The sequence below is a fragment of the Sphaeramia orbicularis genome, chromosome 3 (assembly GCF_902148855.1).
Source record: "Sphaeramia orbicularis chromosome 3, fSphaOr1.1, whole genome shotgun sequence".
NCBI lineage: Eukaryota > Metazoa > Chordata > Actinopteri > Kurtiformes > Apogonidae > Sphaeramia > Sphaeramia orbicularis.
Window position 1 is genome coordinate 18,330,175 of NC_043959.1, and position 144,179 is coordinate 18,474,353.

General features: G+C 36.9%; 3 protein-coding genes, 2 non-coding genes and 1 pseudogene across 11 annotated transcripts in view; 3 read left to right on the forward strand and 3 right to left on the reverse strand.

Moving 5' to 3' along the window:
• Nucleotides 1-2,012: 2,012 nt before the first annotated feature.
• Nucleotides 2,013-5,408, forward strand: LOC115417253 (LRP chaperone MESD-like; annotated as a pseudogene).
• Nucleotides 5,409-6,650: 1,242 nt separating this feature from the next.
• trnaf-gaa (transfer RNA phenylalanine (anticodon GAA)) lies at nt 6,651-6,723 on the forward strand. Its single transcript has one exon. It is a non-coding gene; the product is annotated as a tRNA-Phe (tRNA).
• Nucleotides 6,724-7,520: 797 nt separating this feature from the next.
• trnaf-gaa (transfer RNA phenylalanine (anticodon GAA)) lies at nt 7,521-7,593 on the forward strand. Its single transcript has one exon. It is a non-coding gene; the product is annotated as a tRNA-Phe (tRNA).
• An 8,033-nt stretch (nt 7,594-15,626) lies between these two features.
• Nucleotides 15,627-77,479, reverse strand: minar1 (membrane integral NOTCH2 associated receptor 1). The gene is made up of 6 exons (XM_030125556.1): nt 77,349-77,479; nt 74,329-75,221; nt 72,423-73,874; nt 38,202-38,462; nt 31,810-32,052; nt 15,627-15,702 (listed from the first exon to the last, which is right to left on the reverse strand). Exons 2-5 carry the CDS (start codon nt 75,160-75,162, stop codon nt 31,855-31,857), a joined length of 2,745 nt encoding a protein of 914 aa, XP_029981416.1. The 5' UTR covers nt 75,163-75,221; nt 77,349-77,479; the 3' UTR covers nt 15,627-15,702; nt 31,810-31,854.
• A 22,180-nt stretch (nt 77,480-99,659) lies between these two features.
• On the reverse strand, nt 99,660-108,385 carry tollip (toll interacting protein). Its single transcript, XM_030125566.1, has 6 exons — nt 108,169-108,385; nt 106,346-106,495; nt 105,304-105,486; nt 104,904-105,056; nt 102,686-102,770; nt 99,660-101,201 (listed from the first exon to the last, which is right to left on the reverse strand). Exons 1-6 carry the CDS (start codon nt 108,199-108,201, stop codon nt 100,978-100,980), a joined length of 828 nt encoding a protein of 275 aa, XP_029981426.1. The 5' UTR covers nt 108,202-108,385; the 3' UTR covers nt 99,660-100,977.
• A 7,357-nt stretch (nt 108,386-115,742) lies between these two features.
• LOC115412421 (CUGBP Elav-like family member 1) overlaps nt 115,743-144,179 on the reverse strand; it is a 44,618-nt gene continuing 16,181 nt past the window's right edge. Inside the window, exons 3-16 of one of the 7 annotated variants that reach the window (XM_030124945.1) lie at nt 142,061-142,248; nt 141,490-141,572; nt 139,165-139,213; nt 136,637-136,771; nt 136,098-136,177; nt 135,114-135,275; nt 133,337-133,406; nt 132,165-132,287; nt 131,735-131,866; nt 129,001-129,186; nt 125,148-125,168; nt 124,851-124,994; nt 123,066-123,238; nt 115,743-116,668 (exon numbers count right to left, since the gene is read on the reverse strand). In XM_030124945.1, the coding sequence (XP_029980805.1) occupies nt 123,111-123,238; nt 124,851-124,994; nt 125,148-125,168; nt 129,001-129,186; nt 131,735-131,866; nt 132,165-132,287; nt 133,337-133,406; nt 135,114-135,275; nt 136,098-136,177; nt 136,637-136,771; nt 139,165-139,213; nt 141,490-141,572; nt 142,061-142,248 (1,501 nt within the window). In that variant the 3' untranslated portion in view covers nt 115,743-116,668; nt 123,066-123,110. Of the gene's footprint in view, nt 116,669-119,957; nt 123,239-124,850; nt 124,995-125,147; nt 125,169-129,000; nt 129,187-131,734; nt 131,867-132,164; nt 132,288-133,336; nt 133,407-135,113; nt 135,276-136,097; nt 136,178-136,636; nt 136,772-139,164; nt 139,214-141,489; nt 141,573-142,060; nt 142,249-144,179 lie in introns of those variants that run through there. The other 6 variants (XM_030124953.1, XM_030124967.1, XM_030124961.1 and 3 more) reach the window with 6 other exon arrangements.

The following is a 144,179-nucleotide window of genomic DNA, read 5'->3' on the forward strand; positions in this document are numbered from 1 at the left end:
GTTATTTTAAAGTGTTGTCAGAGTAATTTATCAATCAATCAATCAAACTTTATTTGTATAGCAGTTTTCATACATATTACATGTAGCACAAAGTGCTTTACACCAACCCCCCCACACACACACACACTTTGTCTCACTGTTGCAAATAAAAATTAAATAAAAAGAACAGAGTAAAACAATGTTAACAAGAGACTGACTTAAAGCTAAACTAAAGAATTTATTTCAAGTTTACTTTTCAAAAATGTGAACACACAGGTCCTCAGGTAGACTGTTTCACTGTTTGGGGGGGGGGGGGGGGGGCATAAAAGCTGAATGAGGCCTCACTATGAGTTTTAATGTAGACTCTAGGAACAGTTAAATTATTATTACCTGAGGGTCTGAGAGGACTCATATGTTAAAAGCAAATCAGATAAATAAATAAGGCTGAGACCATTAAGGGTTTTATAAACCAATAAAAGCACTTTACAAATGTATGAGCTAAAGCTAAGGTGTATCTATCTGTCAGGGAAAAATGCCTTTTATTAAATAGAAACTAATATTTGATGGTCATACAGGTTTATACTGTAAAAAAAAAAAAAAAAAAAAAGGTAAATTCTATTTGTTTGGGCATCGATTTGACTGAATGTTTACTCCTTTGTCCTGTTCAACACAGTGTAAAAGACTACTGCAATATGTTCCAAACTTAAAAGGCAGAATCCTAATAAACCACTAGAAAAACTCCAGTTTCTTCAACAACAGGATGACACTGTACCACTGAAGCTCAGATATGTGACTGTAAAATGTTTTCTTCCTAATATGAGGTTGTGATGAAGCTACTGACTGTGACTGTGAGCACGCTCAGACTGTCAGTGGGCCTCGCAGCTGCACAGGGCACAGTGCCATTGGGTGGAGTCGTCCTGAGAGGAAACAGCTCTACAGTTTGTGTCAGCCAGGCTGATCTTTGATCTCCAACGACCCTGTGAACTCTGCTGTCTCACACACTCAATTATTCTAACAGAGCCTGAATAACGGAGCTGCATTCTGACTGTGAGAAAGTACTGCTTCATCATATTATACTTTCACAAATGTGGCCACAAAGTGAAAATGGAGCTCATTTGTACCTATTTGATATGTGTTTTTCCACTGTGGTTCTCTCATCTATAAACCAAATGTACAGATGACAAATGAACGGAAGAACCTGATGGGAGTGGTCTCTTCCAGGATGACAATGTCCCCATCCTCAGGACGCAAGGGTGAAGTAAACCACATGAAAATTATGTGAATCATATGCTATGACCTTCACACTGACCACATCTCCAAATCCAGAAAACACCTATGGGAAAGTTTGATCCGATGTGTCAAACGGTGCTTTCCCAGCGCTCCATCATCAAAATACCAATAAAAATGTGAATATGTTGTGTTAAACTGGTATTCTGGAGGCACAAGGTGACTCAACAATTCATTTTTCACCCATCTGTACAAGCACTTGTTTTTATTATTGTCTGATTTCACTAGCGTCAGGGGAAGGTGGTTAGCATAGAGATGATATGGAGTAAAACTTAGAGGACAGAAAATAAAATCTAAAAAGTTTTGGGCAAAAAGGGGAAACTATCACCTCATAAAATGAAAAGAAAATAGCAATTTGTGAAGCCCTGGAAAGGAGACGGTGAAAGACCAACATTAAAACAAGTTTGTGTGAACTGTTAAGCAACAAAATTCTTTCCAGATTTCCAGTTGTAGAAGAAGTATTCAGATCCTTCATTGCAGTAAAAATACTAATACCAAAAAGTGAAAATACTCCACTGTATTTTCACAGTATTTCCAGCAAAATTCACTTAAAGTATGAAGCCTAAAAGTGGTCATTGTCAAAAAAAAAAAAATTGTCAGTGTTTTTTATTTTATTTTATTTTATTTGTTACGACGCTTTTATTTTGAAACGCTCACGTCTCCTGTTCGTACATTCACATTTTACATCGTTTGGGACACGCCCCCTTGCTGTCTTGTGACCGGCGGATCGCGCAGCCAATCAGAAGATACCATCTGTAAACATGGCGTCTGACTTCAGGTGGAGATGTGTAGTGCTCCTGCTCTGCACTAATTTGCTTTTGTGTTCTAGCGGCTGAAAGTAAAGAAAAACCCAAGAAAAAGAAAGACATACGAGACTACAATGACGCGGATAGTGGCGCGGCTTCTGGAGCAGTGGGAGGTAAGATAAGGAGTTAGTTTTCATTCACTCCGAAACAGCCTGCAGCTAGCGGCTAGGCTATTAGACTATAGCATAAAGATAGAAGTCCTGGAATTATTCTGTTTACTGTAAAATTCAAGCCTTATAAACAGTCACCAGCGTCGTATTTAAAGTGTAGTCTAATACATTTAAGACGTTAAATAGTTGATTTAGTATTAGAGTGTTCTACATCTAGCTAACTGACTTGCTATCAGTAGTCTACAGGAAACCACATACTGTAGTTTGTATCCTATTCTCCTTTGCTGCATCCTTTATGTCACTTAAATGTGCTGTTCATCTTTTTAAAAGAAAAAAAAAGTCAAACACACTATCAAACATTTATTTTTATATTACACATTTATTAAACATACTGTAAGTAGTGAGATGTCAGTACTTTTGTTGCAGTGCTAATAAATAAAGAGCAGACTTACTCAAGCACTTTTCATTTCTTCTTTCTTTTCGTATTAAGCTTTTTTTCAAGTCCAGTGAAATACATGTTATCTCTAAATGTTTGGGAATGTCTGTGATAAACTGAAGGACTGGACAACATGTTTCTTTATGAGATGAGTTTCAAATCTCCTCCCTCTTAAGATAAAAACACTCCTTAAGAGCCAGTCTTGATTCACTGAAAAATACAATCTCAGAAAGTTGAAAATATGACTTTTTAGAGATATTTGTTGCAGTACTGTAAAGGCACAAAGATATGATGAAACACAGAATTGCACAGATTATAATACAGTGCCATAGATTAAACTACCAATATTTTGTTAGATTGTCCAAATAAGATGAATATTAAACATTTACAAAAGTAAAATGCAATGTAGATTCAAAAGCAGCTGTAAATTAAACACTGACAGACCATTTTACTGCAGTGACCACTTTGACTTTTCACGCTTTAAGTACATTTTGCTGGTAATACTTACATACTTTAATACGTTTTTTGAATGCGGAACTTTGACTTGTAATAGAGTATTTTCACATTGTGGAATAGAAACTTTTCCTTAAGTAATGTAGATGTGTATGTCTTTCATCACTGCTCACTGTTTAAAACTAATTCAACACATTTTGCTAGTCACACACATTTCACAGCAGTTTTGTAGTTCTAAAAATTTGAAAAAGTATTCAGAGTAACTCCTTTTATCTTCACAGAAAAGATGATGACATCGAGGAGGGCGACCTCCCAGAGCACAGACGATCTCCTCCACCCATCGATTTCTCCAAGGTGGATCCATCCAAACCTGAAGAGCTGCTGAAGATGTCCAAGAAGGGCAGGACCCTGATGGTGTTTGCAACAGTGTCCGGAGATCCCACCGAGAAGGAGACAGAGGAGATCACAGGCCTGTGGCAGGGCAGCCTCTTCAATGCCAACTTTGATATTCAGAGGTACTTGGTCTTTACATTCATACAGTGCTGGAGAGTAGGAACTATGTTAAAGACAGGAGCCAGGTTCTGTCACATACTTTGAGCTAAAAGTTAATATACAAATGATTCTGCATCATACAAGTTTGAAGCTGTAGTTTAAGATAACGATGCTTCAGAAAGTTCCAACTCTTTTCACGTTGTTTATGTGTTATGTGACCGGAGTCCTGAACTTTGGCCTCAGAGTGTCACCTTTATTATCACATGACCACATTTACATAATGCACGTCACATAAGACACCTAAGAATACTTAACATGAGATGTAGTTGAGGGCTTTTTCACTATTTTTTCCCCTCAAACTACATTGAGTTCTTGATCTATAAGTTTTCTCTAGTGTTCTTCTGTGAAATGCTGGTATATCCGAGCCTTTCTGCACTGTAAAAGCCAGTTTCCTTCCTCAGAATGCTACCCTTTTTATGAGATCACAGTTCAAATAGAGATCTTAAACCAGGTGTTTGCAGGGTAGGTCCTATCTTTTCCTTTTGAAATCTTACAGCCAACGGTGGAATCCATGGGTCCAACAAAGATTCTGAACTCCAGTTGTACTTCTTCAGAAAAATGAAGTGAAACTTAGGCCTCGTATACTTACTTTTATTGCTACTGTTTTCAGATATCTCATACACAGTATATGTGTTTTGTGGAATAGCTGAATGAATATTTTGTTTGTTCATCATATCATAGAATGTCTAGTCTTTAATGACCTTCAATCCAAGATTAGAGACGGTGCCTCTTAAGCAGATGCTTTGAAAACTACTGTCAAATTGTTTCAGCCTTAAGTGCAAAGGGTGATTTAAAGACATTTTTGGATACTACTGTTGTTATACATGTCTGATGTCTTTTTTCTTTAATAGGTACACTGTCTATGTACACCTTAAACACTGAATATCCTCTGAATAAAGAAATAATTTTTTGCATATATTCAGTATAATTGTGTGATATTTTTACATTTTTTTTTTGCACTTTAAATGTTCTATTCTATTCTATTCTACCTGCAATAGTACCTGTGTTTCCAGTGTTTTTGTTGTGAGAACTGTAGGTCCATGACCAAGAGTTTTTCCTTTGTTGTATTCTGGTTACCCATCCTCTGTTAGGCATTGATCCACCTCCAAAAGGAGCAAACTGACACAAACTAACTCTGTAGCTTCACACTCTGACCTGTTTTAAAGGTTCAGTGGGTTTATACTTGGATCATAAAATTTCAGACATGAACAGAATAATACCATCCCTTCCTGTCCTCTCCTGCAGGTTCGTGGTGGGCTCCAACAGGGTGATCTTCATGCTCCGGGACGGCAGCATGGCCTGGGAGGTCAAGACTTCCTGGTGGCTCAGGAACGCTGTGTGGACGTGACCGTGGAGGGACAGGTGTTCCCTGGGAAAGCAGCCAAGAAGGATGACGCTAAATACAAGCAGCAGAATGAGGTCAACACTAGAAGAAGAGCAAGAAGAAGACGGAGAACAAGAAACCAGACTTGGAGGGCAACACTGCCAGCAACCTGAAGCAGGAGCTTTGATGGAGTCACAGCAGGAGATGAGGAGTCGGGTTCTCCACTGTCTGATGGTGTCAGTTTTACTGCTACGAGAAATAAACTCCAAGGAGGTCGCAAAAGACACGAGGAGGCGATGTTCTGACTGAACTTACAAAACCTAAAGTATTCATGTAAATGCTGAGAGACTCTCGGGTTTGTCTCCACCTGTTTTTCAGTTCTTGGTCAAAAGTCATGATCACATCCTTTAACGAGTTGTAAAGTCAGTGTTTTAAAGGAGCAATTTGTAATATTTCAGGTTGAAAATGTCCAAAAGTGGTCTAAAATTAGCATGGAAGTGTCAAAAATAACACTTTTTTCATGTTACATCACAGAGGCTATTATCTTTTCCTTCAGAGATATTTAAGGTTAGCATGCTAATCTGCTAGCCCAAGCCTATCATGTCCTGTAAAACCATTTTGGACCACAAGAGGCGTAGTAACACTGTACTGTGATTTGTTGTGTAGGTTTGAACAGTGACTCAACAGGTAACTTTAAATGTTGCCGCCTCTGTTGATTATTGCTGGAGCAAATTTTTCATTCTGAATTTTACAGATTGGCCCTTTAATCAGGTTTTCACTGAATGAATAAAACACATGCTCATTTTGTTTGAGAGGTACTTATGAGAAGAATGGTTGAACCGATGGAAGTTTTCTAGGTACCAACATCAGTGAAATCAAATGCACTCATGTGTTTAATTTTCCACTGAATAGAAAAATAACATTTTTATACAATTCAGAAAGGATTTTATTGTTTCTGTCCACAGTTGTGGATATTTAAATAATTATAACAGCTATAACAAGAATAAAAGCGAAGTGGGTGGAGATTAAACCAAACAATCATGATATTAATTATTAGCAACATGAAGTGAGTGATTCAGGAAATGTTCCAGCAGCTCAGGGCTTATGTTTTAGGTTTGAGGGGAGTGTGGGTGCAGTCAGTCATCAAGTTTAATGTTATTTAACTGAAAACTGCATCTTAACATGATATTTGACTATTAGAATTATAATATTTACAAAAATGTACAGTGGTGGCCACAATTATTAGACCACCTGACACATCTGAAAATACTGGCAATTTTTTTCTCCTCCAAAACATGATTTCATCCCATAATGTTCATGAAACATGCAGATGGTTGCACTGAGCTCAACAAACATCAGATGTAAGTGAATCTTGCCTGAAGACCATTCTTCATGACTTTGAGAGCTTATAAAAACTGGAGAAATCTTGATATCTGCCTACCTTGTGGACAGGTTATCAAATTGACTGAAAACCATTTTATATGACCTGTAGTCCTTTAGTAAGTGTTCCTGATATGTTTCAGTGTGTTTCAAACCTTTGTTCCAATGGTCATCAGAGCCCTTCTGAGGATGAATTGTAAGGCTATACTATGTGCTTCAACAACGGTCATTTTGGACAGGTTGGCAAAATGCCTGAAAACAATTCTTCATGACTTATAAAGCCTCTGAATGCTCTAAAAGTCATGAAATATAATATTTTTCAAGCCTAAATAGCTCAGTTGGGAGACTGTTAGACTGAAGATCTAAAGGACCCTGGTTCAATCCTGGGTTTTGGCAACAGAAGACAAAGTCCCATTCAATGTGCTCCGTAAATGGAGAATTTGGTACGTAGTTAAAACCACTGTATATGACTTCTAGAGCCTTCCTGACATGTTTCAAACCTTTCTTCCAAAGGTCATCAGCACCCTCCGGTGGATGAGTAGTAAGGCTATGTAAGTACTATGTGCTTCAAAAATGGTCATTTTGGACAGGTTATCAAAGTGCCTGAAAACCATTTTATATGACCGGTAGTCCTTTATAAGTGTTTCCTGACATGTTTCAATGTGTTTCAAACATTTCTTCCAGAGGTCATCAGCGCCCTCCAGTGGATGAATAGTAAGACTATACTATGTGCTTCAACAACGGTCATTTTGAACTGGTTGTCAAAATACCTGAAACCATTCTTCATGACTTACAGAGCTTCTGGATGCTCTAAAAGTCATGAAATGTACTTCTTTCAAGCTGAAATAGCTCAGTTGGGAGCGCATTAGACTGAAGATCAAAAAGGTCCCTGGTTTGAGATTGGGTTTTGGCAACAGAAGACAAAGTCCCATCCAATGATCTCCATGAACGGAGAATTTTGACACATACACACACTGTATATGACTTCTAGAGCCTTCATAACTGTTTCCTGACATGTTTCAAACCTTTCTTACAAAGGTCGTCAGCACCTTCCAGTGGATGAATACTAAGGCTATATATACTATGTGCTTCAAGAATGGTCATTTTGGACAGGTTGTCAGAATGCCTGAAAACAATTCTTCATGACTTATAGAGCCTCTGAATGCTCTAAAAGTCATGACATATATCTTTAAGCTGAAATAGTTCAGTTGGGAGAGTGTTAGACTGAAGATCTAAAGGTCCCTGGTTCAATCCTGGATTTCGGCAACAAGTGAAAGTTCTACCCGATGTATAAATGGAGAATTTTGGCGTGTTGTCAAAATGACTGAAAGCCATTGAATATGTCTTCTAGAGCCTTCATAAGAGTTTCTGATGTTTCAAACTTTTCTTCCAAAGGTCGTCAGCACCCTCCAGTGGACAAATAGTAAGGCTATACTGTGTACTCCAAAAATGGTCATTTTGGACAGGTTTGCATATTGTCTGAAAACCATTCTTCATGACTTCTTGATTCTTCATAAGTATTTCCTGACATGTTTTCATGTCTTTCAAATTTTCCCTCTAAAGGTCATTATTGCCCTCCAGTGGACAAATTGTAAGGTCAGTTTTGACAGGTTGTCAAATTGCCTGATAACCACTCCAGTTAATTTCTGCCTTCATAAGTGCTTCCTGAGGTGTCTGAGGTTGTTGAAATGTATTCTTCTAATGGTCGTTAAAGGCTGAAACATAAAAAGGCTAATATTGGACAGGACTTCCAATTTGTTGAAAAGGTGTTGTAAACATTTATTTACAGCTCTTTGGGGTGTTTCAGGATGTTTAATCCTTTCCACTAATGGCTGTCATGGATGTATAACAATTACTGCTCAGACTCAGAACAGTTTCTTTTGTGTATTCGGTTTCAGTAGCTTCTTTTCTTCTTTTTAAAGTAATGAATTTTTTGCCGTTAATAAACACCTCTTCATTTTCATTGTTTTCATCAAGTTCATCTAAAATACTCAAACATCTGCAACTTCCATATTTTGTGTTAATGTAGATCACACACATAAATAATAAATGTATAAATGTAATATAAATACTACAACTGTACAATATGAGAATGACTGGACCATTTGGTATGAGTGAAAAATCAGGGTTTTACTTTTAATGAGAAAAAATATGGAAAATTACAAATGAAATACTAAATGTAAATTATATGAAATTTAAAAAATTAATCCAGAAATGATTCCACTTGATGATGTAAAAGATGACGTTCTCAGTCACAACTAACATAGAAACGACAAAACAACAAATATCAGTTAAAATATAACAAAATATAACAAAATTAAAAGGATAAGCAAAAAAAATGGTGGATTGAGATTAATTTGCAAATATTATGTCGCAAAAATATGAAAGAGTAAAAGAAGAAGAGTAAAGTAAATGAAACTAAGTAAAATCCTTTAGTTCATCACAAACTCAATATTAACTGGATTGAGAAGAAGAACAAAGAGGAGGATGAAGAGGAGGAGGAGGATGAAGAGTGTTGTCTGGTCTCTGTAGGACACTCTGACTTCATTAACACCTTCTCGCCCACATCCATCCTCCTGTGAACCCGATGATTCACATCTCACCATGTCATCAGACACCTGGACCAGTATCCAGGTCCAGTATTCAGGTCCAGATCATCAAAGACCTGTACCAGTATCCAGGTCCAGGTCTGAAAATTCATTACTGTAAACATATGAATGATGGGGCCTAAGACAGTCCCCTGAGGGATCCCATTGTCAGATTAATGAAGCACAGACTAATGATCACTAACTATCTGATAACTCCGCAAATCTAATAATGATCAGAGTATTAGTGGATGTAAACGGGATCAATGTTGGACAGAATGAGTTTTTCACATCACGACAACCTTGACCTTTGGCAAGAAATTAGTTCATCCAACTGAACGACAAATGTCAACAAACCCCCGGAGACTCATGACAAAGAACCAACAACAACCGAGGTCATGGCGGCAAAAACGTCCTACTTTCACTTTCACCTTTTAGTGATAGTTTGAGCCAAATTTAAAACCTGAACTAAAATAAAGAAATTACATCAAGACACCAGTTGATAAAAACACATGACAGGATGAGACGGATGTTTAGTGTGGTTTCATGTTTTTGGTGTGTTTGTGGTCCAGGTCCAGGGTCCGACAGGTTGACCTCTGAGCTTCTACAGTGAACTGAACACACACTGCGAAGGACGACCTGTGGGCTGTTAATTATTTTCTAGCTGGTTCTATGCTGAAGCTCCTGCTGATGAACCCACTGAGCTGTGAATGATGAGTCCACACCTCCACCTCCACCATCTGCCTCCTGTGACCAACCAGGGTCTGCCTCTGAACTCCTTCAACAAGTCACTTCATGGACGGACTCACTCCAATCAGTCTGATATTAGTATTTATGTGGTTCACACTGAGTCTGTTTACATCCACACCAATACTCCCATCATTATCTGATTTCTGAAGTTATAATAATAATAATAATAATAATAATAATAATAATAATAATAATAATAATAATAATAATATAATAATAATAATAATTGGAAAAAACATTTCCCACGAAGCACAAGGGCTATGTCACTTGGTATTTTCAATATAGAATACACCTCTCAATATAAGTACTTGGGATTCACATTTGATGAATTCATGAATCTGGAGTGTGGAATTAAAAATGTTAGCTGCTTCAGCCAGCAGAGCTCTGGGTTCTGTCATAAACAAGCTGAAAGTCTGTCAAGACCTTGGTTTTGGAACATATTCACAGTTGTATGATGCGTGTGTATGTCCTGTTCTAAACTATGCTGCAGGTGTATGGGGGGCCAACAATGTCCAACTTTAGACGCTGTTGAAAACAGAGCCATCTGCTGCTTTCTTGGGGTTCATAAGTTTGTCCCAGTTTTGGCAGCGCAGGGTGACATGGGTTGGGTTCCTGGTGCAATTCAAAGAAAATGTGAAATGGTTAGATTATGGAATCGAATTATTAATATGCCAGATAATCGAATTACCAAAAGTATTTGGCTGGAGTAAGACAAGGTCCCCTTGGGTGGCAGAGGTCAGAGCTGTCTTTGCAGAAGCACAACTTCAGTATATATTTCACAACAACCTTTCATGTAGCATTAATAAGATCAGAGCTAACTTAATGTCTGCTTTTGAAGAAAAATGGATGAATGGGATCCTGACTAAACCGAAGCTGCAGACATACATTCAACTAAAAAATACATCTAAAACAGAATTTTATGTCAGCGCAAATTTGACCAGGAACCAAAGGTCCATAATTGCTCAGTTGCGAACAGGAATCCTTCCCTTGGCCTTAGAAACTGGGAGATTCACCCAAACCCCAGAAGAAAACAGATTTTGTGGACTGTGTGATTTGGGGGAAGTGGAAAATGAATCACATTTTCTTTTGTATTGTCCTCTATATGATGAACTGAGAGCCCCTTTGTTTGATATGTGTATCTGAAATCCTGATATGTTCTGGAGCACTGATGATGACAAGATGAAATGGTTGTTTAGTTCTAATGTATATAAATTAGCATTATTTGTTTATAAAACCTGGAAAAAGCAGCAGATGTATTTGTTTAAATAGGTCAGTACTTTGTTTTGTTCATATCTATTGTGCCTATTGTCTGGTGTTTGATTTTTGGTTTGTATTTTTGGTGTCTTATAAGCCCATGTAAGGGCTGGGCATGTTCTTTATGCAAGACACAATAATAAAAACATTCATTCATTCATTCATTCATTCAATAATAATAATAATAATAATAATAATAATACATGACACTTGGATACTCAAAGACACTTCACAAACAAAACAAAAAGAACGAAGAGAACCAAGGGGCTCAAGAAATGTAAGTTTGAACAGGTGAGTTTTCAGTAGTGATTTGAAGTTTTGTATTGAGTCTGAGTTCCTGATGTTTTGTGGGAGTGAGTTCCACAGGGTGGGGGCAGTTGCAATGAAGGCTCAATCCCCCAAGGTTCGATGCTTTGTCTTCGTGGTGGGAGTGAGGAGGTTGGTATTGGCTGATCTGAGGCGGTGGGTGGGGCAGGGCTGCTGAAGGAGATCGGTGAGACAGGGAGGGGCCAGGTTATGGAGGGACTTGTAGGTGAGGAGGAGGACCTTGCATTGGATGCGGTATGGTACAGGGAGCCAGTGGAGTTGTTTGAGAATGGGGGTTAGGGTTAATATAGGGTATATATAAATATATACAATAGATAAAACAAATCTTAAAATTATGGAACAAATTGTGTGTAGAGATAAAACAAATATCAAACATAATTCAGTTTAAAAAATAGATATAAAGAAATGATTCTTGAGAGGTCCAGTATTTAATAATGACAATGAGGCCTGTTTGTTTATGGGTGATGTTGTATTGATAAATCTGCTGTAATTATTGAAGAAAATGGTTGAATTGTTGAGTCTGTTTGTATGACTGTACTGCCATGATCATATTGTTGTGTGTAATTCAGTTACTGCATTATGTATGTGTTGTGGTTCAATGCTAAAATTAGGAAAATTGTATTGCTTGATTCTTGTATCAAGTTTGTGATAAAGGTGTAAAAGCACTGAGGGGTAGGATTAAATAAGTTTATACTTCTTCCTACTCCTTTTCGACCATGCAAAATTCAGACTTGTATGTGCTTGAAGATAGATTCTGTCCATTTAAATGTTTTATTTTGCTTTATTTTGTTTTGTTTTGTTTCTTTGCATGTTCAAAATAAATAAATAAATCAAATCAATCTTACTATGAAGACTTGAAACAAGTATATTCTGCTTAAAATAAGAATTTCAGCATTCTATAATCCTTAGATAATATTTTCTTATTTCAAGAAAACTTGATAAGTGCTATTTTCTTACTGCACTGGCAGATAATTTTACATAAAATAAGACATTTTAACCTGATCCACAACTGAAGAAATATTTCTAATGGAAAAATGATCACACAGGCTAGAGATGGCAAGAACCACAACTGGATAAAAAGTGGAATAAATGGATTATATTTACACAAAATCAGTAGACTGTTTCTATCAGAGCACATTGTTTTCTTTGGTACTCATTTGTTCTCTTGTTTGTCTATTCTTTTTATTGTTTTTTTTTTCTTATTGTTATAATTGTCCATAAAACTCAATAATGATTTAAGTTAAAAAAAAAAAAAAAAAAAAAAAAAAAGACATTTTAATGAAATGAGTTTTTCTTATTTTTCAACAGGCCTTTTTTACAGTGTTCATAAACCTCAGAATCAAACTCATCTGAGTAGAAGAAACTCTGACACTTCAGTATCAACTCCATTATTTACATTTAGAGCTGAGTCCAGTGGAGAAAACAGTGACTTAGAGTGACTCACTACTCCCTCTAGTGGTCACATAAACCCCTCTGCCTGTCACTGGAAATAAATACACAACATATCTCTACGTCTACTCATCTACTTCATCCATTTAAATGAACAAACATCATGTGACATAAACCTTTGTCTTTAATCAGTTAATTGGTCCACCAGAAGGGGCGGGACCTCATTGATCACATGACATGTGACAGTGATTGATTATAGGTGATGGAGGGTAACATCAGATGTTGGAAGAAAAGACAATGAGCTCTAAATGAAAATGTCATGTTGAATAAAGATGAGTTTTCCTTCAATTTAATGTTTTGTTTTTCAATAGATTGAAGATCCGGATGTGTGTGTTTTATTCTGTGTGTTGACATCAGGCCTGTCCACCCCAATGAAACAGCAGCATGATTTATGAGGCTGATATTTCCAACCCGAGTGTGTAGAAGCATCCGGAAACATCGTATCATACACCAGTTTATATGTGTTTATGGGGACGGCGGCGCTAATTCATTTCCTTTTACAGTGACATTAAACCAGTCAGTCCCACTGAAACAGATTCACATCCTTATTATATAATAAATATGCAGGTGAACCATGTGACCCTGAAGCTGTAGACCAGGGCTGTGAAACTGGTTTTAGTTCAGCCCAATGTGATCTAAACTGGGGTAAAATTATTTAGTTACAGAGTTACAAAGTTTCCTTAAAAATATGAAAAGCATGAACAACCCGATAGGTCTTCAGAAAAATAAACAATTTTAATTTTTAATTTATATATATATATATATATATATATATATATATATATATATATATGTGTGTGTGTGTGTGTGTGTGTGTGTATATATACAGTATGTACAGGGTGGGGAAGCAAAATTTACAATGAACATTTAGTTGTTTTTTCTCAGCAGGCACTACGTCAATTGTTTTGAAACCAAACATATATTGATGTCATAATCATACCTAACACTATTATCCATACCTTTTACAGAAACTTTTGCCCATATGAGTAATCAGGAAAGCAGACGTCAAAGAGTGTGTGATTTGCTGAATTCACTCGTCACACCAAAGGAGATTTCAAAATAGTTGGAGTGTCCATAAAGACTGTTTATAATGGAAAGAAGAGAATGACTATGAGCAAAACTATTACGAGAAAGTCTGGAAGATACTATTAAAGAAGAATGGGAGAAGTTGTCACCCGAATATTTGAGGAACACTTGCGCAAGTTTCAGGAAGCGTGTGAAGGCAGTTATTGAGAAAGAAGGAGGAGGACACATAGAATAAAAACATTTTCTATTATGTCAATTTTCTTGTGGCAAATAAATTCTCATGACTTTCAATAAACTAATTGGTCATACACTGTCTTTCAATCCCTGCCTCAAAATATTGTAAATTTTGCTTCCCCACCCTGTGTGTGTGTATATCTATCTATCTATCTATCTATCTATTTATTTATTTATATATCTTGAATTAAGGGGGGAAAAAATCTTGAATTAAGAAAAAAAAAAAAAAAAAAAAAAAAAAAAAAAAAAAATCAGCCAATGGAACAAGTGAAAATTATCTTGGTAAGATTTCTTGAAATCAGATTTTCCAGATCTATTGTCTAAAAATCAGTTCTTATATCTCACTGAAAAGTTCCTCTTTAGGTGATTCTGTCTTATTTTAAGTGTGATGAGATATTTGGACTAGAAATGAGAAAAATACACTTGGTAACATTTAGATTTTTACAGTGTGTATTTGAATAAATCTGGTCTCTGTTACGTAACAGGGTGGTCTTACTCTTACATCCAATTCAAGATTGAATTAAAACACAAACTCATCCTTCCATTAGTCGTATCTCCACCATCCCACCAACATTTTACTCCAGACCAGTTTATGGAAACGCATGTACTTCACATTTTATTTTCTTTCAGATTTATTGCTGCTTGACTGAAAGAAGAAAATTCTGAATTTCTGTAAGTATGCTACTTTGTCTTTATTTCTCAGACATCTATGTCCATCAATGCTTCAACACCTGTTGAGGTACCTAGTGTTTGATATGCCCATTCTTGTTTTGTTTTGTTTTGTTTTTTATTGTAGCTTTATTTGGAATGATCATGTAAATTCACCAGCATATCAACACTGGTAAAGAAAATAAACACATACATACATACATACATACATACATACATACATACATACATACATACATACATACATATATACATACATACATACATAAATGTCCTTCCAGGTTTTTTTTTGTTTGTTTTTTTGAGTCCAGGAGAAGTACTTCACCAACCCATAAGGCAAACAAGTCCAAAAAATAAAAAAAAACTCAAATTGTGGAATAAAGTTCGTTCGTCCTTGTAATGATCATTCCCCTTCAATATCTTAAATTTAATTGCAATTTCACTCAAGTTATCACTGTGGGTATATACTTTCCTCAAAAGGATGATCTGGTTTGCCCAGAATAAACATGGCCAGATGGGGTTCATATACTCACTTAAAAAAAACAAAAAAAAAAACAACTCTCTGATACAACTTAATTAAAGATTAAACAACATATACAGAACTGTATACAGAATGGGGGGGGGGTGTCATCTGCCTCCTCTGATGATCATCAATAACCAGTCAGAAATTAAATAAGAATGTTACAAAGAAAAAAAATTTGCCAGTGAGATCAAATAAAGTCTGCTCTCGTGGGGCTGTGAATAAAATCCAGTTGTTCCAAATTTGGTAAATTTGTCTTTTTGGATTCTTAATTGGTAGGTCCAGTCCTCTAAGGTAGGCAGAATCAGGCTAAACCATCTCCTCGTAATTGCTTTCTTACTTGCCACCAAGACTTTTATTTTCAGATTTGTTCAGTATTTTACATTTGCCTTGGTGTTTCAGATAGAGCTTTACTGTAAAGGCCATCAGCCGGACCTTCATACGACCAGTAGAACATGAGAACATGTGACTCTGGCATGGCCGTAGTACATCACAGTGTGTTGGCCTGTATTTCCTCTGTTCAGGGACCAGAGTCATCACCGTTCAGTCAGATTTATGTTCCTGCACCAGAACGTTCACACCTTCAGCCTGAGTTCAAGCCTTAATGAAAAGCCCAGAGACAAACCCAGTCCATTTGTCACAATTAGCAGCAGAACAGGACTGTAATGGAAAATAGGACAGAGGCATGCTGGGAAAAATAACAACAACAACAACAACAACACAGGCTGCTCTGACCATACGCTGAACATCCAGAGCTGTGAATTATTTAGTGACGGTTCATGTGATGTTTGTGGAGGTGTTCGACCACAGACCGAACAGGAAGGAGATGTTCAAAGGAAATAAAAACTTAGAAGGAAATCAAACTCAATATGATTAATAGTATATATTACCTTTTCCATACATTTTGAATTAGTTAAAAGCTTTAAAAAAATAACAGAGCAGAGGCCAAAGCATCTGCACCAATGAAAGAAAAAAAAAAAGAGGAAAAAAAAGTAAAAACAAACTATGAACATTTTTTTACGTTACTACAGCACTGTGCAGATTATACACTTTCTGGGCGGGAGAGGGGGAGGGACAAATGGCAGTTGAGTTTGATTGACATATCACCGTTAAATCATTTTGATGGGCCGGTTAAAATGATTGGATGGTGTTTTTTCAGTCCTCTCCGTTCCACAGGTGACTAAATGTTTTTTATTTTTGTGTTAGAGCATTTAATTAATTGGTTGTAATCAGGGTGTGAAGGGGATTTTAAGCAATATAGTAAAAAATGCTCCAGGAAAACATCTCCTACCCCATCTTTAATGAGTCCAGGCTGACATTTAACTCTGGAAGAAAAACGTCTCTAATGAAAGACTGGACGTAACCACAAATACAGTGTGTTTTAATTCGCTGCATCTTGATGTGTATACGACACCACGGCGTGATGAGCCATAAAACAGACTCACAGGAAGTCTTAATGATTCGGAAAGGTCATGACCTTTTGATTCCGACACATGACGGCGGTGGGAGGCAGCTCAGCCGGAGGCCAAAGCGACGGCAGCACATGAATAAAGATAGAGCGGTGCTGACTGATGGGGCGTTCAAGGACCCGGAATAGAAACATAGACATTACACAGCATGGATTCCACTGAAGAGGAGGAGGAGGAGGAACGATGAAGAGCCCAGATTAAAAATACACCGATTTGACAACGAGCTGATGAGCAGAGAAAACACAGATGTAAAACACCTCAGAGCAACTCCACTTTAATGTTTATCTTCACGTCAGTTCAACATAAATGAGTTGAACGTGAACAGAAAACAAATCCATCAGTGAATATTCAGACATGACGACGAAATAACAGAGTTTATTTTGGTTTTTAATATGTGTATTTTTGTTATGAAATGGACAGAGTTTACTGTATTACTGCTAAGAAATGGACAGTTTATTTTTGTGAATTATTGTTATAGAAGGGATAGTTTACTTTTGTTTTAATATGTGTATTATTGTTATGAAAAGGAAAGAGTTTATTTTTGTCTTTTAATATGTGTATTATTGTTATGAAAAGGACAGAGTTTATTTTTGTCTTTTAATATGTGTAATATTGTTATGAAAAGGACAGAGTTTATTTTTGTCTTTTAATATGTGTATTATTGTTATGAAATGGACAGTTTATTTTTGTCTTTTAATATGTGAATTATTGTTATGAAAAGAACAGAGTTTATTTTTGTCTTTTAATATGTGTATTATTGTTATGAAAAGGACAGAGTTTTTGTCTTTTAATATGTGTATTATTGTTATGAAATGGACAGAGTTTATTTTTGTTTTGATATGTGCACCATTACTGTTATGAAAAGGACAGAGTTTATTTTACTGTGAAATGCTGCTGCAAAACTGACAGTCTGTCCTTGATATGTTCGCAATTTTGTGTTTTGTGCATGGTCAGAATGTAGTCTGATATGTGAGGGTTTTTGAGTTGCTTATGAATCTGACAGAGGAATTTATGGTAGGTGAAGGATGGAGGTAGGGGGTGGGAGATTGTAAGTTAAACTTCATCCCGCTCCTTTTCGAACGGTTTACTTTCTTTTTATATAATTCTTTTGTCGTTTGATTCTATTTCAATATTCAAAATAAATAAACAAACAAACATGACAGACAATAATATGAAAATAATCGAAACAACAACGTAGCGCGTTGACTCGTGGGGAACTGCGGGTTCTAGATCCTGTGATCCAGTTCAGTCTTTTACTTTCTTTCCTTTCTTGGTAAATTCCACTGGCATTTTCAGTTGAATAACCTCTCAGCTTCTGCACATGAAATGTTTATTTATTTTATTTTATTGGTTTATTTAACACGGACCATGCACATTTATGAACACTGCTGTATAAAAATACACCCATGTAAATATGCCAGAATGAGTAAAAATAACTACTTACTTTTCATCTGCAGTCCCGAGACAGGTAACAGAAACAAGACCTAAAACAGCCAACATTAGTACATCGTAATAAATGTTGATAAATTAACATGGAAGCCACATATTGTTTATGTAAAAAAAACAGGTGTCTAAAAATATTTCTGTACTGAGTAAAGCAAAATATGTGTTGGATTATAAAGCAATGAGAATTTTACAGTGTTCACTTATTCTGTCATATTTGAGTTATTGTGTTGAAGTATGGGGCAACACATATATGAGTAACACAAAGCCATTGTTTTTATTACAGAAAAGAGCAATAAGAATCATGTATAAAGTTAATTTCAGGGAACATACAAATGAGTTGTTTATTAAATCAGGATTAAGTTTAAAGAGTTAGCTGAATTAAGGACATTGTTGATTGTGTTTAGAGTGAGAAACAGCAAAGGGTTCGGACTAATGTGAAGCAAATGTGTATTTGTGTTGTGGGTGTCAGGATGTGGAATTCTTTGGCAATGGAAGAGAAGAGCTGAACAAATATTTTTCAGTTCAAAGGTTGTATAAGGAAAGAATAGAGAAGCTTTATAAAAGCATGAAATGAAATAATTTTACTTATGGATTTTGTATTTGTTGTATTTGCATTGACTATCATGTAAACTGTTTACTGTAATAGTAACGGCAGCGTATCTGATGTAAGCAGATGTTTGAAGAAAGGGGCAGGTATTATAAGTTTTCTTCATGCTGCTCCTTTCCAATCATTTAGGTTGGAATGAATGAAGAAAATGAAAAAAAAAAATGACATCACTTGTTCACTATAAATTAAAAAAAAACAAATAATGATGACATAGGCATCATCAAAACAAACACGTTAAAATAGTTAAATCATCTGATCCTTAGGCTAATACAGTGTCGTGGTTCAGTTCCATACAAACATAAGTCGCATTCGTTGAACTGCAGTGCAGTCGAATCTGTGCTTTTACCACCTGCACTGACGGACTGAATCACATCAGATAAGTACAGATGAGATACTTTTTGGAGATGTGTCTTTAACATCACTGATTTCCCCAGAGTTAAAAAAAAAAAAAAATCCTGAAATTGTACAGAAGTGGATCCAAGTCGAACTGGGCTGATCTGGGTTCAGTTACAGGAACATGTGGAACAGGTCTCTGGGGTCCACAATGCTCTGCTTCTCCTCATCAACACAAACGCAAAGGAAAGAAAACCAGATGTTCTTCAGCGCTGAACTACTTCTCAGACTCATGACCTGCTCCAATCAGGCCAATCCCTGACCTTCTGTGGCATAAACACAACCGGCAGACAGTCACATGACTATGGCGGATCTAGGAGGTCCTGGATGTGGATTCAGGCTCAGGTGGACGTTCATCAATACATGATAAAGTCTCGATACTGTAGTAACATCTTCAACTGGCAGAATTAAATCTGCAGTACAACCTGGGTTTTATGTGTTCATTTTATGGTGGAATCCAGAAATACAGTTCATTATTTCATTTTAACCGTATAAGGACTTCCATTTTAACAGGCTTTTTGTTTTTTTACAATAAAAGTGTCAGAAAATGTCTTTTTTGCAAATGACTTAATGGGCAGAAATTGAAAGTTATCATTATTATACGTAATAAATGTTTAAAACAATGTAATATGGTAGAAAAAAAAAAAAAAACAGACTTGAATTTTTTTTGTATTTATTATAAAAAAAACTGCTGTAAATGTTCGTAACAAAATTTTGAGATTACAGAAATAAACTTTCAACTATTTTGTTTGCCATCCATCCATCCATTGTCTGCTTCTTATCTGGGGCCGGGTCACTGGGGAAACAGTCTAAGCAGGGATGCCCAGACTTCCCTCTCCCCAGACACCTCCTCCAGCTCTTCCGGGGGGACCCCGAGGCGTTCCCAGGCCAGCCCAGAGACATAGTCTCTCCAGCGTGTCCTAGGTCTTCCCCGAGGCCTCCTCCTGGCGGGACATGCCCAGAACACCTCCCCAGGGAGGCGTTCAGGAGGCATCCGAAACAGATGCTCGAGCCACCTCAGCTGGACCCTCTGGATGTGGAGGAGCAGCGGCTCTACTCTGAGCCTGATGACTGAGCTCCTCACCCTATCCCTAAGGGTGCGCCCAGCCACCCTGCGGAGGAAACTCAATTCAACCACTTGTATCCGGGATCTTGTCCCACCCCCCACTCACATTGGTCCACATTCACTAGATTCAGACTGTTATAACTGTTCTATTCTGTTATGTTTTCTATAGATGTTTTATCAGAGTAAGAGAGGAAAGGCTTCCATGTAATGTAAAATTTCTCACTTGATCCTCTGAGAGAAAATTGGACCTTTTCCAGTTTCATTAAAGACATTCCGTCCGTTATCCAGACGTGTTCTGCTGGAGGTTTAGGCGACTTCCAAAGACAGAGGATACATCTACGGCCAATCAAAGAAGTAAATGCTAACACATTTAGCTTCTGTGGTGAATTTAGGATCATTCAGGGGGACTCCAAACATGGTGTTATATCAGCGTCTAGAACTGTAGACAGAATCTAAAAATATTCTTCCAGAAACCAGACAACCTTGAGCAGGACCAAAAGGTGTAGGTCAGGTGGGATGGGACAGAGGCACATCTATTAAAGGCTTCATTAGTACCAGGAAAATATTTTTGCCAATTTAGCTTTGCATAAGTGCATCCTATGTAGCACCTTAAATTGTATTAGGTTGTGACAGGCACAGAATGAGGAGTGATTGACTTGTAATTTAGCTTTATCCCACCAATCATTTTGAAACTGCACTTCCAGCTCCGCCTCCCACTCCTGCTTCATTTTGACAAGTGGAGAAGGGTTAGATTGGAGATTTATGGAGACTTTTGGTGGAAAATTATACAACACCATGAATTATTCCAGTGTTTTGGGCAAATTAACCTCCTAAGATCCAGCTATGGGTTTTCTGTCCACATTTGTGGAAAAGAGTTTCACAACTTTACACAAAAAAAAGAAAAGGAAACTGTCTACCACAAAGGACATTCCATAAAAATTAAAAAAAAAAAAAAAAAAAAAAAACATCTGAAAAAACTGTTGCATCATGATGTTTCCAATATAAGCACTTATTTAATACAAAACAAAAAAGCTTGTACTTTGCTGACATTTCCTGGGTCTCAGGAGGTTAAATAACTAGTTTTATCTTAATGAGATGTAGTTGGATTTAGAAGTGTGTTTTCAGTTCCAGATCAGGACCATTTCCATGTTTTCCATTTTCATCGTCAATCAGCAGACGTAGACATGAGCCGGGTGGCGTCTGTTTACTGAAATGGATCAGTTTCCGCTTTTTATAATTTACATCTTTCATGAACCCAAAGACAAAACCACAGCTCAGAACGAAATGATTACACAGAATTTTTCCTTTAATATATTTCCATTGTATTTACATACATGAAGAAAGGATAATTAGAAACATCTGTCGTATAATGAGTAAAACCAGCAGCACAGGGTTAAACCGCCACCATCTATGAACAGAACAGCATAGAGAACGGTGGATTTGATCTGTTCTATCTGTTAATGATGAGATAAACCAGAGGAAAAACCAAAGATGGAGTTTAGATGACAAAACACTCAGATATTAGTGTCATTAATATAAATATATCAAAATACAGTCATGGAAAAAATTATTAGACCATCAAAAAATTTCAAAAACAATGGTTATGCAATCCAGTCCTAACTCCTGTGTGTATTGTGTGACTAAAACAGACAGAAAAGAAAACATGGAATGTCTAAAAGCACTGTTTTTGTCAGTACAATGAAATAGATATTGATGGAAGCTGTTGATGAGCTATTTTTGTTGTTAAACAAATGTACCTTTAGTTGGACCAGGCATTAAAATGAACAAGAAACTGAAGACAACAAGGGGTGGTCTAATATTTTTTTCTGCAACTGTATAAGGAGTTTTTGACATCTGCATTTGGTTATTAGTTTTATGGCAACTTCATTATTTTAGCTGCATCTGAGGTGAATTATCCATTCTTAAATACTGTTTTTATTTCGCATCATTGTGCATCAACACTTAAATGAATGAAACCTGTAGAAAAGATGATCCATAAAAGAAAGAATCTATAAAATAAGATGATGATGAAGTTTTGTAAAAGAATACAGAAGATGAAACATAGAAGATGAAAATAATGTAAGAAGAAAAAGTGTTATTTTTTTTACATTACTAGATGCTTTTCCATTGACCCTCAAATCGCGCAAATGTAACTTGCACATAAAAATCTGCCTAATGGAAAAAACATCAATTTTGCCAAAGCTCTAATTTTTCAATTAAAAGTTTTTGTGCTGGCAAGAGGTGATTTTTTTCGTGCATAGCATAAATGGTATATCATGAAAAACTACAATGGAAAGACCTTTTTCTCCAAATAGAGTCACGTGAATAAAAAAAAAAAAGGCTGTTGACGGACGTTACAACAAGAAGAAGAGTTTTAAAAGAAACATGGTATGTGTGGGCACACCAGGAAACCCGATCATTTTTTAATTTAGTACGAGATAGAGGGGTAATATATGTAATAATGAATATATCTTAACATGGTATTTATGTTCCTCACCATGTTTATGGAATGACTTCTCGTGTCATATTGCAATAATAAATAAAGAAATCATCGCATTTGTGATTTAATGGAAAAACCAACATTACGCACTTCTGTTTTTTCGACATTTAGTAAATATCGGTAAAGTTTTGTGCAGATGTCCAATGGAAAAGCAACTAGTCTCACTGTGGTTGGGAAGAAGTTACTGTGGAACCGCAGTAGAGTGGAAAATGTGATGTCATCAGACTGCAGGCCACTGATTGGCCAGGGAGTGACGTCATCGGACGAGTCATTGAGGTGATTATTGAGACAGACACTGAAACTGACCCTCTGTATTTAACCCATCATTGGCTGAAACACACACACTGCAGACTGGGAGCCACGTCAGCCACCGGGGGGTGGAGGGCAATGTGGGGGGGGGGTTAAGTGCCTTGCTCTCAAGGGCACATCAGTCAACAATTGGTTCTCCACCTTCTAGACCACCTCTGCCCCATCAGGACAACTACCGTGTCTTCTACTGTTGTGTTTGCATATAAATTACATCACAGGAGTTTCCGACCACGTTGCTATGACGACCCTGCCGACATTGAGATGGAAAATGACCGAAATCAAGTAGAAAGGAATTATAGAAAAGTCAAGAAAAATGACATATGACTAAAATGATGTGGATGAACCAGACACTGAATGTTTGAGTTCATTGAAAACTGATTTACACATCGGATTAACATTAATGTTCGTACTTTAAGAACCAGGGTCGACCTCAGGAAACAGTCACTTCTACTACTTTTTTTTTTGTCTAGTTAGTTCTTCTACTTTTACCTCATTAATTACGTATCTGTGCTTGTTCTGGAGGGAACCATGTCATGACTTTTGCCTCCGTTGGTAAAACATAAAACATACGTAAGCAGAATAAAGACACAAGTGGTTAAAACTCACCCCCATGAACTGAGCATGTGTGAACTAATGGAGTTTTGATAGTTTGAGGCTGAAAACCAAGGGAGGAACAGTTGAACACAAACATGTTCACCATCTGTTCATTTCAGGACGATAATGAACCCTCAGACTCCATTGAATCCTCCACTTTTTCCACAGTTTCCACCTCTTTGAGTCCTTGTCTAAGCCCCTCCCACCCTGGACTCCAACTAATATTGTGCTTTTTGACACCGGTGACCATGTGACCTTGACAGACACATTCCATTAACCGGCTTCATTTGGTTTGTGATCGACTTCTCTGGTACAGCTCAATGCGTCCTGGTCTAAAGGGGTTCCCCAGGGATCTGTTTTGGCTCCACTGTTGGTTCCAAATTGTTGTTTTCTTGCAGAATGATATTGGTAAAAATGACTATAGTTCAAAAAGTGGGTATTATCTGTTGGGTTTCAGTTAAATTCTGCAAGAAAACAGCAGGTTTTAATTCTTGTTTTCTCAACAAAGTGCATCTTTTGTATAGAAAGTCTTGTTTTTAAGCCATCGATATGTCCTTTTAGTCCTTTTGAGTTTTTTCTTCTATTCTTGTATCTTTTTAGATAGATAGATAGATAGATAGATAGATAGATAGATAGATAGATAGATAGATAGATAGATAGATAGATAGATAGATAGATAGATAGATAGATAGATAATTTACTTTATTAATCCCCAAGGGGAAATTCAAAATATAAAATGCGGTCACCGCTCCACAACAACAGTCACACCACATTAACAGTCACTCAATAAATAAATGCAGAGCATAAGTAGCTAAGAATAAGTTAAATTAAAAAGAAAGTAGAATTAAAAGACCAAATGCGTTTTCTACTTATCACATAAAAACATAAAAACACGCCGAGGACAGATTTGTATTTTTCACAGCTGAAGCCTCTCGTCTGCGTTTCACATCATTGTTTCTAAATCCTTCTTTTATTTAACTTTGGAAAATTAACTCACATTTTGTTTGATATTTTCTGCTGAGAAATGGCAAAGCAATAACACTCTAAACCCAAGTTGGGAAACATGTTAACAATTATTATTATTATTATAATTATTATTATATTCTTTTTGTTGGCTTCATTTCTGCCTTTTGACTTGTTTTCTTGGTTTCATTGTGAAGTCGGTTTGTCTTGTTGCATCTTTTGTGTTTTTTTCTTGATTGCTTCACCACAGGTTGATCTTTTCTACATGTTATTGTGTCATTATTAAAGTTGAAATCAGATGCACAATAATGTAAAATAAAAATCACCTCAGATGCATTCAAACTAAATCCTGTTTGGAAAATGGAAATAGAAAGTCCAGATATTCATTCCTTTCATGTACAGGACACAGGTCTGAGTCTTTACTTGAACTCGTGTCAGTTGTTGGTTTTATTTAGGAGGTTTTTATTATGCGATTGTTGGTTCATATCTGAGTATTTAATCGTATGATTCCACAGTGATCTCCATCCAAACGACACCTCGGATCAGGTTGTGGAAGCATCTGTGTTTTCCATCATTTGTTGAGGTTTTTAATTAACCACCATCTGGATGTGGGTTGTTTTCCAGAGCTCTTGATGTTCTAAACCTACATAACCATCGTATCTCGTGTGAACAATCCAACAACTTCTGATAAAACATTTAAAAGCCCTTTTCCACCGTCATTTGCTCTGGATTCTATAAAAACGTGGCGCATTTCCACTGAAATTACCCGGTAAAAAACGTTTCCTCAACCCCAAACTTTCCCTGATTAAACTTCCTAGTAGGGGGCGGGACTTTTCAAATTCCTGGAATTCTGGGGGGTGGGTCTGTGCACTGTTTAATCCAATGGCATCTGCAGATCACATGGTTTTATTTGTGACGTAGTAAAACATGAAGAACAACAGAACTATAGCGTCCTCCATCCTGACGTATTATGTCAGTCCCTGTTTATGGCATCATCGTGCTTGTTTGACCTTAAGCTTCTTCTCAGCTCCGCCCCCTGGACTGGAGGTGTAATGCAGGTTCTTTTATCGTTGCCCCATACGTCCTCAGACTGATCTGAAAACGTTCTCCAGAACTCTGAGGTGGAAACGCACACCACACAGGTTACCAGGAATTCTTTTACCAGGTAAATAAAAGTTCCTGGGAATGTTGGTGGAAAAGGGTCTTATTTCTGAAAGGTTCGGGTGTTCGATTTAGGAGGATGAGGTCGCCTCCGAAGTCCAGAGTTTCTACTGCAGCATTTTTTTATCATACAGATAAAAAAAAAAAGAAGCCAAACTCACCCCGGGGGTAAATTCAGGAGGTACTGTACGTAAAAACCTACTAAAACTTTAACCTGAAAATGCACATTCACATTAAACTAAAGTTAAATCAGGACACAATGTGGAGCTCAGACCTTCAATCCAGTACAGGCCTGTTCGTCCAATACAAGCCCCGCCCACTCCACCATGCCTCATGGGAAATAAGTTCAGGTAAAATATGAACAAATGGTGGTGGTCGATGGAGACAGATGAATAATTCTGTTGGATTTGTGTTTCCATTTACACGTGATGTTCGTCAAATTAAAAGATGGTTTAATGAGTCAGTAAAGTCAGAAAAGTATGGAGTTTAAGTAAAGTTTAACAGTTCTGGTCTGTACTAATGGTTCTGGTGTGGTTGAATGGTTCTGGACTGGTTTAATGGTACTGGACTGGTTTCATGGCTTCGGTCTGATTTCGTGGTTCTGGACTGGTTTAATGGTTCTGGACTAGTTTAATGGTTCTGGTCTGTTTTAATGGTTCTGAACTGGTTTAATGGTTCTGGCATGGTTTCATGGTTCTGGTCTGGTTTCATGGTTCTGGTACTGTTTGAATGGTTCTAGACTAGTTTAATGGTTCCGGTCTGGTTTCATGGTTCTGGTGTGGTTTAATTGTTCTAGTCTGGTTTCATGGTTCTGGTCCTGTTTTAATGGTTCTGAACTGGTTTAATGGTTCTAGTCTGGTTTAATGGTTCTGGTCTGGTTTAATGGTTCTGGTGTGGTTTAATGGTTCTAGTCTGGTTTAATGGTTCTGGTGTGGTTTAATGGTTCTGGTCTGGTTTAATGGTTCTGGATTGGTTTAATGGTTCTGATGTGGTTTAATGGTTCTGAACTGGTTTACTGGTTCTAGTCTGGTTTAATGGTTCTGGTGTGGTTTAATGGTTCTGGATTGGTTTAATGGTTCTGGACTGGTTTACTGGTTCTAGTCTGGTTTAATGGTTCTAGTCTGGTTTATTGGTTCTGGTCTGGTTTAATGGTTCTGGTGTGGTTTAATGGTTCTGGACTGGTTTACTGGTTCTAGTCTGGTTTAATGGTTCTAGTCTGGTTTAATGGCTCTGGTCTGGTTTAATGGTTCTAGTCTGGTTTCATGGTTCTTGTCCTGTTTTAATGGTTCTGGACTGGTTTACTGGTTCTAGTCTGGTTTACTGGTTCTAGTGTGGTTTACTGGTTCTGGTCTGGTTTAACAGTTATAGTCTGGTTTAATGGTTCTTGTCTGGTTTAATGGTTCTAGTCTGGATTCATGGTTCTGGTCCTGTTTTAATGGTGCTGGACTGGTTTCATGGTTCTGGTCTGTTTTAATGGTGCTGGACTGGTTTCATGGTTCTAGTCTGGTTTCATGATTCTGGTCCTGTTTTGATGGTTCTGGACTGGTTTACTGGTTCTGGACTGGTTTACTGGTTCCACCTCCATGTCTTTTGGGTGTGTAGTCTTCATAGTTCCAGATCTTTCTCTGACTCAGGCTTCATTCTCTTGGTAAACTCTCTGTAAACTGACAAACATCACATGTGGAACTGATGGAATAATTCTAACAGGATGAAAAAATGACTAAATGTAAATAACACATCGTTTCTGAGATAATTTCCCATGGGGCACTGCAGAGGGGGCGGGGCTTGGACTCTCTCTTCTGTCATGTACGCATGTATCTGTAAAAACAGTGTGTTTTCCTTCCATCCACATGAAAACTCTGGACTCTGTCACTGAAAACCATTATTTCTGAGTTTTAAGATCCAAACGTTACAGTATGAGAGAAAAAAAAAAAAAAGCATCAACATCATGTGACCTTTGTTTGTCCTAACCCTGACCACATGATGGCGCTGTACAGTATGTTTATGCAGGTTCATGTAGATGTGGACAATATCAGTATGTACACGTGGACACATGGATGTACACTCGGGTCCATAAGTATTTGGACATTGACACAGATTTTACTGTTTTGCGTCTGTTTAAACCCACAATAGGGAGATTAGGATTAAAATAGCTGTAATTCTAAATGATTAATGCAATATTGTAGTTAAACCCCTTGAATTAAAGCTGAAAGTCCACACTTCGGTCACATCTGATTGGTTCATTTCAGATCCACTTACTTCAATAGAGTCAGTGTCCAAATACTTATGGACACGAGTGTATGTGCAACAGAAGAACACGGAGGCTCCAAAACACAGACCAAACCTCCGAAAACACTGAATACATGTCATTCATCAGAAACTCTGACGATACCAAAGGCCTTTTTTTTATCTGCAGGTTTAAGGAAGGTGAATTTAAGACTCTTTAAGACCTGTTTTAAGGCCACTTCCATCACATTTCAGACACATTACATTCATGAAATCATAAGGACTCAACCTGGTTTGAACCACGTTTCAGTCCAGTTTATGTTTCCTCAGGATGGATGTTGGTTCCCAGTGGTTCCCTTCAATCCCATCTCCAACACAATGCACAGGAATTCCAAAGGCTTCCAAAGGAAATCGGACATTCTTGTTTGTGCGATTTTAAGACCTTTAGATGGATTTAAAGATGAATTTTAAGGATATTTAAGGCCTTAGCTGAGGACAATCAAATACTGACTTTGTAAGGATCTGGACATGAAGGATATCACTGATCTACAAGTAAAAAAAACCTCCAGAATAAAACAGTTTGAGTGGTTAATTTAACCCTTTCATGCATGAATTATGAGAACCTTAGTGAGTGAGAGGGTTTTTTTTCCTCTTTAGGGATGAAAAAAAACAATGTGATAGATTTTTTTTGTTGTTGTTTTTACCTATTTTTTAATGGAGTTACAAAAATGTCCACTCATCTGGACACTATGTGTTTAATTTTTGAAGCAAAGAAACATAAATTTAAAACACAATATCAGAAAGTGATTTACTGTGTGAAAACTACGAAATAAAAACATTTTTGATGCAGCTAATTTGATGTTTTCTCACATTTTATCATACTCCAATACTAGTTATTACTCACTTCATGGAGATAATATGCAAAAAAAAAAAAAAAAATCCTTTTTGTTTAAGAAAACTGTTCATTACAGTTTAATAACAATTGGCAAATGGTTTACACTCAATCATGTTACTGCAGATCAGGTTTACTAAGAACATAAAGTTACAGTAATGATATGAATTACAGTGTATGGGATGGTGCATAAGTGTCCACTGTGTTGGCTGATATGGAACTACAACAACAAAACTCATGAATATATAAGAGAACAGCTATAGAATAACTGTCCACTGGAGTGACCACTGTGCATGAAAGGGATATATAAATTCAGTCCAAATGCTGGTTGGCTGTAGTTTCACAGATAAAGTCTAAATGTGAAATAATGTGAATTAATGATAGAATGGGTTTTAGTCCAAATGGATGTTTGTGTCAGAGTAAAATGCTGTCTGTATATTACAATACATTCACTTTACAGCTTCTATATACGAGAAATCTATTGGATAAACGGACAGAAATCAATATATATTTGGAATAACACTTTATCATATACATTGAAAACATCAGATAAACAGCATTTTGAGCATTTGGTTCAAATTCATCTGATTAACCCATAACGATACTTTTTAACGATACTTTTGTAGCAGTTCCCAAATATATTTTTCTCTATATTTAATTAACCTTCGATATTATATTTAACCTGGTGATGAATGGTGATTTATCTTTTTTTCAGTGTAAATCATGTATTTTCCTATATTTAATTCACTGATCATGGAGATGTTCATAAAAACTCAAAGGTCGGAACAGAAAAAATGGACGAAAAAGTGACTTTTTCAGTTAAATCTGTCATTAACTGAACATAAACCCAGTGTGTCCATCCACTGTCATTGATCCAAGTCCATGGGTTTTACTGGTGAATCAATGTTGTAGAAGATGACGGTGTTTCCATGGTAACTACGGAGCCTCTGAACGTCCAAATGGGTCATATCTGATGACCATGAAAGGATGAAGAACTGTATTTTACACCAATTATTTCAACATATTTCTTCAATTTTCTTGAGTTCAGGGCTTATTTTGTTAATAGGACTTAACTATTTGTTGATTTATTGTTAATTTTTATTCCTTTTATTAATTACGTTGGCTGTTTTTGCTAATTTTGTTGCTTATTTTTTTATTTTACTCAGTTTGTTGCTTATTTGTTCACATTATTTATTATTTTGTACGTTTTGTTTCTTTTTTTTTTTTTCATTTTATCCACAGTCATTGATCCAACTCCATGGGTTTTACTGGTGAATCAATGTTGTAGAAGATGACGGTGTTTCCATGGTAACTACAGAGCCTCTGAACATCCAAATGGGTCATATCTGATGACCATGAAAAGATGAATAACTGTATTTTACACCAATTATTTACATGTATTGATAGGATGAGTGCAGGGGTTCCCACAGTGGGGTACATGTACCCCCAGGGGTACTTGGAAGAAACCCAGGGGGTATTTGAATTACAAAAAAAAAAATACAAAAAACCAAAACATTAAATCAGTCATCATGGACCAAATACAAAATAAATAATGAGAATTAATGCAGAAATATAAAACACAATAAATACATTTATATAATAGTTTTATTGTCAATCATCTCGTTGAAGCTTTGGTAACATTTGAAGAACATTTATATTTTATATTATTCAAAATTAGTTCCTTTGAGTAGATAAGGAATTCATTGACATTACACAATTTACATTTAATAATTAATGGCCAATTTATAAATTTTTCTTATCAATGACAGAGGGCGCTTTTGAGTTCATATTCTGCACCAAATTTACCTTTAAAAAAAGTGTTATTTTTTATATGTTACAGTTAAATATATGTTGTTTGTTTACAAAGAAATCTTTGGCACAGGAACAAATATTGTCTAATTTCTTTTTTTGATCAAAAATCCTGAAGCCAGAGTTGGGGGTACTTGGCTGTAAAAGTCTATTTCAGGGGGTACTCCACTGTAAAAAGTTGGAGAACCACTTGAGTAGAGGATCAACAGCTCTTTATGGTTTAACCTCCTAAGACCCAGGAAATGTCAGCAAAGTACAAGCTTTTTTTGTTTTTTATTAAATAAGTGCTTATATTGGAAACATCATGATGCAACAGTTTTTTCAGATGCAGTTTTTAAAATTTTTATGGAATGTCCTTTGTGGTGGACAGTTTTCTTTTCTTTGTTTTGTATAAAGTTGTGAAACTCTTGTCCACAAATGTGGACAGAAACCCCATAGCTGGGTCTTAGGAGGTTAAAGGATGTTAGATTCTAATTTATAAAACCTTGTAGACCAGTGATGGGAACCTTCCGTCAAACCCTACGACCGTCGGATGTCGTCGGATGTGTGTTTTAAGGCATTTGAAGACACTGCAGTGCTGAATGCATGGATATAGCGGTGGTAAAATGGCCGTCTGCCCGGTCGATGCTGTTCCAGACTCCCGCTGAGCTTCATCCGAGCATCACTGAGCAAACAGTTAGGATGAAGGAAACGAAACAAAGCTGTGTTTGAGGAAAAGGAGCAGGTGGCGTTCTGTGCCGACTGGTTCCAACTCAGACGAACGAACAGAGGGCGAAACATTCAGCGACTCCTCCAGTAAAACCCCACCAGGTGAGGACAGAACATTCCAGTACATTCAGACGCTATGTACACCAAACCTCCACCGCAGTGGGTTCTATTTAGAAAAATGTCCTGCACAAATTTCATTACCTAAAATGCTTGCTGTTATTAATAAAGATAAATTCTCACATTCAACTGGATAATTCATCAAAAATAACTTTGATCAAAATACATTGTACAGTAATAATAGGAATAAAAATATCATACGTCGGCTACGATAATAAATCCAGTTGAGTTGTTGATCATCATGTGCAGATGTTCAACGGTCCAGGTCTGGACGATACAGAGACACGACGGGTAAACCGAGTACAGGGTTACAGGGTCCTAGTCTATGGTACAGGACGAGTCTGGATCAGGATTATATCGGCCCCAAAACGGAACCTAAAACCACGGGCTCATACGTGGATCTCTTACCAGCCCCTATCGGTGGACTGAGCGGGCCACGTGGTCCTCAGGTCCTCACGTCTTCATGGTGCAGATCGGGACCACGATGACCAGGATCACGGTGCAGGCGGCGGCGGCGATCAGAGCGCCGATCTTACAGGCCTTCGCCCTCCGGAACTCCGCCTCTTTCCTCTTCAGCAGCGAATCGTAGCCCGGGGTGTAGATGTCCTCCATCCAGAACTCCAGGTTGTTGGGGTTAAGGGACTCCTGGGTCTGGAGACAAAACCAGGAACCAGATTACAGACCGGTCTGCATCCTGATGAGGTCCACATCAGGAAGAGTAACGTTAAAAACAAATACCACAAACACCACGGCATTTTCAGGACGTATCTAAGAATATATCAATATTAATTAATCAATTAATCGACTCGAATCAATAAAAAAAAAATGTTGCAATTAAAATTTTCCTGAATTTCAGCATTGTTTCCTTATTTTTGCTGCCACTAAACATTGGTTCCACTGTTTTGTTTCACACGGACGCTTATTGTGACGCACACATAAGTTGGATCCAAATGTGTTGAAGACTGCACTGACTTATTGTTTGTAAACGTCATCGGACTGGTTTGTTGTTTATATTTATCCATATTTTTATATATACTTTTGTTCTCTCTCTCTCTCTCAATCTCTCATATTCCTATATACATATATATAGATATTTTTATATACACTTTTATACTGTTTTTATTTCTACATATCTATAGATATTTATACATATACTTTTACACCATTTTTGTTGTTATGTCTACAGTATATAGATATTTTTTATACATACTTTCACTTTTATACTTTTTGTGGTTGTTGTTTCATCTGGTTCTGGAATAAAGGACAAATTGTCATTTTCACACATTTCTGTTTCACGTTTACTTTTTTTTTTTTTCCCAAATATTCAAATAATCATTTAATCCAATTGAAGAAAATAATCAATAGATTAATCGATTAGAAAAATAATCGATAGCTGCAGTTCTATAAATACATAAAAAACCATCTCGCTTTGACTGAGGGCTAAAACTCAACCTTTAACTCCTTCTGACCATAGAACCAGTCCAGAGCATGTCTGTACGTTTTTACAGCTGTATTTTAATTTACTACACATCAATACAAACCTTATATCCCAAATGTGAATCATATGTATAAAATATATATGTAATAAGGCTGTGATAACTAAATAAATCTAACCTTTGGCTAAAACCTGAAGTGTTTACATTCATGTGAAAGCATGTATGTTCATTAATGTTCACTGTCCCATTCAAATAAATACATTGAAATTGAAAATGACAAAATTAATTGCTAAAAATTACAATAAACCACAAAAAAGGAAATCTTTTTTTTTATACAGATTTTTCTAAATATATAAATGTCGTTGCTGTATCCAAAAATTAGAAATGGAAAAAAAGGCGTCTGTGAGTGCATTATGACCTAACTGCATATTTGTTTGTATGGATGTAAAAATTTTGCATCCAATGTGTATGTAGTAAACATGTAACTGTATGACACTGTGCTCTAATAAAAAACATTTGAAATAAAAAAAAGGCGTCTGTGTAAATTCTCATTTGCCCAGGTCATCGTTGTTCTTGGTAGTTTTTCTCGGCTCAATTGGACTAGTTTTGCAAAACTAGACCACGAGCAAAACTAGTTCAGTTGAACCTTGAAAAACTACAAAGAATAAATGTAAAAAAAACATTCACAAAGTCCTTTCAAATCAATTCAATTAAACTCTATTTGTACAATCCTATATCACAACAAGGTTGTCTCACAGGGTTTTACAGAATTAGTTGGATATGAAAATAAACAACAGTCAAATAAACAATAGATGAAGGAAATGGGTTAATGTCCCGGTCATCCCCCGTCCTTAGACCCTCCTTCTCTGCAAAGAAAAACTCGACAAACCCAGTGGGAAAAGAGGAACCTGGGGGAGAACCACAGTGAAGGACAGATCCACTCCCATGGACTGTAGATGAACCAGGACTGATGGACGTCCATTTGTGGATGTGGTTCCAGTCTGTGAAGATGCAGTAGGGCGGGGGCACATGTGGGGGTCCATCTAGTCAACCACAACCCACTCATCTGGAGGGTCTTCATAACTTAACAGAATTCTGATGTACCATACTTTCCGGGCTATAAGCTGCACCTGACTATAACCTGCAGGTGTCCACGTTGTGACATGAGATATTTACAGAGAAAGGTGGTAAACAGACAGACCACTTAAATATTTATTTCCATACCTTCACTGCTTTTTTCCAAACAGTGCCTGTAACACGGCAGTGAAACGGCAGTAACACGGCAGGAACACGGCTGGTTAAAAAACCCAGAAAAGTCATTGATTTCTATCTTCATCTTCCTTCTGCTCTTTGAAACCACTGCAGTCGTCTTCTTCAGTGTCGGAGCTGAACTTCCTCAGAAAGGCTCCATCACACACCTTCAACGTCTCTCTTCCGTTGTCTCTTAATGGCACGTGCGTGCAGCAGCTCTGTTTCCTACTTGGACAGACACATCAATTGGTTTTAACTTAAAAGCTGCATCATATGCATTTCTTCATGTGTTTTCCATGATGAGGGTTTGTGCATGACACGCAAAATGATTGTTAAGTTAAGCTTAAAACTTCTCCTCTTCATCACCTCTTCCACCTGTCGGTCTCACTTTTGCGCTTCCTTCTAGAGCGCCCCCTGGAGGCTGGTAGCCCGTAAAAATCTATACTTGAGCCGCATTGTTGTATAAGCCGCAGGGTTCAAAGCATGAGGAAAAGTAGCCGCTTACAGTCCGCAAAGTACGGTAATCATCATTTAAGTCATGTGACTGATCAGCTGTTTGTAAAACACGGCCAACATTATATTAAAATATTCCTCTCAATCATCCACAAAATAAAAAGCTCTTCTTCTCCTTCTGTAACAGGACAGCGCCACCTACTGGACTCACAATGTGATCAGGGTTCTTTTCTCCTCATGAACAGAACCTGCCAGTTCATTTTCTTGACTTTGCATTAAATCCTCCTGACATTTCAGTGAAACTCAGCTGGTTTGCTGTTGGTTCAAACAGGTCGTCGGGTCATCGTTCCGCTCATTATTCTGCAGAACCGATGAGTCACTGTGGAAGCAGCGAATCCGGCCTTAGTTTGGAAAAGTCGCATTAAAGCAGAGCAGTTCGACGCCTTCAGAGTTTCCCTGGTTTTTGAGCTATTTTCGGCCTCCTGCAGTTTGCCTCGTCCTCCACCGTCTCCCACCAGCTCTTTCTGTCTAAATAACTGTGTTCTGCTGTGAAAAGTGTTCACCATATGGTGTTCGCTTTCCAAAGAGGAAACCCTCCCACAGATCGTCTACCGCTGCCATCGATTACTGACGAGGAGTTTGAGGACGTAACACCTCAGTCTGGGTCATCTTCTGTTTATTCACTGTTTCCTTGTTGTGATGGAAAAGGTCAAATCCACAGTGTTTATGTTGTTTCATCTGGAGGTTGATATTATTAAACTTCAAATGATGAAGTGTAAAATAGTAAATAGGAATAAAAAAAAAAAACTACTGGAACTGAGAACAGAAACAGGAGGAAAGTAACTGAGTAGAAATACTTCAGTAGAGTTCCAAAACTCCTAGATTTTAGATAGATAGATAGATAGATAGATAGATAGATAGATAGATAGATAGATAGATAGATAGATAGATAGATAGATAGATAGATAGATAGATAGATAGATAGATAGATAGATAGATAGATAGATAGATAGATAGATAGATAGATAGATGTCATATTGATTTAAAAAGTTTAAATTAAAAGAATAAGGGGAAAGGACAATTACTGAAAAATGAGCAAAAAAGGTAAGAAAACAATAAAAATAAGACAGATAGATAGCGAAATGAAAAAAAATTTTTTTAAAAATTAAATATGGTAAAAAAAAATGGACAAAAATGGGTAAACATAAGCATCAAAATGAGTAAAGACAAAAAAAAAAAAAAAAAAAAACAGGGAGCAAAATTAGGCAAAATTAATAACAAAAAAAAAACAAAATAGGCATGAAAATTGACAAAAATAAACATAAATAAGTAGCACAATGAACAATGATGACAGAAAGACAGACAGTCAGTCAGACAGACAGATAGACAGACAGATAGATAGATGTCAGATTGATTAAAAAAGTTAAAATTTAAAGAATAAGGGGGGAAAATTCATTAAAAAAACTTGACAAACATAAGCATCAAGCTGTATAAAGATAAAAATAAATAAATAAACAGGACAGTTACTGAAAAATGAGCAAAACAGGCAAGAAAACAATAAAAATAAGACAGATAGATAGCGAAATGAAAAAAAAAGTAAAAAAAAAAAAAAAAGAGCAAAATTAGAGATAAATGAACAAAATTAGACAAAATTAATAAAAAACAAACAAAATAGGCAAAAAAATTGACAAAAATAAACAGAAATAAGAAGAACAACGAACAAAAACGACAGAACAACAGACAGACAGACCGACCGACAGACAGACAGACAGACAGACAGACAGACAGACAGACAGATAGATAGATAGATGAAAATGATGGAAAAGGTACAACAAGAAAAAAAACAACTTAAGATGAAACTGACCAAACAAGATAAACGTGTGAAAGACATAATGAGATGGTTTAAAAGGAAAAGAAGAGGACAAAATGGAAGAAAAAACACCGACAAACGATGTAAAACAAGATGCAACAAGATGAATTTTTAGATTTGAGTTAAAGCAAAAATAAAACATAAAACACATACGATCCGAAACTATGAAGGAGGTGTGGAAAAACTGATGAAAAGGGATACAAAAACACAAAAAAGTGGTAAAAATATACAGACTAAAATGGTATTACAAGATGAAAATGATTTAAAAGATGCAGGAGGATGAGAACAGGGTAAAAAAAAAAACACACAATAGAAGATGTAAAAACCTTTAAAGAAGATGAAATGAGACACTAACGACATAAAACCCATTAACCAACAGTAGAAAAAGAGAAGACCCCAGAGACGACGTGTGGATCAGATTATATATGTTATTGAATCATCGTTTAAGTATGAGGTAGAGGATGTGACGTTCAGGACATAAAAGACCAACTGTTTTTATCCAGTATTGACTGTTTTTGACATTGGATTTAATTTAATAAATGAATAAATGAGTGTTTTCTTCTGAAAAACATCAAGTACCAACAGGACGGCTAATGTACAACCAGAAATAGAAGCAGCTCAAGCCTTCGTCCACTCAGCAGAAAAGGGAAGTCCATTAGGAGACCGTCAGGGGACGTGGGACGGACATCCAGACGTCTTAGCTGCGGTGATGGGGAGGGGTCTTAAGAGGCTTGTATTGATTTGTGGGTCTCCTAAGACACGGACCATCAATAAGAAACCTCTGAGTCTGAAGAAAAGCAGCGAATACTGAGCAGGTTAAACCCCTCAGGATCGAAGACGGCGAACAAAACACGGGTGACATCATCTGAAAGAGTGGGTGGGGCTTCTGATCGGATCATACTGATGTCACATGATAAAACTGCTTGTGCTTGTCTTGGGGGTTGATTTTCAAAACAACAAATATCTGAAGTAACTGAAGAAAACAGGTGAAAAAGTAGGCGGAGCTGACTCATATCCCCGCCCGGTCACACAACCTTTGACCCCTCCTACTCACTGATACCCTGATGAATTTAGAGCCTTAACTTTTCAATCTGTTCAAAAATTTGTAAAAAAAAAAAATGCAAAAATTGAGAGAAAGGCAAATGTAATGAACATGCGTGAAAGTTGAAAAGAATAGTGTGAATAGCTAGAAATCAGTTGAACACATTTTTTAAGTTGAAATTTTCATAAATTTGTGGAAAAAAAAATTTTTTTGAAAATTGAAATTCAGCCCAAAAATCCAAAAATTGAAATTCAGCAAAAAAAAAAAAAAAAAATCCGAAAAATAAAGTTCAGCCAAAAAAAATCTAAAACTTGAAATATAGCCAAAAAATCCAAAAATTGAAATTCAGCCAAAAAAAAAAAAACAAACAAAAAAACTGAAATTCAGCCAAAAAAAATAAAAATAAAAAAATTTTAATTCATCCATCAAACTCCTACCTGCACCTTTCCTTGTGGTAATGGACGTGTGTGTCAAATTTGAAAAGCATCAGTTGAAAAGTGAAATGGTTTGGACAAGCGTCTCAGATGGAATCGGGCTAGTAGCTGTGAAATATGCAGATATATGCTGATAACCCCCCCCGCCCCACAAGCTAATATTACCCTTAAAACTCCAGAATCAGTCGACCTCTTTTAGAGAACAGATGTTTCATAGTCGATACAGTAACAGATGTTAAAGTATTTTCATAAGACTGATGACCCCCCACCACCACCACCACCACCACCCCACTCCCCCATAACGGCATCCACACCTGCAGGTCCAGCGCCGTGAGCTGCTTCCCCTTCTCTCCTGAGTTGCGTTTGTACTCATCGATGGTCCAGGACGGGTGGTGGCCTCGCTTCCCGTCCGACAGACCGCTGAGCCTCAGGTCGGTGTACAGGGGGCTGCCTTTGACGTGGGTCTTCACTGAGGGGGGGAAGGGGTGCGGAGAGAACACCTGTTCCACCAGGTACGACTCCTTGGGCGGCGGCCGGTGGGTGTGGGGGAGCTCGTACTGACGCTCCCGCTCGACCTGGAGACGAATGAGGAAAGGTCAGAGTTGAAAACCCTGCACCTGCACATGATGATGAAGCCAATGGTCACCTCATGACCTTCCATTGTTTGGTTTCCAGGACATTTAAGGACCAAGACCCAAACAATGAGGACGGTTCTTCTACTGAATGAATAGAACATGAACCTGTTGATGAACTTTCATCCAAAAAACCCTCCTGGAATCAAACCCTAAACAGGAAGTCCACCATTTTTGCTATTTTCAGTTGTTGTATTTTCTTCAATGATCCAAATCACCTTCATATTTGCTCAGTTCGTGATGACAGCATATCAGAATGACGTCTTTTTTGTGACTGGTCACCATAGTAACCACACTGATATTTAGACAGAAATGTCTCAGTAGCGCCTCCTATCCAGTATTAACACTCAAGCCCCTGTATGACCTTTGACCCTGACATACCAGAGTTCAGGTGCAGATGCAGAAAAAGGCCTTTTGGAGCTGACCCGTGAACCCACCAGGACATAAGAGGATTATAGACTGAATACTGCACCATGTCACCATGTCCTCCCACTGTTTCACCAAGACATGTTGTGTAATTACAGGTTGTTCTTTAGCGCCACACACTGGACACAGGAAGTGACTTATCTCAACATCCGCTGGCTCTAAAACCCTTGATCTCTACAACAGCTTTGATATTTAACATGTTCTCAGGGTTCATTCACACAGAGTCCTGGATCGAATCAAGTACAACCCGTAAAAATGACTTTTTTCTTGGTAGTTTTCTAGGTTCAACTGGACTAGTTTTGCTCTTTTGATGTGAACAAGGAGCTTTGACAGAGGTTGAGCTGTTGAGAGATTTTTATAATTATGTAGTTGTTTGTTTTTCAGGAGACCGCCTTTTAGGGCTGCATGATTACCGTACTTTCCGGACTATAAGCCACTACTTTTTTCTCGTTTTGAACCCTGTGGCTTATACAGCGATGCAGCTCAAGTACAGATTTTTATGGGCTAACGTCCTCCAGGGGGCGCTCTAGCAGGAAGCGCAAAAGTGAGACAGACAGGTGGAAGAGGTGATGAAGAGGAGAAGTTTTAAGCTTAACTTTTAACAATCATTTTGCGTGTCATGCACAAACCCTCATCATGGAAAACACACGAAGAAATGCATATTTTGTAGCTTTTAAGTTAAAAGCACTCAATGTATCTGTCTAAGAAGGAAATAGAGCTGCAGCATGGAAGTGCCATTGAGCAACAACGGTGGAGAGACGTAGAAGGTGTGTGACGGAGCCTTTGTTAAACTATGACACTGAAGAAGACGACTGCAGTGGTTTCAATGAGCAGAAGGAAGATGAAGATAGAGATCAATGACTTTTCTGGGTTTTTTAACCAGCTGTGTTCCTGCCGTTTCACTGCCGTGTTACAGGCACTGTTTGGAAAAAACCAGTGAAGGTATGGAAATAAATATTTAAATAATCTGTCTGTTTACCATCTTACTGTGTAAATATCTCATGTTACAACGTGGACACCTGCGGCTTATAGTCAGGTGCGGCTTATATTCCGGTGCGTCTTATAGCCCCAAAAGTATGGTAATCAATTTTAAATCGAAATCGGATTATTTAATTAAGATGTTTAAAAAAGGGTAATCGTCCAGTTGAATTTCATCTCTCTCGTGTCTCCGGGCCGCACACCTCTGGGCTACCGTAGGCTCCTCCTCCTAACTGTGAGAGCGGCCTCCACAGTCTTTGGTCTCCACACACCAGTACACAAATGGCATTTTCTAAGGAGAGTGAGAAGTTCGTGGCTAAAAATAGCAAGATTGAGTCGATTGTGTAGAATTGGTACAGTTTCCAAGTTTCCGATGAAGACCAAACCAATTCCTCGCTGAAAACTCAGCCTAGACCAGGGGTGTCAAACTCATTTTAGTTCAGGGGCCATATTCAGCTAAATTTGATCTGAAGTGGGCTGAACCAGAAGAACAATAACAGAATAACCTATAAATAATGATAACTGCAAATTTTTGTCTTTGTTTTAGTGTAAAAAAAACCCCAGCAAATTATGTAAATACTAAGTTTATAAACTATACAAAAAAAAAAAAAAAACCCTGAAAACTGAAAGTTAAATTAAAAAACGTAAAAAAATTTAGTGCAATTTTATCAGTATTCTTCCTCCACTTCTCATTGGTCCGTGTGCATTATGGATCAGATCTACAAAGACACTAAACACTGAGGAACAGGCAGAAAAGAGTTCAAATTGGGCTGAATTTTCTTTAGACATTTCAGGTTGTTCATATTTGTTCCAGTTATTCATATTTTAGTGTCACAGGATAGTTTGTAAATGTAAATATTTTCATAATTTCATGTTATTTTTTGCACTAAAACAAAGAAAAAAAATTTAAGTTTTTAATTCAAGATTTTTTTACTTAATTGAAGAATTTTTTTTTGGCTTAATTCAAGATTTTTTTTTTTACTTAATCGAAGATTTTTTTGGGCTTAATTCAAGATTTTTTGCTAAATTTGACATTTTTTTGGCTTAATTGAAGATTTCTTTTACTTAATTGAATATTTTTTTGGCTTTATTCAAGTTTTTTTTAACTTAATTGAAGATTTTTTTTGGCTTAATTCAAAGGGTTTTTTTTTACTTAATTGAAGATTTTTTTTTTGGCTTAATTCAAGATTTTTTGCTAAATTTGAGATTTTTTTGGCTTAATTCAAGATTTTTATACTTACTTGAAGATTTTTTTTTGGCTTGATTGAAGATTTTTTTCTAACTGAATTGAAGATTTTTTTTTGGCTTAATTCAAGATTTTTTACTTAATTCGAGCTAAATTATTATTTTTTGCTTAATTCAGTTCAAGACTGTGGAATTTTTGCACTTGGCAAACACATCCCAGGGGCCGAACTGGACCTTTTGGCGGGCCGCATTTGGCCCCCGGGCCGCATGTTTGACACCCCTGGCCTGGACAAACCAAGTGACAAACCGATATGTCATTCGGGCCTTTTTGGAAATTTTGTTATGAAGTGCATTGTGGGAATGTATGGCCGCAGCAGCCACAAACATGGGAACGACTTTATTGCTTGTACAGTCTACTCTCGTTAAACCGCCCACCGTTATACCGGCATTTTCGCTCACCGCCGACCAAAACCATTGCACAAAAATCCCCAATGCATTATTCCATTAGCTACTGCCATTTCCGCCTGTCGCCATCCGCCAGCCCAGTTCCATGCACACACAACACTTATACCATTGATTTCCCGACCGTTATACCGCCAGCGTGATTGCCATCGAGTACACATAAATTTTAACAATGCACTGAAACAAACGCACCAGACGCTGATCGCGACAAGCTACGAGTAGGTCTACGGAACGGCCACCGTTCATTTATCGCAGAACACTCAGTAGGTCAGGATGTCGGGAAGAGGACGTGGGATTAAGCCAAAGCCTCAAGATGATGGGGTGTCATTTCCCGACACGGTATAATAATGCTTAAAATGTTTCCCCACTTTAAATGATCCCTTACAACATAACAGAATCAAGATTTATTTAGAAACGCAATTAGAACGGGTTAACGGAGGCAGCATAGACATCATATAGTAAAGACATGCACATTACGGACGCAACCCGTTGTAACGCCATTTTCGCTATACCGCCAATTTGGCCGTGAACGGAAGTTGGCGGTATAACGAGAGTAGACTGTATATGCTTGTATGTAAACAAACTGACTGCTTGCGATGGAGTACACTTCAAAGTTCTTCACGATGAGGGGCGTGATTCACGTGCGTAATCACGTGAAGACTGACGGATCTGTGATATTTAGTTTATCACTCGGGTTTTACAGATTTGATGAAAAACTGGTGACGAACATCATAGACTGCTTTAAGGGAGAAGAAAAGAACATCATCAGGGAATTACATCCCATCTTGGTTTGTGTGAAAATTTAACAGAAAAGTCCTCGGGCCTCGACTGATGATGTTTCACAACATCAGAAGAATAGAAGAACAAACAGGAACGCGTACTGAGAAACACCTTATAAGTCCACTTTCCCCACCAGCAATTAGAACTGAAGAAGTCTCTTGGATGAGAGATGAAACGATTCCAAAAGATCAAAACTAGTTCAGTTGAACCTAGAAAAACTACCAAGAAGAACGATAACCTCAGCAAATGAGAACTCACACAAACATCATGTAAAAACCACTGTAATTTTCTTTGTTTTAAACCAAAAGTAAAAAAAAAAAAACACTCCACAAGTACCTCCATCAGCAGTGGAAAAGTCATCTAAAAATACTCCAACACACACTCCTCATTTGTACATTTATGCCCTAACTGTTCTGTCCTTGGATATTTTCTACATTTGCTCAACACCCCGAGACAAAATCAACCGAAATGTGTTTGATCAAGTAGCTCTAAAGGACTTTTATATTAAACTCTACAGGACACGTTCTGTCAAACTATAGAAAGGAGCGTTTTTGTCTTTTGTGTCACGTCTGTAGGAAATAAAGAGCAGAATGGAATCCAGCAGCGTCAGCCGTTAGTGTGTAAGACGATGAGCCCTGGTACGTTACAGAACATGGGGTTTATTTTAAGTGTTTAATATCTTCAGGCTGCTGATGTAAATATCTGGGGAGACACCGCACCGACGTCGAACAGATCCATGAAACAAATGTGGAGAATCTGCTTCTAAAACCGTCCTCCTATTCAGAACACAGACAGTAAGTAGGACCATCAGTTTCCTTCTTATCTAATTTATTTAAAGTGACATTTATTTGACCAATGGGCAGTGTCTCAGCCTGTGGTGATCAGGTTCATCCTTCAGAAGGTGAATAATAAAAGTTCAACATGCAGCGCCGTCTGGTCGTTCTCATTATGGCAAAGAAAACGGTGATTTATGATGGAGTTCAGTGCAGTTACTTCCTGTTTGAAGAAAATCAATAATGATGATTGTACGACAAATGAACAGTGAAGAAAATGTTTGCACCAGATTATAAATGCCATTTATCCACATGATTTAATCTGAGGCTGTGTTCGCATTGATTATTTTTCCTCAATCAAAGCATAAAAGTCAACATGAGGAATAAGCCTGAGTATTGATCATATTGATCCCAGAGCTCTTACAAACAGCTGTTGTCAACACTGACACTGGGGTCAGAGGTCAAATATGTCAGTGTTTACCTCAGCAATGTCTTCAGCAACGTCCTGAAAAGGCCGTATTAGTCGCCTTTTTTACAAAAAATGGACAAAATGTCTTTAATCTGAATGGGTGCTTCTATGAACCTGGGTTTATTTTGGTATCTGTCACTTTTCCATCTTTTTAGACCCAATAATAAAAGGTAAATGTAGACATATTTCACCCTTTGTACAGACTCACCGTTAGCACAGATTTTCTAAACCACAGGTGTCAAACATGCGGCCCAGGGGCCAAATCTGGCCCACCAAAAGTTCCATTCTGGCCCGCGGGATGAAAGTGCAAAAATTATCCTGAACAGTCCAGGTTGTCCAAATCCTTTTGGTTCAGGTTCCACATACGGACCAATGTGATCTCAAGTAAAAATAACAACACGATAACCCATAAATAATGACAGCTACAAATTTTCTTTGTAAAAAATTATGTGGAAAAAATGTAAGTGAAAAAATAACATTACACTGTGAAAATATTTACATTTACAAAACTATTCTTTCACAATAAAATGCAAACAAATACATTAATATAAACAAAGATAAACAACCCGAAATGTGCAATTTTAACAATATTCTGCCTGTTACTAAATGTTTTGTGCATTTATGGATCCACTGTGATCTGGAGTTGTGTTAATAATAAGAGATGGAATATTGTAGAAATTGTTCAAATTTTAGTTCCAAACTCCAAACTTTTAACTATAATTCTGCCTGTTACCAAATGTTTATGTAACATTGTGTGTAATGTACACGTATCAATAATAAATCGAGGCATAATATTGTTAAAATTGCAAAATTTTTCAAATGAAATTTCTGTTTTTTCAGGTTGTTCACTTCTTTTTTGTAAAATGTAAATATTTTCATAATGTAATTGGGGGTTTTTTGTACAAAAACAAAAAGAAAAACTTGGATTTGTCATCATTTATAGGTTATGAAGTCATTATTTTACTGGTCTGGCCCACTTGAGATCAAATTGGGCTGAATATGGCCCCTGAACCAAAATGAGTTTGACACCCCTGCTCTAAACACTCTCTCTTGCACTGACTCCTTAGAATGTAAGTCTGTCTGTCTGTCTGTCTGTCTATCTATCGTATGAAACTCCTTAATGAATACAAAGTGATGTCACAGAGGAACCATTTCGCACACCTGGACATGATCTGATGCAACATGACAATATATCTGAATGATGTGACATGGCCTGAAACAGGACAATACCAAAGCTAACTCAACCCTCTTATCATGATGGGATAATGCTGTGACTCACTGACCCACTTTGTTACCGTTGTACTTTGTTTTGATACTGCCCTGTCTGTGCTTGTTCATGTCTGTTGCTTCTTATGTCTTTGTATTTTTGTTTTATTGTTTGTTTGTTAAAAACTGTAAAATCTGTCAAAAATAAAGTATAAATAAAGGAACTATTTCAGTATTATATGCATGAATGTAGAGATGGGAATTGATTAGAATTTAACGATTCTGATTCCTTATCGATTCTCATTGGGTGAGGGAATAAAAGAGGACAAACGGGTGTGTTTGCATTAACTGTCTTTTATATTTCCATCTGCACAGAAAATATAACATATACAGAATGTACAAATAATTATAACAGATGACACCGGGCCCAGTTTGGGGAGGGGGTGGGGGGGCACAGTGAAAGTGAAACTAAAGACGCTTTACTAATTCCTCTATTGCCGCATTTCCACTTCATGGAACCGGTTCAACTCCGCTCGTCTCCCATTGTTGTGCTCCTCATTTCCTTTCCCCTACCTTCAGAAACTTGTATTTGAGGGGGTACGATGTTTGTTGCCCGCACCGGAACCGGAACTGGGCCCGGATGACGGCCTGGTGTTCACTCTGCCGCTAGATTCACAAGCATCACTAAGTAGCGAATCAAATACGTGACATTCCTGTAAATGAATCACATACTGTGGACAAATGTTTGAACATACTGGAGGGATTCCACCCTTTAGAAGAAATGGAAGCTTTGACAATGTTACAAGTGGACCTGGTGTGGTCTGTTTGGACCTGGTGTGGTCTGTTTGGACCTGGTGTCATCTGTTTAGACCGTTTCTGCCTCAACACCGTGTTGGCTACGTTCTGACCAAAACAATGCAGCGAACGCGTGACGTCATCACGAAGGCGGAATCGATAATCAGAATCCTTAAGCAGGCAGGCAAACGATTCCAAGGAATCGAGCTACTGGGATCCGGTTCTAAAAAAGAATCGGTACTCAATTCCCATCCCTACATGAATGATATAGAAGTGGATCCAACTGCATCAGAGCTTTGATGGGAGTTGTGAATGAATGAATGAATTTATTTTGGTTTTACATCAATCATTGTACTTAGTAAATTAATTGTAATAAACATAAAAACCAAAAAAGGCATAGGCTAGAAGCAAAAGCTTATTTTTTGCCTATCCTTTTCGCCTGATACACTGCATACATCAACTTAAATGTGTACAGCATCAAGCATTGACACCATAATAGTAAAAAATAAAATTAGAATCAACAACAACAAAAACATATCTTCCATCTCAATACAATATTTCTAAATAATTGTAAACTTAAGGCACTTTTTTTAAACTTCGACAAAGGAGTGAATAACTTAAATACATCATAAGGTCCCTTTGTAGTAAATATTGCTGGTACAAGATGATGTCAAACGGAGCCGAGTTGAGCATCTGGAGGTTTAGAGACTTGGATAAGATCAATATATTGTATCAGAAGACGGATCTGTCTCGAAATCAAACCTTCAACTATTTCTGAGTAAGTCTATGAAAGTGGGACAGAAAGGAGACAAACCCTTTCTCCAATGTGGGTCTGATCAAGAATTATCTTCTCTTTATTAAAGCTTATTAGCGACTATGACCCACTAAAGGACTGTGAGACCTACTTTTTCAGTGGAAATAAGTCAAAACTATTACATGTAAGGGTTGGATTCACTGCAGACTGTTCTGCTGGGCAGACAGTAATAATGTATGGATAGAAATCATTAATATTCATTCACTCACTCTCAAAATCGACCACTTCCTCTGCAAATAAACCTCACAGAAAAAAAAAAATGACATTCATAAAAGACCAGCGCATGATATTGAGTTAATATTTAAAGATGTCAAGCACAAATTCTAAAGTCTGATGTTGGACGGATCTGGGCAGAATTCAACTCATGTCTGAGTTTTGAGTGTTTAAATAGTTCTGATTAAAAAACTGCTTTATTCCATTTATATATTTATTTATAATCCTACAATCCTAGAGGGTTAACAGCTGCTGAAGCCTGGACCTGAACCTAGAAAAGAGCTACGTAAATCCAACCCATTATTATTATGACGATGATGATGATGATAATGATGATCATTATTATTATTATTACCATCATCATCATCATCACACTACCATTATTATTATTATTAGTAGTAGTAGTAGTACCTTTATTATTATTATTATTATTATTATTATTATTATCACCATCATCATCACCATTATTATTATTGTTGTTATTATTATTATTATTATTATTATTATTATTATTATTATTATTATCATCATCATTATTATTACCATTATTATCATTACCATTACCATTATTATTATTATTATTATTATTATTATTATTAGGGATGTATCGATACCAGTATCAGGTATTGGGTCTGATACTCAGCGTGTGTACTTGTACTCATAGTCGTAAAAGTACTCCGATACAACTGCACCGATACCACTTACAGCAGCGTGACGTTAGCATTTAAGTGCAGCAGGTACAAGGAGAAGGAGTAATGTGTGGAGAGTGTGGAGATTTTTCAAAATAAATGACTGTGATAAAAGTAATTGTGACTGAAAGTAAAGTTAAAGACACAGACAGATACGGACACAGCGTTCTGTCCGTCCTCTGCGTATTCCTTTGTGGATGCGTACCCAGACAGAGAATACCTGCGGAACCGTGGAGGTAGAGGATGTGTTCAAAGAGTGACTGTGTGAGTAAGAAAAAAACTACTGACAGATTTATAACAACTACCCTCATCAATATCAATATTAGTATCACATTAGTGTTACCTCTGTCATCTCCATATTTATTATTACTGATTTTCTTCGTCTTCTTCTCCTCAAACAACTTTACTCTTCTTCGTGGTATTTCTCCAGTATGGTTAATTAAGAGCGGCGCCCTCTGGTGGATTGATTGCCAAACACTCATTCCAACACATTAAATGTCAGTAACTGCACTTTGTTCCAGCCAGACTAATGACAACGACAATAAAGCACATTTACAAAAGGAACTAAGAACTGGAATGGGATTATTAAGTACTCATATCAGTACTCAGTATTGGCAAGTACTCAAATGGAAGTACTTGTACTCAGTCTGGAAAAAAGTGGCATCAGTGCATCCCTAATTATTACACTGGTCAACAACAAATTTATTGTTTAAGTTTTTTGAGCTGATTTAGGATAATTTTGGTGTGCTGAATCCAAAAATCACATTAATTTTGCTCAATCAGGTCAACTTTCTGAACTATGCTACATATTGGCTTTTTAACATTTTTGCTTATATTTATGGGCATTTTCACATCATATGATACTAAATTCTTTCATATTTCTTGCAAAAAATGAGTTCTGAAGATTTTACTTTTGCCAATTTGTGATTAATGGTTTGTTTAATATTACAGGTGAATGAAATGGCTTCGACTAGAAGATCTTGCAAAAATAAGCCTGACGTATTCTGCTACATCTACAGTGAATACACCATTGTACCTAACAGGAATCCTGTTAGAAAATGATTTTTTTTTTCTCTTAAAACCTATTTTGGGTGAGAACTATATAAAAAATCAACTGATAAAGTCACAAAAATGTAATCAATTTTGTGAGAAGATCAAATTTTTCAAAATCAAATTAGCAAAAAAAACCTGACCAGATTGAGAAAAACAGATGTCATTTTTGGATTTAGCGGTGCAAAATGGTCCTAATTCAGTTGAAAAAACCTGGACAACTTGCAAAAAACATTTTTTGTAACCCAGTGTTATTATACAGGGTGTCCCAAAAAAATTGACGTCATTTGAGATGTCCTTATCAGAGTGACAACATGGTCAGGAGAATATGATACTTAATAGGATTTATTTGGCAGTATAGAGTTTTTTTTTATTGTTTTTTTTTTTTTAATTGTGTTTGTATTTATTTGTTTGCTTTTAATGTGGACCCTGAGTCTGAAATAAAGCTTATCTATCTATCTATCTATCTAAAAATGCATCAAAACTAAAGTCTAAAGAACAGATATTTGGGTTAAAATCTAGGAGTACTGGAACTCTGCTGAAGTATTTCTACTCAGCTACTTTCCTCCTGTTTCTGTTCTCAGTTCCAGTAGTGGACATAAAATGTTTTATTCTGCAAATTTCAAACAAAAAAATTCAGGAAGACGATAATTTCACAATGTTCCAAAGTTATTACAAATGTTCAATGTGTGCGCCGCTTGTGACACGGCACACATCAGGATACAGACAGAAAGAAAACCCACAGTGTTCGGTCAGGTGAGTGCGGGGGCCATTTCAATAGCACGTTGTCTCCGTCCATATTATTAGGTGATGAAACGATGTCATATTTTCTGGGACACCCTGTATTATTACTGAATGCACACAGCCTCTTTTGGAGTTCAGAGACGCTGTGAAACTGAACATGTTTCCGATCAGCATGAATGACGTTAATAGATGGACCCTGTTTAGACAGACGTCTCAGTAGACTGTGTTACGGAGGTGAAACATCACAGAGACATGAACACATTAGTTTCTCTGATGATGGATTAGGTTTTATGTTCATCTCATTAAAGCTCATTAATGACACAGTTTGAGGCTTTTGGCTTTTTCCGTTGTCATTATGAACCGATGTGTGGCTGAAAAAATTAACTCTAATCCAAAACAAGATTAAAATCCACTCAGGGGCTAAAACTTCACGGGTGTGTTTGGGATCATTAGCTTTAGTTTTTCAAATGGAGCAGATTTTGGACCTAAACCAACCCATTCTTTGTGAATTCTGACCCATATGTCAGATACTGTGGTTACAGATCTACTGATGACACTGGTCTATAATTTTTTTTAGAAAGCATCTGCCTCAGAGATTAAATGTACTTAATGTTATATATTTTAACAAGATTAAATGGAAAACAAATGACCAAAGTGCTGGTTTGCTGATGTTTTTAAGGTATAGGATAGTGTTATTACGCATATATATATTAGTTTATGTACATTTATCCAATAGATTTATAAATGTTTCACTGATAGAACCTGTAAAATGAATGTATTGTCATGTACAGGCAGTGTTTGAAGTAGATCTGGTTGCTCTGTCGGTCTGTGTATCTGTTGGTAATTGGATTTTCTTTTCAGAAACAAAAGAAAAACTAGTAGTTAATTGATTTTCATTTTAAAATAGAAGAATTAAAATTGAATTTCAAGGCATTTTACTTTTTCAGTCTCAAAACAGATGAACCAAATTTTAAAAATGGTTTGATTTTCATTTTCTCTTTCTAATAACAAAAAAGAAAGTTACTACCTAACAGAAATGGAAAAATGGACCAAATTGCCTGTTTTTTTTATTTTCTGAGACTGTATGTTGTCATTTTCAAGATAAGGTCACAGAGAGGTAAAAAAAAACCCAAAAAAACAGCAAAACATTTTTTTAGAATCAATTTATTTCTCTTACTTGCAAAATTTTTCATTCACAAATGTAAGTTCTGTAACACAAAACCAAATATTGTTTATTTTTTGAAAGATGTTGAACCTTATTTAAAGCTTTTAAATAAATCTGGAAACAAAAAGGCTCAAAAAACCATCATTATTTGTTCTGATTTAGACATTGTTTTATAATAATTGTATAATCCATCCCCCTGGCAAACTTATTATGTTTTTGTTGTATATACTGATTGTATACTTTAATTTCTTGAATAAAGATTTAATGAAAAAAAAAAAAGCCTAGGTCACAAGATTTTTATGAACGATGGGTTTGTACGAATCTTCCTGTTTGTATGAAATTTGAAGTTCATAGACATTTGTGGAGGGAGCATATCAACGATGTCCAGAATTCGTACGAACTGGAAGATACAAAGCCTTCGTACATAAAAATCTTTGTGACCTCGATGGCATTAGCGCTCTGTCCTTCAAAATGATGACATCCAATCTTAGAAAATGAAAAAAAAACAGCCGTTTTTGGTCCGTTTTTCATATTTGTCAGGTAGTGACTTTCTTTTTTGTTATTAGAAAGTGTTATGTTCTGACGCACTTTTATTTTTCTCCCCTTTGTCTTTTGTGGGTTTTTTGTTATAATTCTTACTTGACTTCTGGGTGATTATTGCTCTCTGTTTTTTTGTTTTTTTTACCTTGATAACATATTTTGTAAAATATTACGTATTTAGTGTGTTTTTTAATAGGTGGCCACTTGGTTTTCCCACCGGCAAAGCCTTTAAATTGGACCGGCGTTGGGCTCTCGCTCTCTCTCGCCTCCTGCTCTCTCCTCCAGCGATGCCGATGTCCGGAGCGCGCACGTTGAGGCGCGTATCTGCTTCACTCCACTCCACACAAGTTGCTCCACGCCAGCGGGGCTTTTGTTAGCCCTTTGTTAGCTTTCCTCTTTTTGTTTGGCCAGGTGGATCCGGACGTCCTGTTTTCGCTTTTCTTTCATTAGGGCTTATTTTGTGGTTTGTTTTTTTTTGATAGGGTAGCGGTGTGCTGGTAGCTTCTACGGCCCTGTATAGGGTCGGCCTGTCCAGCGCACCGTCCTCATGTTTATTTTGCTGGTCCACTCTGGTCTTTTCTTTTGTCACTTTGGGCATGGGGTTTAAAAGGGGTTTGGACGATGCTCAGTTAAAAGCAGCTTGTTTCCAACAAAAGAAGTGAATCGACGAGAATGAAACAAAAATAGATTAAATATAATAAAATGTTGTTTTGAATTACACCCTTTGACTCCGGTGTCCTGTGTAAATATGTTTCACCTTTTGGGTTGTAACAGAAAAAAGGAAACAAAAATCAATCCGTTTTTTAAATTTGGTTTATCTGTTTTGACACTAAAAAGAAAAATGCCTTGAAATACAATTTTAATTCATCTATTTTCAAACAAAATTCAATTAACCACTAGTTTTTCTTTTGTTTCTGAAAAGAAAATCCAATTACCAACAGATCCACTGACCCTCTGACACTAATATTCCTGTGGAGTTAAACACATTCTCTCGATAATTGTCGAATTTCACATTTTGACCCAAGTCTGTATCTTGGAAACTTCAGCCAACCAGCATTTAGGACTGGATTTGTCTTTATCAGTGACTCACACATGGTAAAATTTCACTACTTTTATTCTGGAAGCATTTAACTTGTAGACCAGTGTCATCCATCTTTCTACCAGATCTTGAAGAAGAATCAAACTGCAAAGAATTCTGTTTTCTATACCAGTAAAATAACATTTCCAATTAGTAAAACAAACACAGCCTCTATACCACAACCGCAGTTAAAAATGACAGAAATCCACAGAGTGTAAATAGAAATTAGTGTTTTCATCAGTGTTGTGTTGAGCTGGAGGTGGATGTGGACTTTCACTGTAAGAAAAGCCTTAATTAAATGTGTCGTGACTCGTCTTAAACTCGTCTGTCGGTCGCTGAAGAGTCGTTCAACTATTAGAACGCCGTGTTCTCTATGAAACAGAATCAGGTTTTCATGTCTCTGCACCAGTGGTATTACATCCTCAGGTTTCTGTGCAATCATCCTAACACCCCTGAGACATAAGTCACATGTCCGTCTTTTTTCCACAAACTGGACACAAATGTTCACAAAAGGATGAATCAAAGGATGAGTCTAAAGGTCAGAGTCACTGAGATTTTCTTTTCCAAATATGACAAAATTTCACACACTTGTGCAATTTAATAAAATGTCATTTTCTATTCAAAAGGCCAATGATGAGCTTCACTGTAATGCCATAATTAAATGCAAAAAGTATTTTGTGTCCATTGTGAGTCACCGTACAGTCAGTGAAGTCGACATGATTCAAAGATGTCAGAACAAAACAGTTCATGAGTCAATAACCATCATAATTATTGTCAAAACACTATTTCTTTAACCCATAAAGACCCAAACATCCACTGATGACCAAAACCATCTACTGATCTAAACTGTTCAATACGTGTTGAGCCACTAATCCTATCAATACATATCAGTAATTGGTGTAAAATACAGTTATTCATCTTTTCATGGTCATCAGATATGACCCACTTGGACGTTCAGAGGCTCTGTAGTTACCGTGGAAACACCGTCATCTTCTACAACATTGATTCACCAGTAAAACCCATAGAACTGGATCAATGACAGTGGATGGACACACTGGGTTTATGTTCAGTTAATGAGAGATTTGACTGAAAAAGTCACTTTTTCTGCAGTTTTCTCTGTTTCTGATATAATAACCCTCAACTTTAATCTGTGCTTTTATGAACATCTACATGATCAGTGAATTAAATACAGGAAATTACACGATTTATGCTGAAAAAATGCAAAAGAAGCATAATAATATTACAATAAATGGTGATAAATCACTTAAGAAAGGTTAAACATAAAAAAATTTGGGAACTGACACAAAAGTAGCACTAGGTCTTAATAGATTAAGAAGAACATTTGTATTATTAGTCTTTTTTTTTTATAGAAGTATTTCATGTACTGAAACAACGCATAGTTACTTGATAATTGATTCTTTATAGTACCGTTAAACTGTGTTAAAAATGTGTGGATCAAATTTGATGCTGCAGGTATATAAGGTACTTTATAAAAAAAAAAAAAAAACGCCCAAATGTGACACAAAAATATATCATGAACAAAATAATATGATAAAATATTTTGCTTGGAGTTTGTTAAAAGGTTGGTCTATTAAATATCAAGATTTTACTGAAAAAGTCACTTTTTCTTCAGTTTTCTATGTTTTTGATATAATAACTTTTAAATTTACTCTGAGCTTTTATGAACATCTGTTATGACCCTGGGTCATAATTTGTCTATTTATCTGTATATGTATATAAGTTTTCTGTTTAGTGTGTGTGTGCTCTCCCCCGTCCTGTAGGTGTGCTGTGCTCCTTTTGTGTCTGTTTGTTGCAGGTTGCTGATTGGTGGAGCATGATTGCCCGGCCCTTTAAAAATGGCCCTGGAGCTTCCGTCCGCGCTCTCTCTTGCCTCCTGCCAGCTCTCAACCCTGTGTTCGTATGTGTGACCGTCAGTCTTCGTGTGCTCCTGAAAAATTCAATTGTTTGTATTTGTAAATAGTTTTTGTTAAATTGAACCTTTTTCTGGTAGGGGAGGTCGGCTCTTTTGTTTTCTCGTTTTCTCCTGTTTTTGGTTAGGAAGTTTAGGCAAGTTTGCTGTATTTTATTTCGTGCATTTATTTTGAGTAGGTAATTTAGTTTAAACTGTAAAGAAGATATTTTGTTTGTTGTTTTAGCCGCTCCCTCCCCTAACCCTTCCTTAGTTGTTTAAAACAAAAGTAGTAATAATAAATATTGTGAATCTTAGTTTGTGACTGACGTGTGTGCTTGGGAGCTGGGAGGGGACAAAGTGAGCGCATTATGTTCGCCCTGGTAAACCCCTAGGCCGGGGCGTAACAATCTACATGATCAATGAATCAAATTAAATATAGAAAAATACATGATTTACACTGAAAAAAATGCAAAATTCAGAGGATAGTATAATAATAAATGGTGACTTAAGAAAGGCTAAAAGTAGAGAAAAATTCATCCGGTCACGACATAAACACTTCTTCGTCTTTAAGGATTAAAGCTTAAAGGGCTCATATTTGTCTAAACCCACTTTTCTGAGTCTGTGGTTCATTTCTTTGTGTATTTGGACACTAATAGTTCATGCAGTTTGAATATGAACCCTCCAGCTGCTGCAAAACTGTCTTTATATTCATTTGGACAAAAATCTTGTGGATTTCTCCAACCTGTTTTAATTCCTGCTTAATTTGTTATATTTTATAACTAGTTCCGTCATGACATTTGCACATATAAGGTCCAGACTTCAGATGAACATTTCTCCAGTATTTCTCCATAATTGTTTGTCAGCAGCAGCGGTTGTAGTCCAGCCTGAAAATATGTCCAAACTTGGAGCCCATTACCTAAAATGTTCAGTTGTTGGTTGAATGGGACAGAGCAGCACAGCCAATAACCTGGAGGGGGCGGGGCCTGTAGTGGCTCATGTGCATTTACAGGGCCAGCGCTCCAAACCACCTTTCTGGTGTCATTACTCAGAAATAGGGTTGAAGATGGACCTGTGGAGTTGAATGAATGAAGAATTCAGACCCCAGCAGAGTATTTACAGTTTATGGAGACCAGGGGAATGTTGGAAAGTGAAGAATTCCACTTTAAAAAGAAAAATATCACTCCTTTAAAGGTCAAGTTTTGGTCATTTTGACTCAAAGTTGAACAAACCAGATGGACATTTAATTACTGATGTAACATGATGACAATTATACAAAAGACAAAAATACATAAAAGCATTTTGCTCACCGTCAAAACAAAGAACATTCCACAAAAATCTGTAGGACATAAAGGACAGCCAAGTGTTTAAGACAATGAAAACAGAAAACCCAGTTTGACCATCATTTATCGAAGACCATGTCTTATGTCCATTTCACCCATTTTTTTTCTCCTTTTAAACCCTTTTGTATAGATGTTTTCTATTTTATTTTATTATTTTTTTTAAATATCACAAATGTGGACCGCAGCATTCCTGTTCTAGGGAGTTTAGTTCTTAATGTTGTATTGTAAAAATTACATCTTTGATATTGCTGAGAGAGGACCAATCATCCTTATTTGTATTGTTAGTAGAGTCACGGAAGTATCGATGTGAGTTTAAATTGTAATTTTTAGATAAATGGATGAGAATTGTGAATTGCTATGGAAATAAACATGTGAACCATGAAAATATCAGTAAAAAGAGCATAAAAAAAAGAAAACCCTACAGGCTGATTTATATATATAAAAATAGAATAAATCTAATATAATTAGGGATAATGATGGTTTTATGGTTCTATAAGTCGACTTTAAATCTTCAGTTTGTGCAGGAATGACAGTCGACTGGTTCACGTACACGTAAAAACCCGGTTTGATTAGTTCCAGTCTCGTGGGAGAATGAGTCGTGAATCAGACCCTGGATCAGCCTGAGCTCAGAATAGCAGCTTCACTTCTCAGTTCCAGCTGGTGTTTGTTGATCACTGGCAGACGAACACAAAGAGGCAGACGAGTCCAACCACCACCATAGTGTCCGTTTGTTCTGTCGACGACACGACTCCAACGGGAAGAAGGAACGAGGATGCCGTAAAACACGCTGAGGTCATTACAGTTGCATAACAACGTTAGAAAATGATCAATTATTAATGTGGCTACGATTTACAACCAGCTCGTCCATTAATCTACTTAGTATGCACTTCGTTAAAGCATTAGAGCGAATGTCTGGAAGCCTGTAGGTTTTACTGCATCTAGAAATTTAAAAAATTAACACAACGACGTCTGAAAATCCACTCAGATCCAGTTCAAGGTCCAAAGGTGGTTCTGGTGACTCGACACTTTCATTTCTGAACTTTTACAGCTACATTTATCACAAAAGTTGGGACAATGTAAATGGGTGCTTCTGTGAAACTGGTCCTAAAAACAGCACATGTGGGCTAAAAATTAAAAACCAGATGAACAGTTGTCCCTCACTATAATGCAGTTCACCTTTCGCAGCCTTGCTGTTTTGCGGATTTTTTTGGTGCAATTTTGCATGCTTTTTTTTTTTTTTTTTTTTTTTTTACAGCGTATGAACACGCATTGTGTTCTGCGTCCTGATTGGCTAAGGGACTGTAGACCATAGTCAATCAATCTCCTCCGTGCCGTGTCTCCTGTACAGTACAGAATCCGTTCAGCTCGCCAAATTTACATAAATGTTCGATCGCTCGCAGCGTGACTCTGAAGTGCTGTATGTTTGCAAGTTTTCTCCCTGACAAAATCCACAATGCCAACGAAATGTTCTGCACCAACAAAGGCACCTGTGGTCGCACCCAAAAGGCAGAGGAAGATGCTAACCATCGCACAAAAATTTGGACTTCTGGACATGCTGAAGGAAGGTACTGTACTGTACTTATTTTTTAAAATCTACGAAGGTTTTAACTTTGAGAGTGTTTAAACAAGAGAGAAATGTGAGAAAATGTTAATTCCTGTCTGAGAGAAGTGTATAAAGTGTGTGGTGAGGGGTTTTACAACCTTAAAACATATATAATAATTGTAAAAAATAAAGCTGACTACTTTGCGGATTTCGCCTATAGCGGGTTATTTTTAGAACGTAACCCCCGCGATAAACAAGGGACCACTGTAGACTAATGTTATGAAGTCTGGAAGCACTTTGGGTCTGTTTTGAAAATAAATACTTACTGGGATAAAAGAGAAACTATTTTTCAGATAAAACACATTTTTATATTATTTTACATTATATTTAATAAAAAAAAAAACCTGTATCTAACTCAGTCAAAAGGACACGAAGATTACACACTTATTTTTTTTAATATCTCTATTTTCTCTCACAGGTACTTTTTGGGAATTGAACAAATTATTGAAGGCAGAGTGTTTAATAAAATATCCACTGTTGAAAAATCACTCACAATTTATTTGCATTTAAATGTTCCGGTTCTGCATGTAACACCAGTGGACACGATGGGTTCCACACCAAACCTGGAATGACACCACGTGAGACCACCAAAAAACCACGTGTGTGGATTAGAAAAACCACTGGGATCGACGTATTTAACACAGTGTCTTTATTTATAGTCTATAGAAGACCATTTACACACATGCTTTCACATCTAATGCTCTGACACCTAGGGAGATTTAATGTCCATATTTGGGTCCAATTTGTGGACTCAATATTTGATAAAAAAAAAAAATCATTAATTTTGATCAGTAAGCATTGTTCTGCTCCCCATTTTATCAGCTCTACTGCGTCTAGAACCCGTGGATTCCCACAGGTCAACGCGCTAGTTAAACCTTTAAAGCAGAAGCCATAGTCAAAATACACAAACATGAGAAGGTCGGAGCTCAGATCAATAATAAGATGCTGTCCTTTCTGATCACTGATATCTGAGGGGCGTGGTTTATTTTATTGACGGATGAAGCCACATTCAGGCCAGTGCAGCTGGAGAAAAAAAACCCAAGTTTACAGAGAAACAGAACGACTCCAGCTGAGTCAGGGATACGAAAGGAAAACTAGGTCTGGATTCAGTCCAGGTCCACATCGGTCCACCGTTAACCCATATAAAAAAAATAAATAAATAAAAATAGGACCAATGTCTCTGTATCTCATCGAAATGTTCTACCAAGAATCAGTAACAGGTTGAAATTAACTCAGTATAATTACGCTGGTCTTTTATGAATTAGTGGTTTTTTGCTGTGAGGTTTATTTGCAGAGGAAGTGGCCCATTTTGCACCGACTGAATGAATATTAATGACTTCTATCCATACATTGATGCTGTCTGCCTACCAGAGCAGTCTGCAGTGAATCCAAGCCTTACATGCAATAGTTTTGACTTATTTCTACTGGTTTTGTGCCTGAAAAAAGTAGGTCTCGTGGTCCTTTAGTGACTCATAGTTCATAAAAGGCTTTAATAAACAGAAGATAATCCTTGATTAGACTCACATTGGAGAAATTTATCATGTTATATAAAGAAAAAACAGTTCCAGTGTCCCTGTATGTCAGCGTCATGTTCTATGTGAATCAGTCCCAGTTAAATGTATGAGGCTGTCAGGTTCTGTTCTATGTTCCAGTCCTGTGGTCTGGATTAGAGCCCGACTGATATGGGATTTTTGGGGCCGATTGCCGATGCCGATATTGGAGGCAAAAAAAAGCCGATATCCGATATTGGCCGATAACCGATATATTGGCTGATATATGAAATAAGAACACTGATCTACACAGGATATAATAATCTTATATCAGATAACTGTTAACAGGTGGATAAACAGTTGCATAAATCTGTGTTTATCTCACAAATATAATTTACACAACTTTCAAATGCAAACTATGCAATCACAAAAATAATTAGAGCAAAAAATGTGACTGACCACAAAATTATGTTTTCACTCTCAAATTTGGATGTGTCTGCTTCACGGCACTACAACTTCTTATGTGGACTAAGGACTAAACTGAGCATGTGCAGAGTGAATTAGGTGAGTCCTAAGTTGTTCCTGATTGGAGCAACTGTAAGAGTTACAACTGACCTGTGTTCCAACTGTCCCCAGTCTCCCCTACACTATTAACACCCAGGCCTGCCTGCAGAATGAAACTGTGAGGTAGACAGGAAGTGCACGGACATGGGTATGTGTGTGGGGGGGTGAATACTTCATAAGACGGGGGGGATAAGCAGTCCATCCTTGTCAGAGCGTGGGGGGGTAGCTCCATGATTATGTGATTGTGTGTGGGAGGGGTGATAGCGTCATTGTCCGAGCAGGAGTGAAAGTGAAACTAACTCACTTTAAAGTTCCTCTTATTCTCTGGCCAGTACACACACACACACACACACACCTACACCTACACACACACACACACACACACACACAGGAGCAGCGAGCGACAGAATCTCCGTGCGGCAAAAAAAGTTAATATATCGGCTACATATTGGCCGATGTTGATTAATTGGTGATACGCTATAATCGGCCCGATTAATCGGCCGGCTAATTAATCAGTCGGGCTCTCGTCTGGATGCACATCAATCTAAATATAGAAGTGGGCGGGACTTTCACTGGAGGAGAACTCAACTAATTCAACTAAAGTCCATATATGACTTCTATCAGTGATCAATAGGAACAGGGTTTCTGCAGATAACAGCAAATCTAATTTAATGGTTTTTAATGCCCTTTTTAATGCCAATTTAATGCCCATGTCCAACTGCAGATACAGTTTTATATATAGTTTTATATATACATTTACCATCCACAGGCTTTAACCAGGTTCTGAATAGTTCCTCCTCCTCCAATCACTTCTGCTGAAACTTGCATTTTCCCATCTTTCTGACATTTGCTAATATTCCCTCCACTCTTTCACCACAGCATGAACACACTCTCAGCACGTTGCATTTCAAGCGTCCTTTGTTGTGACTTTGTGCACCGGCTGTAAACAATAGCCAATTAAATGGTTCTACCTGTCAATCATCACACAATACCTCCCATCAAAATTATTAAATGTTTATATAATCAAAATAAATCGTGAATAACAATGCTTTTTCCCCATCAAGTGTATTTAAATTTTTAATGCCTTCTGACATTGAATTTATTGCTTTTTAAATGACATTTAAGGCCTTAATTTTCACAAAATCTATTTCATGACTTTGAATGCTTTTATAATGACCCGCAGAAACCCTGAGGAACTATATTGATATCTGTAGCCATTTAGGTGTTATAAACCATCAAAATATGGACCATCAGAAGGAAAGGCACATTTTAAAGATTAAAAAAAAATCATCAAAACTTCCAAAATCACAATTTGTCAAAACTGTGAACAAACTTTGTAGATATTGTCCCGAGGAAGATACATATATGAGGGGGGGCTGAAAAAGTTCATAGCCTGACTATGAAGGAGTTATTCCACAGCAATGAAACTTTGCATACATTAAATTCAACCTCTCCTGATACTAACTGCATGGTTTCCTTCCAGATAAACCCACATTGGATAAATAATTTAGTACTTTGAAAAGTAGTACCAGAGACATTTGGTGAACCATCCGTGGTACCGTAGTCTTATCAAATGCAGAAAAAGGGGTTAGACCCCACGGACATTCAGGCTGACATGGTTGCTACAGGGGAGGATGCTCCAGCTTTATCAGCTGTGCAAAACTGGGAGGCTGAATTCAAGAGGGGTAGGGAGAACGAGGGAGGGGTGAAAAGCAAGCATTTTCATGAAATGTCTGTAATACTATTTTTCAAAGTCTTAAATTATTTATCCAATGTGGGTTTATCTGGAAGGAAACCATGCAGTTAGTATCAGAAAAGGTTGAATTTAATGTATGTACAGTTTCATTGCTGTGGAATAACCCTTTCTTAGTCAGGCTATGAACTTTTCAGCCCCCCCCCTCATAAAACTAGAAAAGCACTCGGAGAGCGCAGACCTCCGCCAAGGCAGATCAGTGCCCCCCCCCCACCCCCGATCACCACCAAAATTTAATCATTTGTTCCGTGTGCCAGTATCAACATTTCCTGACATTTTCATCCAAATCCGTCCACAACTTTTTGAGTTATCTTGCACACGGACAGACAGACAGACAGAAAGACAGGCCAACGCCAGCAAAAACATAACCTCTTAGGCAGAGGTAATTAGAAATGAATCCGACCAGTAGTGTCCGAGAAGGTTGTTGAAATGTAGATACTGGTGACCTTGAGTTTGACCCTTCAAGGTCTCTCAAGGTCAAAGGTCATGGACCCAAATGAAAGTCCATATATGACTTCTATCAGTGATCAATTGGAACTATATTAATATCTGTAACCGTTTACATGTTCTAAACCATCAAAATATGGATCAATGTGATTCTTTATAGTACAGGTAAACTGTGTTAAACGTGTGTATAAAATATGATACTGCAGGTATATAAGGTACTTAATAAAAATACCCAAATATGATACAAAAATATATCATAAACAAAAAAATATGGCAAAATGTTTTGCTTGGATTTTGTTTAAAGGTCCAATAAACCTCTCAATTCCAAACAAGTGGTGCCAGGTACAACAAACCCCGCCCCTTGCTCGTATTGTAGCTTATTTTGGCATCGATCCAGCTGATGTCATCATGTTTATGCATATGGTGATGTCAGAATAGACATAAACAGCATAGACACATTTCAGCCATTATAAGTAAATGGGAAAAAAATGATTTTAGAAATGTTTACAAAATTATAACTTTGACCTACGTTTTCCAAAATGTAATGACACTGCAAAAATCTAAATCTTACCAGTGCATTTTTCTCATTTCTAGTCAAAATATCTCATCACACTTAAAATGACATAATCATCTAAAGAGGAGCTTTTCAGTGAGATATAAGAACTGATTTTTAGACAATAGATCTGGAAAATCTGATTTCAAGAAATCTTACCAAGATCATTTTCACTTGCTCCATTGGCAGATTTGTTTTGCTCAATTCAAGCCAATGGAAAAAGTTCAGGGGTAGGGGTAAAAAATCTAATTTTGTGGCTAGTTTTTGATGGGTCAGGTTTTACAGGGTGAAGACACGGAACTAAATGTGGTTTCCAGTGCAGATCGGGTCCTGACACTGATCTGTGTTGAGATAAATCTGAGTATGTGTGTTTGATGAAGTATTTTCTGAAGGTTTCTCAGTGATCATGTAGTGAACCCACTGTATATTCATAATGAATACGACTGGAGGTGGTTTTATTCCATGGTTCTGACTTGATGTTCAACTGTCTGAAAGATGTGCTTACAAAGCGAAAGGCAGTGGTGGCGGTGGCATCTCAGGGCCCATTTCAATGACCGTCTGCTCCATTTGGCTTCGGTTTAAAGGTCAACGGGAAATGACCAGTGTGTTAAACACCTGCTGAGTTGCTCTGACATTTCACTGTGATGCTTTCATCCCGTCTCCATGGATGAGGACGCATCAGTGCATCTGTGCACTTTGGTCTCAGTTTAACGGTCAACAGTTGATTATGTTCTGTTGAAGTTGTAATACCGCTGACGGCCACTAGATGCTACTCCATAAACCAGTGTGTCCCGTTGACTTACACTGAATTTCTCTGTAAATATACTCAGTCAATTATTATTATTTCAAAGCATTCAGTCTGGTCTCATTGGTTTTATTTGGAGCTGCTCCATTTAGAAATTATTGATTAAAAAATTAACATAATTTGTGTTTGAAGCATTTGTTCATTGAATAAAGTTCATCAGCTTGACTGTAGCCGTCATCAACACATGACATTAACAAGACTTAAGAAGACTTTGTTACGCAAATATTGAATGAATGTTAGTTTAACTGTTTCTATAAGTTAGCATTTAGTACTTCCTTAGCATTAGCTCACCCCCCACAGCTCCACCATTTTGTCCAAATATGGTCACTTCTGGATTCAAAGATGTTACATAAAAATAAGCAGGATCCAAACTCCAGTGTGTAGATCTGTGGTTCCAACCTTTTTTGTCTCCTGACCCCATTTTAACATCACAAATTTCTGGTGACCCCAGACATTCAAAACGGAGACATTTTTGTAGCTAAAATTAATTTGTTTTTGACCATGTAATAGTTTGTTATACTATGCTGCAAATAAACATTAATTTTAGATGACACTTAGGTTATATAATGTACACAATGCCTCTTTTTGGTGTCTGCTTCTCAGTTTCTCTTGAAAAAAAAAATAGTGCTTTTTCCTTAAGTATCAACCTTGTTTTAAACTTCTTTTAAGGGACATCTACAGGGGTTGGACAAAATAATGGAAACACCTTCACCTCAAGATGATAATGCCCCAATCCATACAGCTAGAATTGTTAAAGAATGGCCTGAGGAACATTCTAATGAAGTTGAGCATCTCGTATGGCCGGCACAGTCCCCAGACCTCAACATTATTGAGCATTTATGGTCAGTTTTAGAGATTCAAGTAAGACGTCGATTTCTACCGCCGTCGTCTCTAAAAGAGTTGGAGGGTATTCTAACTGAAGAATGGCTTAAAATTCCTTTGGAAACAATTCACAAGTTGTATGAATCAATACCTCGGAGAATTGAGGCTGTAATTGCCGAAAAAGGCGGACCTACACCATATTAAATTATATTTTTGTTGATTTTTTTAAGGTGTTTCCATATTTTGTCCAACCCCTGTATTTTGTCTTATTGGGGCCAGGTGGGCCAAGAAATCTTTCCATTTTCTATTCCGTCTGGTTTTCTGACTGTGACTGTGTCCGGGCAGGTTGAAACGTAGTAACGCACGCAGTCACATGATCAGGTCAATCAAGATATGTCCTCTCAGATATTATATCCTGCTTTTTTTTTTTTTACTTGATTTTTATTATGAAAACTATGTGGTGTTTTAATTATAATGAAATATATATTGAATAATCAAAAAATATATTAGTATTTTTTTTTTTTTTTTAATCAATCACTAGAAATTTCAGGCGACCTCATTTGAATTCCAGGCGACTCCACGTTGGGTTGCGACCCCAAGTTTGATAAACACTGGTGTAGATGCCAGGTGAGGTCCAATACCCATAATCCCCCTGTTTAGGCCCAGATTTACCAAGCAGCACTATCAGTCAAGTATAATGTGACAAACAGAATGTCAGTGTAGGCTTTATCATGTGTTTTGTTTTGTTTTTTCTCTTTTTCTTTCTTTAATTGGTTCAGCTGGCTGACAGGCAGCTGTCTGTACCGATAAGGTAGCAGCCGACACCAACTGTACTCCCAGTCATCATTGCCCATTTTTTTAACACCTTTGCTTGTGTATCCTCTTTTATTTGGACATTTTACCAGGGAGTATCTCACACTACTTTTTTTTTTTTTTTCCCTACTTGTCTTGTCCAGCGTCCTAACAGCAGAATGGTAGTCTGGTTCCTTTTGGTGCTGAACAAATTTGCTTTGCCAAGGGTAACTTCATAAAGTATATGAAGCACCCTTTGATATTCTACTGTGTTTATTATGAGTTTTGTTGAACCACATTTCGATGCCGGACCTGACATGGGGGGTGGGGGGGGTGGGGGGTAGAAGAAGGGGAGAGAACAAGAGAGAAGAAGGCGGCGAAGACCCTCACAAGAAAGTATCAACAATACAAACAGCAACAACCATGGAGACAATTATAATGGTGACAATAACTACAACCAGAACTGAGTAAACTGGGCAGAAGAGAGAGAAAACAAACAAACAAACAAACAAAACTACAAAAAAAGAAAAAAACAAAACACAACAATGAGATACATAAGACCTATGAAATGAAGAATATAAGAAAGCATGAACAAAATGTTGTATACCACATTCGCACAAATAATACCTATAACAAATAATACCAGAAACAAATCCACACAACATCAGTTTATCATGTGTTTCTAAAAGGAAACGACAGAACAACATGGACCAATCAGAGGCAGCAGATGGAGATTGAGCGGTACAATCTAAGATGTCCAAAAATGTCCAACCTGGTCCTAATAATGGACACAATACACCTGTTTTATGGACAATCTGTGGGTAATTTAACTTGGGGGGGGGGGGGGGGGTTCAGACAAGGTACATTCAATAACCTGCACCACAATGCGCTCAGAAAACAAACAGTAGAAGAAAATCGTTTCTCTTTTATGTTTTTCATGTACTTCCTCGTCCATCCAGTCTATCCTGCAGTTTTTCCTCAGTTACACATCAGTAACACCCTCCTGCTCCAGCTCAGCCTCATCTACATTTTATGATGCATTTCATGTTTATGATGTAATCCAGTCAGTTTCTTCAACAGACTGGGAGATTTCAGAGTCTTATCAGTTTGTTGCAGCATCGCCGTGCGACACAGATCTAATAAAGTGTGGTACGACATGTGCAGACTGAAGATAAAACGGCTGAATCTGAAGACTTAAATATCTCACATCGTCTACCTGCTGCTGTCGATGGATGTTACTTATCCATTTACAACATTCATGGACATTATAAGGTCCGTAACAGATTTAAATCTAGGTTTTCGAGGGAAATCCGTATGTGCTTCATCATTTATTTTCCCAACTCATCAAACAAACTTGAGCTGATACAAGAAATGTTGTTAAACATGAACATTTCATGCTGTTTGTTCCTCAGTGTGAATCTAAAATGCCTCCAGACTCAGACTGAACATTCAACTCCAGCCTTCAGTCGTCTGCTTCAACTCTATTCAATTATCGAATTATCTGATGTTCGATTTTTCTGAAAACTGATCAGATCTGACATATGAACATCCACCAGGTTCATCCTATTACTGCTACTTTCATCCATCCATGAAAAAAAGTAAAGATAAGAAAAAACAAAACTGTAGCATCCAATTAGTCTTTCCATTTTGGAGGGTCAGCTGCTCATTAAAACATGAGCGTTGTTTTAGTTTTCCATAGCCTGATTTAGCCTGTTTTAGTCTGTTTTAGTGTGTTTTAGTTTTAGCCTGTTTAAGTTTTTGTCTGTTATAGCCTGATTTAATTTGTTATAGTTTGTTTCAGTTTTAATCTGTTTAGGCTGTTTAGTCTGTTTGAGCTTGTTTTAGATTATCTAAGCCTGTTTTAGTTTTAGCCCATTTCAGTCTGTTTTAGCTTGTTTTAGTCTGTTTAAGCCTGTCTTAGACTGTTTCAGTCTGTTTTAGCCAGTTTAAAATTTCTTTTCTTAGCCTGTTTTAGTCTGTTTAACCTGTTCTAGTCTTTTTTTTTTTTTTTTTAGCCTGTTTTAGTCTGTTTTGGCCTGTTTTAGCCTGTTTTAGTCTTCATTTAGTCTGTTTCAGCCTGTTTTAATCTGTTTTGGTCTGTTTTAGCCAGTTTAAAATTTCTTTTCTTAGCCTGTTTCAGTGCCTGTTTCAGTCTGTTTTAGTCTGTTTAACCTGTTTTAGTCTTTTTGTTTGTTTGTTTGTTTTTTAGCTTATTACCTCCGCCAAGGAGGTTATGTTTTTGCCAGGGTTTGTTTGTTTGTCTGTTTGTTTGTTTGTTTGTTTGTTTGTTTGTCTGTCCATTAGTGTGCAACATAACTCAAAAAGTTATGGACAGATTTGGATGAAATTTTCAGGGTTTGTTGGAAATGGGATAAGGAAGAAATGATTCAATTTTGGTGGTGATCGGGGGTGGGGGGGCCCACGGGGGGGGCCACTGATCAGCCTTGGCAGAGGTCTGTGCTCTCCGAGTGCTTCTAGTTTTAGTCTGTTTTGGCCTGTTTTAGTCTGTTTTAGTCTTTTTTTAGTCTGTTTTGGCCTGTTGTAGTCTTTATTTAGCCTGTTTCAGTCTGTCTTTCTTCTATTTTTTTGCCTGTTTTAGTCTGTTTTGGCCTGTTTTAGTCTGTTTTAGTCTTTTTTTAGCCTGTTTTAGTCTGTTTTGGCCTGTTGTAGTCTTCGTTTAGTCTGTTTCAGCCTGTTTTAATCTGTTTTGGTCTGTTTTAGTCTGTTCTAGCCAGTTTAAAACTTCTTTTCTTAGCCTGTTTCAGTGCCTGTTTCAGTCTGTTTAACCAGTTTTAGTCTTTTTTTTTTAGCTTGTTTTAGTCTGTTTTGACCTGTTTTAGTCTTTTTTTTTTTAGCCTGTTTTAGTCTGTTTTGGCCTGTTGTAGTCTTTGTTTAGCCTGTTTCAGTCTGTCTTAGTTCTATTTTTTTTTAGCCTGTTTTAGTCTGTTTTGGCCTGTTTTAGCCTGTTTTAGTTTTCATTTAGTCTCTTTCGGCCTGTTTTAATCTGTTTTGGTCTGTTTTAGTCTGCTTTGGCCTGTTGTAGTCTTTGTTTAGCCTGTTTCAGTCTGTCTTAGTTCTATTTTTTTTTAGCCTGTTTTAGTCTGTTTTGGCCTGTTTTAGCCTGTTTTAGTTTTCGTTTAGTCTCTTTCGGCCTGTTTTAATCTGTTTTGGTCTGTTTTAGGTCTGTTTTGGCCTGTTGTAGTCTTTGTTTAGCCTGTTTCAGTCTGTCTTAGTTCTATTTTTTTTTAGCCTGTTTTAGTCTGTTTTGACCTGTTTTAGCCTGTTTTAGTTTTCGTTTAGTCTCTTTCGGCCTGTTTTAATCTGTTTTGGTCTGTTTAGTCTGTTTTGGCCTGTTTTGGTCTGTTTTGGTCTGTTTTAGTCTCTTTCAGTCTGTTTCGGCCTGTTTCAGTCTGTTTTGTTCTGTTTTAGTCTGCTTTGGCCTGTTTTAGTCTAAGTCTGTTTTGGCCTGTTTTTGTTTAGTCTCTTTCGGCCTGTTTTAATCTGTTTCAGTCTGTTTTAGTGTGTTTTGGTCTGCTTTGGCCTGTTTTGGTCTGTTTTAGTCTGTTTCAGTCTGCTTTGGCCTGTTTTGGTCTAAGTCTGTTTTGGCCTGTTTTAATCTGTTTAAGTCCGTTTTGGCCTGTTTCAGTCTGTTTTGGCCTGTTTTAATCTGTTTAAATCTGTTTTGGCCTGTTTCAGTCTAAGTCTGTTTTGGCCTGTTTTAATCTGTTTCAGTCTGTTTCGGCCTGTTTTAATCTGTTTCAGTCTGTTTTGGCCTGTTTTAGTCTAAGTCTGTTTTGGCCTGTTTTAATCTGTTTAAGTCCGTTTTGGCCTGTTTCAGTCTGTTTTGGCCTGTTTCAGTCTGTTTTGGCCTGTTTTAATCTGTTTAAATCTGTTTTGGCCTGTTTTAGTCTAAGTCTGTTTTGGCCCGTTTTAATCTGTTTAAGTCCGTTTTGGCCTGTTTCAGTCTGTTTTGGCCTGTTTCAGTCTGTTTTGGCCTGTTTTAATCTGTTTAAATCTGTTTTGGTCTGTTTCAGTCTAAGTCTGTTTCGGCCCGTTTTAATCTGTTTCAGTCTGTTTTGACCTGTTTTAATCTGTTTAAATCTGTTTGGCCTGTTTCAGTCTAAGTCTGTTTTGGCCTGTTTTAATCTGTTTCAGTCTGTTTCGGCCTGTTTTAATCTGTTTAAATCTGTTTTGGCCTGTTTCAGTCTAAGTCTGTTTTGGCCTGTTTTAATCTGTTTCAGTCTGTTTTGGCCTGTTTTAATCTGTTTAAATCTGTTTTGGCCTGTTTCAGTCTAAGTCTGTTTTGGCCTGTTTTAATCTGTTTCAGTCTGTTTCGGCCTGTTTTAATCTGTTTCAGTCTGTTTTGGCCTGTTTTAGTCTAAGTCTGTTTTGGCCTGTTTTAATCTGTTTAAGTCCGTTTTGGCCTGTTTCAGTCTGTTTTGGCCTGTTTTAATCTGTTTAAATCTGTTTTGGCCTGTTTTAGTCTAAGTCTGTTTTGGCCCGTTTTAATCTGTTTAAGTCCGTTTTGGCCTGTTTCAGTCTGTTTTGGCCTGTTTCAGTCTGTTTTGGCCTGTTTTAATCTGTTTAAATCTGTTTTGGTCTGTTTCAGTCTAAGTCTGTTTCGGCCCGTTTTAATCTGTTTCAGTCTGTTTTGACCTGTTTCAGTCTAAGTCTGTTTTGGCCTGTTTCAGTCTAAGTCTGTTTTGGCCTGTTTCAGTCTAAGTCTGTTTTGGCCTGTTTCAGTCTGTTTTGGCCTGTTTCAGTCTGTTTTGGCCTATTTTAATCTGTTTAAATCTGTTTTGGCCTGTTTCAGTCTAAGTCTGTTTCGGCCTGTTTCAATCTGTTTCAGTCTGTTTTGACCTGTTTCAGTCTAAGTCTGTTTTGGCCTGTTTCAGTCTAAGGCTGTTTTGGCCTGTTTCAGTCTAAGTCTGTTTTGGCCTGTTTCACCTCCACAGGTCACAAACAGAACTGAACCTGATGTAGAACAGCCTTAAACAGGCGCACCATCACGTCCACTGGGACATTTATCGTCTCTAATTTGACAGATTTATTCGTCGTCTGACAGAAGAAGTCGACGTTTCCTTCAGTAGAAAAACGGTGGCTGTGGTTGAAGCAGAAACACACATTTATACCAACTGTTGGTTACATCATTTTTACATCGTCTGAGTCTGCAGCGTTACAAATCAACAGAATAAGCACTAAAATCACAGTCCGAGGCTACACATCCACTGACGGATTCGCCATGTGTCGTCTTCTCCGCGTTTCATTGATTCATCCAGTTAATTCAGACTGGATCTGAAGACGATCAACGATGCAAAATATAAACATCTGATTATTCACCTCAGATGCAATTAAGCAAGAATGGATGAAATAGTTAGGACAGATACGTGTTAAAATCTCAGGCAAAAAAGGTTCATTTCATTTATTTATTTAACCTTTACTTTACACTCTGTAGTCAAAATGTATATAGTTGGTATAGTTTATTATTATTATTATTATTATTATTATTATTATTATTGTTTTGTGCACTATCTTTATTCATGTACACTTTCTCTTGCACTTTATTCTGTTGCTGCAATGACTGTTGAGTTTCCCTGTTGTTGGATCAAGTAAATCTAATCTAACGTAATCTAACCTAGTCTAATCTAATGTAATCTAATCTAATCTAGTTTAATCTAATCGAGTCTAATATAATGTAATCTAATCTAGTCTAATGTAATCTAATGTAATCTAGTCTAATCTAATCCAATCTAGTCTAATCTAATGTAATCTAATCTAGTCTAATCTAATGTAATCTAATTTAGTCTAATCTAATGAAATGAAATGTAATCTAATATAATCTAGTTTAATGTAATGTAATGTAATCTAATCTAGTCTAATCTAATCTAATGTAATCTAATATAGTCTAATGTAATCTAATGTAATCTAGTCGAATCTAATCTAATCCAATCTAGTCTAATCTAATGTAATCTAATCTAGTCTAATCTAATGTAATCTAATTTAGTGTAATCTAATGAAATGTAATCTAATCTAGTTTAATGTAATCTAATCTAATGTAATCTAATCTAGTCTAATGTAATATAATTTAGTTTAATGTAATGTAATCTAATCTAGTCTAATCTAATGTAATCTAATCTAGTTTAATCTAATGTAATGTAATCTAATCGAGTTTAATGTAATCTAATCTAGTCTAATCTAATGTAATGTAATCTAATCTAGTTTAATGTAGTATAATCTAATCTAGTTTTATCTAATCTAGTCTAATGTATGAAATGTAATCTAATCTAATCTAATCTAATCTAGTCTAATGTAATGTAATCTAGTTTAATGTAATCTAATCTAATCTAATGTAGTTTTATCTAATCTAGTCTAATGTATGTAATGTAATGTAATGTAATGTAATCTAGTCTAATCTAATTGATTTACACTGAAAAATGCCAAATGCAGAGGACATTATTAGAATAAATGTGGATAAATCTCTTAGTAAAGGTTAAATGTTGACATAAATTCCCTTGGAAGCCACAGACATAGTTTTTAGGTGTTTAAGGGTTCAATAAATGAATTGAATCCTTCTGAACCTGAACTGATGCCTCATTAAAGACAAACTCCACCGTTTACTGACTGTTAGAACCAGGAAATGAGTTTCACAGCTCGGTGGCGTCGGAGTTAAACAGATCCACCGTCGATGCATCCAAAGAAGAATAAAAACCTGCAGAAAAACCCTTCGACTGTCGAACATAAACATCTGCTTCTAATTTTCTGTTCTGACACAGACTCGTCCTCGTCCTTGACAACACATTCAAGCTGTTTGATCAATATTCAAATGAATTCACGGTGTTAAAACTCACACGGATTCATCCATCAGTCTGCAGAACCCCGTGGCGATGTTCACATCCGGCTTTTACCGAGAAACTCAGCTATTCACACATTCAGCCGACTCCAGTAGAAAACAGATATTTATCCTCAAACCGCCTCAAAGCTCATGTGTCTATTATGTCTTTTCTTTAAATACATACTAGTACATTATTAGTGTCATTAGTACTGATACAGTCAGACATCAGCATCAAACATTATATGGACAAAAGTACTGGGACACGTTCAATTCAGGTGTTTCTTTTCAACAAAACTATAATGATAAATGTCAGAATATAGTTTTATATTGGGATAAATATCATTGCTTTGGTTAGTTTGGTTTAAATTGTTATCTTTGCTTCCAAAATACCTCAGAGAAGTATTTTACATAATTTCTCTCAACATTGATTTGGTTTCTGTTTTTTATCCATGACTATGATTTTAAATGTTCTACCTCTAAATTTGAAAAATATTTTTCCTGCTCTGACTGTAAATAATAATTTTCTACCACATCTAACCATCTACTTTCGTCACTTCTCACTTAGGAAGAAAAATCTCCCATTAAACTTAATGGATACAATGATGTTTATTAATTATATGGACATAAATATTGGGACACACCATGTCTACAGCTGTAAGATGTCCTGTTCGTAAGGATTTGAGATAAAAACACCAATATTTCCTTAAAGATTTAATGGGGCCTAAGGCAGTCCCCTGAGGGATCCCATTCTCAAAAATAATTGAGAATGCGATGTCCTGATCTGGATTTTTTTGCTTCCAATCAGATTTTTTTTAGGATTAGTTTTTGCTGATACCGATCAGATACCGACTTATTACAATGAAATTTTGATTTAAATTTGGAGTCATTATTTATAGGTTGTTATACTATTATTTTACTTCAAATGACAATTGGGCTGAAAGTGGAACCTGAACTAAAACAACTATGACACCTCCGAGTCTTAATAACTTTCGTGTAATTTTTGCACCTTCCAAATTCATACTGTGGGACAAATTAGAATCTCTGGCAAACCAGTTTTGGCCCGCAGGCCATATGCTTGCCACTGCTGTAGCCGGTCTATGGACAGGTTCTTCCAGGTATTATATGGAAGTGCGTTCTGCGCTGTATGTTAGTGATGCGCGGATCTGCGGGATACTCGTGAGTTGGCTTGAGGCGGGCTGAAAGAATGTTAGTTTATTTGCAGGGCGAGTTGGGTCGGGTCAAATAAATCCACAAAAGCTCTACTAATTCTACCGCTTTACTAATTCCTCTAAGCCTCCCGCTGTTGTGCAGCTAATTTTCCTTTTCCCTACCTTCGGAAACTTTAATTTGATGGACCAGGATGTTTGTTTACCCCCCACCCCACCCCCAGGAACCAGGCCCAGATTGGCCCAATCTCATGACTAAATCCAATCCAATCTTCTAAAAAAATATTAGATCAGCAGCCAATACCGATCTTTGGATCGGTATTGGACATCCTTAATAATAATCTGATAACTCCACAAATCAGATAATGATCAGAGTATTAGTGTGGATGTAAACAGGGTCAATGTCAGACACTGTAGATGAACGAATGAATGAATGAATGAATGCATGAGTGTGTACCTCTTTGGCTTTGCGGTGTCGGTCCTTTACATCTCTGTCCTTGTCTTTGTTGTCGTCTGCAGAATGGCAGGAGTACGACACTGTCCTCCAGTCTCGAGGGGAGTTGGTAATGCTGGCAACCTTGGACTCGGTGGCGCTGTTCTCCTCATTGAGCGAGCGTGATGACCTCCTGGTGAACATGCTCTTCTTCAGGGCCTTCACCCGGAGACTGTCGCCGTTGCTGCCATCTGAGCAGCACCAGTCTGCCGTAACCACAGCCGCTGCCGCCGCCACGCCACCATCCGATTTACCGTTGTGGCCAGTGGTGTGACACGGGAACACACGAGTGGAGATGGCAGCTTCTGGATGTGGACGAGGGGTGGAAGGTTGCGGTTTGTCGGGGGTGGAGCCGGACACTGAGCCCGCCTCTCCGTGTCGCCCATTGGCCTCCGGGTCCTGGATCTTCTCATCCAATTTGTTGAGTTTGGACAGAACCTGGGAGATCTCGCTGCGAACGCCTGACAATGACTCCAGCTTTTTCTCGATCTCACCGATCCTCATCACCAGTTTGCAGACGCTGGATTTGAGCTCATCGTCTGTGTTCTCCAGTGAGTGGAAGAGGCGGTCCAGTTTGGACTTGGCCAGTTTGACCGTGTTGCGTTCAGGTGAGCTGTCGCCTTCGGACTTCAATGTTCCAACCTGAGAGAGAGAACCATTACTGTTGTAGCAAGAAGACTGGACAATGCCTAGAGAATCGCAGACACTCATGTCGTCCAGAAAGCGAAATATGTCACTAATGTCGTCGCTAATGATCTCCTCGTCCTCATCCGAGTGTTTGAAGGTGTGTCTCTCACGGTCGGGATAGTTCGCAGGGTATTCCTTCCTCTTCTTCTGGTTGGCTTGTTCAGTTTGAGTTCCAACACTGGGTGAGATGTCGCCGCCCTGGAACGATGGACTGTTCATGTTCTTGAACCTTTTGGCTGCCTCTCGTTTGTCCAGAATTGCGGTCCCACTCGCCATCAGTGCAGTATCCTTTGTTTTTATTCCATTAGTTTTCTTTGCGAATCCAGATGGAGATGCTACGACCTTTTCCTTCAGAGTCTGAAAATGCTGCTCATTGTAAGGTTTGTTGTTCAGAAACGGCCTGTCGAAGTCCGGCGGTCCTTCATCTGTGTTCAGACTCAGGCTCTTCACCGGCCACGATGGCTGCTTCCCCATTTTATTCCCAAGTTTTCGGCCGCTGACACACTCAGACACGGTGGTCGGGCCAAAGTACGTGGATGCCTGCAAGTCGTCAAGGCTCTCGTGCTTCACCCGCTGTCGGTCCTGGAGGGGGGAGTTGAGGGTGGGCTCAAAGTAGGGGTTGTTGTAGGGGAGTTCAAAGCTGTGGTTGAAGAACATGGCAGGTTTGTGCAGCTCCCTCCGATGGTAGCCCTCAGTCGCCTTAAGGCCCGGTTTGCGCTCAGTGATGACCTACAACGGGAAAAACTGACAGTGAGCTGCATTTAAAATAAACAACAACAGTTACATAAACCCATTAACCATAACTATATAAATCTAATAACTGTTAGTAATCAGATAATTGTAATAATCAGATCTGATGAATTTATATGCACTTAAGACATATGATATTCGATAAAATCTGGTTTAGAGATTTCATCCCATTATTGGATTTTTCTCAAAATTTGTATGTATGTACTGATGTACGAACATAAAACCAGGTTGTTTAAAACTATTATAAATTCAAGTTAATATCCCACCCAATAAAATCACCACAAATTTGTTACTTATTACTGTGTTCATTTGCTAAATGAAATTAAGACAACTTTTTAACAAAGTTAACAACAGTTAACAGATATTTTATCTTGTAACTCTCAAAGTAGCTTGTCTTTCACATCACTTTTCAGAGGATTTGAAGATGACCAACCTGTGGGTTAAAGGCCACGAAGTTATGAAAGTCCTCTTTAAAGATGTTCCTCTTCTGGATGCAGGAGTGGACAGTGAAAGGTTCGTGATGTCCGAGGTGCTGCAGGGAGTCCTGGTCCGTGGTCGACTCACTGTCCATGTCCATGGGGAAGTAGGTCCTCTGCATCTCGCAGGGTGGGGAGGGGGGGCTTCCACTTGAGTACTGAGGCAGATGATGGAGCTTATCAAGGGACGCCGCTCTACATTTGAGGTCTTTGCTGACACCAAGTAAAAAGTTTGGGTCGGTGGTGGAGATGAACGGCGGACGGTTGTTGCAGTCAGCTGCCTTGGAGCAGGGGGAGGCGTTGGGGGCCGGATGCTGCGAGGTCCTGTGGTGGTGATGGTGGTGGTGGTGATGGTGTCCGTCCATGTGCTCGTATCCGACCTCCCGCTCACAGTCCTGGAACTTGTACGTGTCCTTGTCAGACCTGCACAGATCTAGCGACTGGTTCTTGTGGAATCGGGCTCGATGTACTGCGGGCAGCTTGTCTTTGGCGATGCCGCCGTTCATCTGGATCAGGTTGAACATGGTGACGATGTCCGCCGCCACCATCAGCTTCTTGGACTGGGGGTCTTCCGTGGAAGAGCGCATCTTGTCTTTGAAAAGGGTGGCGGGGAAGGCGGGGTCGAGGCAGGCAGTGTAGAACAACAAACTGCGGAGTTTGGCAAGGTGGACCAGGTCGAAGCGAGCACACAGCGACTTACAGAGGTCCTGGTACGACATGGTGTTATGCTTGGTGTCCAGCTCGTCCAGAATCCGACCCAGGAACATGGAGTACTCTGGGAGGGCGTCCATGGTGGCGGGTGTTGTGGACCAGGCCACGGAGACGTCCAACCTCAGAAGAACTGTTAAACCTGGAGACGACACATCAGAACACTGATTAAATATAAAGATGAGGAAGAACAGCTGGACTAGATTAAAGACCTTCACCTCTTCTCAACTGAACTTCTCTTTACTGTAGTAGAAGTACAGATACTGGTATAAACACCAACTGTGGTAAAAGTACAAGTACTGATTCTTTACTGCTATAAAACTGAAACTGTCCATCATGACACCTTTTCTCTGACCTGGTCTCCATTCACTGGATCATCTTTTTACACTTTTACAACTTTTGAACCAACAACAGTAAATATTTAAAGATATTTATTGATGCAAAAGTCCATGTTATCGTCCTAAATTCATTTGTCCAGTCCGTTCAAATCCACTGAGGATAGAACGCAACCAGACTCAAATATTTTCTCCTCTATTTTCTATTCCAACTTCTGAAGAACGATGCCCCTTTTTGGTCGTCGCTTCACTGACATCACTCTAAACAGTAATTAAAACCGAAAACATCACAACTTTAACGACTACAATTACTTTGTAAGCAGTCAAACTTCATGCACTTAAATGAAGGCATCAATAGAACAGGATGAAATCATTACTTTTCTTCTGTTGTTGATCCGTCTATGTATGATTTTGTAAATTCCCATGATGCACAGCAGGAGTGGCGGAACTTCACTGCTTACATTTGTCTCTTAATTTGTGTCACATGATCGCCTTCTCTCATCGTGTATAATCACCGTTACATGACGCTGTGGTTTTTGACCTGATGGTTTGAATCCAGTAGTTTATAATTTGGAGCTAGAAGTGATCATATCTGAACAAAAGAGGCGGAGCTGCAGGAGCCTGATGGTAGTGCTAAGTGCAAACTCACTGACTCGTTAAAATGCTAAACTATATCAAACACTGAGTGATAGAGTCATTTGGCATCTTATTGGTGGTGTGGTGTCAAAAATCAATATTTTAATCAAAAGTATTCAATTTGTACTCAAAAGTATTTAACCTGTATTCATTTGTATGCCAGAAGTTATTCTTAGAGTAATGTGTAGATTGCACCAGAGTAGTTGACTTTTTTTCTTTGGAGACCCACAAAAGAACAAACACGTGTAGCCATCGAAAGAACACATGAAATTATGGAAAGTTACAAAACGGGGCAGGCAGAAAGAACATTTGAGCTCTTGGAAAGTTTCGGAAAACGAAACGTACAAAAGAAGTACACGAGAGTGGAAATTTTGGACATTCTGGGAAATAATTTACATATTATGGGAAAAAGTTACATATTAATATATGATAAACTAATACTGGGAATTAGTTGCATTTGTATACGTTCTGACCAATCCTGACAGACACCAAAAAGACGACACCCTATCGGAGACAAGCTAATAAGGGGGGTTTCTGATCTGACTAGATTAATGTTCAAAATATGATAAAAATGCATTTGGTTTGTAGCTAAACTCAACCTACTTTTGACAATATAAAAGTGGTCTCCTGGAGCGAAAAGTCAGTTGTTTCTGCAGATGTCAACTCAGTGTTTATTTTACGCATGAATAAACACTTTATGCGGCTCCAGTTCTGCTCGATCTCCAATTTTGACAAGACTCTGTGTGCATTTACTGGACGAAGCATAGATTAGGGAGGACAGAGACATAAATTCAACACACCAGAGTACACTGTGGAAGAACGTCAAAGGGACCAAAGATGTCTCCCACCTGCGGCATTAAATTTTACACAACAGTGGAACCTGTGACCCTCAGTGGATCCGTCAACAGGTTTTATTAAATAAACAAAAACTGCAACTCAGCGTCACGTGGACCACAACATTTGTCAAAAAGTCCAAATAAAACCAACGAGACCAGAATGAGCCCTGGAGTGAAACCACTGTAGTATTTTATAGGTTTTCAGCTCAGCCTCTAGTGGCCGTGGGTGGTATTACACCTTCACACACTAACTCTGTTTTGGACCTTTGGCTCACTTCATCCTCCCAGAACTCTACTGAAGTACTCAAGTATTTGGACTGCATTACTTCCAGCAGGAGGCGCTATCTCTGAGTAAATGAACTCATTAAATGACACATTGTGACTCTCATCTGATTGCGGTTTTTCCGACCTGTGCGCAGCCGCAGTGTGCGCATCATCCGCAGAGGATCCGGGTTTACATACCGTCAGTCAGCGCGAGTTGAAGGGATCATCTGCTCAGCTGGCTCGGCACGGCACGGCACGGGTCTGATGTGCAGAGACACGAGACAACACAAGACAAGACACCGCAAAGTCCAGCAGGAGGAACCTGGGGGATCCGCACCGCACGCGCACGCACGCACACGCATGCACGCGGACACTCCACCGGTTTATCCGTTAATGCACGCGAACACGGTCCGAACCGAACCAGGCAAAAGCAGCGCACACATCCTCACATGGACGCGCACAGGTAAATGCGCATAAAGCCAAATCACAGCAGCCGCGTGCACGTCTGGTTCCGGAGGGAAAAGGCGGATCCGTTTCTCCAGCGGGTCCCGGGGGTCCGGATCGGCCCCATCGGTCCGGACTCTGGAGGAGCCGCCGAGGAGCGGAGCAGTCCGGGATGGACACCTGCAACCGGAGCCCGAACCCCGGTGTCAAGAGGAAGCGGGACGCACGAGCACATCCGGCCCGGACCTTCACAATAAGACGCACGGAGAAAAGAAAACAAAAAAGAAAAGAATTTGATGGATTGATGTATTTATTTCGAATATGAATGTCAAAACAGAAGAAAATAAATAAACAAAACACTTAAACATAAGACATATAATACATATTCAAAAAGGAGTGAGAAGACATATAACTTATAAACTCCCACCCCTTCTCCTTAAATAATTAATAACAGTAATAATCTTCCTAGTCTAAGCATATCTATACTTTATACTATAATATGACTGATACTTATTATTAAATAATTTAGTTTCTGGCTTTATAGTATTATGAACAAATATAATATGACTTACATAAACCCATTATACAATAACACATATATGTAAATACATGTTCATACACAGATCTATACACCCACACATATACATATACACATACATATATACACACCTATACATACATATACATACACATACCACATACTTGTACATCTTTATAACACCCAGTGATACCCAACACCTCCCTCATCCCCGTACCTCTGAAAAATTGTGTCTTTGTACGTCCTTTTAAATTCTTTCAAATTAAAAAAAATTTTAAAGGAGAAAAGAAAAAAGAAAACAAAACAAAATCCTGGATGAGAAAAGAGACGAGATGAAGTAAAGTAACAGTGAAATGTTAAAACATCACATGGGTAAAAATAATAAACAGCACAAAATCATCCTGAAACACATGAAGAACCTAACAAAGTCAGTTTAAAACAGGGGTTGTCCAGCCCTGGTCCTCCAGATCTACTATCCTGCATGTTTTAGATGTGTCCCTCTTCCAACACACCTGATTCAAATGATAAACCGATCATCAAGCTCTGCAAAAGCCTGATAACTACCGTCAGGTGTGTTGGAAGAGGGAAACATCTAAAACATGCAGGATAGTTGCTCTGGAGGGCCAGGATTAGACACTCCTGGTCTAAAACAACGATAAAGAACTGACTAACATCCATATAATTAACAAAACTGTTAGTAAATATGAATTTTTCAACACATTATGAATAAATAGTACTAATAATCCCAAAGGAAGGTCTCATTTAGGTCAGCTGTTTTATCGAAAATTGGTTTATTCTGGATTTCTGATAAAGAAACTGTTGATAATGAGCTTAAAACATGTACAAAATATGCAGGAAATTAAGTAAATGGAGAAAAATAAACTACATTATCATTAAATTACAAAAATATCAATAACAGGAGCAATGAAAGAACTCAGATTACGTCTATTTGTTTAAGTTGATCTATTTTCTTTATTTTGTACTTTGTTACTCAGCATTAAACTAATATGAAATCAATGTAAACTTAGTTCTCATTCAGCTTTGTATTCTTTCACCGTATATGGGATGTAATCAGCTGAAAACATCTGATGAACATTGGACAAATAAACCAAAAATAAGAACAAATTATCTATTAAATCCGAACCCAACATTTATCTTTTAAATGCAAATTCAATACAATAAAAGATTTAGGTTGGTTTTTTGTTTTTTAATTTTCTGTATTTTTCGGTAATTCTTTCTGTTGTTAGACTTAAGCCTGGTCCAGTACCATGTTCTGGTTCTGGTCCATTTCTATCAGCCTCCATCAGAACCTCGGTGCTCTTATTTTGAAGGCTCCTCCTCTGACTTCCTGTCCCATCTGCTCTGACTGATCTGGTCCATGCAGCTCTTTGTTTCTACTCCCAATGACGTCAGTACACCTATGGACCTTTACTGGACATTTACTCCCATAATGCCCTTCTGCACATGTTGTTGGAGACCTGGTCCTGGTGTCAATCCAGATCCAGGAGACCAGAACCAGCCGGTCCATCTGTGTCTTAGAGTCACAGATTTAAATAACATTTATTTATCCAGTCAATCCATGGACGTGTTCATCGCTCTGATCCAATATTAACATTAATTCTAAATAATATTAAATATAATAACCTTTCAGTATCTGAGTGAGCATAATATGCACAGTTTGCACTTCATGTTATAAAAAAGTTTATTATTTTTCACAATTTGTTTTAGGTCAGAATTCAAAAGTTGTTCATTTTTACTTGATTTGACCCAGCCACTAAAATCAGCACATTGTAAATAATAGAACATTCCTACACTAACACCCTTCTACCAAGTGAGTAAAAAATGCACATCGACACATTTTAGCATTTAACATTTGACCTAGTAGAAAAAATAATAATGCATATTTTAATCAATGTTACTGTTAATCGTTGACACGTTTTATGTTTAGACTGTTTTTAATCTATTCTTGTATTTTATTCTTTTATTTAGGTTTTATCTATTCTTCTGTATTTTTGTTATTTTTATTTTCTTTTATGTTTTTATTCATTTATTTATTTTTACAATTGTTCTATGCCTTTTGATCTATACTTGTATTTTACAGTGTTTTTGGTAATTATTTATTTTTCTGTACAGCACTTTGGTCCACTGTGGTTGTTTTAAAGTGCTTTAAAAATAAAATTAGATTGGATTGGATGTGACAGGATGAAAAAAAAATATTAAATTTTTATCAGTGAAATAAACTCGTTCTCAGACAAAGTCAATGTAAAATGCTGGCTTTAAATGAAGCAGATGAAACAGATTTTTTTTCCTGAATCAGAGGATGTTTGACCCCATTACTGAAGAAGAATTAAACCTGGTACAGAACCTGTTCTACATCTGAAACATAATCCATCATCCATGAATCGCGAACCAGAAGCACCAACAGTTTGAGTCTGGAAACAAAAAGAACAAACTTTCATTAGAACATGTTGATTTAGGGCTTATTTTGTTAATTTTGCTCTTTTAATGATAAAGATTTGAACAATTGATTAAAAGGAAACACAATCTGAGTTCTTTGTACATTTATTCTTAGCATCAAGAGGAGAAAATATGATGTAAAAAATAATTAACAGTGGATAAATCAGTCCTTAAAAGTCCTTAAACATCTACCATCGACTAAAACCATCTGCTGATCAAAACTGTTTAATACCTGTTGATCCACTACTCTTATCAATCCATGTCAATAATTGGTGTAAAATACAGTTCTTCATCTTTTCATGGTCATCAGATATGACCCATTTGGATGTTCAGAGGCTCTATAGTTACCATGGAAACACCGTCATCTTCTACAACATTGATTCACCAGTAAAACCCATGGAGTTGGATCAATGACAGTGGATGGACACACTGGGTTTATGTATAAATACATTAAATAAACTGAACAAAAATGAATAAAATATTTGCAAAATAACCATGAAAACATATGCAAAGAAATAACTAAAATGAAGTAAAAATTAAATAAAATGAGCAGCAAAATGAACGAAAACAGCCCAAGTGATCAATAAAATGAACAAAAATGAGTAATAAATCAATAAAATACGCAACATGAACAAAATAAGTCAGAAACTGAACAAATTTAAAGAAAAAATTATAAATAGGCAAAAAATGAACAAAAACTAATAAGCAATAATAAGTAAAATGAATAAAAATTTACCAAATAAGGTCATAGATGCTTGGTTTATGTTTACTTAATGATGTATTTAAATGAAAAAGTGCATTTTTCTTCCGTTTTCTCTGTTTTGATATAATAACCTTTGAATTTACTCTGAGCTTTAATGAACATCTACATGATCAGTGAATTTAATATAAGAAAATATAGGATTTACACTGAAAAATGGAAAATACAGAGGATAATGTCATAATAAATATAGATTAAATGTAGAGAATTTGCTACAGAAACAGCTGTAGGTGTTTAGGGGTTAAGTTCCAGAACGTTGTGGTCAGATGTGAAGAACATGACTTGTTTTTAATGAAATGTCAGATCGAGCTGACGCAGACAAACACATATTTTCAGATGTTTTAATGACCTTGAAGCTGCTGAAGTGGAAACAGGCTGAAGCTGCACGTCGCTTTTTCAGCAGATTCTGCAGATTCTGGTTAAACTCCAAACACGATGACGACGGAGGGTTCAGGGGTTTCAGGGTTTGTTTCCATGACGCTGAAAATCACACATAACAAACATTAGTCAATAAATACGATGCAGATCCAACGACGTGAAACAGACGATGGATGAGACTCGAATGTGAAGGAAAGTGTTGTGTATTTACTTTGTATTCAAGATGTGTTTGTTGTGTATGTAATGAGTCTGAGTCCAGGACTAACACCGACACTGATGTGAGGTTCAGTGAGTAGAAATGTAGAAATACTTTTCACTTTTACCAGTGATGACACTTCAGACCATGTACTTTTGCACTTTTACCTGGGTACAGGAGTCGATTCAGTGTTTCTGGTGGTCTTCACCCTCAGATAAACATCCACCACAGAGTAGGACCTCAAACCTCCAGTCAATGAAATGGAACGAACCATTGGTCAACCCTGAACCAAAGTGTTTTTAGATCCTGAACTGAAGCATTGGTCGATCCTGGACCAAAGCATTGGTCAACCCTGGACCGAAGCGTTGGTCAACCCTGGACTGAAGCATTGGTCAATCCTGGACCAAAGCGTTGGTCAATCCTGGACCGAAGCTTTGGTCAATCCCGGACCGAGGCATTTGCAGATCCCGAACAGAATCGTTAGTCGATCCTGAACCCAAGTGTTGGTCGATCTTGAACTGAAGCGTTGGTCGATCCTGGACCGAAGTGTTGGTTGATCCTGGACCGAAATGTTGGTAGATTGTGAACCTAAGTGTTGGTCAATTCTGAACCAAAGTCTTGGTCAACCCTGAACCAAAGTCTTGGTCAGTCCTGGACCAAAGCATTAGTAGATCGTGAATCGAACCATTGGTAGATCCTGAACCAAAGCGTTGGTCGATCCTGAACAGAAGCGCTGGTAGATCCCGGACCAAACCACCTGTCGATCCAGGACCAAAGCGTCGGTCGATCCTGGACCAAACCACCTGTCGATCCTGAATGTCTGTGTTGTCTTGGACATACTGAGGGTTTGTGTTTTTCACCGACCTCTGACCCTTTAAGCTCTGGTTTCATGTGTTTTCCATCAGGACCAAACAGTGAACACATTAATAGTCATATGTGTCTGTATTTGATCCATTAAAGTCCAGATCCTGGACTGGGCTGAACCGGTCCACCTGCTGCTGTGACTAATTGTCTTTTTCTGCTCTGTTTCCTCGTCTTTAGGATTAATCAGACCGACCACCGTGTTCATGTTAATGATGGTTTTAATGTTTAAGTGGCTTCTCTGATCATCATTTCACTTTCTTAGTCGTTTTTTAGGACGGAGGAGTTTCTGACAAAAAAAGGAAAGAATGAAGAAGGAAAATGAACGAAGGGAAAAACATTCTGTAGCAGACATTTCCATTCAGTCAAGGAGGGTGATGGTATCAAAGTACATCTATCTATCTATCTATCTATCTATCTATCTATCTATCTATCTATCTATCTATCTATCTATCTATCTATCTATCTATCTATCTATCTATCTATCTATCTATCTATCTATCTATCTATCTATCTATCTATCTATCTATCATCTATCCATCTACAGTACTGACTCACAGGCCAAATGTAGTCAGTTTTCTCATTATTCTGCTCATTTTTATTCATGTTGATTTAACTTTTTGTTCATGCTTCATGCTTTTGTCTTTATTTTTGTTCATTTCATTGATTATTTGACAATATTTCCTGATTATTACACCTCAAATGGAGCATAATCTTCATTCTTATTCATTTTAATTTCTGGTTGTATCAGTGGAAACACCATCCATAATCAGAACGATGCAGTATTAGACATTTTTATTCTAATTATTGTAATTAAATAATGACTGATAACAGATTTAGTGTGAAACATGTGAAGCTCGGTGAATCCAGATGAAGATGCTGAGGATGAGGATGTGTCAGTCCGTCCGATGACAGATGGCACCCGTTGACTCATCATGATGCCAATGTTGAGTCAGATCCTTCTGCTTCTCTGACAGATTCGCTTCATTTGCAGCCTTCTTTTAGATCTATGGGAGGAGAATCGAACCGGTTTACCTGAAAGGACCAGGTCACGTCGTGGACCAGGTAGGAGGGCCTGGGAGAATCCAGAATCTGGATCCACAGTGAAAATGATGACCAAAATGGGTCAGAATTGCCTTATTTAGACCTTTCTCCTGTAGATGTTTAACTCCAGCTCTGCTCTTAAGCCTTACAATGGAGACTTCGGAGACCAGGAGGAGGATCAGGTCCATGCAGATCCAGATCAACGTCACAAAGGTTCGGAGGAGACAAGAAGATTCTACAGAGGAACCTTCCAATGGATCAAACCTGGTTGAAACAAACCGGACTGAGCCTCCTGAGGACCTGTTGATGATCAGGAACAGAGTTTATCTTCAGTGAATCAACCTCTTCACCGTCCTGGACCAATGTCAACAAATGCCACTTTCACATTGACCTCATATGGTCTGACCTGATGGACTTGGTGTGAAACCACCTCTGGACCAGCAGCCGATCTGGGGTCTGACAAAGAGAGGTGGTCTCCATCTGGATCAAAGTGAACCAGACCTCAAATCATTTTCAGAGTGATTCAGATGATTCAGTCACAGGAAGTTACAGAAGACGAACTCTGGCCATAAATGTAAGAAGAAAAGCCATGCCAACCTCAGCCACGTAGATGACGACAACAGGACGCATGAATCTGATCCCAAAAACCAGAACTGGACCAGATGTAGACAATGAAACAAAAACATAAACATTATGAAAATGGTCTTGGTTAAACCACTGTTGGATCTACAGGACCAGGTGGAGGTCCACGTTTACACACTGGCCTCTGATCGGCTTCTATTTGTAGTTTTAACGACATGAACTCAGTCATCCGTGTCTGAATGGTGTTGATCAGTTGGACATGCTTGGGTTCTGGAAGTCCAGACTCAAGGTTAGTATAAACCACACCAGGTCTTGGCCAACACTGTCAATGACCAGTCTGATGTTCTTCCACACAATAAACTGAGGATCCAGACCATGTGGTCATGAGGCCAAATGTTTGTCTGTTGATCCACGGTTCAGACTAAACTGTGACAGTTCTGACGTTGTTTGTTGGATTCCAAACAGATCCTTTGTTCAGCTGTTGACAACATAAACTGAACAGAAAACAGAGGTGATTTGTGGTTTTGCTGTGGCTGTTTTCTGTCTTAAAACAGAGCTAAGCTAACACAGCTAAGCTAACAGAGCTATAATGTAAACTATCAATGGGTGCTCCACATCAACATTATAAGACGCACATAAATAACATGAACAAAAAAATTGACAAAATATCCACTAAATCTAACAAAAATGTACAAAATGATCAACAAACTAAACAAATATCTAGAAATAAGCACAAAAGAATAAGCCAACAGCTAAGCTAGTAGTGCTATAATATAAACTATCAGCTGACGCTCCACATCAATAAGATGCACATAAATAATATGAACAAAAAAATGCACAAAATATTCACTAAATCTAACAAAAATGCATAAAATGACAAACTACACAAATAGGCTATCTACAAAGGGGCACAAAAGAATCAGCTAAGCCAGCAGCTAAGCTTGTAGAGCTATAATGTAAACTATCAGATGGCACTCCACATCAACATTATAAGACGCACATAAATAAAATAAACAAAAAATGCACAAAATATTCACTAGTTCTAACAAAAATGTAGAAAATGATCAATAAACTGAACAAATATCAACAAACAGGCACAAAAGAATCCGGTAAGCTAACAGCTAAACTAGTAGAGCTATAATGTAAACTATCAGCTGACGCTCTACATCAACATTATAAGATGCACATAAATAAAATGAACAAAAAATGCACAAAATATCCACAAAATCTAACAAAAATGCATAAAATGATCAACAAACTAAACAAATATCTACAAAGGGGCACAAAAGAATAAGCTAAGCTAACAGCTAAGCTAGAAGAGCTATAATGTAAACTATCAGCTGATGCTCCACATCAACATTATAAGACGCACATAATTAAAATGAACAAAAATGCACAAAATATTCACTAATTCTAACAAAAATGTATTAAATGATCAACAAACTGAACAAATATCTACAAAGGGGCACAAAAGAATCAGCTAAGCTGATAGAGCTATAATGTAAACGATCAGCTGGCGCTCCACATCAACATTATAAGATACACATAAATAAAATGACCAAAATTCACAAAATACTCACTAAATCTATCAAAAATGCATAAAATGATCAACAAACTAAACAAATGTCTACAAAGGAGCACAAAAGAATCAGCTAAGCTAACAGCTAAGCTAATAGAGCTATAACGTAAACTATCAGCTGACGCTCCACATCAACATTATAAGATACACATAAATAAAATAAACAAAAAATGCACAAAATTTTCACTAGATCTAACAAAAATGTACAAAATGATCAACAAACTAAACAAATATCAGAATCAGCTAAGCTAACAGTTAAGCTAGTAGAGTTATAATGTAAACTATCAGCTGACAGTGTTATTTTGAGCGATTGTTGAAATAAGTATGAGTTTTAGTTTAGAAGAAAACTTGATGATAGCATAATACAGAGGTGTGGAAACAAGGAGTTTTATCCTTCATTCAGTGACTGATTCCGTCTGTGGACACATAGAGTTGGTTCGATGGTGGTTTTGGTTTAAGTGTGTTCTGGTACCACACTGACCCCTGTTGGTCTGAGTCTGGAATATTAATACTACATAGAAATACCATAAAAGAAAACCCGTCACCATTCTACGACTAAGTCTCTCCATCCTGGTGGAGCGGTGACGATCCAGTGCTAACGTCGTCTAATCCAGAGACTAAACTGCGGATCAGCACTAACGTGGGTCTGAACATCCAAAGGCCACATCTGCCTCCTCACCTGAATCAGCCCACTCATCTCCAACACCGAGCAGAAAACAACGCCTCATTAATCCTACACCACCGCCGCACTCAGCCTGATTAAAAATGTACAGAGCTTCGAACAGACAGTTTGTCCCATGCTGTGTGATGGACGAGCGTTTTCAGGCATCGGTTGACATTCAGTTCATTCATTACAGAAGCAGAGAATTCATCGGAGAAACTAATCCACGGGTTTATCTGTTTATGTACACGAGAAAACCAACAAATACAAACTGATCCACAAATAGATGAAAGGGAGATGTAAATAAAGAAATAAATCTATCTGTGTCTGAATTCTAGCGGCAGATTTACAGAAGATTTTCACACAGATAAGAGTGAAAACATAAGAAACATGAGGAACACCATAAACTGATGATCAGGACAGGAAGGAAAACAGGAAACAAAACAATAAATCATTCCTTCTGGGTTGGTTTACTTAAGTCTCATATGTTCAGAGTTCAGTTTAAATGATGATTTTGTGATTTTTTTGTGTGTGTGTGTGTGATTTAGTGATTTCTTCTGAACATGTAATGAAATTTAACATAAATGCAAACTAGCAAAACATACATAATAATACAAATATCAAGAATCACAACAATCTTAGACTGAAGAAGAGCACAATAGTTCCATTTACATTTACCCGAAAAGGGGTGGGAGGAAATGCAGTTTATTTAATCCCACCCCCTAAAATATTATTAATAATATATATGTCCATCTTCCGTTTAGCTTAGTCTTTTATATTTATATATCTATTCACACACACACACACACACACACACACACACAAACAGACACACAGAGACACACACACACAGACACACACTCTCTCACACACACACACACACACACAAACAGACACACAGACACACACACACAGACACACACACAGACACATGCACACACATACACACACACAAACAGACACACACACGCGCACACACAGACACACACACACAGACACACGCACACACACACACACAGACACACACAAACAGGCACACAAACAGACACACACAGACACACACACACAGACACACGCACACACACACACACACACAAACAGACACACACAAATAAACACACACACACAAACAGACACACACACATACACACACACAGACACACACAAACAGACACACACAAATACACACACACACACAAACAGACACACAGACACACACAGAGACCCCCCCCCACACACACACACACACACACACATTCATCCATATACACATACATATACATTTATACATACACACAACATACAAGTACACATCCACGCATACAATTACACATATAATCTTTTACCAGTGCATTTCTTAGTTGTGCTGGCGAATAAATAAACAAATATTAACATGCAAATCATTTATTAGTTCAGTTTCCTAGATTTCCTAGACAATGACTTTTCTGCCTGTATTTTATTATGTATATGTTACATATATTCATCTACTCAGCCATTCACTATTTATTGGAGTATGATGTAGATATTATGTGTTTAATTCATATTTTTATTCATAAATCAACCTACTGTTTTTATACTGTCATTCATCTGAGTATGTTCACTGTTTTATTTATTTTTTTATTGTGACTGAACCAGGCTGAAGATGACAGATAATAAATTATTCCATGTGAATTCTTACCAGTTTCTGAAACGTCTGCTGGTGTTTTAGTGTCGACTCTGTGACTTTCACTGATTCATCGTTTGTCTCCAATCCAAAAGTGGCAGAAACATCACACCAGAGGTATCATCTCCTTCCAGTTATCTGAAAAGAACACATATATGGTGTTATTTTTCTTTGACGCCAGGTGTTTTTTGATGGAAAGACAAAATGAAAACCATCCTTTTCACAATATGTCTCTTTTAATTACATTGTGTGACTTTATGTTGAAGCTGCAGAAGCTGTTTTTGGTTCCTTGTGAAGGTCACATCGGAGGCCGGTGCTTTTCCCAGTGCAATAACCCAACACTTTATGACTTTGTCTTCACAATAAAATGCTGACGAACCAGGATCCGCTGGGAAAACGAAGGGAGGCGATTGAACAGAACCAGGATTTAGCTGATGAGGTGTTTTAAGTGGACCACAGCTTCTCCTCCCTCAGGTATAATTAAGACGAGTAAACCTCCGTAAGCAAATACTTCATCGTTCCCATGAGGGCCAAGTGTCGACGGGATCTAAAGCCACTTGAATACATGTTTGCACACTTAAAGCTCATTTATCATCTGTAAAAAACACAATCCCACAAACCAAATGGAGTCTGAAGGTTTGAGGAAGTTTCATTCAAGGCATCTTTGGTCAAATTTAAGACCTTACAATCAACTAAAAACAGTACAACAGGCCTCATAGTTACTATACACCAATATGGACAAAAAAAGCACAAGAGAGTACACTAAAATACACAATAAGTGAACTAAAATACACAATAAGTACACTAAAAAGCACTTAACTATACAAAAATGCAAAAAGTAAGTACACAATAATGTACTTAACTATCAAAAATGCACTAAATAAGTACACTAAAATGCACTTAAGTAATCAAAAATGCACTAAAATACACAATAAGTACACTAACATGCACAAAAATGCACTAAATAAGTACACTAAAATGCACAACAAGTACACTACAATGCACTTAACTATTCAAAAATGCACTAGAATACAAAATAAGTACACTAAAATACACAATCAATAAGTACACTAAAATGCACTTAACTATTCAAAAATGCACTAAAATACAAAATAAGTACACTAAAATACACAATAAGTACACTAAAATGCACTTAACCAATCAAAAATGCACTAAGTAAGTACACTAAAATGCACTTAACCAATCAAAAATGCGCTAAAATACACAAAAATACACAAAAATATGCTAAAATACACAAAATGCTAATATAAATTAAATGTACAGTAACGTACACAAAAATACACAAAGAAAACAGAAAATTCACTTACATATGCAAAACATACTAAAAAACCCTAAAATACAAATAATATACTAAAATACACTCAAACATGCTAAAGAACAGAAAATATGACAAAATATACTAAAATAAGTTAAAATACATGAAGAAAATGCTGATATATATATAAAAATACACAAAAATACATGAAAAACCCCCCACAGAAAATACAATTAAATATACTAAAATATGCTAAAATACACTAACAGACACTAAAATACACAAAACAGGCTAAATACACAATCAGTGAATCAGCAGGTTTGATGAAGCTAAATTATTATTAATATTTCTACATTTTTCTGTTTGCCTTTGGTCAAATTTCAGACCTTCCATTCACATAAAAACAGTCCAACAGCCTCGTAGTTTTCACTGTTTGGAAATGGAGTAAAAAATGCAGATATTAGAGTTGAAACGTACAAACTGATTACTGAAGGTCCAGATCCATGACCCAGGTCTGGATAAAACTCAGACACAAATGAAAGGCGACGGTGGAAGAAGCAGAGAATTCTCCCAACGTCGCTCAGATTCACTGACTCATCGTCCACAAACATCTCAGCTTTATGGAGGAGGAGCTGGAACAAAAACCCACAAAGGACCGAACAATGGACGCCGTCCCTCAGCAGCTGTCAAACCCATGGAACGTCCTGCTCTATTGTTCTGGAGCTTCTGCGTTCCGTTCTGTGGATTTATTTGTAGAAATAAGTGGGTTGAGGGCGTTTCCAAAAACTATACAAACTGACTGAGGAGCTGGAAACAGATCAGTCCAACGGGGACCCTGGTGTCTTCAGCCCAGGGACGTGGACGTGAGACCACCAGAGTCAGCACGATGTTCTCCAGTATTGATGTTCTCCAGTACCAATGTTCTCCAGTACCTATGTCCCCCAGTACCTATGTCCTCCAGTACCTATGCTCCCCAGTACCTATGTCCCCCAGTACCTATGTCCTCCAGTACCTATGCTCCATAGTACCTATGTTCCCTAGTATCTATGTTCTCCAGTACCTGTGCTCCATAGTACCAATGTTCTCCAGTACCTATACTCCCTAGTACCTATGTTCCCTAGTATCTATGTTCTCCAGTACCTGTGCTCCCCAGTACCTATGCTCCACCAGTACCTATGTTCCCTAGTACCTATGTTCCCTAGTATCTATGTTCCCCAGTACCTATGTTCCTCAGTACCTATGTACTCCAGTACCTATACTCCATAGTACCAATGTTCTCCAGTACCTATTCTCCCTAGTACCTATGTTCCCTTGTATCTATGTTCTCCAGTACCTGTGCTCCACCAGTACCTATGTCCCCCAGTACCTATGTTCCCTAGTGTCTATATTCCCCAGTACCTATGTTCCTCAGTACCTATGTCCCCCAGTACCAATGCTCCACCAGTACCTATGTCCCCCAGTACCTATGTTCCCTAGTGTCTATGTTCCCTAGTACCTATGTTCCTCAGTACCTATGTCCCTGGCCGGACTCATTTAAATTTTTTTATGTATCGTCTTTGGGACAGTGTCTACAAAGTTTGTTCAAAATGTTGAGAAGTTTTGTTTTTGTGATAAATTGTTTAAATATTAGATGTTCCTTTCCTTCTACTGGTCCATATGTTGATAGTTTAGAACATGTAAATGGTTCCAGATATCAGTCTAGTTCCTATTGATCACCGATAGAAGTCATCTCTGGACTTCATCTGAATGAGTTGAGTTCTCCTCCAGTGAAAGTCCCGCCCACTTCTATAGTTAGATTGATGTGCATCCAGACCACAGGACTGGAACATAGAACAGAACCTGACGACCTCACACATTCAACTGGGACTGAACATGAGGCTGACATACTATTTTTGAGTTTCTTTGTTTGACTCGTTATGTTCCAGAGGTTGTCCTTTTCCAGACGACCACCTGGTGGCGCCGCGGCCTCCTGCGCTGACTCATGGCGTCCTACTGGTTTAAAGGCCGAGTCGGCGTTTCGGAGGTCGGCGTGAACAGGCCTGAGCGTCATCTGAGGCTTCGACAGCCGTTACAACCTTGTACAGAGACACACATGTAGGCGTGGCTGAACACACACGCATCGCCATCTGGGGCTGAGATCCGCCGCCGCCGCCGCTGCTGCTGAATGACTCCTTCCTGCACCATTTGGACTGAATGATTAATTGCCTCCTCTGTCAAAACAGCTCTTTAAGAGAACAAACCAAATGCACTGTTGGAGCTCAGGCCGCTCCCTCCCCTTCTGTTCTGCACACGCTCAGTTAGTCCTGGCGTGGAGACAGGTCCGTTCCTGCCAGGCTGGTTGTGTCGCCGTCCTACAGTGACAAAAAAAACTGTTCATGTCCTCGATTTGACCTCGAGGCTGAGGTTTAGAAAGGTTTATTAATGACACAGAATTAAAGCAGTGATATTTGTCTTTTTTTAATGGAATTCTTCCTTTTCCCACATTTCCCTGTGGTCTCCATAAACTGTAAATGCTCTGCTTGGGTCTGAATTCTTCATTCATTCAACTCCACAGGTCCATCTTCAACCCTGTTTCTGAGTAATGACACCAGAAAGGTGGTTTGGAGCGCTGGCCCTTTAAATGCACATGAGCCACTTCATTTTCAGTAGCATTTTTGTGTGATAATTACAGAAGAGGATTAGGGCCACTGGGAAATATACATAATTAAGGTCCAATATTTTATTATTATTATTATTATTATTATTATTATTATTATTATTATTATTATTATTATTATTATTATTATTGTTATTATTATTATGAGAATAAAGTCAGAATTCTGAGAAAAAAGTCAGAATCTGCTGATAAACGGATTTACATTGTTCTTGTAACTGTGGCAATGAAGATCTATTCTATTCTATTCTATTGTATTCTATTGTATTCTATTCTATTCTATTTTGATCTATTCTATTCTATTGTAATCTATTGTATTGTATTGTATTGTATTGTATTCTATTCCATTCTATTTTATTCTAATCTAAATTATTCTATTCTATTCTATTCTATTCTATTCTATTCTATTCTACTCTACTCTATGATTTTGATCTATTCTATTCTATTTTATTCTATTCTATTCTAATCGATTCTATTTTATTCTAATCTAATTTATTCTATTCTATTCTATTCTACTATTTTGATCTATTCTATTCTATTCTATTTTATTCTAATCTAATTTATTCTATTCTATTCTATTCTATTCTATTCTATTCTATTAAGGTCAGACCACTGACATATTTTTCACATTATTTATTATTTTATAAATATTTTATTTGCTTTTGTTCATTTTATTTATTATATATAATCCAACTGTGTCCATCCACTGTCATTTATCAGACTGTGTTGGTTTTACTGGTGAATCTGTGTTGTTTTGATGAACAGACTCGTCTCCGTCCTGATGATTTTAGTTGCATTTTCAGTTTGCAAAGAAATAACTAAGAAAACACCAAACAACGTGAAATATCACTAAAGGTTTTGACATTTAGAAGAGGTGGAAAAGTCTGTTGATAAATGAGTATAAATGGAGAGGAAACTGATTTAATGAATAAATGTGTCTGAATGAGGAAACTGTAGAACCTGAGACATGGTCCACGATCCAGACCAGATGTTCAGACTAAAACTAAAAGTAAAACTAAATTTAAAACTAAAATTAAAACTAAAAAACTAAAACTGAAACTAAAATTAAAACTAAAACTGAAATTAAAACCTGAACCAGGTCTTGTCTATCAGATGTTCCTGGATGAAAAACTCCATCCAACTGTTTAAATATGATTATATTCATATGACGTTTCCATCAAACGTGTCCAGGTACATGGTCACCTGCTCTCAGACGCTTTAACCAGGAGCAAAGGATCCTGGGAAATGGAGTCCCAGCTTCTCCTGTGCTGCGTGATGGTTCTGAGGTGGATCTGACGTGTTCTGAACTGAACAGATGTCCACCTACAAGGACATAGACAGAGATCCTCAGTGTCTAATACAGTGCAGCACAGAGCCCCCTGGTGGACACCAAGGGCATTAACTATGGAACCAACAAGAAAAAGGCCACTTAATAATTCATAATAATTATAATATTAATAATTCAAGATTTTTTTTTGTTTTATTCAGGCAAAAAAAAATCTTCCAGTAGAACAAGTGAAAATTATCTTCGTAAGATTTGTTGAAAGAAGATTTTCCAGATCTATTGTCCATAAATCAGTTCTTCTGTCTCACTGAAAAGTTCCTCTTTAGGTGATTATGTCTTATTTTAAGTGTGATGAGATATTTGGACTAGAAATGAGAAACATACACTTGGTAAGATTTAGATTTTTTCCAGTGTGTCATACTCGGAGAGATGTTCGTCAGAAGTCTGGACCTTATTTGTGCAAATGTTGTGACATAACTAGTTATAGACGTAACAAATTAAGCAGGAATTGAAACAGGTTGTAGAAATCCACTGGATTTTTGTCCAAATGAATATGAAGATAGCTTTGCAGGAGCTAGAGCACAGGTGTCAAACATGCGGCCTGGGGGCCAAAACCGGCCCGTCAAAGGGTCCAATGTGGCCCGTGGGATGAATTTGTGAAATGCAAAATTTACACTGAAGTTATTAACGATCAATGATGTTCAAATCATTTTAGGTCAATTCAATCTAAAGTGGGTCAGACCGGTAAAATACTATCATAATAACCTATAAATAAAGAAAACCACAAATTTCTCTCTTTGTTTAAGTGTAAAAAAGGTAAAATTACACAAATATTTACATTTACAGACTAACCTTTTACAAAAAAAACATGAACAACCTGAAATGTCTTCTAAGAGGTATGTGAAATGTTACCAACATTTTGCCTTTTACTAAATGTTTTGTGTATTTGTAGACCCACTGTGATCTGTAAGCTGTGATGTACATGTGTAAATGATAAACTACGGTGTGATATTCTTAAAATTGCATTTAGTTTTCTTAAGACTTTTCTGGTTGTTCACATTTGTGTGTGTTGTGTTCAAGTACAGTTCGTAATGTAAACATTTTTATTATAGAATTGGACTTTTTTCACTCAAAAATATAAGAAAAAACTTTGGAGCTGATATTATTTATAAGTTTTTATCCTATTATTTATATTATTTTACTGGTCTGGCCCACTTTATTTCATATTAGTCTATGTCCCCTGAACTAAAATGAGTTTGACACCCCTGAGCTAGAGGGTTCAGATTCAAACTGTATGAACTATTAGGGTCCAAATACACAAAGAAATGAACCATACACTACGAAAAGTGGGTTTAGATAAATATGTTTTTTGTAACTCCATGAAAAATAAGCTCATAAACACATTTCAGTTGCATTGTTTCTTTTCATGCCCAAAGAGAAATAAAAACAGGAAAAACTAATCTTGACTAAGATTCTCAGAATTCATGTTTGAAAGGGTTCATTTGTCCAATTACTTTTGAGCCTCTGTCAATGAAGGGACTATGTGTAAAATGGTTGTAATTAGCTACTAAATGATTGACGCAATATTTTAGTTAAACCCCTTGAACAGTGGTGAAGTGGTCCATGGAGAAGTGGGTATACCCTCAATTTTTTTTTTTTTTTTATCGTAGTCCAGAAAACCGCCCTGTTTTAAAAAACAGTGACTGGTCAGTCTACTCTATTTACTTTACTCAAAAATCCATCAGAAGTATTTGCTCACCATTATAAAATGATCATGACTTGATCAGGAGCAGTTTGTAGGTTTAACTGGTCACACAAGCAGCTGCATGAATGGAAATGGATTCAACATGAGGCAAACATAGGATAACGTTAGCCTTTCATAACGTTAGCCTTCATATTGTTAGCCTTTCATACCGTTAGCCTTTTATAACATTAGCTTTCACATCGTTAGCCTTTCATAGCGTTAACCTTTCATAACTAGCCTTTCATAACGTTAGCTTTCATATTGTTAGCCTTTCATAGCGTTAGCCTTTCATAACGTTACCCTACTCTCACAGTTTAACTATTGGCAACAACATCTCTCTAATAATGTGCAGTCATACGGTCAGTAGTTTAAAACAGTGACTCATTCTGAAACCACCTTAAAACTTACCTCAGAATTATGTATTCCATGAAAGTAGGTTCTCTCAATATGTGTCAATCAATTTAAAAGGCGTTTATTCTACCTTTCTCATTTGCTTTTCCAATAATTGCACACCTTTCAACAAGACCTGCAGTGACCTGTCAATCAACTGGCGTGGCACTGTCACCTGAGGAGGTGTCCAATCAGGTTCCAGAGGTGGACAGCGCTAGTTAGCAATAGTTTCCTTGGCATGACCCGCCCTACTCTGCCTCTGATTGGCTCATCAGTCCTCATGCCTAAAGTTAACCAATCTAACCAGTGAAGGCAGCGAGTATGAGCTAATTAGAGGCAGAGAAGGGCGGGTCATGGCTTCACCATCCTAGGGGAAAAAGATACAACTGAGTGGTGCACAATAGGGAGATTTAGAAGAGCGTATATGCAATGATGACTGAAAAATCAGTAGGTATACCCGTATACCACCGTATACCCTGGACGACAGCACTGCCCTTGAATTAAAGCTGAAAGTCCACACTTGAATCACATCTGGACTGATTCATTTCAGACCCACAGAGGAGACGTCTCCACACTAGTATAACCGTTTAAATCAGGGGTCTCAAACATGCGGCCCAGGGGCCAAATGCGGCCCACCAAAGGTTCCAATCCAGCATGGGATGAATGTGCGAAGTGCAAAAATTCCACAGACAAGGCTGTGGAACTCATTTTAGTTCAGGTTCCACAAACAGACCAATATGATCTACAGTCAAATAATAACAGCAGAAGAGCCGACAAAAAAGAATGACTGCAGATTTTCTTTTCGGTTTGATGTGAAAAAAATATTACATTATGTCTCTAAATAATGACAACTTCAAATTAAAAAAAATAATAATAATAACATTAAATTATGAAAATACTGACATTTACAAACTATCCTGTAACAATAAAATGTGAATAACGTGAACCAAGCCCGGATTAACCATATGGGCAACTGGGCAATTGCCCAGGGGCCCGCGACCTCTGAAGGGCCCTGGGTAGCTCGGGCATAACGAAAATATCTGGTTATCTTTTGCTTATAAATGAAACTGTCCGCTGCCTGGAGCCATTGCACTGCACAGAGACCCTGCTCCTGCTGTCTGTGACCGTGAGCTGAGACCCTCTCCTCATTGGTCAGTCCAAAAAGCGAATCAGCGGTGATGCAAATCAACGTGCGTGCACTGAGCGGGATGTGAGACGTCAAGAACTAAGCCACATACGCGACGTACGCGAATCAAAACATTGCAAACATGGAGAAGCAGCTAAGTGGGAGCACCAAACAAAAATTAAAAAAGGAGAGGGACATTAAAAAAGCTAAAAATTTAAAGAACGTAGTGTAGTGGATCAATTTTAGATTATACTGATGCTTATGTGTTTTGTTTTCATATCATCATATGCAAGTGAGTGGCCTTGACAAGAGGCTATAGTGGTGCACTTGTAGTTCTACGAGCATCTACACGTTTGTACATCAAAATGCATTTGATGATAGTTAGATATTGAAGTATGGGGTATATTTACATATATTCCTGGAACTTATTCTGTATTTTGCCAGATTACAGGGATCCTGGGGTTGTGATGATGGGGCCCTTGAATATTGTTGCCCAGGGTACAATGAAGCGTTAATCTGGCCCTGACCTGAACAAATATGAACAACCTGAAATGTCTAAAGAAAATTCAGCACAATTTGAACTATTTTAACACTTTTCTGCCCGTTACTAAGTGTTTAGTGTCTTTGTAGATCTGATTCATAATGCACATAAAGAAATTATAAGTTGAGGCATAATGTTAAAATTGCACTTATTTTTCTAAAGAAATTTCAGCTTTTTCAGGTTATTCACATCTTTTTTGTTTGGATAGTTTATAAAAGTATTTTCATAATCTAATGGGATTTTTTGCACTAAAACAAAGACAAAAATTTGGAGTTGTCATTATTTACAGGGTGGGGAAGCAAAATTTACAATATTTTGAGGCAGGGATTGAAAGACAGTGTATGACCAACTAGTTTATTGAAAGTCATGAGAATTTATTTGCCACAAGAAAATTGACATAATAGAAAATGTTTTTATTCGATGTGTCCTCCTTCTTTCTCAATAACTGCCTTCACACACTTCCTGAAACTTGCGCAAGTGTTCCTCAAATATTCGGGTGACAACTTCTCCCGTTCTTCTTTAATAGTATCTTCCAGACTTTCTCGTAATAGTTTTGCTCATAGTCATTCTCTTCTTTCCATTATAAACAGTCTTTATGGACACTCCAACTATTTTTGAAATCTCCTTTGGTGTGACGAGTGCATTCAGCAAATCACACACTCTTTGACGTTTGCTTTCCTGATTACTCATATGGGCAAAAGTTTCTGAAAAGGTATGGATAATAGTGTTAGGTATGATTATGACATCAATATATGTTTGGTTTCAAAACAATTGACGTAGTGCCTGCTGAGAAAAAACAACTAAATGTTCATTGTAAATTTTGCTTCCCCACCCTGTATAGGTTATTATGCTATTATTTTACTGGTCCGGCCCACTGGAGATCAAATCGAATGTGGCCCCTGAAAGAACATGAGTTTGAGGCCCCTGGTTTAAATACTTACACTGGGTTCAACATCAGTACTTTGACACCAGTCGATTAAACAACATCTCTTTAATGCAAACAGTGGCAGACGGCACATTAAACCTCAGCTCAACAGGTACAAATACTGAAAAACAAGACCAAATACCTGTACATACAACTCTGCAAGAAGCGCCAAACTAATACAAAACATAAATATCCATCTTATTTTTCTTCTCATAAAGAAAGTTGTTCCATGATTATTAGAATTATTACAGTGAAGGTCATTGGTGTCGATCATCCAGGGAAAAAACACTACCAGAAAATTCATCTATTTGCCTATGTAGTGTTTTTCTCTGGCGGGAAAGTGCTGCAAAGTGTCTGGAAAACCAAAGAATCTGGATCAGTTATCTCATAATCAGACCTCCAACAGTTGCGCTTTATGCCTCTGAGTCTGAACCGTGTGTGTTTGTGTGTTTGTCATGTCTTCATTAGTTGTTTTTGGGAAACTCTAGTTGTGTATTTGTGTCTGACGGTGTAAATAATGAGGATATGTATCTGCAGGTGATGATTGTCTGAGGCTGTGGTTGATGTTTACATGGACATTAATGTTCCTCTGTTACCATGACGACGACAGGTAACAGCACATTCTGGATTAGGTAATGATCCGACCTGTGGGATATGCAGACAATATTCTGGTTTTATGAGGAGTTTTTTGGACATGTTTAGAGAGCATCACATTTGTGTGTGTCCCGCTTTTGGAGGAAACATAAATGAATATAAAATAATGCATAAAATGAGGAAGATGATCAACAAAATGAAAAAAAGTGAAGAAAATGAATAAAAATCTTGAAAAATGGAGAAAAATGAAGGCAATGGAAAAAAAAAAGAATTTATAATGTAGAAAATAATCATCAAATTGAGCAAAAAACTACATATATGTGGAATAATACTGTATCATATATCTTGAAACCATAAGATAACCAGCATTTTGGTCATTTACTTTACATTCATTTTATCAAACTATGTAAGATTTAACACATTTAATCTGAGGAAGATCATTTATAAAAATGGTATATCAGTGACTTTTAAGTATTTAAATATTTTTTAAAAGACTTTCATGAGTAAACTAATCACAAAAACAAACCAATAAACAAAAATGAACAAAATAATTAACAAAATGAGGAGAATAATTAAGAAAATAAATGAAATAATTAAAGCTGGGGAAAATAATAATTAAAATGATCAGAAATGAAGAAAAATAATGATGAAAATAAACAACAAAAGGGACAAAACCGAATAAAATCGTTTTAAAAATGAGGAGAATAATGAAGGAAATTAATAAATAATTGAATAATTGTTTTCCAGTGGAAGGATCTGAACTATTTCTTTAGTTAAATCCAGATGGAGACTGTGTTTTTTGTTTCTTTTTGATCCAGACTGTGTTGCTACTGTTAAACATAATGATGGACAATATCAGCAGGTTTTAAGATATGAATAAATACTGATCCGTTGACAGTATTTGATGGAGGGAAGGAGAAGTGGATGATGGAACATGTGTCACCAGTGGGAAACTGTGGAGTGTGTGATGCTTCATGTAAACAGGAATACTGGTGGAATTTTCATTTTCATTTTCATCAACCATGTAAAAAAACTTAAAAGGAATGTTCTTTTTCTCTCAATTTAAGGGCAATTAAACAGATTATCTAATACGTGTCAGTCAGAGTAAATAAACCCTGGTGTTTCCTGTCGCCTACGATGAATATGTTTGTGTTGAGTTGAATGAGAGAAGACGATGGAGCGTCCAGCGTTCTGAATCCAACCTCCAAACAGCCACTAGAGAGAGAAACACTTTCTAGTTTCACTCTTTTTGTACGTTTCAGAGCTTGTATATTAGTACAGAAGCCAAAACAATACCTTGACTTTTTTCCCCAAAAAAGTATCTATGTGAGTAAATAATGTGTCGACTCAAAACAGAATTGAACTAAAATCAGCTGCTACTGTCTGTGTGTAAATAAAAGTGTTTTGGTTTCACTTCAGTGAATATTGAGCTGAAATAACGTCTTGACTTCATCACTTCTTCATTCTGCTCGTGATCACACTGTCTTTATTGAAACTTTAAAGATATTTTATTTTCAAATGTGACTCTACAGGACATTAACTCGTAACATCACTTCACTTATTGTAAATAAATTACATAAAAACAGTGAAAAGGGTTTTTTTTTTGTTTGATACGCTGTATCTGCGCTGAGCTGCACAATAAAACCTGCGCTCGTTTCTTCATTCGTTTGTTTTTCGTCACCACAGAATAATTTATTACTTCTAGAATTCTCAGATTCTGAACTCAAAGAATTTTACATCTACATTAAACAGAAACGGGTTCTTACAGACACTGAAGCGGGTCGGTCGAGGCCTGTGGTCTGTGTCTGGTCTGCGTCTACGCTCAGCGTCCACGGTTACCATGGAGACAATGAGACTGACATCACTTACAACCAGAAGCGGAGGTGAGGAGTGTTGAGCATCGAGGGTCAGTTTGACCGAGCGCGGTTTTAGCGGATAGACAGAAGGTGGACCGTTGGACCTTCAGGGACAGGAGGCGGACGTCTTTGTCGGTGGACGGTGGGCGGAGACACATGCCCCGCCCTCTGAGGGACGCAGAGGGAGGCCGTTCTGTTAATCAAGACTGTTCGTAGTGGGATGTGTGCATGCATGTGTGTGTGTGTGTTGGCATATCCGCGTTAACGGCTGCAGTTAAAGCTCCTCAGCCATCTGCAGCAGAGAGTTTATGGCAGCGTCCTTGTTTCCCTGCTGAGCGTCCAGCACGGTGCGGACCACCTCCTTGTCCAGGTTGGGGAACATGTCCTGCAGGGCCCTCAGGTCCTCCTCGCTGCACACGGGGCCCGGGCCCCCGGCGGCAGGCATGGTGGCCGGCACCGCCATGGGCACCATGCCCTGGTTATAGACGGCAGGAACTCCTGGAACACAGAGAGGACGCCACTGAGCCCGTTTACACCAACAGAAACACCTGATAACTTCAGTGGGTGTGTCTGAACAGTCCTTCATGACCTTAATGACAGAGCTCTCTGAATCCTTCAACATTTTCTTTACCAGAGGAGGAAATCTGCCCTCATGTCAGTATTTAGTGGAAATCTGTGGGGTTTTTTTCAGAACAGCATCAATTCTATTGGACACTGAGTTCACGGAGGTGCACAGGTCTGTACTAGGGGTGTAAGAAAATATCGGTTCTGCAATATATCGCGATATTTCATTTCACAATACTGTATCGATATTAAAAAGTACTGTATCGATATTTTAAGGTATTTATTGAAATGCAGATAATGTGGAGGTTCATTTTAGTTTTTCTTTTTTGTTTTTATTTTATTCACTATTATTTAACACTATTTTATTAAATAATGTTAGTTAGTTCTTTTGTTGGGATTGCACAAAAATAATGTTATGTTAGTTATGAACGAATAGAATATGAACAGTTGAACAGGATCTTAAACTGTAATGTCTGTAAAACATAATTTAAGTTTTAACAGAGGAAAATGTTGTGATACAGCATTAGATCCTGGTGTGATCAAATAAAAACGTGTTCAGTATTTGTGCAGATTTCTGGTGTAATTCCATTGTTCCAGGAAATAATCTTTTAAAAAAGAAACAAATTCAATAAAAAAAACCGCCTTTTTAACAGTATCGTGATATATCGTATCGTGATCCTAGTATTGTGATTTGTAGCGTATCGGCAGATTCTTGCCAATACACACCCCTAGTCTGTACTGAGATGATGTTGGACATGATGTTACATTAGATTAGCTAGAACTTTACTGATCCCTCAGAAAATGAAGGTTCCAGAAGCAGCACAACACCACATATTAGAAAGTACAGGTAAGAAACAAAACATAAGTATTATGGGCAGGAGCTGTGGGTAGTGACCAAAAAGATAAGATCGCAGATCCAAGCGGAGGAAATGAGTTTCCTTCACAGGGCGGCAGGGGTCTCCCTTAGAGACAGGGTGAGGAGTTTGGCCATCTGGGAGGGGCTCAGAGTAGAGCCGCTGCTCCTCCACATCGATGACTCCATCAGATGTGGTTTTACCTTCACTGGACAAAAACCTCAGTGTGTTTAATTCTTGAATAAGTGACTGAATGAACTTTTAATTTTTACCTGAGTTGACTTTTTAGTTTTGGCTCAAATGGACCTAATTTAATATTAAAGGGAATCTTTCCATATTTATCATCGCCACCTGCTGGTCAGTTTGGTTTGTCATTAAACTAGTCTTCTGTGTTTTCATAATGTGATCTTCTGTATTATGTCAGGTTCAAAACACAACATGTGTTTATTAAATACATTTGAGAAGTTTAACTGTTGTCAGTTTGGGTCTGGTCTTGTCACTGAGGGAGGATCATGGGTCCTGAAGCCGGACCAGTTGAGAACCACTGCTCTACATGTCACTGACCTGCAATGGGCACGTATCCAACTCCCTGCTGATACACCGACGGCATCAGGACGACCGGCTGAGTCATCATTCCAGCTGGTAGAGACTGACAAGAACACAGAGACGGGTTTTAAATCTGCACAGAAGACAATGATCCCAGCAGCAGAAGGTGAAACAACAGCTGAGGCGCACGCTAAAGTCAAACTAATGCTGAAACAGATGAGAGAAGAGACTGAGTTTGATATGGTGAAGGTAGGACTTAACCACAACCCCACATCCTGAAGGTCAATGCCCAGAAACATCCAGAACACAAGAGGAAGATTAAAAAAAAAAAAAAAAAAAAAACACAGGCAGAGGGCGGGGTTTAGGACATTATCGCCGTCTGGCTCGAGTTTCTATAACAACAATGAAACAGTGTGAAACGGCTAAAACGCCAAACACTCCTCCACTTGTGGAGTTCACAATTGTCAAGAGCTGGACGTATTATCTGCCAAAAGAACCCACTGTTGTTGTCGTAGTGCTGTTCCCACCCCCGAGCTCAATGTCTCTGAGGAACTCTGGGAAATTCAGTGAATGACAAACTGTTCACCAAGATACTGTTCAATCACATCAACAGGACTAAGTTTTACCAACATGTCCTGGAACATAAGCAACCAAGGAAAGTGACTCACTACACCCTGTTTATCCTAAAAACAGTTCCAGTGTCCCTGTATGTCAGCGTCATGTTCTATCAAAAATCAATCCCAGTTGAATGTGTGAGGTTGTCAGGTTCTGTTCTATGTTCCAGTCCTGTGGTCTGGATGCACATCAATCTAACAATAGAAGTGGGCGGGACTTTCGCTGGAGGAGAACTCAACTAATCCAATCAAAGTCCATATATGACTTCTATCAGTAGGAACTAGACTGATATCTGGAACCATTTACATGTTATAAACCATCAAAATATGGACCATTAGAAGGAAAGACACATTTTTAACATTTCAAAAATTCATCAAACAGTAAAAAAAACAGGAATACATTTACGATTTCACAAAACTGTGAACAATCTTTGTAGACGTTGTCCTTGTAACCATCAGTAATGAACCACTGCACAGAACAGAGGTGGAAAAACCAACAACCTCTGTGTAATTAAAGAAAATGAGAGATTTTGTATTTATAACAAACTCCACAGTTCATATTTGTCTGAATCAGCTCAGTAGTCAGTGTTTTAACCTCATTGTCTTTGCCTTTAAAGTGACCGCATTATCTGTACATTTGTTCTCTATATTAGTCAATTATATTAGGCTATTAACACTGTCAAGTACATATTGTACAAATTGCTGTTCTAATCTACCAGACAGAGAAAGTGGCTGTTACTTAAATTTTTTAGACGTTGAGTATTTGATGTTGAATTTGAGGACTAAAATAAGACAATTCAGAGGCAAAAAACCAATTAATAATAATAATTTTGATGCAAAAACATGGCCTGGTGAAAGACATTTGGGTGAATTGTAATTTTAAATCAATAACATCTATGTTTTTTCCTTAACAAGCCAAAATATTTGCTGTGAACAATAGTTCTAATAGTGTTTTTAATATGTGTATTTGTATACATATGTACACACACATATAATATATCATATTATTGTATTATTATGTTTATTCTATTGTTCTACTTGGTATTTTTATTTAACCAGTTTTAATTGTACAGCTGTTTTTATGTCTTTTTAATCTATTCTTGTTGTTTATTCTATCATTTTGCTTTTTTATTCTTCTGTACAACACTGTTTTTAATTGTACAGCTGTTTTATGTCTTTAATCTCTTCTTGCATTTTATTCTTTTATTTTGGTTTTTTATTTATTCTTCTGTACAGCACTTTGGTTCACTGTGGTTATTTTAAAGTGCTTTACAAAAGAAGTAAAGACAGAGAGAGCTTAATTGTTAATCTTCCCCTGTAAGTCGCTTTGGAAAAAAGCATCTGCCAAATGCATAAATGTAAATGTAATATATCATTCTGATGAACTATTTGTTCTATTCTTAAAAATTAACTGCTATTAAACAGGCCTCATTATTATTAAAAAATAAAATGAAATAGAATAATAGCAGATTATGGCAGATTTTAACACCCTGCCTTTCAACATAAATACACCTCAATGTAAAATAATAAGAGTAAAAGTTTCCAGAAGTATGTAAGCTGTGTTTACATGCTGATAAAAGGGTAAATCCACTGTTTACTGAGGTCAGAGTACGTGCACTCACAGCGAAGGACATGACTAGGTTAATCATGCCCTCTTTGTCGTCGCCTTGTCTTCCACTGAGGCTGAACCATTCGTCCACCACGCTGCCCTCTCTGAGGCCTTCGGGGATGGTCACATGAGTCCACGCTATCCTGTCATCCATGGAAAACGCCCTCTGGAAACACATATACATTCATCAGACACAGAAAAGCATACAAGAAAAGGAAAATAATAAAACCAATGTTTGATGGAAGACACAAAAAGAAGCTCAGACTGTGAATGAATTGTGTTACATCTCATTGCTTCCTTTATTAATTTAACTTCCATCTTCTCTGGAGTTTATGTCATCTTTTCTTAAAGAGTGTGTGTAATCTTAGTACATAAGTCACTAAGAGACAGAAGTGTGAGTGCCTTTTCTTCACCTCATCGAAGATCTCCAGGTAGAAGGAGTCCACCCCAGGAGGGACCGTGCACTGGATCACTTTGTTCCAGCGTGGGTTCTTGGCTCCATTGTGTGCGGTTGGCGTTTCATAAACTGCATACCCCAGTCGGATTCTGCAGTACGGGTCCATCCGAGTCATGCCGTAGTTTTTCGCCAGTTTGGCCTTGAAACGAAACAATCAACCGTGACTTCACCAGGTGATAAATTCAATACGTTTTGCTGTAGATTTTTGTCTACGTTGAGTTTAATTATGTTTTAAATAATGGAAACAAACATGGTGATGCAGAAACAGACACTTTTATAACTTACAACATGTAAATGTATGGGTGTAAGGTACTCCAGTCCTAAAACCATGTGAATTTTAATGTTATTTATGCACCTTCATCTTACTGAAAAATTACACAATACTTTGCACATTACAGTTTAATGTTGCACCTTTACCTTGTTATATCTCCATTTTATTTTACTATATCTATTGTCCACTTTTGTATATTTTTATTGGACACTATCTTGTTCCATATTTTCTAATATATGTTTATATTCTACTATGTTGTATTCCATAAGTATAGTCCACTGTTTATTTTTCTTCATTTTTCTTGCCTATATTGATTAAGGTTTTTATTAATTTTGTCTCATTTTGTTCATTTTTCACAAATATTGCTGCTTTTTTTGTCTTTATTCATTTTGATGCTTATGTTTGTCCATTGTGCTCCTTATTCTGTTAATTTTTTTAAATTCATTTTGTTGTTTATGATTGTAATCTTACTCAAAATCAAATAATCTGACTTTTTCCATTATTTTGTCCATTTCTGTTAATATTGTTTGTTGTTTTGCTGTTTTTGTTCATTTCGTTGCTTATTTGTTTATTTTTGTTCACTTTCTTGCCTATTTTGTTAACTTTTTTTTACATTTTATCTATCTATCTATCTATCTATCTATCTATCTATCTATCTATCTATCTATCTATCTATCTATCTATGTGTAAAGTTTTCCATAGGAGGCTGAAGTGAACCTGTGCCTACCTGGACCACAGTGATGCTGAGCCGGCCCACGGTGCCGATAGAACCTCCGTACTGCAGCTGTCGTGCTGCCTGGGCGTCCATCTGGACCTGCTGCTGCTGCTGGGTCGGGGTGATCCGCAGGAAGTCCTGAGGAAGCTCCCCGATGTACACCTGAATCCACAAACACATGCCGTTACAAATCACTTCGTCCACTCAAAAGATGGAACTTTTTCTTGCCTCTTGCCTGTTGGTGTGTGTGACACTGAATGACTCGATCCACCTTTAATGCCTTAAATGTCTCACTCTGATCATTCCATTTGTTTATTTGGTTCTATTGTGTAACATTGGCTACATGCTTTGGAGATGACTGAATCATTTGTTTAACAAACTTTTTGTGTCTTTTACATCATGTTTTCATCTCATTTTCTTCTTTTATGAAGAATTTATTCATCTGATTTCTTCATCTATCACTTCAGCAAAAAAATAAGCCTTTTCTGACTTATTATAATCTTTTAATATAATAAAATCATATTTTTACATGTTCTAAACTGTATAAAGCTCATCATTTATGTTGACTCTAAATCTTCTTTTTGTGTCTTTTATGTTTCTTTGTTTATGCAATTCACTAAATCAGACCCATTCATTTTCACTGCAACTTTCATCTACATACACAACATGTAAAACATATAGAAAAAGAACAAAATAAAGACAGTATAATGACGAAAAAACACAGCAAAAATTTATACTTTTTTTATTGGATTTTTCTTGGAAATATGTCAATGAAAATGTTTGGAGATATCTGTTTAAATCTGTATCTCTAACGATTTCTTTAGAAGGGTCATTACAGTTTCATAAATTTGGCTGATAAAATGAGCAAATTAATCTATTTTTCAGTGCAAGAGAAATGGGCATCATAGACTTTTAACATCATTTCTTCACCAAAAAGATTTTTAAGACTCCACTGAAAAATCATCCCACATTGCATCACGCACATATTTAAGTGACTCATTAACAACACGATCGCCAGATATTGCGACAAGCGAGGCCCATTTACGGCAGCTCTATAGTCTGTCACGAACCAATCATGCACATCCATTTTACGCCTTTTTTTTTTCTTCCTTTTCATCTAAACCAAAAGGTTAAAAAAAACAACTACACATGACACTAATATCTCCCACTGGGGCTGATGAATCCACTTTGAACCACAGACCAACTGTCGTCAACATTAAGACATTTAGCGACGTCAGGGAGCTGATGTGATTGGCTCACTGTGCCTCACGTGATCGAAGCTTAAGCTAAGCTAGGTTAGCTGTGATGTTTGAATCAACAAATAAAGTGGCCAGATTTTAGCATTTCTTAGTAAGTCTAAGTGATTTATACATGATTGAATAGACACATCCAAACAACACACAGAGATAAGCTATTAGCGAAATGTCAAAATATTTATAACGGACTTTTCTTTAAAGTGTGGTTTATTTACCAGACTAATGGACACAACTCTTTAACTAAATGTTAGCTAAATAAATAGTCTTCTTACATAATGCTACTGAGCTAAAATCCGTATTTAATCTACTCACTCATTAACATTATCTGATCTAGTTGCTGTATTAAACACGTTAGCTTATGTAAACATCCTCAAGCTAGTGTCATTTAGCTTAACCAGACTGAACAGCAGGTTAGCTAACAGAGGTAGACTCTGATGAGGAGCTAAACACCGTTATTTAACGTCTGTTTATGTTGACAGACTAGTCGTGTTGATTAACTAGTCCCACTACTAGTACTGCGTAGCTGTCTACTCTCTCTCTACCCTCAACCCGGAGCCTAGAGCCCGGACCCGGGTGTACCTGTCCCCGCTGGGTGCTGATGGTGGTCGCCATGTTGTCTCCTCAGAACCGGGGATGGAATTATCCGACGTTTGGTTCGAAAAACTTCAAATAAACCCCGAGAATTGTTCAGTGGCTCGCCTCGGATCTGCACTGACCAGGAAGTGATTCCCTCTTAACTTTTACTGCTGAGCCATGTTTATCTGAGCGGAGGAAATCAGGGAACAGCGACATCTAGTGGTGACAGCAGAAAACAACAATAACACCCGCTATGGATGGCTTTTTTTTCCCCACAAAACTTTATTGAAAAGGACAGTTTACAATTACTAATAAAATACAATAAAATAAAAATAAGAACTTGAACAACATCAACAATAAACAGAAACGAACTTAAAATGTACAAAATTAAATTTAAAAATCAGCACTTCAACATTATTAACAATAAAACAGAAATTAAAAACTTTAAATAATTTCTTTATTCCAGATGTCTTTAAATACCACTTCATTTTTTCCCTTCCTTTCGTCCTTTTACAAACACAAAACATGGGTTCTATTCTAATTTTTCTCCATTTCACTGTATGGGTGAAAATCTTGCCATGAGTGTTCAGTTCGTCATTGTTGCATCTGTCTTTTTCTCCTTCGTGTTGATTCTAATTATATTACTGTCTTGTATCTTGTAGGATTTTGTTGATAGTTAGTCCTGTAAATCCTCTGAAAACATTATCAAACACATACTGTAGAAGAAAAGATGATCAGTGTTTTCAGTTTCTGTCTCAGACATGTTGTAGTTACTGTTATCAATGTTAAACCTCACTCTTAGCGGTACATTGGGTAAATAAATGTTATTTATTTATTTATTTATTTATTTAATGTTTATTTAACCCTCCGGTATCCTGTCCAGCAAGGCCCTTACTAAGCACCAAGTGTACCATTTTTGGCACACTTGTGAAATAATGTCAAAAAAATTTTTCATACAGTTTGTTTTGAATTCTTTTACACTGTTTTTTCTATTTCATCAACTTGAGCCGTAAATAAAAACACCAAATACTCAATAATTGTCATTTTTTAACCCTTTAAATGCTGCATTTGTAATGTAAACAAACCATTGTTGGATGCAAAAAACAAACAAAAAATTTTTTTTCAATGTACTACATAAAAAGTGGATCACATATTATTTGATTTTTTCATCCTGGCATATGTCAATGATTAACTCCAACATCGGTTAATTTGCATTATTATTTTTGGCGCTTGGTCAAATGTTCAAAAATTCTAGCATCTGTCACCAAGTGTGCGTAAAACGCACACCTATAAATCAAACTATTAAATATTATATATTGATTTATTTTTTTGCTCTAATTTGATTTTATTTTTGAAAATCAAGGTCAGCCCTAATCATACAGATCAAATGGAAGAAACAGTGCGTTTTAGGCACACTTGGGAGACAGATGCTAGTCTTGTAATTTTCTTTTGTTTACTATGTGCAAATTTTAGTTGGTGGCCAGAATTTTAAAGATCATGCAAAAATGAACAACTTTTGAATTCTAACCTTGTTTAAATTGTGAAAAATAATATGAAGTTTTTTAAAACAAAGTGCAAAGTGTACGTAAAAGACGCACCCGGATACCGGAGGGTTAACAGGGATGATACGTACAGCATTGCCACCAAAGGGAAAATGTGATGCATATTATGATTATGATTGTATATCCTTACTAGACATTGCAAATACTTTATTTTAAATTTTGGGGAGGCCCACGATGAACCACTTTGGTTTTTGGCTTCCCTGGCATGTCTTTTATTGTTATTATTATTATGTTTTATTGTCTTGTATACATGCAAATGAACAATAAACAACAAACATATTAAGATGTCTAGCTTCAGCTAATTTGCGGTCTTTGTCCCTGGTCAGGCTTTTGAATACTATAAAATAATATATTTAATACAATAAAATACAATGTATACAATGAATAAATGCCCTAAATTAATAAATACAGTGACTCATCAGACAACTGAACACAATGTAAAGATTAAAACACGAAATCAGTTGGATGTTAACATGGTCAAATGGTGTGTATTTTGATAATGAGCTGTGTTCATTAATGTTCATGTCTCTGCTGTTGCTTAAGCCAGTGCTTAACTTTAAATATAAACACCTTCAATTCTGTTTGAGATTTGATTTCTGCTGGCAGAGTTCCAGAAGTGTGCTCCGTGCACTGAGAGGGATGACTGGCCAAATGCTGTCCTGCACATTGGAATGACACAGTCCTGCTGGGTGATGGCCTGTGTCACTGTCCTACGCTTTAGAAACAGGTTTTAAAGGCTGAGTTGTGTATTTAGTCATTTCTTCTGTCTTTAAACATTTCTTAATGTCACATTCTGGGAACAGCTGGATTATATTTCATTTTCATATGATACTGATCCAGTGTCTAAGGTCATGACACACATCATTATTTATGCAACGTCTCAGTGAATGCCACATTTATTTCCACCCATAGTTGCATTAATTTTTCAACATGATCTTCTGGGGCTGCTGTGGCCTAGAGGGCTGGAGAGTCAGCTTGTAACTGTAGGGTTGGTGGTTCAATTCCACGGACTGGCAAAAAAAGTTGTTGGCTTTTGCGATGTGCCCTTGAGCAAGGCACTTAACCCCCCATCTGCTCCCTGGGTGTCTGATATGGTAAGCTCGCTGCTCCTAGTCCGCAGTATATGGTGTGTTCCTGCATGTTCTAGTGATGGGTTAAAAGGCAGAAGTTACATTTCGGTGTGTGGTGCATGTACTGTGTACTGACAATTAAGGATTTCAATCTAAAAATAATCTTCTAGTGATGATGTAGAGTCTCCAACATGTCCCAAAGATCCACAGTGAGGTTCAGCTCTGGTATTTTAATGCATATACAGGACTATGTGTTGTCAAGTAACTGTAACCTTTATTTCATTTGCGTTGGATGTGATTTTATCCTCCAGTTTCTTATGTTACACACAGCTGCTGTGTTGTACCCATAAGAAATAACTGTTTTCATAGATTTAATAGTGATCGATGTATCACTGTGGATCCTTTATCATGATCATTGTTTACAGATGATTGTGTTGTTTAAGGAAACACTTTGTACTTCAGGTTTTTTTTTCAATTTTCACTCCCATCCTGATGTTAAGATATGAAGTCACTTTCTGCTTTTGAATCCTGTTCATTCCTCTGTATTCAGATTAATGGTATTAATATTTTTAGTTCGAGCTGTAATAACAGACATATACGTAAAGCATTGAACGAAAAGAAGAAAATCTCCCCCAGAGGTAAAGCAGTATGGAATTCAACTTTTTCTAAAATTGAGCGGTCAAAAGCATGGTCATTACCATATAAATACTGTGTTACAAACAAAATTAGAATTTTAATCTCAAAATTTGACATAACATATATCCCTCCAACGCTATTTTGTGTCGATTTTATGATGTGGAAGAAATATGTAACTTTTGTCAATCTGAATCTGAATCTACTTTACACTTGTTCTTTTTATGTGAACATTCTTCTAATTTTTGGTCCAAAATTGAAAATTATATCATATCTAAAAGTAACAATAAAATAAATATAACATCCCAAAATGTAACTACTTATTTTAAACATGATACTAACAATCTAGAATTTATTGTAAATGTATTCATATTATTTGGAAAATTTCATATACATAAAAACAAATATAATAAAACACACCCAAATTTTAAAATCTTCCTATCAGAATTTGAAAATTATATTAAATCTTTAGAATTCGTTTATAATAATAAAAAAAAAAAAAAGCACTAACACATTGGCTATTTATAAACACTTTTTCAATACTGACTGAACTCTCTGTTGCATTTATTTATTTATATTTGTCAGATTTATTATTTATTTACTTTTTTTATTATTATTTGTATTTCATGCCTTGTATTTTTAAATCTATGCATTATTTTCTTAAATTTATATGTTCAAATGCTTTTTCTCTTTTGACATCTTGATGTTTGTTTAAAATTTTGTACTGTACACTCAAATGTTGTTAATAAAGTTGTAAAAAAAAAAATCCTCTGTATTCAACCTGCTGCAGTCAAAAAAAGTAAAACTTAAAGTCTTGTATTTATCCTAAAACGGGGCTGAAATTGAGATTATTGTTTCCTGAGTCCATCTGTATCTGCTACAACAACTTAGAACAAACTGCAGGTCACTGGGAAGATTTGATGTAGAATATGTGAAATTAAAGTAGAAGTTGCAGCTTTTGTTAATGCAGAGGAAGAAGAATATGTCAGGTTTCAGTTATGACATCAATAAATGAACAGTCTGAGTGTTTCTGCTGTTGTATGATGTGATGTTCAGTATAAATTCGGGCTGAAAGATATATCGTTATCCTATCTATATCTAAATATGAACATTCAAGATATTAACATTGAAAAAGCAACAAAATAAATGATATAGATTTCCCCCGCGCTCGCCCTGCATGTACAGCTCTGGAAGTCACAACAAATTTCATTTTTACAATTTGTAATTTAATTATTCGTACTTTATGTTAATGTTGATGACTGGCAGTGAGTTCTTATGAATAAAAGTGCACTTTCCACATTGTTTTGTGCTATGATGTTTGTATTTTTCTGAAAAATGCTTGGTTTTCACCGAACCCGTGGTCATATCATATCATATCGAGATATCTGGCATGAATATCGAGATATGAAATTTTGTCCATATCGTTCAGCCCTAGTATAAATCCTACACTCGTTCACAACAGGACGATGACGGATGGAAGAGGTCACATGGTTTGAGGTTCAGCAGGAATGTTTAAGATGACTGGAAACTACTGATGTCCCTGTGCTGGATTACAGGAATGATTACATGATCCTGATGTTGGAATTATGAGAAAAATGAAACCTAGTTATCATGGGTTTTATCCCAGATAGAACAGGAAAACAACTATGATCTAATGGAATCAGGTCTTTTTTTAATCAGCGAAGTGCATCAGTCACTGAGTTATGTTTTTTGCTTTACTTTACAAGCTTTTTTTTTTTCTAAGAGTCAACCTGATCTTATAAATAAAATGTACTGTTATTTATTTAACAGGTTTTATTCACTTAACCTATGTCTTGTACAGTAATTCTTTTACATTTTTATTATTTTCTTTTTAGATCGCAGGATTATTTGTCAACATATTACTTTTATTCTATGTATTTATGTTAATATTTTTGTTTATTATTTATTTATTGTCTCCTCAACCTCCTGCTGTTTAGTTATATTTTGTTTATAGTTATATTCTGTTTATATATATATATATATATATATATATTGTTTAGTTATATTCTGTTTATATTGTTTGTAGTTATATTCTGTGTATACTTATATGTTTATAGTTATATGTTTATTTTCTGTTTATAGTTCTATGTTTATATTCTGTATGTAGTTATATTATATGTTTATATTCTATTTATTGTTATATGTTTATATTCTGTTTGTAGTTATACATGTTTATATTCTGTTTATGGTTATATTCTGGGTTTTTTTTGTTGGATTATATGTTTATATTCTATTTATAGTTATATCTTTATATTCTGTTTGTAGTTATATATGTCAATATTCTGTTTATAGTCACAGATGTTTATAGTTATGTTTATTTTCTGTTTATAGTTAGTTTACATGTTTATAGTTATATTCTGTTTATATTCTGTTTATAGAGTTTTTGCAGTTTCACTTTTCATTATTTGCTGTACATTTGGCAAAACTGACAATAAAGCTGACTTTGACTATTTAAGTGTTTTTTTTTGCGTCAACACTGTGACTGTCAGACTGAAAACCTAATCTACCTAAGGGCACCGATAAAGAAACCTGAATCCACGATAAACCTCCCATTTTCTATATTCCACCGTCCTAGGACATTAACTAAAACACTGTTCACTAGTGTCTGTTGTGAATGTTTTGAAGTTTGTTATTGTACAGTTTCACAGTTGTTTCCCATGAGCCTCCATGTTCACGCCCACTAACCCTTCGCTGAGCTCCTCCCAGAAATGGCTACTATCCAATCCTACGTTAGCGACCGTAACTAGGCACTAGGATCTGGAAAACATTTTTACTTTAGACATCTAAACCAATCATAATTAATCGTATTTAATACTTTAACTTACCTGCTCTCAGCTTCCATCGTCTTCAGCTGGAATTTGTTCTTAAATGTGTCCATGTCAAGTCTTTGTCTAAACTATTGTTGATATAGATGCATTTATTTGATAGTTGTGGAAAATGTTGGCAGGATTTTGACCTCTGCTGATGTTTTACTTGATCTAACATACGGATCCAAACCAGGATTTGGGATCAATAACCTGACGCTTTACACAACTAGAAAAACAGGATAACACTAGCTTCATTCAGTTTAGCTAGCAGTGACAATAAAAAAAAACACAAAAAAACCAAAAAAAACCATTATCTTAAATACCAGGATATCAAATAAAGTGTTTTACACTGATGTGTAGAACATTGTTGTTGGATGTTTGTCCTGAACATAGACTTTCCAGATTTTACATTGACTTCATGAACAAATGTACGGAAATGAATGCCTCATATCATATAAATAAAACACTGGATTATTGAATTGTATGGTATGATCGTTTTAAATGCTGTATGTTTTATACTTGTACTGCAATGTTGTGGAAGAGTCCAACCAGTGACTGGAGTTGAGAATTAGCACTAGCTAGAAACTATATACGCATTACATCCGCTACAACTATGTTTGACAGCACTGTCCCTGTCAAATAAATAAATAAAAATAAATAAATAAATAAATGATCATGTGAATGTTGTCATATCGACAGTCATAAAACTAAACCTACCTGAAAATTGCAGTTTTTGAGAAAATTTCAAATATCTTGTTTTCTTGCAGAATGCTATTTGTAATAAGAAATACAGACCAAAAACTGTTTATTTATTGGGTTTCGAATGGAAGATTAGGGCCACTGGGAAAAAAAAAAAAAGATCCAATATAATTTTTTTATTTTTATCCTGAGTGAGAAAAAAGACAGAATTCTGACTTTTTTTTCTCAGAATTTTGTTTTAAATATTTTTCTTATTATTATTCTGAGATTAAAGTCTGAATTCTGAGAAAAAAGTCAGAAATCTGAAATTAAAGTCAGAATTTTGAGAAAAAAAAAGGTCTGAATTCTGACTTTTTCTCATAATAATTATAATAATAATAATAATAATAACAATAATAATAATAATAATAATAATAATAATAATAATATGTAGGACCTTAATTTAATTTTTTTTTTCCTAGTGGCCCTAATCCTCTTTTGTTACCAAATAGTGTTCTGCTAAAAAATAGCAAGTTATTAGTTTTCTAAAAAAAAAAAGTGCATTTTTCAGATGCAGGTTTTGTTTTTCAGTTTGTCTTTCTGTCAACTTCTATCTTTTGTTGATACTGTTGCAAAAAAGTGGTAAAACTTGCCAGAGGTAGCGACAGTAACTGTGTGTGTGTGTGGGGGGTCTTAGCGAAGGGTTGTTTCCTTTCTAGGACACAAGATGAGACGATTGGATAAGATTATGTGTGATTGACAGCTCATATCTGTGCACTTTAATAAAACGGGTCGACTGCAGCCTCCATGGATGTGGGATTGTATTCACAAATACAAAATAACACAATACAATACACACAAAATGGCATCTGAGTCCATGATACTGGTGAGAGTCTTTTCATTTGATGGACATGAAGTCAAACCACCAACCCCTGATTTTACAAAGAATGACCAGTAAAAGTGAATCAGATGGGGGCGGGCTGGGGTAGTGATTATGCAAAACATTTGGCACCATTTTATTCATCGTTTTTCAAGTGAACACAAACTAAATTCACATTTTGCCAAGTAATTCAGTGCATATCCAAATAAACATGCATATTATGGGTAATGTGACAAAACAAAGGCTGTGTGGATCCTGAAGTATCCACATTAAAAAGAACAAAAAAAAAAAAAGCATCGTGTTTGTTGTGGCTGAAAAGTTAAAACTTGATGTTGAGCAAACATTAACTCCCAATGATGAATCTTTAACCTCCAACCACTCAGGATCAATCACTGACTTCTAAGGCTTTTTCTATCTGAAACATGCAGCAACACTCCAACACAATGTCATCTTCAGACTGATCGGCTGCTTTTACACACAAAACTGAAAAAAAATACAAAAAACAAAAACACCCAAGATGGAGGCACGGGAAAGACCACACCACGATACAAGAGATAAAACAAAGTGAAAGATTGGACTCATGTCAAACTAATTCTGCAAAAATTTAGTGGTTATGTCAGTCGCTTCTACAAAAATAGATTCTCTTTGTTGAACAGTACTAAAGAAACGTGGGCGGTGGTCTTTCCGATGCCCCGACCGGCAGCACAGACGACAAAAAAACCCCAAACCTCCTGGTATTGATTAACAAACACAAAGTCATAAGTGAAATCAGAAGCATCAGAGAAGCGAAGACAAGGACTGGACGATGGACTGTGACACCACATCAACATGCTAGGGCAAACAGGAAGAGATCTAGAGAAAACAAAAAGAAAAAACACAACAGGGAGACAAAACTGGGTTAAACAGCAATGGAACAAGACAGGAGAGAGAAAAGAAACAGACAATGATCAGTGTGGAATCGATGACCAACACACAGCTACATGTACCAAGGTGGAGAATGACGACAACGACGACGACGACAACAACATGGACACACAACAACCTGAACAATGTCCCCACACAGTCTGAGATGAACATGCAGTCAGACCAGGACACCACGAACCACTGGAAAAACCTTAAGGTCTGGTTTTATCTGGAACATTTAGAGGTAGGAAATAAGCAAATTCACGGTTATCGTACGTCAATAGAGTTCTTCTTTTTATTCTCTACGTGTGGCCTGTGAATTTAGTTTTAAAGCATTTGAGGAGAATTTCCCAGTGTTATTTTTGTATCATTGTGCAGTTTCCAAACATCAAGACTGATTTCAGCCTAAATGTACAAGAAGATAAATAATAATGTAATAAAAAATAATAATGTTATGTATGGTGTTCCTCAAGGATCGATCCTAGAGCCTATTTTGTTGTTCTTTATACATGTTCTCCTTCCAGAAATATTATATATGGTGTTCCTCAAGGATCGATCCTGGGGCCTATTTTGTTGTTCTTTACACATGTTCTCATTTCAGAAATATTATATATGGTGTTCCTCAAGGATCGATCCTGGGGCCTATTTTGTTGTTCTTTACACATGTTCTCATTTCAGAATTATATATGGTGTTCCTCAAGGATCGATCCTGGGGCCTATTTTGTTGTTCTTTACACATGTTCTCATTTCAGAAATATTATATATGGTGTTCCTCAAGGATCGATCCTGGGGCCTATTTTGTTCTCATTACATATGCTCCCCTTACATATACATTATGCATAGTGTCCCTCAAGGATCATTCATGGGGCCTACTTTGTTTCCATTATATGTGCTCCCCGTATAGATATATTATGTATGGTGTCCCTCAAGGATTGATTCTGGGGCCTGTTTTGTTTTCTTTATAGATGCTCCCCTTAGAGATGTGTTAATAATGATTATCATACACTCATGTTTTTGTGCTGCCAACATGAGACCCATTTTATCTTTAATGAAAGTTAAAATGAGTTAAAAGTAGAAATATGAACATATTACCCTTCTTTACACTGGGTCCTTGTTTGTTTTAGGATTAACCTTAAGATATTATTGATTACTTTTAAAGATCATTGTGGCCTACATGCAGATTACATTTTAGACCTGTAAAAATAAAGTCATTTGAGTCATTGTCACCTTTTAAGTCAATTCTCCTGACTGCTTTTACTTGAAATCAGATCTCAGTTTAAATATAGCTACTTGTTTACCTTATTTGTTTTTACAACATTTTACTCTCATCCTTCATTATGTTTTATTATTTAGCATTTTATTGATTTCTTTGACATGTGCTCTATTATTAAAGATTTTTATTATTATACAGATTATAAAAGCAAAGCAAAATTGAAGAATATTACTTACAATAAATTAAAATTGAATAAATAAATATGACAAAAACAATAGGAAAGTTGTAACAAGATAAAAATTAAATGAAAATTTGCACGTTACAATGAATGCTCATGCTAGTCTTCGTTTGCTTTGCACAGAAACAGTCACAAAAAATGTTTGACTTTCAACTTTTACATTTCAGAACCTGTATGTTTTCACTTTGGCTGCAGAACAGATGTTGAATCAGTGTTTCTACCTATACTTGTTTAACCTCCACTTGAGCAGAGTGTGGTAATACAGCTTTGGAAATGATTCGTGGACCACCGTGAGGTAGTGTTTCAGTTTATTTTCTACCTCTTCCTTTACAGATCTTGGTGGATCTGTATAATAGTATGTTATTAGATGGCTGAGAAATATATACCAAATATATCTGAAACCCTAAAACAACATGGTAAACTATTAAAATATATACAATCAATAGTTTAATTACTTTAGTTTTCCATCCCACAGTTCAGTTTGTCCACAATGTGACCATCTGAAATAAAACCAGGGGAAAGTATTTTGTTGCTGTAAACAAATCCCAAGGTTAGAAACCCAAACAAAAAGTAATGATGTTGTGTATTTACAGGTTGATGGATCCCTATGTAAAACCTGTTACAAAAACATCAATGATCCGAACGGTTGCACTGTACTTTATTCGACCAAATCCCACGTACAATAATCTGCTGCCATAAAAACTTATTGAGAAGTCAGATAAAGCCATCGGTTCTATGGAATTGTCAAGCTTTTTTTTAAATATATATAAAAATATAATATCATGGATGTGTTTTGTTAGCTTTACACCTTCAGCGGGAGGAAGTAGGTCCAGAACTATCAACAACAGACAAAACATACACTCTTCCATAAATATTTAGTATGGTGTGCCTCAAGGATAAGTCCTGGGCCATATTTTGTTTTCATTATATGCAGCAAGTTTCCCCATATGTGGGACTAATAAAGGATTATCTTATTTTATGTGCACCCATTCCAGAACTATTACGTATGGTGTTCCTCAAGGATCAATCCTAGTGCCCATTTTGTTTTCATTATACAGTCGCGGAAAAAAATATTAGACCATCAAAAGTCATCCAAAACAATGATTAAGCATCCAGTACTAACTCCTGTGTGTGTCATGTGACTAAAAAAGACAGAAAAGAAAACATGGAATGTCTAAAAGCACTGTTTTTGTCAGTACAATGACATAGATATTGATGTAACAACTGAAGTGATTTTGGTTATTATCAAGAAAACATGTAAAATGGATAGATATCAGCTCTGAAATTAAACTACTATGAGCTATTTTTGTTGGTATCATTATGTTGGTCCAAACAAATGTACCTTTAGTTGTACCAGGCATTAAAATGAACAAGAAATTGAAGAAAACAAGGGGTGGTCTAATAATTTTTTTCGTGACTGTACATGCTCCTTTTCCAGATACATTATGTATGGTGTCCCTCAGGGATCAATCCTGGTGCCCATTTTGTTTTCATTACACATGCTCCCCTTCCAGATATATTATGTATGGTGCTCTTAAAACTGAGCACGAGGATGCCATTGAATATCTCACATGAAGTTAATGGTCTTGATAATAGTGTAATCGTGTTAGTGTTTTACAGTACCTGTAAAGTTTTACTTGTGAAAATAAAAAAAAGTAGCACATAATTGGTATAAATGTCTGTAACAGTGTGTATTATATACCGTGTTGCTGTACATACCTATAGCCCATCTTAAAATTAAACAGAAAAATGTTCATAAATTTAACAGTAAAACATTGCAGAATGGACAGATTATCAGTTGCATCGTTTAATCTGACTTGTAACGTATTCAGGTAAAGTAAGCATGTAAAGTGTATTATATTCCATCAATCATTTCTGAAACAGGTACAGCAAAATTAAAATTTTACTGATGGTAAACAAGTTGTCAAGAATATGAAGGATGAAAATAATATTGTTCAGTCGTCTAATAATAATAATAATACAAAAATGTAACAGAGATTCACACACTCAATAATACTGATGTGTCAATGACTGCACACATTACTCAGATTTAACAATAATGAAAATTAAGGGTTGTTTATCTCCTGTTTTCATGTAAACAGATTCTTCCCCTGGTATGGTTTAACTGGACACTTAAAAGTTTCAGTTTGGATCATCATCATCAAGGCCATAAAACTGCATAAACAGCTATAATATCATAACTGACCGTCCACTTTGTGCTTTAGTTCGACAGAGTTCATCAAGTAATCCTGAATTACAACTCTGCCGGATCAGTTTCTCTGATAAACTACAATTTCTGTGCAACAGCGAGAATGCTTTTTGTCTGTAATACACTGACACAGTTCCAGCGTTACCATACAGACAGCATTCTACTGCTTTACATGAAACAGGTGAACTTCAGCTGGTTTCATGTCAATAAACCTGAAGCGATGTGACGATATACTGCACTTACAAACACTGTCACATTTCAGACTCTTTCATTTTGGACACAGACCTGAAATCAGTTTAGAAACTAGTTTTAGGATTAGAAAAAAAGTCTGGGCCGACTTTTTCCAGATAGTGACCTCTGTCATTATAGGCACATGGGACAGATGATTCTTCATTGAACTTTGCTCCCTGTGTCCACTTTTATTCAAACAACATTACATATTCATAGTAAGGCATGTGAAAACGGGAAAGGAGGCTGATTGAACTCGGCAGCACTGATGGAAACAAACACACAGTTCATGCTATACTGATAGCACCCACACTACAACAAAACAACACTAAGTAGACGAGGAAAGAACACACACCAGGAGATAAAGAGGGGTCGTTGGACTTCACATTTGTCTCTCAAAACATTTTCAATTCAGATAAATAATTTAGGCAATAAATAGTTCCCCAACACACAGGAGAAGTATAAAACCTATATAAAAATAGAAAAGGCAGAGTAGTTTTCAATACACATCTCCACAAATTTCACACTTCCTAGTTCTATTAAAAACACAATTTCCTGGAAGTCTAAGCAACTAACACGATCTCTTAAGCATTTAGACATTTATAAGAATCCTTCAATTACTGAAGATATTCAATGGCAGACGTAGTGGTGTAGCCCTCTATGGATCAGCTAGCAGCTAGCTGGCTGGACAGTTGCTGAGGGACATTGATGAATGTTTTACAAAACACCTGGATTCAAAGTAGAAACAACTTCAGCCATCACATTTATACAGAGAATTACACATTAGTACTATCTCAGAAGAATGTGAGCAGCACAGGAGGAGAACCACCAAAACATGCACAAACGCCCGCACTTCCATGTCATTACGTCGCCATATTTGCGCAAAGACTACAAATGCAATATTTCTGTTGCTCAAAGTATAAAAATAAAACCTATTTAATACAGATGTCAATTCCAGTCTGTGTGTGTGTTTGTATAAAACACAGTTCGTCCGTGTGTGTGTGTGTAGCTTTAGAACAGAGGCCACATGTAAAGGTCACGCAACAACAAGTCAGATCAAACCAAACTCAGAGATAACGGGGTTCGGAAAAGTTCAAACACTCATATGGCAATAAAGACATCACTCCTTTTTTAGATAACTGGGCATGAAACCTGTACTCTCTATGTCTGGGCCTCTTCTCTCCATGTAAACGGTTGCAAATACTGACCGCATGTATTCGTTTGTTCATGGAAAACATACAGATAGTTAATCGATGTCATTTCAGCCCATTCTGTTCATGTCTTTTATGTGTTCGTGAGATGAAGCTGCACCTGAAACATCAAACCCAGGTGTATAAATAAAAATCCGTGTTTGACCTGTACTACATTGAGGTCAGCACCGATACCTTTAGGAGACGGACCAGACCAGATGGGACCGGTGTTATGAACAAATCCACATCATGTAAAGAATAAACTTCCACAGCCAACACTTAAGGAAACATGTTTATGACTGAACTTGTTGCTGCTTCACCTTCATGACAGATTAAAGCCTCTGCGTCTGCTACGTCCACTGTTATCCACGGTGTCCACAGGTTGGACAACAACAACTATGGACAGGACCAGATGTTGGACACGTTTGGAGTCAGTTTTTTGTTGACGTGTGGACAGAGATATTTAGTAAATATAATAACAAGAGACTAATTTGTCGGGTCTTTCCTGAATCTTTACGATGGAGGTAGCAATATCACTTATAAGGGAAATACAGCAGATTCACAAAACCTTAAGTTTTCCTTCAAATGACTTGTAACTTTAGCTGTGGAACAGAATCCAACCATCGCAGCGTCGATGGGGTGATTTACTGTCACGACCATATGTGATACACAAACACACAAACACAGGATGAGTCTTAATGCTACCTGCATGTTTTGGCAGAGATCCTCCTTAATGAGTAATCGAATTCTGTATATTTGGTGATCAAATCTTAAAGTTTTCACATTTTGCATTTGTAAAAAGAAAAAAAAAACCAAACGTAATTTTATTTACGTACTAATTAAGTCTAGCTCTGTCTATTCCAGCTGTAGCCTGCTTTAATGGGTGGGTGGTGGGTGGTGGGTGGTGGGGGGTGGGGGAAATGAACAGGAAATAAAAACAGATGGTCTTGGCACCGACTGTCCATGTGCAACACATCCTAACAATTAACTCATATGTGTATAGTCTACCACAGCAAACTGAAGAAGTGATTCCAACTTAAATGTAAATACGTCTGTTTTCTGGTTTGTTAGAAGGAAAACAGTGCATAAGTGCATAAACCACAACAGAGCACAGTAAGAACCCAGTCTGTCTTGAAAACTCTTTTACGTAGCTTCGTGTGTCTCTTTGCCTGGACATGTTATGATGACCAGGAGGTGGCGCAGCAGACCCTGTAATGCACAGACAAGTTTCTGAGTGGACCAGTCTTTGTTATTTTTACTCCACTTACCATAAGACCACCCCTCCTAACTAAGTCTGCAGTGCCCCAGCACCTTCAGTAGGGCTTGCTGTCATTCTTTGAACGCTTCAGCTGCACCTTCAGCCTCTTCATGCCGATCTGGAAGCCGTTCATCGACTGGATGGCCGCCTGCGACGACACCGGGTTGTCGTAACTCACAAAGCCTGATGGGAAAGAACAGACATCCAGAACAGGAGCGGGAAGTGAGGCTGATGAATCCTGGACTCCAATGGAAGTAAGAGGTGGATTATTATGTATGAAAAACAGGAATTAAACCATAAAGACCCAAACACCCACCACTGACCAAAAGCATCAACTAATATAAATGTTTCATACCTTTTCGTTTGATGTTCAGCTAATGTTAGTTAACGTGAAAAAAAAATCCAAAAAATGTACTAAAAATGTACAAAAATAAAATTAACAAAAATGAATAACAAACAAAATAACAAGTGAAGAGAATAAAATAAGCCACAAATTGAACAAAACTGAAGAAAAATTATTTAAAAAACAGCTAAATACCATAAATGTGCACCCCCGGATTCCTGTTCTAGGGAGTTTAGTTCTTCATTTTGTACTGTAAAAATTACATCTTTGGTATTGCTGAGAGAGGACCAACGATCCTTATTTGTATTGTCGGTAGAGTCACAGAAGTATCGCTGTGAGATTCAATTGTAATTTTCAGATGAATGGATGAGAATGGTGAATTGCTATGTGAATAAATATGTGAACCATGGAAAATACCAATAAAAAGAGAATTTAAAAAAACAAACAGAAAAAAACAGTAAAATGTAGAAAAATAAACAAAATAAGTAACAAAATGAAGTAACAAAAGGGTTTTTAAAACAGAAGTTAATTAGTTAACGAGTAAAAAAAAATCAGTTTGTTTTTATAATTGATATTTTCTTTTTTTACTGCACTTTTTCCGTTTAAAAACAGATTTCTGGGTGTTTTTTTGGGTGCTGAAATAGATTAATTATATTTCAATTCATTTCAATGGGAAAAACTGAATGGTAAAACGAGTAAATCGCAAAACGAGCGCAGTCATGGAACGAATTAAAGTCGTACTGTGAGGTTCTACTGGACTAGCTTATTTCAAGATGGCTGCCCTCTGCTAGTGATAAAGTGAAAACCAGTTAAATACCATCAAGTTTTCTGATCCAAGCAAACACACAAATAAAATACACCACAGTAATAGTATTCAGGGTGCGATTTGTCAGAAAAACAGAGGGGGTGTGTATTTTTTTTTTTTTTTTTGTCGGGGTGGGGGGGCAGCACTCATATACATGGGGGTGTGGTCCATGACTAATGTTACTAACGCTGGTGTGAAACTTTACATACTTCCAACATCCAACTCCCAGGTTCTGTTCTTCTATTATACAGCAGATCTTATACGAAATTTTCACAACTTCTGACCTGTATCCACTGGACACACAAATGCTGGGCCCCATGAATTTGTCACGTTTAGCCCCCCTTCTACGGCACCCCAGTGCATGAGGACATTTGTTTATTCTTAAACTGCCAACGTTTGGTTCAGGTGAACATTAGTGTCGGTAATGTAGGATATAGGTGGAAGAAAACTGTCACAACCTGCTGTTATTTACATTGGTTGGTTGTCCCACCCGAGGATGAAATTCATTAAGCAGAAGTAAGAATGTAAAAACCAGAGGGGGGGTTGATGCCCCCCCCAACAAATCGCACCCTGATAGTATTCACCATTTCAGGTCCTCTGTGGTGATAAACATGTAAATATGAGATTTCTATCGTGTGTGAACTCACCGAAACACTTGCTGAGGTTTGTTTGTTTGTCGATGAAGACCTTAGCTGAGATGACGTTTCCAAAGGGCATGAACATCTGGAGCAGGTCCTGGTCTCCAAACTCCTGGGGCAGGTGGTAAATGAACAGGTTGGCACCTTCTGGACCTGCACATCACAATCCACCGTCACATACTTGCACTTCAACGAACTACGGCTCAGTAAATGGGTCAATATATGGTCATAGAGTGTGTGTGTTTAACAGATGTAATGACAGTTGTATCATACGGAAATAGAAATGTGATGGTGGTGACGTCTTACCGGTGCTGCGACTTTCTCTGGCTGATGCAGCAAAGTTAAAACAAGACAGAATCCTTAGCAGGTGAGACCAACACGGCACAAACAACTCTGACAGAAAAGCCATCACAACAACACAACACAACACAACAGGACAGGCATCACAACAACACAACAGGACAGGACAGGCATCAGAGACACACAGGGACGGCTCTTACATCTACGAAACAATTGGGCAAGAAATGGAAGACGTTTATTGTCTTTAAAAGGAGACGGAGGACATTATTTGTGTCCATGAAATCTGTGTATGAACACTATAACTGACACATAACTCATTCCATATCCTCCTGAGACTACATAATGCATTTTTGTCTTCTGTAGGGGACAAGATTTTTACTTTACTTTAAAAAAAAAAAAAAAAAACAGGTTTGTGAAGATGTGGAACCTTCTGGAACCTTTGTCCATCAGGTAATTAGTAAAACGGTTCAGTAACAACGGAGGTCATTTCAAATAATAAAATTCCAATGGACCCCCAGACTATCTATCTACCTGGGTCTAATACCTGATGATGTAATTAAAAGAGAAGATGCTTAATTATTTAAAATATTAATTCTTGCCTGAAAAAAGGTTGGTACAAGGAACTGGTTCAAAAGGGACCCTCTTCGACCACAGCAATGGCTGGACATTATAGAGGAAATATATACCATGGAAAATAAAGGTTTTGTCTGAGGATTAAAGTGGAAACTTTTAATCGAATTTGGGAGAAACGGACCATATTCAAAGATGCTAATTCTTGTTACCAGATCTGATGCAGAAAAGCAGATGAGTGTACAGCAACACCCCCCCACCCCCCTTGTTGTTTTGTGCTTTGTTACTGTAGTTACTGTGCTGTAAAAGTGTTTAAAAAAGTTAAAATAAAAAGTAAAAAAAACAAAACAAAAAAAAAAAACGGTTCAGTAACTGGATTTTAATATGTATCATATTCCTATGATTTGTATTATTAATCTACCACTGGTCTGATTTTATTCCATTCATCACATCTATTACCAGGGTTCCCACAGGTTTCTACAGGGTAAATTTAAAACCTTTTTAAGACTACTTAGAACAGAATCAAATACCCAATTTCACAGCCATACTGGCAAACATTTCTGACTCGTAGAATTTAGGAATTTAGGAAAATATATTTGGGTGCTTTTATGAAACTGGGTTCATTCTGGTACCTGGTACTTTTCCACCTTTTTAGACCCAATAATAAAAGGTAAATGTAGACATATTTCTCCTCGGGATGGACCTAATGATGACCTCAGGTAAATGCAAAAAAAATTATACTCTTGCTCTGAGCCATCCCATAATTAATGAATTTTTAGTCAAATATTGGGTCCAAAAATAGGACCCAAATATGGACATTAAATCTACCTAGGTGTCAGTGCATTAGATGTGAAAACGTGTGTAAATGGTCTTCTATAGACTCTAAATAAAGACACTGTGTTAAATGTGTCCATCCTAGTGGTTTTTCATCAGTCTCAGTCTCATTCCAGGTTTGGTGTGGAACCCATCGTGTCCACTGGTGTTACATACAAAACCTGAAGATTTAAACACTAATAAATCGTGAATGATTTTGCAACAGTGGTCATTTTTGTCAAACACTCTGCCTTGAATAATTAGTTCAATTCCCAAAATGTACCTGTGAGAGAATAAAGAGATATTCAAAAAAATAATAGTGTGTAATTTTCGGGTCCTTTTGACTGAGTTACATACAGATTTTTGTATTAAATATAATGTAAAATAATATAAAAATGTATTTTATCTGAAAAATAGTTTCTCTTTTATCTCAGTGAATATTTATTCTTAAAATACACCAAAAGTGCTTCCAAACTTGCTTCATAACATTAGTCTACATCTGGTCTGAATTTTTAGCTCCAAGTCTTGTTTTTATGGACCAGTTTCATCAAAGAACCTATTTATTTACCCCAATGCATTGATTCCCATCATTCTGAGTTGAACTAACAGCTGCACATGTGTTGAACTGAATGTTCTGTGATCATTTCCCACCGGGAATGCGAAGTTATCAATAATTGGGTCCTAATTTCAATATAAACTGTCTGGTTGGAATGGGTGGAACTGAATAGACTAATGTTACGTTCTTTGCAGTTTATACATTTAACAGACACATTTAAACACAATACACTGAACCACTTTATGGCAACAGAACTGAAGACCTAATTTAATACCTTTTAAAGACTTTTTTAAGGTATTAAATGCAGATTTGTAAATTCATACCCCATGAGAACCCTGTATTACGTACACAGACTTTAGGAGGGTTTTCTGGGTTTTCTCTGGAAACAAAATGACAACAAAAGGCAAAAGGGGCGACACAGACACACAATTTCCACACAAAACTGATAAAATGCAGCAAGTTTCAATGGTTTGCCAGTTACACTCTGGAAACAAAATGAAAACAGGCATAAAAACAAACAGACAGACAGATATAAAACACTAGGGTATCAGACATGGCGGTCACAGAGCTAAAAGGACCAAGTCTAAACTGTGCCTGATTGGAAATGTGGCTTTAACTGAAAACACAGCTTCTGCATTTGTTGTAATTTCGAGAAATTTGGATGACTTATTCAGTTAACCCTCCGGTATCTGGGTGAGCATATTCTGCACACTTTGCACTTCATGTTATAACAGGTGATGTTATTTTTTACAATTCATATTTGGTCAGAATTCAAAAGTTGTCGATTTTTGTATGATTTTTAAAATTCAGACCCATCCACTAAAATCAGCACATTGTAAATAATGTTAACTTGTGACACTAACACCCTTCTACCAAGTGAGTACAAAATGCACACTGACACTTTAAATAAATTGGGTTTGTTTGATGTTACGTCTCCTCATGTGCAGAAACACTACTTCCTGTCACCAGTGTTTCTAGATAAAATGTCAAGATTCATATTATTCAAAAAATCTGTTTTTCTATTTCAACAAGAACTAAAAACCATGAAATGATACAAACTTTAATTCTGTGACTGATGAGGTTAAACTGCCTCTAATCAGACATTAAATCAAGTCCTCTCTGGGTATTTTTTCCTGTGTGTTCCTGAACTCATCGTTCTTAATTAACCTGCCAGTATCTGAGCATATTATGCACACTTTACACTTCATGTTATAAAAGGTCATGTTATTTTTTACAATTTATTTTAGGTCCGAATCCAAAAGTTGTAGATTTTTGCATGATTTTTTAAATTCTGACCCAGCCACTAAAATTAGCACATTGTAAACAGCGTTAAATTTCTACATTAACACCCCTCTACCAAGTGAGTAAAAAATGCCTGCTAACACATTTTAGCATTTAGCATTTGCGTAAAAAATAATAATGTGTTTTAAACAAAGTTGCTGTTAATCACTAGTCACTTTTCCATTGACCTTCAAATTGTGCAAATGTAACATGCACATAAAAATTTGCCTAACGGAAAAAATGACAATTTTGCCAAATCTCTCATTGTTTGATTGAAAGTTTAACAAAAATGTTAAATCCAATGTTATGTAGTATATTGCATCAAAATATATGATTTATTTACGTTACAAACATGGTATTTAAAGGGTTAAAAAATGTGACAGTTATTGAGTATTTGGTATTTTTGTTTATGGCTCAAGTTGATGAAATACAGAACAATGTAAAAAGTTAAAAACTGTATGAACTGTATGAATAAAATGGGACATTACTACGGCGCTGCACAGATTGAGTGCTTTCAGTGGTGATGAAGGGCCTCTGTGGTCGGACACCGAAGGGTTAAACATGTTCATATTTATTCTGTCTCTGCCCTGTGGTTTACAGACTCCATCATAAACGACTGACTGCCTGGTTCTGACTCACCTTCCTTCTGGCTGCCGGCGGCGGAGATGCTCTGCTGGGACAACAGGCTCTGGTTGTAGAGGCTGGGCAGGGCGGCGGCGGCGTACTGCTGGATGCCCGAGTACGCCTGGCTCAGAGCCTCCATGGTGCTACCGGAGCCGTTGGACAAACCTCCTGAGCTCAGGTTTCCATTCAGCGCAGCCATTCCTGCATCAACAGTACACACACAACAGCACAGCGGACAGTTTAGTGTTGTTGTTCATTTAGTTTTATCATAATAATGATAATGATGATGATGATGATTATTATTATTATTATTACGACTACTATCACTATTATCACGGTTGTATATTTTCAGTCTGTCTTCCCTGCACTTAATTTTTTTTATTTTACTGTTAACTTTTAAACTTTGCCATGGTGGGATCAGTTGAGGACTTGCAGCTGACGTCACTGGTCATGTGATTGTTGTTTACACTGCCATATTGGTAGGCACGCTATCTGGATCCAGAAAGTCAGAACTGTTGCTTTATGTCGTGTTTTTCTTTGGACTCGTGTTTGCGTGTTTTGTTATTTGTGAGTATGTCTGCTTGTGATAAAGGCACCATAGATGAGTTTCAATGTTTACTAACAACAGCGATGCACTCATAACTCGGAGGTAAAAACAGGAGTACCAGCTCCCAGCCGGCTCACATCAGCCATGTACACCTCCAGGCTCTCCCCAAGAACTCATAAACGAGCCGATATGTTAGCTCTAAAACGGTCCATTAACTGTCTCTGTCCAAAAGCCAATCAAATCTTCTCTTTGACGGCCGCATAATTTGACTTGACCGCATCGGGAAGGCTGTTCCATAGTAGAAAAGCAAACTTGCACAGACGGGTGGGGAGTATTCTCACCAGCTCCCCGCTGAACTCACCAGTGTCGCCTGCCGTAGCTCCCACTGCCACTTCCAGCTGAGGAAACTCAAAGGGAGCAGGTAGATCCACAATCACGCTCTCTCTACAAGGTGATAGGCCAGGGGAAGCCCTCCTGGTAGGTTTAAAGGGGTCTTCATCACCGTACCACATGATGACAATTCTTTTTTTCCATGCCGCTAAGCGCAACAAGCATGCAGGCGAACTATACTAAGAAGCTACGCTAACCGCAGTAATAACTATAAGCAACAGTCGACAGAACAGAACCACCGCTGCCACCATTGGAACCGAGCGGTCTTTCTGCCTAACTTATAATTGGTGAAAGCTAAGTAATACATGGCACACAGGAGTTTAGCAGGTCCATCATTTAACACGCTACGAACTCGGCGTGACTTCCTCCTCCAAGACTTAATGTATGCATACATCACATGAAACTCATCTATTGCAACCAACCGCAACACATGTGGTTACCATGATCACACTACTTAAAGCTTTACGTTATTGTAGATCTACACAGGAGAAAGATAAATATCACCAACAATGGCCAACTGTACGATCCAAGGAAAGCTTGCCTACCAATATGGCGTAAACAGAAAACCACATGATCATGTGACGTGTGTGCAAAACCTCAATACAGTCTTATAACAAGGTTTCTGCAGGTATCAGCAAATCTAATTGAATACTTTTTAATGCCCTTTTCAATGCCACTTTAAACAAATTTCATACCCATGTCCAACTACAGATACAGTTTTATATGTACACTTACCATCCACAGGGTTTAACCAGGTTCTGAATAGTTCCTCCTCCAATCACTTCTGCTGAAACTTGCATTTTCCCATTTTTCCCACATTTGCTAATATTCCCTCCACTCTTTCGTCACAGCATGAACACACTCACAGGACATTGCATTCCAAGCACTGGGTGTTGTGACTTCGTGTATCAACCATAAACAATAGCCAATTAAAGGGTTCCGCCTGTCAATCATCACACTATACTTCTGATCAAAATTATTAAATGTTTATATAATCAAAATAAATCGTGAATAACTGCTTTTTTTCCATCTAGTGTTATTTAATTTTTTAATGCCTCTGGACATTGAATTGCATGCTTTTTAATGCCATTTAAGGCCTTAATTTTCACAAAATCTATTTAATGACTTTTAATGCTTTTTAATGACCTGCAGAAACCCTGAGGAACTATATTACCCTGAAGGCGAGGCAAGGGGTATTATTTTTAGTTTGGTTTGTTTCTTTGTTCGTTAACACTCTAGCAGTAAAACCATTGTTTGAATTCATACCAAACTGGTTTATAGATTGCCAGTGACCCAGAATAGATGTGATTACATTTTGGGAAAAGTATGTCAAAGTTCAAATTTTTTTATGAATTAAAAAAAAACTTTTCCCCCCATTTACTTATAATGGCTGAAATTTATCTATGCTGTCTATGTCTATGCTGACATCAGCACACAGATAGACATGATGACATCAGCTGGATCGATGCCAAAATAAGATACAATACGTGCGAGGGGCGTATAGATAAGAACTATATGTATAAAGTTCCATCTAATCTAATCTAATCTAATCTAACACATGACAGAACCAGAACTTCACAACGAACCTAAAGGAAGTCACATATTGTCTTTATTCTGATATTAAAGGGTCTCCATGTAGTATTTTCACTTTCAAATATTAAAAAATGACCTAAAACTATCATCCAAGTGTTTAGAGTAAAGAGCATTGAAGTTCTGCCAAATGTCACGTATCTGAACATATGTTTAGTTCATTGATATTTACAGGAATACACAGTGTTTATCATGACACATCCTGATTTCCTGGATCAGTACCTGCCAGGGAGCCCATGTTAAGGCCGGCTCCAGCACCAGCAGCCAGAGACTGCAGAGCCCCCAGGGACGTCATGGGGTTGACGGAGGAGGTGCTGCTGGAGGTGGGGGAGGAGCCTGCTGGAGGAGCATTGACTGTTCATATTATAGGACAATGACAACGGAAGATAAGATTCACATTTCACACCAGCATCTGGACTTAAAATGACTGAAATAACTCTGAAAATCTGGAGCTGCAATCCAATCTCTTTTTGTGATAAAAAAAAAAACAGAAGCATAATCAACAATATTAAAACATAAATCAATAGTAATAATAAAAATAATAAAAATGAATGAATAAAAATGAAAAAAAAGACAGCCTCGGATCATGTTTGGTCTCTAATCTAACCTCATCATAACCTCTTCTGAAATACAGTGCTGTAGTATTTCATACCTGAGCTTGTTAGTGCACTTAATGGGCTGCTTGATGTCGTCATGGCACTGGAGCCTGTGGGCGTGGCCTGTGTGGCGGTCGCTGCTGCTGCTAAAGCGGCCAGATTCTGCATGGCATTAAGACCTGAAGCAAACACACAATTAACCTTCTGGTATCAGGGTGAGCATATTTTTGAACTTTATGCTATAAAATGAAAATTATTAATATTTTTAACAATTAGTTTTAGGTCAGAATTCAAAAGTTGTTCTTTTTTGCATAATTTTTTCAATTCTGACCCAGCCACTAAAACCAGCACATTGTAAAGAATGTTAAATTCCTACACAAACACCCGTCTACCAAGTGAGTAAAAAATGCACTTTTGACATATTTTAGCATTTAACATTTGACCAAAAAGATAATAATGCATATTAAGCAATGCTGCTGTTAATCACTAACATATGCCAAAAAATATTACTTACATTTTTATGTAGTACATTGAAAAAAAAGTGTTTTTTGCATTAAAAAAAAAAAAAAAAAGGTTTGTTTACTAGTACAAGTAGTAATTTATTTGTCCATTTAACAAAACATGATATATACATACAGTTTTGATTTCTGTATTAAACATGGGCGAAAAGCATTTACAAAGACAAAAGATGGCATTTAAAGGGTAAAAAATATGACAATTGTTGAGTATTTAGTATTTTTGTTTATGGCTCAAGTTGATGAAATACAAAACGTTTTTCAAAAAGTTACAATAAACTGTATGAAAAAAAGGCTGATATTACTTTGGCGCTGTGCATATGACATGCTTTTGGTGAGTAGAAGGACCTCTATGGGTGCGATACCAGAGGGTTAAGACTAACAATGAGAAGTTTGGTACACAGGACGTAGAGAACGTACATTTCATTTAACAACCACTGATCAGTATTACACATGAATCAGTGCTGGTCTGATCCAGTTTAACTTTAAGACTATATCCATTCACTCTCTTGGTCACTTTAGTAAAGCAGTTCTTCTAAATCCTCATTATGATCCACTTGGACTTCAAGACACAAACATCATCACTCAGCCAATAATAAATATGAAACAAATGAAAACCTAATCTTACATCACATAATATTTTCCTACTGAACGTGTCCCATGTCAACGTCCTTTAATCCCACCTGTGTTCTGTGTGTGTATTTGTTGTGTACCTGATATGGGGTGCAGGTTGTTGAGTGCATTTCCTGTGGAGGCTGACTGCTGCAGCAACTGTAAGTAAAGCTGCACAGAGAAAGGAAGCATTAACCCCAGAAAACAGAAAAACAACAAACTGATGCACGACTAATGACCAGGACGATGGACATGAGATTATCACATACAGGGGCAACTCCAAGAATTAGAATATTGTTAAAATATCCACTTTTTACTCACAATTTAATTCAAACAATGAGCCTTTCATACATTTTTGATTCATTACACATAAAGTGAACTATTTCAAGCCTTTTTTGTTTTAATTTTGATGATTACAGCTGATGAAAGTCTTAAAATATTGGAATATTTCATGAAGTCAATAAAAAAAAGATTCCTGATACAGCTGAGGTGTTATGGAAGCCCAGGTCGGTTTGGCAGTGGCCTTCATCTGGTCTTCACTTTTAACTCTTATTTTTCTTAAAACATTTCAGGTCATACATGGTTTTTCATGACAGGATAGTTTTTAAATATAAACATTTTGGTGTAATTTTACAAATTATTCTGACACCCATGAGTGTTAATGTTTTCAGTATAATTTTTGCATTTCACAAATTCCTCCCATGGACCAGAACAGACCCTTTGGAGGGCTGGTTTTGGCCCACAGGCCACATGTTTGACACCTCTGGTCTAGAATATATTGTCACTGTTGGGCGGAAACCTCATAAGACCATTAATGGCCTTTTTTCTTTGTCATAAAACAATTCTATTGGTCAGTCTTCACGTTAGCCTGATGGTTTTAGAAACATTTAACCAATAAAGTGTTGAAAACAGCCTTTGACTACATCTTTAAACTCCATTCATTTACTTAGAATATATGTTGTTTTTCCAGTTTCCTGAAAAACAACTATTTTGGACATAAGAGGATTCTGCCTGACAGCGGCTATATAAAATTTTCACTTTCTGAAATGAGTGATTAACTCTTTCGGTGCCAGACAGTTAAGGGGCTAATAAGCCTTAAAAGTGCCACAGAATTTTCCGTTTTTCAGTATTTTGCGTCGTTTTTATAATCGAAGTCTGAATCGTCATCAGAACTCATTTTCTAGCAGATGGGACTGTTTTGACAGATCACTGTGTTTACGATATTACTACAAAATGGCCATCTAATTTGCATATGATTTCATTCATAAATTCATTCATAAAATTTCCCAAGCAGAAAACGAAACGCGAGCTCTTCCTTGGTCAAAAACCACTCGGTAACATCCGACCGATTGCTACTTAGATTCAAAACGCACCGGACGCAGCCGATTCATTATTGATCGCAATTTGCAAGAAGATTTGAAAGAACGTCATCGAAATGTGAGATAGAAATGGGGGTGGATGGTTTGTTTGTACACAAACATGGCGTGTTCTCCAAAGCCGATCTGATCGGCCCGTGGCACTTTAAAGGTTGTATTCGTAAAGCCGATTTAATCGGCCTATGGCACTGAAAGAGTTAAATATTGAACTTTTGTCACAATATTCTGATTCTTTAAGATGTACCAGCATACACATACTCATATATATATATATACACATACACATATACATACATATACACATAGTCATATACTGTATATACACATATACATACTCATACATATACATATACTCATACACATACATATATACACATATACAAATACTCATACATACACACACATATATATACATGTAAACACAGACATACATATACACATATCCATATACACATACATATATATATATATATACACAGAGGTGTTGTAAGCACATACTCACTGCTAAATACTGTGGCCCCAGACTGTTGAACCCCGTCAGGTTTCCCCACATAGACGCAGCGCTGAGCTGCTGCATCTGCTGTTGTAACTGTTGAGCCATGCGTTTCTGCTCCTTGTCTTTCTGAGTGTCTGCGAATTTCACCACAATGGGTGAAGAACAGCCCTGAAACAACACATAAAACATTCACACATTTGGACAAACCTGTTACTAACCAACCCCTCATCACACTGTAGAGGCCCTGAATACTTTTACACCCTCAGTGGAGGACGGGGCCATGCCATGGGTCACATCACACTATGTGCAACTGCAACTGCTTGAATTAAGCAAAAAAATCTTGAATTAAGCAAAAAAAATCTGCCAATGGAACAAGTGAAAATTATCTTTGTAAGATTTCTTGAAATAAGATTTTCCAGATCTATTGTCTAAAAATAAGTTCTTATATCTCACTGAAAAGTTACTCTTTAGTTGCTTCTGTCTTATTTTAAGTGTGATGAGATATTTGGACTAAAAATGAGAAAAATACACTTGGTAAGATTTAGATATTTGCAGTGTTGCTGTCAACAGTGATCTTTCCCCATGCTCAGATCAAAAAAATCTTATCTTCTTTTATCTTATCTTATCTTATTTTATCTTATCACATTCTACCCAGATTAAAACCTAATAAGGTTGTCTTTAAACTGAAACAGCATAAGTGCAACAGAGAAAATACAGATTAAACTCATTATTTAAAGAACTATTAAAGTAATACAACAAATGAAACTAATTCATGTTCATGTATGTGTGGTCAAACAAACTACATCTACAACTACATCATGCAGTTTTTTTTTTATGTTTTGGAGTTTGGAGTTCACTTTTTGCATGTTACACCCAGTTGGGATCCATAAATCACAGAGTAACAGCAAGAATATGATTCATTTAATTCCTGATTCCCAGTCACAGTTTTATGATATTGTGACGCATCGTCTGTAAAAATGCTAAGTTCACCTCCATGGTCTGGGACTGGTGCATAGACTTGATCGCTGACTGGGCCATCTGTCGAGCAGTGAACGTCACAAACGCACATCCTGAAAAAACAAAAACACAATATATGAGCAATGGAGTAGGAGAGGATCTTTATTAGTTTGGCTGAACTGGTGTAGTTTGGCCAAAATCATATGACAACCTTTGAATTTACTCTGAGATTTCAAGAACATCTACATGATCAGTGAATTAAATATAGGGAAATAAAAGATTCACTGAAAAATACAAAATGCTACAAATAATATCATAATAAATGGTGATAAAACACTTTGGGAAGGCTAAATGTAGAGGAAAATAAATTCAGCAGTCGGCATATAAATATATTTAATATATATTTAGGGGTTAATACAGATGGTGTACATGTTCTCTTTGGTTGAAAGGGTGGTTTGGACCGTGATATGATGGATTCTACAATATTTTATGTATATCCAACACATATATGGATTATGTCTTTTCTATTTGCCGAGCATCTGATCAGAGACAGAAAACAGAGAACGTCTCACCACGACTGAGTCCGTCGGGGCCTCTGAGTATCCGACACTCCTCTATCTGTCCATACGGTGAAAACATCAGGCGAATGTCGTTCTCGTTACACTTCTTGGAGATCATTCCAATGAACAGCTTTCTGTCTTCAACTGCTGTATTTAGAAGAACACAACATCAAACACACCTGCTCTGTGTTAAAGTTAATTCAGCTTCAAACATCATGTTAGAGTTTATAACTGGTTCTGTCTGTGGTCCAGGCAAGACCACTTGAACAACTGTTTTTTTTATTGCTCTGGAGTTTTTCACGCATTATACTCCAGATTTTGTGGGGTTTTTTTTACCCAATGAAGCACCTACAACTACTTATTTTCTGGATTTGTGTATTTTGATTTACAAATTTTAATACGATTATGGAACATAAGTGCAGAAATGTGGACAACTGAATCATAGGTTGAATCCAGTCTCACACTAATGAGCAGATGGGCGAAGTCAAGGGAAGGTTAACATCTGGTCAAAAAAAAATTAATTACAATAATCTAAACCAAACTTATATTTTTGGGTAGGTAATAACTTATAAAATGTATTTTGAAGTGAGAAAGAATTAGTGAAAAAAAATTTGAGGAGTTTTCTGAGTGTGAATGTTTGGAAAGTGACACAGTTTAATGCCGTCATTCTGGATTCATTTTATAAACTCTAGAAATAAACTAAAATTATTCCAAATGCATTGATATTTGACTATTATATTATTTATGTCATATTCTGAACACACAGTGTTTAAAATTAATAAATGCATATATCTATGCAAAATACATTTGAATATAATGTTAATATTATTTGTATGTTGTAAATATTGTGAAAAAAATGTATATAATATTTATAATTGAAATAAAAATGGCTAATTTAATATTTACTTTTGTTGTCCATCTGTGACACTGACATTTTTCTAAACTCTTTCTATTTAGGTCTGATCAAATATTTTTTTCCTCTAACCAATAATTTGGTTGTAAAATAGAGGGTTTAAGGCAGGGGTGTCCAAACTTTTTTTAAAGAGGGCCAGATCTGATAATGTGGACACTGCCAGGGGCCAGCGGTCCCTTTGGATGTTTTATAAACAGTAAAAATTACATATAAAAGCACTGTTCTACAACAATTTTATTTTCATTGTCACAATATCATTTTTTTAAATGACAATGTAACCAAATCTAAGCCACTCAGGTGTGAACAAATTAAAAAAAAAAAAAAAAAAAACATTTCTGCCTTCCTTTCACACTGGAGTCAGATAACACAGAACAAACTGTGTGGAGTATCTTAAACGTCCAAGAAGTTGATACAAATCTTAACCCCACATTCATTTTAAACATGACTTATATGAGTAATCAGTACTCATATATTACTCAGTAATGTAAAGTCTGTTAACATTTCAGATGAAAACATATGACTCTTACTCTTGTCTTTCACAAAATCATTCAGAAAGTAATATTTTGTGTCACATCTACAAGTACATAACACCAGCAGTTAGAGGCAACTAACCTGGCAACTTGGTATCCTGCCCTGGTGGTGAATTCATTAAACTCAGGTTCACATGAAGAGTCACTGTTGTGAGTTTAAAGCAGCTGGAATGTGCTTCACTTTTTCGGAACGCTCACTCCCTGCTAGCTTGTCATATGCGTTTGCATGTTTTGTCTGCTCGTGTCTCTTTACATTGAATTCCTTAAACAAGGCAACAGTCTGTTGACAAATTAGGCAAACACAATCGCCTCGATTTTCAGGGAAAAAAAATTGTAATTCCCATCTCTGCTGGAAGCGGCGGCCCTCACTGTCAACTTTCGTTTTTTTATTTACAGGCGCCATGGTTAGAAATTAGTGGAAAGGGTTCACGGTGAGGTCACAGAGCCAGATAGAGTTAGAGTGGTGCTGCCACCATGAGGTGAAAGGAGGAACTGCATTTGAACCTTTTATGATTCATGTACTCGGTTCAACAGTCCAAGCGGGCCATTAATAATACATTCTAAAACTGAAGCTGTGGGCCGTAGAAAATCTGACCGCGGGCCGTGATTGGCCCCCGGGCCGGACTTTGGACATGCCTGGTTTAAGGTATACACTAAATAAATTTGAGGATGAAAATGTCAGAGGAACTTCACTTTAGAATTCTTGCAAAAAATAGACGTTAATTTTTTGTCCATCCATGACGCAGTAGTTTTTGATATTTTTCATTTTAAAATATCTGAAACTAAATTTTGCCCTTTGAGTCTGTTTAAGATGGCATTTAGACCTTTAAAATTATGTGGAATATTTGTCTGAAACTTGTCTGGTTCAACAGTTATGAATCAAAAAGTAGTGGGCGGTCCATTTGTGATGCCCTTGACCACGCCCAGATGCAGAAATGTGCATCTATTAACTCCAAGGATTACACCAGTGAATTCCCCAAAATCATTTCAGCAGTGTTATATTTATGGATTTCAGCAGTTTCTATAGCAGAGGCATCATGAGTGAATAAATAAAAATATGAGAAACAGAAGTGAAGAACATTGTAGAAAGTTCTTACCATTGTTTTTTTCACTGTCAGCAGGTTTCATCTGGATCGGATGGTGCATCTAAAAAAGGCCAAAGGTCAAAAAACCTGCATGTCTGTACAGTGTGATGCATGTCAGGAATATGATTTGGTTCAATTACATGATCAGACTCAGACAGATTTTGGGTGACATTCAATTATTATTATTATTATTGCTGTAATAACCACTTCATTATAATTATAATTAGTAGTTCTGCTCTCACTAAACTATACGTACATACTGTGCATATTATAACATAATTACTTTTTTATTATTACTACTTTATTGTTTATTTCTACTTGTACTTTCTAATGTGCAATTGCCTGTTTTTCACGACTATTTTTATTGTTATTGTTATTAGTATTTTATTTCCTTTTGTCTTGTAATATTTCTTATATGTGTACCTTCAGTTTTGTGCTGCTACTGGAACCTTAATTTCCTGAGGGATCAATAAAGTTCTATCTAATCTAATCTGAAATAATGAAGACCACATGGTGAACGACTTCCATTACACATTCAGACTGTCCATTATTAATGACCCACATTGTTACAGGAAAGACACTGCATTCAGTGATATGCACATGGAAACACTGGGTTCATTCTGGATATAGTTACTTTCATGCAAACTGCAATATGTCATATGGTTGTTAACCCTCTGGTATCAGGCCGGTAGAGTTCTTTTAACCACTGAAAGTGCATAATTCGCACAGAGCCGTAGTAATGTCAACATTTTTTTCAGACAGTTGTTTTTTTATTTATTTTTTTTTTTTGTATTTCATCAACTTCAGCCACAAACAAAAGTAGCAATACTCAAGAACTGCCATATTTTTAACCCTTTAAAGGCCATGTTTGTAACGTAAACAAAACATAGCTGCTTATTAATGCAAAAAAACACAAAAGATTTTTTTAAATATACTACATAAAAACTGGATTACTTGGTTTTTGATTTTTTCATCCTGGCATATGTCATTAGTGCCTTTTCCATTGGACATCTGAGCAAAACTTTACCGATATTTACTAAATGTCGAAAAAACAGAAGTGTGTAATGTCGGTTTTTCCATTAAATCACAAGTGTGATGATTTGTTTATTTATTATTGCAAGATGATGTGAGAAGTCATTCCATAAACATGGCGACAAACTTAAATATGGTGTTGATTTACAGATATATTCATTATTATTATATATTATCCCTCTATCTCGTACTAAATAAAAAAAATGATTCATTTCCTAGTGTGTCCACACATACCGCAACATGTCTGTTTTAAAACTCTTCTTCTTTGCTTGTTGTAACGCCCGTCAACATCTGATATTTTTATTGACATTACTCTAATTGTAGAAAAAGGTCTTTCCATTGCAGTTTAGTGTGATAAACCAATTGCGCTACGCCCAAAAAAACACCTCTTGCCAGTGCAAAAGTTTTTAATCAAAAAATGAGAGTTTTGACGAAATTGTCATTTTTCCATTAAGGAAATTTTTATGCGCAAGTTATATTCACGCAGTCTGAGGGTAAATGGAAAAGCGGCTTGTGATTAACAGCAACTTTGGTTAATATATGTTATTATTTTTTGCGTAAATGTTAAATGCTAAAATGTGTCAGTGTGCATTTTTTTACTCACTTGGTAGAAGGGTGTTAGTGTAGGAATTTAACACTGTTTACATCGTGATGATTTTAGTGGCTGGGTCAGAATTTTAAAAAAGATGCAAAAATGAACAACTTTTAAATTCTGACCTAATACAAGCTGTGAAAAATAATATGACCTTTTATAATATGAGGTATAAAGTGTGCATAATATGCTCACCTGGATACCTGATAATGAAGTTTGTTCATGCTTTCAGTTCAATAATTAGAAAAACTCATTTTTAAAAGTGAAATAAATTCAGTAAAATTAGTTTTTAAGGTATAAAGATAACATAGCTAATGTAGTCCCGCAGGATTTTCAACAAAGCTTTGAAATTGATAAATAAATAAATAAATAAATGTGTGAAATTATTGTGTGTGTTAGTTGCTGAAAAGATAAAAATCATAGTTGTTCTTGTCAGTTTTTACAGTGCCGTATTTACTGATCAATCGCTCCAACCAACACAATGAATTCAACAGTTATCAGGTTTTACTAAGTGATAAAATTAAAAATTTAATTCGAATTAAATCTAGATGATTAATGCATTTTTAGAAACAACATTATAGGAGTAGGAGGTGGTGATCAGCTTTTCCCTGATCAATATTATTGATGCTATAACAGCTTTTGCAAATCTGCCACTGGCCGACCTGTAGCTTCCACATGAACCATCGAACACAGATAAATAATCTGTCACCTACCCCTGGCAGAATCTTCATGTTGTGCAGAGCGTTCTGTGCCTCCAAGGCTGATTTGCGAGTGTAATAAGTTATAAAACAACAGCCTGAGGAGAAAAGTGACAACAGCATCACTAACCTGCAATAATTTTAAACATTTTATGCTTCGGTTTATCATTTACACATGTGCAGTACAACTTACAGACAACAGTAGATCTACAAATACACAAAACATTTACAGGCATCTGGAACTGAAAAATATATCATTTAACTTTATGATCAAAACAACTTTTCAGGATTGTTAATGTCTTCAGTGTAGTTTTTGTACTTTGTCTTTGGGATAAATTGACACCATTGGATGGCCAGTTTAGGCCCACGGGCCGTATGTTTGACTGCCCTGATCAAAATCATTTCTTTGTACAGTTAAATAAAGGTTGAAGCAAAAAGAAAAGAAAAAGTATGTTACAGAATGTCCAAAACTCTCAGGAGATAGAGTTCATATCTGTAATAGTACAGTTGTATTAACCTTCAATAATCTGTCAGTTCTACTGTGTAGTGATAATATGTGTGTGTGTTTTTGTTTCAGTGGGTAAACCTTTGCTCTGTGGTGGATTCTGACTTCGATCTCGGAGAACATTAATCTCATAGACGGCTCCAAAAGGTTCAAACAGCTCCCGAAGCTGATCCTCAGACCAGGACCGTGGGATCTGGCCCACAAACATCTTGATGGCATCCACATCTGGTTGGTCCGGGTGATCCAGAGACCCATTCATCTTTTTCCCACTACAGAGGAAAATACGATTGCGTTAGATTCTTTTTAATCATAACTATTATCTACTGTACTTGACTCTTTACTGTCATTAATCCACTTCAAATAAATAAAATACTATCTTTAAATCAGAGGATGGTATGTCCCCCCGAGACTCTAGTAAATTGAAAAGCAATACGTTACTGATATTAGAACAGTTTCATTGACAGCAGAACAGTTAAGTCATATAAGAACATAAATTACAAAGCAGATACAACAGACAGAAAAAACCACTTAAACACATAAATGAATGATGAATTGTAGTTTATACAGTGCATATTTTGTTTTCTAATTAATATATACTAGTGACCCCTTGTGGTGGAAAAAAATGTGGATTTTTTTTTTCCCAGTTATGATCTAGAAAATGAATGTCAAACTCACTGTATTTCAGAAGCCTCCAACAGCCTGAAATTATCTTAAAATGGGCCGCACCAGTAAAATAATAACAGTGAAAAAGTAAAATTACATTATGAAAATGTTTACATCTACAAACTATCCTTTAAAGGATGTGAATAACAAGAACAACCTGAAATTTCTAAAGAAAAATAAGTGCAATTTGAACAATATTCTGCCTTAGCTTATCTTTAACACATGTTCACTACAACTAACAGATCACAGTGGATCTACAAATACACAAAACATTTAATAACAGGGAGAATATTGGTACAATTGCACTTACTACTACTAAAACAAAACAGGTTATTCATATTTGTTCAGGTTATTCACATTTTTTGTGGAAGGAAATTTGTAAATGTAAACATTGTCATACAATTTAAACTTTTTTACACTAAAACAAAGAGAAAAAGTTGTATTTATCATTATTTATATGTTACTCTGATAGTATTTTACTGGTCTGATCCACTTGAGGTCAAACTGGTTTGTATGTGGAACCTGAACTAACATGGTTTTTACAAATATAACTGTTAATTTCTTCAGTGTAATTTTTACGTTTCACAAATTCACTCCACAAGCCGGATCTGACCCTTTGTCGGACCGGTTTTGGCCCACGGGCCGTATTTTTGACTCCCCTGATCGAGAAACAGAATGATGGACAGACAACGTGTTGAACACTATATCTCTGATTTAAAGGTAAAAAGAATGTTTAACAGTCAGGAACAAATTTGATAAATGACAGTTTTTGCTTGGACATCCTATTATAGAAAACCTACTGCAGGAAAAAATACACTATTCATATTAAAATGACTTCCTTCATTTTGGAGAATGGTAAATGTAAATGGACTGATAGCGCATTTTCTACACCTTCATGGTGCCCAAAGCACTTTACAATTCCTCACATTCACCCATTCACACATACACCAGCGGGCGAATGCTGCCATGCATGGCGCTGCCTGGCCCTATTGGGAGCAATTTAGGGTTCAGTGTCTTGCTCAAGGACACTCCAACATGTGGACAGTGGGAGCCAGGATTCGAACTGCCAACCTTTTAGTCACTGGACGACCCGCTCTACCAACTGAGCCACAGCTGCCAGTTTTTGCTTGGACATCCTATGACAGAAAACCTACTGCAGCAAAAAATACACCATTCATACGAAAATGACTTCCTTCATTTTGGAGAATGTTTTAAAAGATGAACCCTGCAGAAGACCCTGCAAATTAAAACCCAAACCATGAAATTACACGGCTAGAGCTTCATTCTAATGTTTACATCCTGGACTTATTCACATTGACGACACACACAGCAAACAGAAGAAGTTGAAACAAGAAATGAAAGAGAAAAGAAAAGAAAAGAAACAACAGTTTCAAAGTTAAAAAATTAGACCTGATTAAAGTTTTCAATTCCATGAGTCACACTGAATACAGTCAAACAGGACTCATGTGCATTTCCATTTCAACCAGTGATCTCCAATTGACTGGATAACGTCTTAGACGAGGTTTGGACCAGTTAG

What these genes read in the sequence shown, in the direction of transcription:
- minar1 (XM_030125556.1), bottom strand. Translation starts at nt 75,162, where the DNA reads ATGGACGCCCTCCCAGAGTACTCCATGTTCCTGGGTCGGATTCTGGAC. An exon ending in TCGTGGCCTTTAACCCACAG is followed by an intron (nt 73,875 to 74,328) that starts GTTGGTCATCTT and finishes TTCCCGTTGTAG; the next exon opens with GTCATCACTGAGCGCAAACC. An exon ending in GACACCGCAAAGCCAAAGAG is followed by an intron (nt 38,463 to 72,422) that starts GTACACACTCAT and finishes ATTCGTCTCCAG; the next exon opens with GTCGAGCGGGAGCGTCAGTA.
- tollip (XM_030125566.1), bottom strand. Translation starts at nt 108,201, where the DNA reads ATGGCGACCACCATCAGCACCCAGCGGGGACAG. An exon ending in TCAGCACCCAGCGGGGACAG is followed by an intron (nt 106,496 to 108,168) that starts GTACACCCGGGT and finishes TTGTGGATTCAG; the next exon opens with GTGTACATCGGGGAGCTTCC. An exon ending in TGGATACGTGCCCATTGCAG is followed by an intron (nt 101,202 to 102,685) that starts GTCAGTGACATG and finishes TCTGTGTTCCAG; the next exon opens with GAGTTCCTGCCGTCTATAAC.